General features: G+C 35.8%; 1 protein-coding gene across 1 annotated transcript; it reads left to right on the forward strand.

Moving 5' to 3' along the window:
* The first annotated feature begins 1,515 nt into the window (after nucleotides 1–1,515).
* On the forward strand, nucleotides 1,516–73,291 carry LOC145287997 (monocarboxylate transporter 12-like). Its single transcript, XM_080135997.1, has 5 exons — nucleotides 1,516–4,361; nucleotides 55,106–55,439; nucleotides 59,307–59,577; nucleotides 59,669–60,050; nucleotides 70,646–73,291. The coding sequence occupies exons 1-5, from the start codon at nucleotides 3,524–3,526 to the stop codon at nucleotides 71,326–71,328; spliced, it is 2,508 nt and encodes an 835-aa protein (XP_079992123.1). The 5' UTR covers nucleotides 1,516–3,523; the 3' UTR covers nucleotides 71,329–73,291.
* Nucleotides 73,292–112,053: the final 38,762 nt, after the last annotated feature.

Consider the following 112,053-nt stretch of genomic DNA (forward strand, 5'->3'; position numbering starts at 1 on the left):
GCTCTCTTTACTTCTTTTCCCCACAATAATAATAAAATTAATTAATAAATAATAAACAAATCCAAGAAATATTGGAAAAGGCCAAATGATCACTGTGTAAAAAAAAAAAAAACCTTTGTAACGTGGGGTGCTTTCAACCCCGTCCGCGGCAGTTACCAAGTTTTACTATTTGTGGTATAATATTTGCGTGGGTGTAGAACTGGAACGATCCTTGTCCAGCCACTAATGTCTGCGGCCAGTCGCTACAGAAAGTGTTTTATAACTATTCTATACTTTCACTTTTTTTTTTTTTTTTTTTTTTTTTTATTCAATTTTCACCCCAAACAAGGCACAGTGCCACTTTGAAGCAGGGGGCTACTATTAGGGAATTAATTAGCGGGGTCATTATGAAGGGAGAAGAGTAGAAAGATGTTTGTTAACATTACACTTGAACTTCTGCATATCATTGCAGTTGGGAAAGCAGAATCCCGGAAGGGAGTTCCAAAGACCCGCAGTTCTGGGGAAGAAACTATTGGAGTAAAAGGCTTTCTTGCACCTAGGGATCTCCACTGTAAAGGGATGAGACTTAGTAGCTTGTCGGGTTTGTCGGGGGTAGTTACGTCGGGGAGGTACAAGTGTTTGCAGTTCGTCAGAGCATTCACCATTAAAGTATTTGTAGAACAGGCAGAGGGATGCAACATCTCGTCGATGGGACAGAGGTTGAAGCCCAGATGACAGTTCAGGACCTATCAGGTTTGCTTAACAATTTCATAAACAAAAATATAATAAAAATTGAATTTAACTTGAAAATACTTTTTAAAAAATAACGCGGTAACATAAGCACCCTAAAAAACTTATCCAGGTAGGTAGAAGAGTAAGTTATCTTTAGTAGTATTTATTTGTTATATTTGTTTCTTTACAATTTGTTTTTTAGTTTGATAATAATTGCGCGAAAATACTTGGAACTGTTTTTTTTTGTTGTTGTTTTTTTTTGGGGGGGGGGAGGGACAAAGATAATGCTACGATTGAAGTCCCGAAAATCGCTCAAAATGTCGTAAATAAATAAATAAAATAACAGGAAGACATTGGGAGGGTTGTATTTTTCTAACTTTTATAATAATATATGACTGAAAGTGAAAGACCACACACTGTGACACCGTCTGCCGAGTACCACGTGACCTAACTTTCCCCAAAGTGAAAACGAGACTCGAATTTCAGACCCCATGTCGCTATTGGCACCCAATTGTGAACCGATAAATTCATTGCTTTTTTTTTTATTGGTTTAAACCGCCTGTATTTTTAGCAACACAGTTGCTGATGGTTTTAGGGGGTCATAATAAACGTCAAAAAATTCAAAACAAAACAAAGAAAAAAGAAATGAAAAAACGTGATTCCAAGTTTTTCGAACTATTCTGAATGATTTAATTAAGATGTTCATCTCCCTGCATCGCGTTTCTGTGTTCAAACACTAATCAAACTACTGCTACTGCTGCTGCTGCTGCTGCTGCTGCTCAGGTCGTAAGCACCAGACTCAACAGACGCATTTGTATTCTATCAAAACAGTAGCAAACATACAAATTGAGATCACAAACAATTGCAGCAGCAGCTGTCTTCTAATGACAAGGATTAGTTTGAAATATCAAATTTAATCATCGAAAGCAAATCGAAATTAAAAAAAAGATATATATATATATGTTGCAAATATTCTTCCATTGTTTTAGTTTCTTTTTCGCATCTCCAATGTTCATCTCAACAGTTGAGCTTTCATTACGACATTAACTACTATTATTAGTAACACACACACAACAACTGATTGGGTATAAACTGCAAAAACATTTCCTAATTTATTAAAAGTATCGGATTTATACACGAACAGATTTGGGGAAATTATAAACCCCCCACCCCCACAAAAAAAAAAACAAAAAAACAACGTCGTGATTTTTATGATCCTGAAAAATATTAGCATAATAGCGCACGAACGGATTCTTCATTGCTTTTGTTATTAGTTAAGTCCGTGCAGTTCAGCAAAACAAAAAAACAAAAAAAAAAAAAAAGGAAAAAAAAAAAGGAAAGCAGAAGCTATAGCCATCATCCTTGTTATTTTCTTGATTACCTAATAGCATCTCGCTATCGGACCATTTTTCAATGTGCCTTTTTACACGTGTCTACTACTGGAAGAAGAAGTCAGGTGTTTCCTGACTTTGTGAAAAGCCGCCTCAAAACGATTGAAAAAAATGCATTTGCTACTGGTAGAATGTTTTATATTAAGATGATGTGAAGTCAAGCAACAGTTTCGACAACTAAATACTCTCAAGCAAAGCATGTGTTAAAAAGGACCAGTTGGGAAAACATGTAGATTCAGTAACTGCAACTACTAAGCCTAACACCCAACATGAAAGAGGAGGCAGCATTACTGCCACTGTTCCTGTTCCATTTGTCTTTTTGTGGAAGGAATCCATCAAACATAAACAGTGTTGTTTGCCAATAAGTTGTTTTCATTCTTCTGTTTCGTGAATTAATCTAGGTCTACGAACAAAAAATACTCTTCATATTTTTTAATTTTAGCAACTACTTGTGATGGTCTTAAAATAATCTCCATAGTCTTGAGCAATTATAAGAAATGATATTTATAGCACAAAACTAATTACTTTATATAAATAATTTTGCTTCCCAATGAAATCACACTCGTTTCATAAAATGGAAATATTTATTGGAGGCAAAAAACATGCAGTGTAAATATTCTTTTTATCTTTGTGTATACCTCATACACAGGCGTGCAACAATAATCAATGTGCAAAGTGCTAGATGGAATCGCTCATGCATTGGTATCATTTCCAAATGATATTTGGTACGCTCAAATAAGATGCTTTTTTTTTTACCAAGAACCAATCTATGTGTAATTAGGACAATAGAATCATGAACATGAAATAGATTTGCTTTTCATTCCATTAATCTTCTTCTTCTTCTTCTTCTTCTTCTTCTTCTTCTTCTTCTTCTTCTTCTTCTTCTTCTTCTTTTAATTATTATTTAGTAATAATAGTTCTTTTTATTTTGGTCCCCCGACAAAAAGAGGGCAGAACTGTAAATTCACCCTTTTTACTTTATTTTCCAAACTGATATAAAAACTCAAAAACATTTTTCATGCCACATCGTAATACTAGTTGTGCTTGTGCGTGTTCCACGTGAAATTCTGAAATAATTTTTACAATTCTATTTGTATGTAATCTACTTTATTAATTAAGAAACTCACTTACATAAGCTATTTCTTTAGTACTTTTCAGAAATGTTACACGTACATTGAATAAGTATATTTTATAGGTATCGTAAAATGCATATCGTCACTATTTCTAAATATGAAAGCAATTGTTGTGACCCATCAATGGGTCCCATCATACGCATGAGTGAAAACGATGATTTTACAGTCCGAGTGTAATCCGATATCTCTGCAGAAGACTATTATTCTATAAGAGTTAAAATCAAAACAAAACAAAAGTTGCTACTACGAATTTCCATTCGTTGGTCACCCAATGTGCCATACTTGATTATGGCTAGTAAGGAACGTCGCCATAGCAGTCATGAGACGTGCTCTCGAATTTCCCTGAAGGAACACCAAGGTAACTCGGCGGCGATGACCGGCGCTTCAACGACAGCGTCCGCATCGCCTCCAACCATTAAGTTTCACCATCATCACCACCACCACCACCATCATCATGCTCCGTGCACCAACAAAACACAATCTCAGCAAATGCAACTTCATCACCATCTTCATCACCATCATCATCAACAACAACAACAACAACAACAACAGTTACAATTACATCATCATCAGCAGTTACTACAAGCAACACAATTATTACATCACCATTCAACTCCAGCACCACCTGCCCCACCTCCGCCACCACCGCCACCACCACTACAAAATGTTCAGGTTGAACCACAACATGGTGCATCTACAAGAGATGTGGAAAATTCCTGCGAAAGTTATGGCTGTGGTGGCGGCAGCCATGGTGAGGTTGATGATGTTGATGACAACGTTGATGATGATGATGATGATGATGACGATTATGATGGTGATTCTGTCGGCGGAACAGGGGTCGGTGGAGTCGTCGGTGGAATGAACGGCAGTGGGATTAATGGAAACAACAGTTCGGGTGGAATAGGTTCCGGAAATGGCGGAGGAACTGATGGAACGAGATCTTGTATTGGAGATCCCCGCCAAGTGACAAGACTTGCATTTGGACATTTTTTTCCTGATGGGGGTTGGGGCTGGGTTGTCGTAGCTGCTGTTGCTGTTGTAAACATTTTCTGTTATGGATTTCATTTAGCTTATGGAATGTTAATTATTGAAGCTAAAATTAAATTTGATGATGTCCGAGAACTAGGTAAGTTGATATCTTTATTTGTCGTTATCAAATTTTTATTTTTTATTATTGAAAAAACTTGGTATTTTATTTTATTTTCATTGACCACACTCATTAATATGTTTATTTGCAAATGTAAATATTATTTCTATCCATTCAAAATATTCAAAATACATTCCAATATTAATTTACCAACTTACCATGACAACAAACGTGAGAGAGCACAAATCTTTGCTTTGATGCTTTCTTCATTGAATAAAAACTTCAAGCGATAAATTTATATTTAATGCCGCGAATAAAGGACAGGGCATTAGAACCAGGCGGTGGATAAACAGGCACGAATTAGAAATGAAACACAATATCTCTCTCCAAAATAAGTCAACTTCATTTAGTCATTTAGATCAAAGTTGTATCACACTGTGATTTTATGTCAGTTGCGAAGCAAAGAAAATTTAATAACATGTTTTCGGCAGTAAATAAAACTCTCTCATTATCAGAGACTGTTCTCAGATGAAAACTGAACACTATCAAAGGGAAACTTCATACAAAAGTCTTTTAATATAGATAAAAACAACATCAAAGACAACAGCAAAATAATTATTCAAACGTTTGAATATTGAACTTCACTTTGCTATGGAAACTGATTCCTGTAAGAATCGATCTGAACTTTGTAAAATATTATCACGCATATGATTATTATGAAATTAAAACAATTTTCAGTTTTTCTTTTTTCATTTTTTATATATATATATATATATATATAGTGTGCTCCGGATGAATTTTATAATTTTTTTATATTCTTTCTTTTCAGAAATATTTAAAGTATTTAATAATATTCTAAAGTATTAGGATATTAGGATAACTATTTTTATGTATTATTGATGGGTTTGAGAGCTGAAATTCATGGACAACTTGAAAGCCCTGGGAGAATATTGGAAAAAGTTGACTTGTATGGTGATGCTAGATTAAACATTCTGAAATTTTAGCTGCAGCTCAGTTCCTTGCATATCTTGAAGGTTGTAAGATGTGAGCTGCAAAATCTGTGACTAGCAAGAAGGATCATAGCTGGCATTTGAACTGTCTGCAAAATGAAAGGCAAGAAAGATGATTGTTAGAATGGCGACTATAAAAAAGAAACACTGAATGAGGATCTTTGTTACTCTTCATACAAAAGTTGCTCGGGCCAAACATCAAGAAACCCTCAACACTGCTATCATTGGGTGAAGAGGGTGGCTATAGTAAGGCCATACGTAAAGAGGGTGGCTATAGTAACGCCATATGTGTGGCACTGTATCACACCTAAAAAAAAGAGACGGTGTGAAAACTTCCGGGACTTCAAATTGCCTGATTACAACACCATGTATTGGGTGCAATTAAAAAAGACACTAACCGTATTGTGTGCAACACGAAGGATATTCTGACTACCAGGATCAAACTGGTGTCAAAGTATCTCTTGTAGGACAATATGAAGGTTCCATTTGAAGATTGTATTGAATTAACTGTATTTGGTATTTGGAAAAAAAAAAAAAATCCTCTTAGAAGTGCACATTGTATTTTTGTTTTATTTTACTTCAGTCAAAGTTCTCAGAAATCAAGGGGCCCACAACCTGGGGCTAACACTTGAACTCTATATGAGGTACATAGATATTCGAATGTTCCATTAAAGTTCTTTATCTCTCAAACACTGAGTTAGTAAAGAACTTAAGAACATAATTTTACTCTTCCCAAATAACCATTTTCATATGTTGTAGTCTATCTTTCGTTTTGGTCTCTTGGTCTTACTGGATTCCAGGACTAGAATTTATCTTGTCTGGTGGTGTATCCAGCTTCGTGCTATTACTTGAGGTAATATCACTTGGAGAAGTTGCACCATTCCTCATAAAAGCAAAAGTGAGTAAGCCATATTGAGGAGATCTTATTTGGGCAGCGAATACAAAATGTGATTTGGAATATTTAGTCAGGGTTTACTTTTAGGGAAAAGTATCCTCATGCCAGATTGTTCTGACAAACACGTGTACAGAGGGACCTTAGATGCTCGAGGAAATATCAATTAGTATGTCAACATATGACATTTTTTGCTTCCCTTTCCATATACCGAACACCCTGTATATATATATATATATATATATATATATATATATATACATGAAAGTCACCACTTATCAAGGCCCGAAAGCCACTCGGGGATAAGGATTATTGCGAGTACAGTAATCAATTGGACAATATCGTAGTAATCGTTAGTATTGGAGATCTGATAAAGTGTCTTACTTAAGGGGGTGGTTCAACAGGAACTTGTTTATGTTTGACTTGAAGACATCCAAGTTGTAGTCAGGTGGGAAACAGGCAAATGGAAGAGAGTTCCACAAGCGTGCACTTCTAAGAAAGAAGCTTTGCTCATGGAATCTACGTTTTGATTTAGGCACAGATAGAGAGTAGGAAAAATTACTGAGAGTGGTTTCAGCTAGACAGGTGTTTTTTGTGAAAGATTGGCGGGGGGAGACCAAGATTGGAGTTCAGACGAGCACTTCCCATGGAAATAACGATAAAACAAACACAGGCTCGCAACGGCCCTTCTATATATATAATTATAGGAGTGTATATATATATATATATATATACACCTTTAAATTTTTTTGTTTTTATGTGTGTATTGATATTCATATTACAAACCCTTTTTCTGTTTTAAAAGAAAATACAACTTTGTTATCTATGGGTTGTGGAATTGCATTCATTTGCAAAAGATTTAGCTAATTTACATATTCGTTTAAACTGTCATTTTAATTAATTCCCTATTAATTTTTTCAGTTTTCTTATGGGATGAGCATCTTTAGTTAACTATTACGTGTAATTATATTCATGCAAATATTCTACATGATTTATACTTGCGTATTTGCGTAAAAAAGGTTATAGTAAACACTAACCGCTTTCTATATATATTTATGTATGTGTGTATATATTTGCTTAAAAAATTTTGTTTACCAAACTCCTCTGTCATTTTTTGGTCTACAGAGATGAAACTTAATATATAGGGTATTCGAACCCATGCAAAACTTTATATTTAGATTTTAGCCGGTGAAAATTGGTGCAAAAGTGTAAAAATTAAAAAAATTGAATATGCCAGGTGAAGGTCGAACTACGGCATTACGAATATGCATACGTAATGTAATAGCTATTGGTTCATGTGTTAATTTTTAGCCTTGCAGCAAACATGTCTTCATAGCTCAGGCATTAACGTCAAAGGAAAAAGTAAATTGTAAACTTAACGTTTGGGTTTCGATTCTCGGTGATGGCACCCGAGTCATTTTTTTTTGTTAATTTTTTAAATCATTATTACATATTGGGTCCAATCTATATATTAATAGTGTGTGTTATTTATTTTGTGTGTCACGCTTACATCCAACTGACTGTCGTTTAATTGTTATGGACTTTCATTTCTTGTAATAAATGATCTTAGCAAGAATTCTTCATGAGTTTTGGTTTCGGTTTCAATTCAAGCTTAATCATATTGATACATTTTTTTTTATTTTTGAAATCACAACTTTATAATATATAAAAATCAATAGAACGTTAACTCTATAATAATATATACAAAATCTTCAAGAATTAAAAATATCATATTTAAGCATACTCTACAACCAGGCTATGCCGGCGCGGCCCTGCTAGCTTAGATAAATACTTTTGCAGTTTTAACAAAAGAGCTACAATTTTGGTCAAGATCAAAGTGTAGTATCTGTTCTTCAGATGCTGCACTTCCATTTCTTGTTCTCTTTCGGTGGAGGATCAGTCCTTCACGACCGAGACAATTTTTTATTTCTGTACCTTTTCTCCACGTTAAAAAACGACCCTGGTGTCTAACTCTGTCCCGTGGGGAGGCATAGTAAATAGGTACAATAATATCAGAGCATCTCCATTTATGCTGAACATCTACAGCATGCCAACATCAATATATTACATATGAATGAGTCCCCTGCTTAATAATAAATATGAAATCTGCATTAATCAAAATATCATATTTAAGCATATTTTATAATCAGGCAATGCAGGTGGCCTGTTAGTATATATATATATATATATATAGTAATCTTAAACTTTATTGCATCTTAGACTACTGCTTGAAAAATATGACCTTTCATTATTTGCCAGATATGCATTTGCAGATATGCTATTGTTTTGTATACGATGATGCACTCTTATTGTGAATGTGTCAAAGGTAGCCATACTTTAACGTGTGTGCTTAAAATAGTTTTATTTCTATTTTTTGTTTTTCTGTGCTATTTTAACTGTAGATTTAGTCTAGTTTTTATTTATTTAATTATTATTATCATTATTATCAATATTATTATTTTTATGTATTGCTATCCTAAAGTTAAGTTTAAGCTGTGTATATAGTTGTTTGCTATTTCACTTCTATAATTTAATAGGTTTTGAGGATCTGAAAGCAACCATTTTCAATGAATTGGCATTGTATAAAGTGTTTTTTTTTTTTATCAAAACAGCGGTTTATCATCTATTTTTTCATTTCTTTTTTTCAAATCAAAATTATATTTATTCTGTTACACAAATGAATCGAGTATAAAGGCAATAATAACCAAATTAACTAAATAATCTGAGGAAATTTTTATCACTCAAACTCCAGGGAATACCATCAGTTATGATCAGTGAGTAATCACTGATGATGATCTGTGTTAGAAGTCTTAGTGAGTACATAATAACAAATAATATGGATCAAAGAGGATGAAAAGACTGAAGTGAAAAGCACCAACCAGAATTCCTCTGGAATGGTGTGGTGAGTAATAAAACCTTGGGGAGGTTTATTGCCATCTAATGATAAACGGCTGTTGCTATAATGCAAAAATGATTTGCAACAGTTAACAACCCTTCACAATTAATAGGAAGGGGGTTGCAAGATGTAAGCTTAGCAGTTTCACTTCCTTTGCTTTCATAGTGTTTTTTGTTTTACTTCTTTCCATGTAGCTGTAGATTTTTTGAAAAATTTCAACTGTTTTCATTATTGTTGTTTAGTCTCAGTATTCACTATTATTCCAATCCAGATTTTTTTGGACTGTTCCTAGTGCTTCTACAATTATTAGTGTAATATTGGTTTCTTCATGTTCCATATTCCTTTCAGTTCTTTGGCAAGTATTTGCTGCTTTTTTTTGTCTCTTTGATTGTTATTCTGTTAACTAATACATCTATGCTTTGGCAGTTTATTTCCTTCTTGTTAATTATTATGATGTTACTTGAATGAGTTTGGACCTCCATGTCCCAAAGGATTTTGTGGTTTTTGCTTTCCAGTATTGTCTGCATGTGCAGTCGTTTGCATAGTTCCCACTATACTGCTTTCCCCACACAGTTGTTTTTGTATACTTTTTAAGCTCATTTTCTGTGTTCAGTTATGTGATTTACCATTTCATCTCTTTGTCCACAGAGTCCACATTTATTGTTTGCCTGGGTTTTATCTATTTTAGCTTTAATATACTTTCTTCTAATCACATTGTTCTGTGCAGTTGTGTCCTTTTATTAGGCATATTCAGATAGTTTCATAATTTTCTTCTCTTCTTAAGAATTGTCCATGTAGCTGTTTCTCTTCCCATTTTTAATGTCTTTTGGTTTCTGATTTTGCTGTTTCTTATATTGTTTATCTTGACAGTGTCTCTTGCTGCAATGATCAGTGTTTTTGTGTTCTGAGTTATATATTTTTCCAAGTCTTTTTTTGTCCTTAACACAATCTTCTATACTTACCAGTTTCTCCCCCTTTGTTCATTTTCATGTAGAGTTGATCAGTATCATCTTTGCACGGTCATTAGTTTCCTCATTTTCTAGTCTAGGTTTTCTTTGGTCCAGCCTATCAATGCTCCAATGTATCTTATTAATGATAATGCCCAGGTGTTTATTCCTTTAACTAAATTTCTGCTGTATAGTTTTGTTTCTAAGCATTTCTTCATTCTTCTTGGGTATTCTTTCCCAATCTTCTTTTCATTTCTGTAGTTTTAATGGTGTCTACTTCCAGAACACTCAAATATTTGTAGGTATCATTTTGCCAAAAACCCTCATTTCTTCTTGGTTTGACAGTTCCACACCCTCCAATCTCTCCAGTTTTCCTCTTTTGTGCACACTTTACCATTCCGAATTCTATTTAAATGTCCTGGCTGAATATTCTGGTCATGTTCATCAACTTTTCCAGTTTCTTTTCCGTTTTGGTAAATAGCTTCAGGTCATCTATATACAGGTCATACATATACGGTTATATATGTATCCATCCATCCATAACCTTTGAACCCTGGAGGGGCATAGACCATCTACAACTTTGTAAATGCTTTTGTAGTGAGGAGTTCTTTTTACAGGATGCTTTTTGAGGATGCTGGCCCCACGCCCAACCTTCCGAGAAGGTACATACAGCGCTTAGCCTTCCCAAATGGTCACCCATCTGGTACTGGCCACGCTCAATGTTGCTTAACTTCGGTGATCTGGTGAGAACCGGTGTGTCAACGTGATTGTGCCGTACTACGTCATATATGTACGAGGTGGTTTATTCTTTGTTCTGTATCCGTTCATCGGGAAGAAGTTCATGATTGTTAAGGCAGTAGTAGATCTCTTCTTTCAGTTGTGACATTAGCGTTATCTACATGTTTGGTAAGCAGGTACTTGCTTGATAGCATTGCTTTTTTGGCATCTTTTTGTTTGATATAATTCTTCCTTTGATTGTGTTGCTTCATGAGGGAGGAGAGAACGCCAAAAACAAATATATATAAATATGTATATATATCATCCAAGAAGGGAGATGTGTGAAGAATAGATGAACTTGTTTAGGACCGTGTTGCCACATGTAATAACATGTGGCAACACGGTCCTAAACAAGTTCATCTACACAATCCCAAACACCTCTGATGATTTGGCACAACACGATTCCAAATGATACTATCAACTTGATACAACACAATTCCGAACAACACTGTCGATCGACATGATATGATCCCAAACAATACTGTTGAATTGACACGCCATAACATGATCATGAACACAGTAACACAGAGCAATCTTTTTCAACTGCCTCCAAATAACTTATCGGCTTATTTTTTATAGCCATTAGGTGAAACTCAATCGCTGCTGTGGGTAGGATGGATGGAGCTCATTGGTGGACTTGTAATTTGCAATAGAAAGGCCCCAGTCTGCTTTTTGCCACAAATAGGTCTGGCACACAATTCTTGTGCACTTCCATGCATGCTCATCACACTCCTCTCTGATCATACAAATGACAACGTTGGCTAGGCCTTTTTCTCCTGGTACTTCACCTTAATGGTACAAGCTCAGGAATTTCCTCAATGGTGCCTTCGTCTGTCGCATCATTAAACTCTTCCTGCTCTGGATCCTTGGATGCATTATCATCTGAGGAGCTTTCTTCATCTTGTTGTTCATACAGCAGTGGCGCTTTATCATCTGATGAAGTAATTTCATCACTAACTATGCAATTATGTTGGCACGCTGGATGCACATCCTTTATGTAGCGTGGTCTTCCATCAACTGAGATTGAGTATTGGCTATTAATTTTTGTCGTACATCTTCCCTGCAAATTCTTTACCCAAACCGCATCTCCTTCCTTGTACAGATTAGCTGGGCACCATCATTTTATTGATACTCTTGACACGGATCCTATGAGTGTATAGCACCATTCCCAGGTCCGTCGTCTTTAGGTGTAACGTTGTGCCAGTACACTGCATTTGAGGATGTGCACCTTGTTCTTGCCACAATGCGCTTTATTGTGCAATGGGACCACTTGATTATTCTGTTTCCAGAGGGCATGTTGGCACACCGAATTCGAATATGCATGCCCCACATCTGTGTAAACTCAGCAAATACCTTTCCGCAAAACACTGCACCATTATCCATGAGCAATTCGATCACCAGCCCCCTTTCACAGAATATACTCTCCAACTGTTTAATGACATTAGCAGAATCCTGTTGGTTTAACTGCTTCAAAATAGCAAAACAATTAGGGCCACAGTCTATCAACGTCAAGTACAACTGAGTGCTGAAATAGATTATATCCATAGCAATCTGCTCCAGGTTTCCGGGACGTGAAGCCTACCAGGCTTCCAATGCACTTCAGTTTCAATTATTAATGGGTTGACAACTTCACAATGTACCATGTTCTTTTCACACCGGGATGTCCACTAGACTGATGAATTATCTGTATCTGAGACACGTGTTGTTCTGAGACTATGGCACACACAAGTTCTCGGGTTCTGTCACTTTACAGATCTTATTTAACCATTGCTGTGGTACCTGAGTAAGTTGGTCAGCTCTGTTATCGTTCTGTTATCGTGAGACTTAACGAGTCCTACATCGATTGTTAGTGCATATTCCAAGGTCAAATCTCAGAACGTGAAGAGGCGACACCTAATTAACATTTCCGAGGCTGCTTGGAGTACACTCTCATCTGTTCGGACAAGGTGTTAGTTATCCACCGATATACACATGCAGAGTTTATTCATAAATGTATGGTTTTGGCTTTCCACTGCACAGCATCAAACTCAGATAAATTTATATGCTCGTCTTCATGCACTGCTCGAAGCCAGCTTGCGTTTTCCGCCACGGAACCATTGCTTTCCACAACCACCCCCATAGCAATGGCACTAGCATCCACCCACATTGTAACATTTTCTTCACAGATACACTGGATCGTCAGGGGCTGTTCTCAAACAAATGTCTTTGATCATCCGTGCTAGAAGAGGGTCTCGCACTTCGTCATCTCATCCAGTTGTCATCATATTTGTCCTTTATTTTATAAATGCTGTGGCAACACATAACCAGCCACACACCAGGAAATGGCTAGTCAGTTTCCTGTACACTGAAAATACAATTTGATAAGTAAATCTATCAGGTGCCGCCATAACAGTTTTCAATTCTCCTCAGCTTTCAAACCAAACTTCTCCAAATGTTCCTTGACACGGGTTGCAGAACACACATTTTCATTCACAAAAATGCTGTCAATATATGAAGACATAGCTGCATTTATGATCTTATCCTGGCTGAGGACGGTATTAACAATGGTCTGCATTATTGAAGGGATGATATTAAGCCCAAATCTAAGGCAAGTAAGACAATATTGTTATCTCATAATCTCTACTGTTTGGCACGGCCACAGAGATTTGTCAAATGGATTCGGCATAGATCCAGCACTGCAATGTTTAGGCCTACTGTCGCGTTGGCTGTATACACATCCACATACTCATTTAGCTCTCAATAATCCATAAAGGGACAAACTTTCTCTTTGTTCTGCATAACAGCTATGAGGGGGATCAGACCTTTTGGAGAGCCAAGTTCGTCCTCAGAATATGACAGCAGCCAGCCATTATCGATCCACATCTGCAGTTCACGGTCATATTCCTCACAAATTTGTGTTGGAGCTAGATACTCTGTAAGTCTATTTCTCAATGTAAGTGGAGGTTGGTCACCAGCTCATTTCCACAATGTGGTCCATTTCCAGATGTTCTGGTTATACTCTATGGAGAAATCAGGCTCGGTAATGGTGATAGCAGCAAAATTGGTCTTGCTGAAATGTAGAAAAGTTACCTCACTAGCACTAGATACAGCTATTCCTCCCAGTCGCTTGATTGTGTCAAGCCCAAGCAATAAATCAAATCCCAGTAAGTATCCATCCACAACTAAGACTTCTATGTATTACAAAGTTTCTACGGACCATGGTATACAGTTTGAATCGCACCTATTCCGGGAACTGTCCAGGATCTTAGGGATCACATGTATTCGGACAACGAGCTATCACCCAGCTTCTAACAGGATGATAGAATGCTTCCATTACCAATTGAAAGCAGCATTATGTGCTTACCCTGACCAATAGTGATGGAGCGAAGACATACCGGTTGTCCTTCTTGGCTATCATGCATCAATCAAGGACCTGGGATACTCTGCAGCCGAACTTGTCTATGGAGTACCTCTATCGTTGCTGACTCCAATAGAGGATACAGCAACTTAGCTCTGTATGTGAATAGACTGCGAGCTTATTTCAGTAAGCACTGATGCATCCAAGGGAACAGACCATAAAATCTTTAGTCCCAAAGGACATTTCTTTTAGAAAGGACACTGTAAAAGCCGCTCTAACTCCACCCTGTACTGGCCCTTATCGCATGCTTTTGCGCACTGATAAAATTTTTACAAATAAACACTAGTTTTACAAATAGACACTAGTGGCAAAAAAGAGACAGTTTCAGTAGACAGGGAAAGGTTATTTATTTTCTTAAAAGCACCAAACCCTAAATCTTCATCTTGCTTCTCTCAATTGACCTTGTGTATGTTTTGTTGTTTCTTTAATTGTTTCATTTGCTCGTCATATTGCTTCTCTTTCTTGACCTTTCTTGAATTTTTTCTTGTGATGATTTTAACTGCCTTGCAGCATGTTTAGTTCTGTCAGCTTCACAATGGGTTGCTCTTTTCAAATTTGTTAATCTTGCTCTTCTTTGACATATTTTGTTGAGCTCCAAACGTTTTCTCTATGTGAAGCGTTTTCATTCGAATGAATTGCAGCAACTCTTAGTCTATTAGCTTCTAATCTTGCTAATCTTTTTTTCCTCAGTTTCGTTTCTATTTCGTTTGGGTGGCATCTGAAAGAGGAAAGTGTTATCTTAAATTTTTCCAAAGAATTATATGCATCTCAAGAAAAAAGGATCCTTAATGATCCATTGCATTGTTTTGGGCAGCGTTATTTTGAAAGATTAGATACAATGCAATAAACTTTGGCCTATGTTAGGGAGAACAATCATGTCAAATTTTATCAAGATTGGTTGAGGAGATGGGGATGGAGGAGGGTGATGTGATTTAAATTCACAAAGAAGTTGGCCAGCGTTATGGTGGCAGCCCTCAGAATCATGGCGAACCCCAACTTGGTGTGCATCATCCCTAGTTGGGGTCTTTCTGAAGAGCCACATCAAATATGACCTTAACGTTTGACCTTTTCCTTAGAAAGTGGTGTGCACCATCCTTAAGTGGGGCACCATTATCATGCCAGGTTTGATCATGATTCGTCCAGTGGTGTGGGCTGTAGGGGAGTTGTACACACACACACACACACACACACACACACGAACACTACTACTTCATATATATATATATATATGCTATAGAACTAGAAAAATTAAATTTTATCAATTCTTAATCAGAAATAATATTCAGTTGCAGACACAAAAGAAGATTTAAATATGGAAACACCCTAAATTCTGCCAATAAACCCCCTCCAAACCAGGACTAATATCTGTAATCCCTTAGATCAACCTTTTGACATAAACCCTACCTGCTACCCTAATTACAATTTTCTTATTGCAATAAACGGTTGACTAACCTCTCTCATATGCCCAGTCTAGCACCCAGTGTCTAACAATGGAACCCTCCCTTTTTTTAGCTAATTATGCTAGAGTAATTCTGCACATCTATACAATCCCTACTTTCTCTAGTATCCCACTAGACCTCAGCTATAGGGACTCTCTCCCATTCACTCTCTCCATCACAATATTTATTTTTAACAATAGAATACAATCATCACCAAAACATTCTCTTACTACCCCTGAATACACTTCCCCTCACTTTGTCCTATAGAACCTATCCACCTATCAACCTATCCACACTTAGGCTGACATGTAATAGTGACGAAATATCCTTATAAATCTTCTTTATATAACCATCATCAATTTCTCTTTGCCATGCCTCCCATGACAGATTTGACACATAAACCCTTTATTCTTCTTCACTTAAACCTAAATGTAAATTCATCAGCGCCGCTCTCTCCTCCCTAAATTCAATCCTAATATCTGGAAACATCATCTTGGCTTCACACCACTCTCCAAAATTTAAACTTCCCTTACAAATAAACCCCTATAATGGCCATCTATAAAAATTTTTTCAAAATTAATTCTTATTAGATTTGGCCCATTCTAATCTCAAATATTTTTAATTATGGTAGAGGATCCTCACAGTTACTACCCATGACAGATAGCCCCAATGTAAATGGCATTACTTGAAATAGAGAAGAAAAATAACTAACCCCGTCCTCCCCCTAACTAAACACACCTAAACTTTAAGGTCTATCGCCTCCCCTTATCACTGACATTCAGCGCACCTTCTTCACCCCACTTTTCCTCCATCTCTTTGTTCCTATTATTCAGCTATGAAATTTTATAGTTCTGTTTTTTAGCATGGGTCCTACCATTAAATTTCATTCGATTCAGCCTCGAACTGTGTCACATTTTATTTCCAAAATTTTTGGTATCAGCTTCTATATAACCAAGAGCTACTCCCGGAATTTATTTTTTATCACTGGGATCTTTTGGGGACTCGCAATCTGACACCAGGATTGCCTACACCATTAACCGAGGACCAACATATTTTCACTCCGGACATGAGAATCTTGGAACAAAAAACAACATTGTGAAATTAATTGCTGTTCCAAACTCTCTTCTCCCCCCAAAAGTAAGGTAATGTCCATTAATTATCCTCTAATCCCAGCTCTAATATCTTAAAAAATTGCAAATTCTTCACCACTAATAACATGTTTCCTTGAATAATCTGGACTGAGACTGTAATTCTCATAGAGGAACTTCCATTTATTTGTTTTTTTTTTTTTACATAATATTTTGATACTGCTTTACACTCAAGAAGGACAAAAAAAAAAAAAATAACTTTGCAAAACATCTCCACTCTTGCCTCCAAGAACTACTATATATTTTCTCAGTTGTCATATTTTCACTTATTTTTTATATCCATTTTTTATATCAATTATGTATATTCATTTTATTCCCCTATTTTTATTTTCCTATAATTTAATAACTTTGCATCTCTTATACATTTTATTATCTGTTATTACTATATATTCCTTATATCCTTTCATCCCATACTCCTTTGTATCTTTATCCTGTTAATCTACTATTTGTTTATCCTCTATCTTATTCAGCTAAAATCCTCCTATATTGTATCCTTCATAATTTATCCCTCACATTTATCATCTTAATATTATTCCTAATAATTTATATTTTGTTTAAGCACTTTTATAATTTCAGATACCCCCTCTAAAATATACAGACATAGCATAAATCCTATATTTCATGTAAACCCTTCCTATAGCTATAAGCCTTTAATACATATGATTACACAAACATTTTCTTTCAATTAACGTACCCTATATTCTCTCAGAGAGTCTAATCACACATTTTGTCCACATATATTAAAACCACTGACAGATATGCCATATACCTACCTGCATTATATAATAAAAACTATACTCTTCCTATATCAAAAAGATCAATTTAGCTCCCCCGAACAGCCTCAATATTTTATTTTGTTCCTAATGCAACTCTCGCTAAATGTCACATCCCTATTATGATACCTAGCATCTTCTTTCCTCTTCTGATGAGAAGCATTAGGCTTTGAAATATTATGGCATAAAGAGTTCTCAATTACCCTACACTAACAATTGATGTATACCCTTATTGAATAAATATATATATATATATATATATATATATATATATATATATATATATATATATATATATATAAAGTTTTATATCGTTATTTTCTTTCTTTATTGATCTCTCTCTGGCTACATGAAAAGTAGCAGAAACTTGATATGAAGCTAGCAGACAACAGAAGATATTTTTGTTTGTAAAAAATAGCTTATATTATGGACTTGCATAAATCGTGTTTTATAGATTGTTTTGTAAAGTGTCGGCAAGACAACATATATTTGGAAATACACTCGTTGCCGGGAGTGTCTTGTTTAAGTAGCCCGCTCTCACCTCTCATGCAAGCGAGTGAATCTACTTCTATGGGGGTATGTTGCCAAGACCACTACGGTCTTAGCACTGGGCCTCTTGGGTTCGATTCCACCTCTACATGCCCTCCCCCTTCCAGAGTTACAAGATACTTTCGTTGTGGTCCAATGTTTTGAGGCTCTGGAGTAGTCGTGCGATGTGCCCCATGTCTGTGGGGATAGTTTCCTGGGTGGTTGCGTCAGGTATCAAGTGACAAGGGGTATCTACCACAGGGTTTATTCTTCAGAGGACTCTGCGATTGCGGCGGGTTACCCGGTTACTCCCATCAATGCATACATTATACTGCCGGTTACCCAGTGTTTCCACCACCCTTCCCATCTTTGCCCATCGGCGAGGGTGTAGACCAACTTGGTTTTGAACCTGCACCGTTTCCCCGATTTTCAGTTCCTGAAGTGGGTGACATTTTAGATTGTATTCCCTTTCATTCCGTAAGTGTCTTTTTGCCATCGCTGTTTCCCTATAATGACTGATTTCTCTCCAGCGTTTATGAATTCAATATCAGTCCTGGAGCACTGAGAGATGGTTCTTTATCATGCGACTGTAGAGCATAATTGCTGTAAGTCTTGTACCGATGTTGTTGCGATGAGTCAGTAGGGACCTAGCTGCCCTGTCATGGAATAGGCGACCACACCTGTCTGTGCTATCAATAAGGATCCTTTTAGCCGTTTGAACGGCCAATTTTGCTCTCCCGTTGCTTTGAGGGTAATATGCCGATGATGTTCGTTTCCTTATGCCCCAATTATCTAGGAACTGGTTATATTCACTGGAGTCAAACGGTGGTCCACCATCGATCGACAGTTCCTCCGGGACGCTGTACATGCAGAACCAGTTTCGTAGGGTGTCACATGTAGCCTTGGCATTCCCAGACAACATCAGAGTGACTTCTACCCATCCGGTGTATCTATCTGCATATACTAGGTAGTTCTTCCCTCATAAATCGAAAAAGTCCGTCACCATCTTCTGAAATGGGAACTCGGGATTCGATGGCGGCATTAGGGGTTCCCTAGGTTGTGACAGAGCCATTACGTTGCATACTTTCCACTGGGTCGAAGTCTGACGAATGTTCGCGTCCAGTCCTGGCTAAAACAGCTGTTGTCTGGCGTTTGCCAACATTCTACTGACGCCCTGATGCGCCGAATGAAGCGATTCCAGTACCTTTGCATGTAGTTTTCTGGATATGAGGATTTTATTTTCCATTATCGTCACCCCTTCCAAGCAATATAACTTCTCTTTCATATGCCAAAACCGGCAAAATGTCTCCGGCAGTTTGTGTTGAGATTTAGGGAAACCATTTCGTATGAATTCAGCGAGGGTATGACATTCCTTGTCAGTAGCAGCTGCTGCCACAATCCTGTCCCATATTATTGCCCTTAATTTGGGGTCCTGCTCATAGGTGGAGTTTAATGACGCGCTTATGGCACTATCCATGGTTTATGCGATGTCCTTTTCGCTTGCTCTCTCCTGGCTTAATGTTACTGAGCATCTCGATGTATAGTCTGGTGCCGCATTGAGTTTGCCAGGGAGATGCTTTATTCGAAATTTGTACATCAAGGACCGTTCTTTGAAGTTGAACAGTCTTGGGTTCATTATGTCCTCCAGAGCTTTGTCCGAGATCTTCACCAAGGGCTTATGGTCTACAGTGACTAACAGCTCTGGGCATCCCAAAACGAACATGCGGCATGCTTCCAGTTTGTAGACTAATGCCAATGCCTCTCCTTCAACTGGTGCATATCGAGACTTTGCATCATTAGTGCATTGGGAGCCGGCCAGGATTAATCTCCAGTGGTCCTCACAACACTTCGGTCGGGCTTTGGTTGCACAGTTGCACTGCTTCTGGAAAAGAAAATATCCCAAGCCTGTCCTACTGAAGTCCGTTGACAAACAAGTTGGTCTGTTCACTTCGAAGGTTCATACACCATTCTTGATCTCTTCTGTGTTCCTTCTTTTTGACTCTTTGAAGATTCTATCGAGTGTGCTGTCCCAGTAGAACTTTTGACTTTTTGTCTTTAGCAGCTCTCGGAACGGGACCATTACTTTGGCCTGAAAAAAAGCGTAGGCTACCTTGTTTACCATTCCAAATCAAGATCTTATGTCAGTTATATTTTTTGGTGTCGGAAAATTCTGTATTGCTTCAGTCATGGTGACCCCGTCTAAAGAACACTGCATCTCGTCAAAAGAACTTTGCACTAAGAAATGAACAACATAAACTGGACTCGGACCGAAAAAAAATGAAACACTTTGGAATCTTCAGGAAAATACAAGTGACTACTCAATTTCACGTCGCAAACGTTTCAGAGAGAACCTTCGATGTAAGTACAACAATACTATATTTTCCCCCCTCCTTCTTTGCCTACACACACAAAAAAGAAAAAGAAAAGATGCACATATATATATACTTTCAAAAAAAAAAAGAAAAGAAAGAAAGAAAATGGAAAAATCCAATGTGCAACAAATAAACTTAAAAACCCCTGAGTTTATGGAAACTCTAGTAAATAGCTGGTTTTCCATTCTGGAAGCCCAATTCCACCTGCGTAACATAACAGCATCAACAACCAAATTTTACACTGTCATATAATCCCTGCCTGCAGAGGTGGTAGCTAAAATACTGATAAATATTTTAGAAGGCAGAAAATATGAGGAACTAAAATGCTCCTTGATTGAGTCCCACAAAAGGACCAAGCCGGAATTGCTTAACAAACTAATGTCAACTAACACTATAACTGGCTGTCCTTCCGCATATCTTCAAGAGATGCTGTCTATTGCAAAAAGGATAGGTATTGGTGAAGAGATTGTTTTTCATAAATTTTTGCAAGCTTTACCCGCAACAATTTCACCGGTCATTGCCTCACAGAAAGAGCTAAACGCATCTCAACTAGGAAAACTAGCGGACGAACTAATGCCTTTGTTAAATAATATAAATGCAACAGCGTTCACCGCTCAGCATACTGACAAAAACAAGAGCAACGTTCGGATACCGATAGGTGTTAAACCATTTTTCCCTGAACAAAAACAAAGATATGCAGAGCACATATTTACTTCGCAGAGCAAGCCAGAACCTGCAAATGGCCAGGGAAGCGAAACATAAAAATACTACCAAGCTCACGCCCATCCACACTAACACCAAGTGACTCGGAAAACTAGTAGCGCGAGCCATGTCCGTCCCCTTGAGTTCGCCATTACTACAAGTCAAAGCAAGGCTAGGGACAAAAACATTGAAATTTATTGTAGATACGGGCGCAAGTATCTCGATAGTACCAGCAGTCATGATAAACGGTGTCAGATTACATCCAACACCAGTATCACTAACCACTGTCAACAATGAGAGAATAGAATGCCACGGCCAAGCTAACCTTGAAATTAGGATACCAAATTTGAAAAGGTCATTTTCCTGGATATTTGTAATCGCAAACGTCACCAATCACCTCCTCGGACTTGATTTCTTAAATAAATTTGGCCTTACAGTAGACTGCAAAAATAGAACAATTTACGACCCAGTTACTACTACCAAAAAAAGTTACTATTAAATGCTGCAGCACCAGTAAATGTGATCATAAATGAAATAGAACTGTCTGTATTCATTAGAAAAGAGCCTGGATAAACACCCAAAAATTATCTCTCCACACACCAACAAAAACAGTGAATACTGTGGTGTTTATCACAGAATCAACACAGGTAGCCACTCCCCAGTCTTTGCTAAATCCAAACAACTGTCTGCTGAAAGGCTGGCAGCGACGAAAGAGGAATTTAAACGTTTAATAAACGAAGGTGTAATACCCCCTTCAGACAGTGAGTGGTCAAGCTCACTACATCTGGTACCCAAACAAAGTGGAGGTTACCGCTGCTGTGGAGACTACTGCGCCTTAAATAGCATCACTAAAAGTGACAGATACCCCATCCCCAATATAAACTCCTTTACGGCTAAACTTGCTGATAAACAGCGATTTTCAAAAATTGACTTAATTTCGGAATATCATCAGATTAAGATGCACCCGATGATATTCCAAAAACTGCCGTAATCTTGCCGAGGGGACTCTATCAATACGAATACATGCCGTTTGGACTAAAAATCTCAGCGGCTACGTTTCAAAGATAAATGGACAAAATTTTCTGAGATATTGACTGTGTTTTCATTTATATAGATGACATATTGATCTTCAGTCACAACGAACAATCCCACAAACAAGATATCGACACAGTTTTTCAAATCTTAGAAAACAACAGCCTAAAAATATCACTTTCCAAATCCATCTTCAATGTGACATCTCTTGACTTCCTAGGATTTAGAATCAACTCAAAAGGAATCACACCAACTGCAAATAAAGTTAAAGAAATAGAATCTTTTCCGTGCCCTAAGGATGCAAAATGCCTACACAGATTTCTTGGTATCGTAGGATTTTATAGAAAATTAATACCAGGATTTGCAAAATTAGTCTTACCTTTATCTGAGAGAATGAGACTAATACTGAAAGGTTTAATCACCTTAAATACCTCGGAAAAAGAAGCCTTCTCTACTATGCCAAAAATACTGGGTAACCTAACAGAATTACCCCACCCTCAACCAACTTGTACACAGTATCAACTAGTCATGGACAGCAGCAAATATGCAGTAGGTGCTGCCTTACATCAAGTCATAGATGGAACCCCAGTACCAATAAGGTTTTTCTCAAAAAAACTCACAGCAACACAGAGGAGATATTCCACTTTCGACCGTGAACTTTTAGCAGCATATTTGGCTGTATTACACTTTCGCCACATAATAGAAAATCACAAAGTATTGCTTCTGACAGACCATAAATCAATATGCAGTGCATTTCACAGTCTAAAACCTGCAAAATCAGATAGGCAACAAAGACAACAAGCCATCATCACAGAATTAATCTCAGATATTGCCCATGTGAAGGGTGACCAAAATATAGTTGCAGATTGCTTATCTCGCCCAACATTTGCTGTACAAATAGATATGTACGACCTCCCAGTACTTGCAGATGCACAGAAAACAGACACTGAAATACAGTCCTATCCAGACTTAAAGAAATTCACATTATCTAGAAAAGATTAATTTGTGTTATGTGATACATCAACGTCATACCCGAGACCTTTTGTACCATATACACTACGAAAATCTATCTTCGACAGCTTACATTCAGTATCATATCCTGGAATAAAATCATCTATCAAAATGATTAAGGCTGGATTTTACTGGCCACATATGGATAAAACAATCAAAGAATTATGTGCACCATGCATATCTTGTCAACAAGCAAAAATATACAGACATATTAAATCACAAATTCAAACGTTGGAAAGACCATCATCAAGATTCCATACCGTACACATTGATATAATTGGACCATTACCCCCAGCAAAATGTGCCAACAATCCTTATACAAATCCATGTCAGTATGTTTTAACATATATAGATCGAACCAGTCGATGGATAGAAGCACAACCCATAGCATATATTACAGCACAAACTGTAGCAGCTTTTGTTAACACGTGGATTACTCGCTTTGGTGTCCCACTACATGTCATAACTGACAGAGGCACACAATTTGAAAGTGAACTATTCCTTGAATTGTCAAAAATTATTAGATTCTATAGGCTACGAACAACATCTTATCAGCCACAATGCAACAGACTTATAGAAAGAGCCCACAGACTATTAAAGCAGCTATAATGGCCCGAGAAGAATCTTGAATTTCAGCTCTACCAATAGTCCTCTTGGGAATTCAAAGTATGCTCAATAGCTCCAATTTTCCCCCATTTTATTCGGTCACAGGTACACAAATGTTATTACCACAACTAATGATTGGTACAGAAAATACAGAAACAATTACACAAAATTTTACAAGAGAACTACACAAAACTATGGCAATATTTGATCTGACAGACTTTTCAAACAGAGAAAAATCAACAAAGAAAGCATACGTACCAAATCAACTTCAAATCTGTGATAAAGTTTGGATTAGGATAGACCGCGTTCGAAAACCATTAGAAGCACCCTATTCAGGTCCTTACATTGCATTCGAACGAACACCGAAATATTTCCTAATAGAAACGAACCCAAACACACATACACAAGTTTCAATAGATCGTATGAAACCTTACATTGAAAACAAGCAAAAATGTACGCAAAATACAGCTACCAACAAAAATAAAAAAAACGACATTTTACTCCCTGAAAAAGTGCAAGAACATAAAATAAAATCAAGAACTTCAAGTAGGAGAGTTACACGGAAAAAAGATATTGAATACATTTATTATTAAAAAAAAAAAAATAAATAAATAAAAATAATAAAAATACAAATATACATATATATCTGCATATATATGAGCACTCCGTCTACTGGCAGGGTACCTCTCTGTACTGACCAAAGATTTAGGTCACAAAATCAAAACAACTACTACCATCCTCCTCAGCACTATATTAAACCTTCCTTTTCCCTACAGTGTAAAAGACAATTCTCCCTCCTTAACCCTTCCTTACAGCTAGTCACCCTGCTTACTGACTCCTCCCCTACCAGCCTGCTGCTACTATTCAAGTAGACCACGCTGGTGCCTTTTCAAGGAGAAGGACCCAGAGTTCACTGGAGTTGACGTCCAGTACACACGTGTTTTGATGACTGCTATACTCATGCCATCTTACCATGTTCGCAGTGTTAACAGAAAATAAAATAATCTTTCAAATTAGTATTTGTTTTGTGTCTTATTCAAACGAGATAACAGCAAAAATTTAGATATCGATTCCAAGAGTCAATGAGTATCGCCCAGTCACCATCACTTGAGTTCGGTTTTATGGTAGGTCTGTCGGGTCTCTTTGTAAGTGGCTTGCTGGACTGTTCTCCATCTCTTCACAGGGCGATATTCTCTTGCTGTAGCTCAAGGATCCGTTGCAGTAATGTCTGCTGTGTTTGTTCATCCATATTCCAACGTTGTTTGTAGCAGGTTTCCTTTATCGGCGACACCATGTAAAGTGTCGGCAAGATGACGTATATTTGGAAACACACTTGTTGCCAGGAATGTCTTGTTTAAACAGCTCGCTCCCGTCTCTCATGCAAGTGGGTGAGTCTACTTCTACAGGGGTGTGATGCCAAGACCATAGTGGTCTTGGCACTGGGCGTCTTGGGTTCGATTCCATCTCTACAGTTTTCACTTGTGGAGTATTTCATTTTAGCTTTCAGATAATATCAAGTCATGAGGAATGAAGTCACACCATTTCAGTTCATTCCTCTAGACAGTTTTTTTTTAGTACTGCCTCTTCTTACTTATGAACTGTTCAATAAAATCAAAACAACTAAATGTTTAAAAATTTTTAATGCATTATATAATTTTATATATATATATATCTATATATATAAAAATGTAAGTGTTGGTTCGTTCGGAATTAATTGTCTAAAAAACCACTGGACGGATGGCTTCCACGTTTTGGTATAATATGTTTACTATATCCATGTGTGTTTTTATATATTTCTTTTTAATTATAACATTATACTTAATTTTTCTATGATAAATAGGTGGATTTCTTTGTACCGAGAGGCCATTTTTTTAATTTAGGGACAATTTATTACCATTTCCTGTCATGTGACCAGTGTTACAATTTAGCGGTTTTCCTGCTATATCTGGAGATTTCGTTTACAATCTAGCGGGAAATTCTAGAGAATCTGGAGGTATTTGGCACCCAGACACCCGCATTAGATTATTAAAAAATAAAGAAAAGCGTTTGAAAATACTTTAAAACATAAAATAAACTCATTCATGTAAGTAAAAAAAAGTAGCATTTATTGCCTTTGGTAACAATTATTTATTGATTATTTGTTTTGTTTTTCACCTTTTTTTCAACTAACCATTCTTAAATCTCACTATAAAATCGATTTTTCCACTAGCGATTTTCTGGACATTTCTTTCTCCTGATCTCGCGGGTTTTTTTAAAAATCTCAGTTGACAACATTGCATCACTAAAAAAACACTACAGGCTTAATGTAAACAGAATGTGTTTACAATATCGGTAAATTTTCAATGGGTTTAATTACATGATTTATTGATAATGTAACCATGTGATTGAACTTTAATTTAAATTAACCACACGTGGTCGCAAAATGAATGCCGATGCTCAAAGTGTATACACATTTTGACTCCTCCCTTTACTTAAAAATTCACTAAAAATCAGGAAATTAACGAATTTTAATGAAAATTGCCGTATTGTTCAAATAATGATCACAGAATATAATGAACTAATTATTTTTACTTAACTCTTAGTGAAAATGTTTTATTTTGTTTAAACAAAAAATACCTTTACTAAAGTTATGGTTTTCTGTAGTAAATAAAAAACGCAAGAATTTATTTTTGCTTCTTTTAAAGCATCGTAATTTGTAACAATAAAAAATAATTTTTACAGTAACATTACGAAAAAAGCCCCTAAAGTCCGTAATTCTCGCATACTATTCAGCAAATTAAAGATTCAATTAGATTCCTATTTCAGTCACCTAAATTATTTAGGGTGAAATGAGTTTAGGAATTTATAGCCAAACCTAAATAGTTTTTTTTGGTAAATATCCAGATACGCTACTACAGAATACCGACCGCTCTAATTTGTTTGGGCGGGGGGGGGGGATGTGATGTTGGGGCGCACGCGCGCCAACATCACATCCACCCCTCCCCCGCTCGCGCCCCCAATGTACAAAGTAAAATCTTCGGAAAATGTTAAATGGTGTTCTAATTGGTAAATGTCGGTGCGTTACTTACGGAAAATTTGAAAATTCGATGTTCCAGGTAAAAAAAAACAGATAAATTACCCCCCCCACTCCAACTTGGTGTGCTTTCCTTTTCTTATTTTATTTCTTTTTCAGCTAATTTTAAATTTTCCACCCAAAAAGCGCTATAATGTATTTTTGAAAATTAGAAAATTCTATGTCCTGGAAAAAAAAATCCCCTCCCCCCAACGTAGTTTGCTTGGTGAAGCCGTCGTTTATGCTACAGCATGCATGCATGTAGCATAAATGGAAGCTGCAAAATGGTGGAAAGAAGTTCGTGGGTTCAGGGGTAAATACCATGCAAACGGTAAATTTGCCCCAAGTTTGACTATCAGATTCATTGTCAGCGACCTCAATTACCTATAAAAAAACAAATTAGAGTGGTCGGTGTTCTGTAGTAGCGTATCTGGATATTTATCTTTTTTTTTCTTGCTTAAAAAAAATAGCATTAATACAGTAAGTTAGGTAAACTGACTTTTTCGTTTAAAAATGGAATTATTTCCCTTTCGTTATTAACTTTTTTAAAAAATTTTTTTTTTTAATAAATATTTTGTGTTTTATATACATAAAGTACAATTGTTGAATGTTACTGTTTTGATTATATTCGTTTGGGGGGGACACAATTAAAAAATTAAGAAAGATTAAAACGAAGCGAAATTTAAGTTTCCGTTCCATTTTTACAACAACCGTAAAACAGTGCATACTCAGCAAGTTTTATCGTAATTTATAAGCATATTGAAACACTAAATCAGCATTTTATTTATTTTTTTGCATAGTTAATAATGGAAGTATTTTTCTGTTTATTTTCTTAACATCTGTTAAAAAAAAATAAATAATTTGTACATTCTCTTGAAAAAAAGAATCAAACTTTTCTCTACTTTCACATGTGTTCCATTTTAACAAACTGAGCCACAGCAATGCGTGGCCGGGTACAGCTAGTATATATATAAAAATGTAAATTTGGTTCGTTAAAAGTGAATAAAACCATATTTCTATGTTACCAATTTATTTGAAATTTTCAGACAACCCATCTTTAGAGTCGAGGGATGTTTTTATGTCATTAAAATAAATTTACCTCGCGAATTATTAAAATATTAAATAAGATATAAATATTTTTCGAAGTCGTTTCTGTGAGACTTGCCCCGTTTTATTCCTGGTAACTTCCATTTCAACTACTCTCGAATTACAAGTAAAAAAACAAAAAAAAACTGACTCATGCAGAGAGTAATCCGTGCTGAAATAATAACGTTATTATTTAAAAAGCCGTTCTTAACATGGGAAAAACATATCATAAAACTTTAATTAAACGTGGAAATACGATTTAAAAAAAATAGTGCGGATCACTCTCTGCATTAGCACACACACAAAAACAAAAATAATCCCATATTTTAAAAATTTAAATTCATTTATGGACTTACCAATTTTTTAATTTTAAATTCCTTTATTTATATTAAGGCTTTTCACTCATGAAACATTACGTTTTAATTGTTTAGTTTCTTTTCATGGCATTGTTTACATAAAAATGTTTGTTTTAACTTTTTCTAAACTGTTTCATTTTTACGACATGCCTCAGCGTATTATAAACACCCTAACCTCCCCATGTTAAAAAAAAAAACGCCCTTCCATAAACCTTGAAAGCCGTTCTTAATATGGGGAGGTTGGGGGTGTTCATTCCGAAAGCCGTTATGGGGAAGTTATAATATGCTGGGGCGAGTCGTAAAATTAACGAAGTTGCTATCTATTATTTATTGCAAAAATTGCTTGAAATTTATTTATTTGACAAAAAAAAAATTACATTTTGGTACTCCTTGGGCGTTGAGTTCCATGGCGACCAGCAGAAAAAAATAATAGTCGCTCCCTTAGTCCCCCACCCCACCCCGCACGTAACATTTTATTTACTGACGTTGCTGTAACTAAACGATTATTTGTCGCATTTACAAACATTTATTTATTTTGAAAAAAGTTTTACTTTTTATGAATATTAAAAGAAAAATGGGTACTCATGCAGAGAGTGATCCATGCTGAAATAATAACGTTATTATTTAAAAAGCCATTCTTAACATGGGGAGGGGAGGGTGTTTTGTACCTATTCTGTACTTTAACCTTGCAATTGAATAAGAAAAAACATATCATAAAACTTTAATTAAACGTGGAAATACGATTTAAAAAATAGTGCGGATCACTCTCTGCATTAGCACCGAAAAATGTTACTAAACATTTATTAATAATTTCTCACTTTTACAAACATTTGATTTTATATGACGACTTTTATTGACTTTTTTTTAAATATCCCCCCCCCCAAATGGTGTTTATTCCGAAATCCGTTGTTAACATGGAGAGATTGAGGGTGTTTATTCTGAAAGCCGTTCTTAACATTTGTGGAGGTGGACCTATTGTAAAAAAAAAAAAAAAATGAATAAATAAAAAAAAAAACTAAATCATTTACTGATAACTTCTCACTTTTACAAATATTTTTTAATTTACATGCACGGATGAACAAATTGTTGAATAGTGCGAAAACAAAACATTTTTGTAATAAACTTTGGGATAATTTTTTGGGTAAATATTTACATTCAGGTCCGCCTCCACAATTTTCTTTTTTAAATGACGACTTTTATTGATAAATAAATCTACTTCTCTGCCACGGGCACTGAACCCCTCCTTTTTTTTTTTTAATAGTATTTTCGCTTAACGCTATTATTCAATGTAAAATTCCAAGTGAGGTAGTCAAATACAAATCCATCGACACTGTTGTGAAAGCAGATAAAGTGGTTAATTATCCAACAGCTATTTTTGCCAGGGATGCCACCGCATGTATTGCAACTGAAATTTGGTGTACTAATTATCATGTTGTGAAATATAAACCAATCCAAGCTTTGCAATGGCACATAGCTTGCAGTAAAAAAAAAATTAACAAACAATATCATAGAAACAACAATCTTAACAGGACCTTTCACGGATGAATATATCTTCATTCCATACATTCCTATGATTCCACCGGATACATCATTACACTTTAGGAAATTGCACTTTCCAATTTTATTGTCATTTGCAATAACCATCAACAAAGCACAGGGAACAATCTTTACAATTGTGGGCCTTACAGTTACACACTGACTGTTTTTTCACATGGACAATTTATGTTACATATTCAAGAGTCACCAAACCGGAAAATCTCTATATCAGCTAAGAAAATGGAACAACAAAAACTGTGTATCCATGCAAAATGGAAAATTAAACCTATAAGAAACATTCTTTTTCTCATTTTGGAATTTTCCATTGCGCCAATTTGAGCCACAGCAACGCGTGGCAGGGTACAGCTAGTATATATATATAATTTTGCATAGCATATTGTTCAGTTTGCTGACTTTATTTTCAACCATTCCAAGCTGAACTATATAGAGAGTTTGCAAGGAAACCCATTGGTCCAATTTCAACAGCTCAAAAGAATACTGTAAAGATGGTATGGAGAGACACAGCAGTGGGCATTCATTGGTGGTGTGTGCGCTCTGTGGAGAAACGCTGGCATTACAAACCCGAAACTTGAAAAATAAGACGATAAATGCAAATTTAAACGCTATCGTTGTTAGAGACAGCAGTATAAAAATACATTTTTTTTATATATATACAATGGCAGTTATGTTTTATTTTGTGCACATGAGGTTTTGCCGTCAGTTGGGAAGAAGACGAAAACAAAAAGATAAGATGGCTGATTGGAGAACTAATGGAAAACTGATTGTTAAGAAGAATTCCAAATCCGATCATTTTTTTTTTCTTCTTTTCTCTATTTTGAGAACAAGAAAACGTTTTGTTTGTATTGTTTTGGTTACTCGGACGATTATTCTCATCTTGGGTTTTATTGGTACACTGTTTCGATCGTTTCAACCCACAATCTTCCTCGGGTGTGAAATTGCAATAATCCGGACTGTGAGTTTAAGGGTGTGTCCGTAAATCATAATGAAAGTTCAATCTTCAGGGGTCACTAAGATATTTTTTAAGACTTTCCTATGATTCAATTTCAACTGAATATCTATCTTAATTGTCATATTAGTGAAAAAAAAAATGTTTTACAAAACAGCAGACAGACAGAATCCCACGAGTATTTTTGTTAAAAAAAAAAAAAAAACACTGCAAGGGAGACAACTCCAAGGGAAGAAGTTTTTTTTTTGCCGAATTACTTCCCTTGGGCTGGCCATAATTTTTTGTTTGTGCTATTTATTCACTGAAATAACTACCCAGAGAGCATGAAATCAGCTCCAGAAAATCCAGATCAAACACCAAGAGACACCGCCCAAAAACCCATCATACTCGAAGGGCCTATCTGGAAAAATGTAAAAAATATGCAGTCAGTACGATTGTATTTAAGAGCAACTCAACACTCCAAAAACACCTTGTGTAAGTACGGCCCCTGACTTAAAAACTCATGACAAAAAACTTTGTTTATGAGATTTCATGTAAATGTGGGAAACTTTACAAAGGTAAAACATGCCGCCTCCTCAAAGTAAGACTAGAGGAACAGGAACACTGAAAAACTGCCACATGCAGAGAAATCGAAAAATAATCCCTAAGCGAACATATATGGAAAAAGGGGTATATCCATTTCCCAATGTGGGATGATGTCAAAATACTGGACACAGAAGAAAGATGGCGGATCAAAAAACTCAAAGAAGCAACACATATCATTAGTTGTCCTAGTATTGAATTTAATCGCATTTAGATCCCCCTAAATTCACATGAGAAAAAAAAATAGCAAAAAAATATGCCCGGCCCAAGGGAGATAATTCGAAAAAAAAAAACCTTCTTCCCTTGGAATTGTGTTAAAAAAAAAAAATGTGTCGAATGTCTGTTCGCTGCTTTATAAAACTTTTTTCCATTAATATTAACATAGATATTTAGTTGAAATTGAATCATAAGAAAGTCTTAAAAAGTATCTTAGTGACCGCTGAAGATTGAACTTTCATTATAATTTACAGACACACCCTTAAACTCACGGTCCGAATTCTTGCAATGCAAAGCTAACTCCTCTTTTCCTTAGTAGAGAAAAAACATGAATTTCACACCCGAGGAAGATCGTAGATTTCAATGACCGAAACTGTGTGCCAATAACATCCAAGATGAGAGTAATTGTCCGAACAATCCAAACAATACAAATACCTCATCTCAAAAATTCAGAATTGAAAGAAAATGTTTTATCGAGTACGAACACAACTTGTACACCGAACGAAGTTACGTGACTAAAATAAGGATTAATTCCCAGAAAAAAAGCTATAGACAATCTTTCAATCTCTTTTGGCTGTTATTATAGCGAAAATACAAGTCAGCGGTGGTGTGGTGAAGCCATTCACCTGTGAACCCTCAGCGATCCCTAATAGGGATCTCTTTGTCATATATACGCGTCAATCCTCAGTCATGGACCACAATGTGACCTGTGTTCGTTCTTTGGGTTGATAGCCCGCTGCTTCGTCGATCTGTCACACTGGAAATGAATCAATTTCATGCATGCAAATGAAAGACAGACTCAGTTATATCTATTCTCTTGGTTAATTCAAGATAGATATACACAATATAAAATTATATACAATTGTTCAGTTGTTGATTTTGACAAAACTCTACTGAGTCCCGATTAGATTAATTACTCTTGGTTTTACACTGGTGATGGTTCGGGAAGAGGGGGGTGGGGGTGGGGGTGACGACCCTTCAATTGTATTTGATTTCTCTCGAATCTCAGCTCCAACTGCAGATTTTTGCATGGGGACCTGTTTATGTAGTCAAGTCAGGGGTAGGTCGGGATACCATTAATAACGTCACTTCAGGGGAATCCCCTATTCGCTGTGTGTGTACCTGTGAATCTGCAAACTCTCTCAGGCCTGTTTTTTACGATTGAAAAAGTTAACCCTGTGACCTCTCAGTCTGGACTGTACTCAGAGGCCAGACAACCCTGAGTCAGGGCTCGTTGGCACCGGAAACAAAATTATATTTCGTTATGTCTCTTAAAGTGATATCAAATTATCACTTTCACCAAACAATCAGATTTATATGTCGGTTTCATAAAAATAATAAAATTTATAACTTAACTCTTCTTGTAAGCAGGGTTGGTTGCTGTCGCCCGGGCATACAACAATACTTAACAATAAAACGATCACCTCTGCTTGGCATTCTCCAGTGTTTCGGGACCCCCCCCCACGTGGGGAGCCCAATCGCTCCCTAGAACGGTTATGTCACACACTGGTGAAGATGTATTTGCCTAACTGAAGAAACTGAAGTTGGTAGTGAGACTTCAGAAGGTTGATGATGTGGCAAACCTACTCCCATTGTGTCTAGAGGAAGATGCATTGGTCTCCTAGTTGGAGATGGATGTTAATGAAATTGAAGTGAGTCGGACCTTTTTTGTTTCTTGTTTTTGAATTGGCACCGGCGATAGGATTTGATTGGATTTTTTTAAACATTGTCGTCGAAATGAATATATTAAAATACAATTCGGTTGAATGTTAAATGGACATTCGAAAGTCAAAGTAAAAATTTGTCATGTTGTGGAGAATTTTAAATATGTATTCAAAAGCTGAACTTTGTGAAAATTCACTATACTACGGAAAAGTTTAAATACATATTCGAAGGTCGAACTTTGTGATAATTTGTTGGATTATGGACAATTTTAATTATGAATATGTAATTCAAACTTTGTGAAAATTCATTGTTCTATAGAGAATTTTTAATAACAATTCGAGTGCCAGACTTTGTGAAATTTGTTGTCGTTGTGAAAAATTAAATTACAAATTGAATCTGAGTTTTGGGATGTGTGTCATTAAGTTATTGAAACGATTTAAGTTACAATTCAAGCCAAACTTTTTCTTTTTTTTTTAAATTCACGTTTTAGCATGGGATAGCTGTGTCTAACAGTGTATCATGAGCCAGTTGCATCTGGCAGTAAAGTGTGGTTCAGTTGAACGGAGCCAGACGATTTTCACAAGACAGAAGTGAAAGCACATGTTTTCAAGGAATCCCCACTTCTACGAAGGAGTACCTGACAAAAATGACTGCCACCGGGATGTCACCTATGTGATTATGAGATCAGGGAGGAGTGTAATGATGGTGTGGAGAGACGTAGCGGTGGGCGTCCATGGGTTGCGTGTGCCCTCTGTGGAGAAAAAAGAAGATAAATGCAAATTTAGGCGCTATTATGGTTCGAGGTGGCAGTATAAAAAAAGGCGTTTTTTTTTTGTTCCATGGCAATGACATTTTATCTTGTGCACATGAGGTTGCTATCGGTTGGATAGAGGATGGAAAGAAAAATACAGCAGCTGGTTGGAGAAAAAATAAAAAACTGATTGTTAAGAAGAATTCCAAATCTGACCCTTTTTTTCTCTTTTCTTTTCTCTATTTTGAGAACATGTAAACGTTTCATCAAGCACAAACATGACTTGTATGTCAAACAAATTTATGTGACTAAAATAGGGATTAATTCCTGGAAAAAAAAACTATAGACAACCTTTCAAATGCACTATAACCTTCATGGATCAGTTCTTTCTTTTGGACTTTTGTATTTCTCTATCTTGTATTTACATTTTTTCTACCTAGCTCTCATAAGGTACTATCAATTCAACCAAGATGAACTTCATGCTTGTTCTTGACTATAGAACAGTGTCTACGTATTGCCCCTTTTCCACTAATAATCTTGGGTCTATTTGCAGCTATCATCTAATATTGGCCAAAATATCACTAATAATTGGCCAGCTGTATGCTTAGACCCAATCTACATCTTCCTTGCCTCTGTAAAAAAATTGGGCTTATGTTAGCTGCTTTGTGCTTCATATATTTATTGTTGTGGTCAATTAATCCAATAGTTGTGCCACCATGTATATCAGCCATTAACAATTGTCACTCTGCAGGAACAAAGAACATGTTCTATGCAGTTTTTCCTTTCATTGGTTATTGATGAGGACACATTGTAAGTTAAGTATATAATAAACTGAACCTAAGCAATGTCATATGTCAAATATCATCTTGTGTAAGGGATCTTTGGATAGCTTCTTTGTAATTCATTCATTGTTCCTCCTAGACAAACGTTTTATTTTCCCTTCCTCAATGCAATCTTTGACTGAAGCCATTAACCATCTTTGAATGCTGGTCATTCTCAACTTAAAAGTTCTTGTCTGAGTGAATCCAGTGACTTTCTTAAGAGCTACGTTTTCTTTAGTCTTCTTTCCTGTCTTAAGAGAGGGTTGTACTGCTTTTACCACCATGTTCTCGGAATCGTTTAGCATCATTTTCCAGTTTTGAATTCCTCTGCACTAGACTTGAGCAGTACTTTACTTTAGCCTGTTTGCTATATAGTGCTACGTTTTACAATCTGGGGAGTAAACCAAACCATTTACTCATATATCTACTGATCTTTGCTTCTACTGCTTCAGTTGCATAGTGTATTCATATACAAGAAAAGATCTTAACATAATTGTGATGAGCATATATTGAAAACACCATACCTTGTATTTACCTTGCAGTGGACAGTGTATAGTTGTTTAAAAAACTCTCATCAACTGTTTTGATTGTCACTTTAACCTGCTTGATGTCCTTCAAGGTCTCTTTGTACAAACTATTAACTACCTCAGTTCTTTATCAATTCTTCTGAGACAGTAGGGATTTTCTAACTACTCAATGCAAATCAGATATCCTGATGTACTTTCCGGAGGGAGGGAGAGGCTTCTGGACTTCTTAAACTTGAGGGTTATTCTAAATCTGATCATCAGATCATCTCTCATACAGAATAACTTGTGGGTCAGCTTCTTTTGATGCGACAGTATTGTCCATGAAAGCCTTCAGTGGTGGCATTCTGCTTTCTCTCTAAGCTAATAATGTTTGCATTGCTTTCTGCTTATTGTTTTTATACAATAACTGTTGCTTTTAAAGTAGCATTGCTTCCAACAAAATCTTCATCAAATGATGACTCTGGGTTCAGGCATTATTACCATTATTATTATGCCTAGAGCGCCTCAACAGTATCGCACGGTACCACCAGATTGTGTTGAATTGTTGACATTCTGTGGCATAATGATGCAGATAGAGCTTTGTCTTGTATTCTCTTTGTGTATTTTTTCTTGTTTGACAAAGAAAGACCAAGATTATTAAAGAAAGTGGAGGTGGAGTTTGCAATAAAACCTCTGCATTCAACTTTGATAGGAAATACAATGGCTTTCCAGCCATTTCTGATACATTCTTCTCGTAGATTTTCATCTCTCCTATGCTGATGTGCTCAGTCAAAATTTTGCTCAAATGGAACCGTTAATTCAATGAGAAAAACTTTTTTCAAATTAACGGACCGAATAATGATATCTGACACTGATCCATTAATATTATTTCAGTTGGAAAGCATTCTGGCAAAATGGCAGTCCATGCAGCCATCAAACAATGACGATCTCTGCCTATTTTTATACCAAGATTTTGAAGTATTTTCTTTTTTAACGAAATGAATTGCTCTACTGGTGATATTTTGAGCTTTATTGACAGTCACACAACATATCTTTGCAGCTTCCGCAACAATCTTGAATACTTCATTGTGTTTCCAGGTGTAGCGTCTAAGAGAATGCTCGCATCCAGTGAGAATATGTTTGAGATTGGCAGTTTTCCCACATGCTTTGCATAGATCAGATGTAGTTAACCCCCAGGAATGAAGGTTAACTGATGTTGGTAAGATATCGTAGGCTGCTTTGTTAAGAAAGCTTAATTTTTAGGCTCCATGTATTTGGGGTCGCACCATGTAATTTCCCTGTTTTTTACACTCTGCCACTTAGTCCATGCACCTTGTTTACTTTGACCTACAGCTGTAACAATGTGCTTAGTTTCTTTAAGATTATGAATTTCTTCTGAAACCATTTTCCTCTGCTTTACAGAAGGTTCTTTAGAACACCATTGTTTTGGGTATAGCCCTAGACCCGTTTTCCTGCATGCCACAACACCAACTATTTCTTGCATCTTAAGGGCCGATACTGCATCTTCTACAGCTTGCATTGCTTTCCATTTTCGACCAGATATCACTGCTGGTTGGGCATTCTTCAATACTGGGTCATGTAGCATCTGGAAAAGTCACACTTTACTGAATTTATATTCTTCAACAAGTGACGATGTTGAAAGTTTTAACTTTGTTGACGAACTGTATAGTGCCACCTTTGTCAGGGAATTAGGCACCCTTAACCATGTTTTATAAACTTGCTGATCAGGTGTTCCATTGCCTCAATTTTTGTAAGTGATATTCCATAAATCTGCATTGACCATGATCATTTGGGAATTAATCCAAAGTAAATGCACCATACCTTGTCTTTGTTTAGGAGGTCACACTTATCAATTGAACATAATCCATCTTTTAGCATTTTGTGTAGGTCCTGCCAACGGTGTCGATCAGGTAGAGGTAGAGAATACCAGCAACCAAGACTTTTGACACTATTTTTGTAAATTGTGGAGATTTTGTTTCCGTCCACAAAGAATGTTGTTTCTTTACAGATTTCTTTAATTATAGATAAACTGCGACATTTTGATGGCTTTATTTTCATCGCAGCCCATTTAAACAGCTCCTGTAAGTGGATAATCATATTGTAATTAAAATGATATTTTATATTGTGATTAAAAGGCATTAAAAAAATCAGTACACACCTGTTTCTTGTGCGGTCCCATGCAGACAAAAGAAAAGGAAAAAAATGGCTGCCTTTCTGGGTTTATACTAATCCAACTGATCGCTCTATGTAAATGAGATCCTGCTGATTGTGGTATAAAAGCCTGACTTTTATAGAGACTTGGCGATTTAGGATTTGGTGACAGAAGGAGCGAGTCTTGTGAGCAGAGAGTTGTGTTTTTGCAGTTGGAAGAAATTAGATATCAGAGTGGTGGAAACAGTTTTATTTATTCATTTTTTTTTTTATTTTGAACATCGAAGCCAAGAGGAATTTACAAGCTATTTCAGCAAAAATGGGTAACCGAATAAGGTTAAGCAACAACATCATCAGGCCATTTACTGGAGAAGGAGGTGTGGTCATCTGGTTGTATAAGCTGAAGCTAGTTGTGAAGCTTCAAAAGATCAAAGATGTAGCAACGTTGATTCTAATGTATATGGAAGAAAATGTGCTCGCGGTCTACTTGGAAATGAGAGAAACAGGCCAGACCATCGCTGAGAATATTGAGAGTAAATTAAAGACTGCATTTTAAGAGAGTGCCTTTGAGGCGTACAATGAACTCAAAAAAGTTGTCTGAATGAGGAATCAGTAGATGTGCATGTGGCAGAAACAAGGCATAAATTTACCAGTAAATGTTTCAGATGTCAAGGACCCCACCTGCTAAGAGACTGTAAAGAGCCACGACCAGGCATTATCTGTTTTCGGTATAGTCAGGTTGGGCACATTAGCAGGGAGTGTTCTGTGCTTCAGGGAAATGAGTAAAGGGGTGCTATTATGCCAGTAGTAACCCCTTTGATACTTTGATGGTGTGTGAGGGCTTGGTGACCCAGATAGTGATCATTATCAATGGGAAGAGGGCTAGAGCCCTTGTTGATACCGACTGCATGCCTACACTTGTCAATAAAAGTGTTGCCAACTCATGGAATTGAGCAAGCAATATTTGAGCAGTAGATGGCAGGGAGGTGAGGTGCTGTGGAGAGGCAGATGCCGAGCTTGTGATGAGGAACATATCACTACAATTCAGAGTGATTGTGCTGAACAGGCTTATTGTGGGAATTGACATGGTACTGGGTCTAGATGTGATAAACCGATTGGGAGAAGTTACAATAGCTAAAGGCCGGGTGATGTTTGGTAATTAGTATGTACTGAGTGTGGAGAAATGCGTGACTTACCTGGATAGACCACGTGCGGGTCGGTCACCAAAAATAAATAAAAAGAAAGAAAAGAAATGGTCAAGACTCTTATTTATAGAGTAGTGATCACGTGAGTTAGAAGAATATGCAAATAGAGGTGAACGATTTTGCGATATAAAAAGCCTGTGTTGTTAAGAGGAGGGGCAGACTGTTGGCAGAAGTCAGTGCTGTCAGACGTGCTTTAGAGTTTTGTTATTATATGCTGTGTTCGATTGTTGGGAGAGAAAAAAGAGAAGAGGAGGAACCAAGAAGACATTCTGCAGATACTTGACTTTGTGTTGGTTTTAAGCTATCTCGGCGCTTGGTGTGCGGTTACTAACAATGGACAGATTCGACATTCGCTTAATACCCGAGTTCGACGGATCTACCACTGGACCGGCTGTCGTTGAATGGATTGAAAAGGCAGAGAAAATCTGTAAACTGTGCAAAATTAAAGAACCAGCCACAGTTATCCCTTTGAGGCTAACCGGAGGGGCCTATGCAGTCTACCAACAACTCGGGGATGAACCAGACTGGGATGAAATCAAGCAGAGCCTGTATACAGCGTTTGGTACAGATCCATTTGTTGCGTGGCAACAGTTCACGAGCCGGACACTTCAACCCAAGGAAACAGTCGACGTGTACCTAGCCGACCTGCGAAAATTATCTGTACCGTTTGGTGGGGTCAACGATAAAATATTAAGCTGTGCTTTTTTGGTAGGCCTACCCGAGGAGGTCAGTAAACTGTTGCGGGCATCATCAAGAATCGATGAATTGTCAACTGATGAGTTATTGGCCCGAGCTCGAAACATCTGTAAGGAACAGGAACCAATTGCAGCAGCAGCTCGTTTTCGACATGGAGGCAATGTGGACTCTCTTCCAGATAGTAATAAGCATGCCACCCCAGTGTGCTATAAATGTGGGGAGGCCAATCATTTTGCTAAAGAGTGCCGGAGTGATAGGAGAGGTGTATATCCACAATCAAAGAGACCAGTGCAATGCTATCGCTGCAATAAGTTTGGGCACATATCTCGCAACTGTTCGGGAAACGAAGTTGGGGGCAAGGTACTATCGCTACCCTTGCCCCCTGCCAACCAATAAACACAGGATTGCCTGTCATTAGCGTTAAACTTGATGATGTGCAGTGTTCAGCACTTATAGACACGGGGTGTTCCCGGTCTATAGTTAGTGCCCATTGCTGTCCGGTGTGGCGGAGGAACCCAGTTGGCGTTATGACCATCAATGGCTTATCACGGGTATGTTGTGGTGAAGGGACAGTCACAATCTGCACTGAGAAGGGTGACACAGCTAAAGTTGACGTTCTGGTGATGCAGGAGAAACCCCTTGGCTACGACATGTTGCTTGGAATTGATGCAATACAAGCACTAGGAGGCGTTACAATCACAGCAGCTAGAGGTATCAGGCTTGGAGAAGGGAAAGACGTCTGTGCAGCCATGTCGATTGAAGAAAAGGACTTCTGTGCTACATTTGATGACAACGAAAGGGTGTGGACTGCAAAGTGGAAATGGGCCATGGGCCAGGAACCAGATCGGCTGTGCAACACGATTCCAGAGTATGCAGTTTCTACCAAGAATAGGGCCGCATATGAAGAAGAACTTCAGATGTGGATTGACAACGGTTGGTTAATACCATACCCACAGGAACGTCTGGGACCACCCAAGGGATTAATTCCGCTCATGGCTGTTGAACAACCTACCAAAGAAAAAATTCGTCCCGTAATGGATTACCGAGAGTTGAATCGGCATGTTGATGCGTTTACCGGAAACGCAGATGTGTGCGCTGCTAAACTGAGAGAGTGGCGTCAAAAAGGGAGCAATGTAGCACTTCTGGATCTAAAGAGGGCCTACCTGCAGATACGTGTCCATGAGTCATTATGGCCGTTTCAGACAGTACTACTCAAGGGAAAACTATATTGTTTGACACGTTTGGGTTTTGGCCTAAACGTAGCACCCTTGATTATGACAACCATTATTAAAACTGTTTTGATGCAGGATGAGACCACAGCAAAAGCTGCTTCAGCCTACATAGATGACATCTATGTTAATGAGGACATAATGTCTGCGGATGCAGTTCGAATAAAACTGAAAGCGTTTGGGTTAATAAGCAAAGACCCTAAGCGCCTAAAGGATGGAGTGCCCGTGCTAGGCCTCGAGGTCTGGGAGGAGGGCAATACGTTGCGATGGAAACGAGGGAGCCCACTTCCAAAGTTACCCAATGTATTAACAAGACGTACTGTGTTTTCTATCTGTGGTAAATTGGTAGGACATCTACCTGTCTGTGGATGGCTCCGATCGGCAACAGGAGTGGTGAAAAGACGAGTGACTACAGTAACAAAAGGATGGGACGATGTTGCGGATGATGATTCTCTCCAACAAATGATGGCTGAAATGTTGTCCAGAGTGCATAGGAATGACCCTGCCCGGGGTGAGTGGCAAGTGTCTGGAAACGAACTAAATGCATGGGTTGACGCAAGTTCGTTGGCTACAGGTGTCGTGTTGGAGCAACTAGGTGTTGTTGTGGAAGATGCATGCTGGCTTCGTCCGAAAAATGATGCCCAACATATAAATTTGGCAGAACTTGATGCCACGTTAAAAGGTCTTAATCTCGCATTGCAATGGCAGACTAATGTTGTGCATCTCCACACTGACTCATTGTGTGTTTACCATTGGTTAACCGACACCTTGACTGGAAAGGCTCGAGTTAAGACTAGAGCTGCAAGTGAAATGCTAGTACGAAGGAGACTAGCAATAATTAAGCGTCTAGTTGACGAATACAGCTTGCAGGTAGACATTACGTTAGTCTCGTCGATGCAGAATTTGGCTGATAGCTTGACTCGAGTACCAAAGAGGTGGATCGATGCAATGAGGCAGGGATCCGATCTTCAACAACAAACATGCGCGACTGTAACGGATCAATTAACACCTGACCAGATCCGTATGATACACCAGCAGATTGGACATCCTGGAATTCAGAGGACTGCATATTTTGTCCGAAGAGTATGCCCTGCAACTACAAAAGCATCAGTGAAAGCAGCCATACGTTCGTGTGAAGAGTGTCAGAGAATTGATCCGGCACCATCCCAATGGCAAAAAGGGAAGCTCGAGGTGGAGGGCAACTGGCAGCGAGTAGGGATGGACATAACACATTATGGGGGCAAACATTTTTTGACCATGACGGATTGTGGCCCGACGCGTTTCACAATATGGCGCCTGTTGACACGACAGGATGCAGCCAGCATTATACAACAGTTGAGAGCCGTCTTTTTTGAACGTGGTGCCCCGATTGAAATTCTGACTGATAATGCCGCCACATTTCGATGTCAAGAATTTCAGAAATTCGTGCACGAATGGGGGATTAAAATGCATTATCGGTGTGCATATTATCCCGAGGGTAATGGTATAGCAGAACGGTGTCACCGCACCATCAAAAGAATTGCAGCCAGGACGCAGTGCTCTATTCCAGAAGCTGTGTACTGGTATAATATAACACCCAAGGACAATGCAACACCAGCAACTGCACCAGCCAATGGGATTTACCAATATGAACAGCGTGTGAAAGGAGTTGATGCCATACCATCAGTGGTGAGTGTTGTCAATACACCATATCAGGTGGGAGACCTTGTTTGGATAAAACCCCCAAATGCTGGGTGCACTACGAAATTTTTCCGGGGAAAAATAGATGAAATCATAAGTCCTCAGACCATGTTGATTGGTGGCATACCACGTCACGTAAAAGATATCCGCCCTTGTTATACCTCTTCTGATTCTGAGGACGATGAGGAGGATCACACACCGTTCAGAGATGATCCTGATCACTTACTGCCCCTTCAGGTGAGCATAGAAACACCACCAACAGAACCAGATGAGGGAATGATGGGACATACTGATGACAATAGTGAGGAGAGCGATGGACACAAGGAAGTAATGCCTCATCGAAATACTCGACAGAGACGAATACTGCCCACCCCCCGTGATTGCGAAACCCAGCGAGAAGGGATGATGGAGCATACCGAGGAGATGACGCCTCCGATTCTTCGGAGAAGTACCCGACAAAGACGGATACTGCCCCCCTGCCCTGATTGTGAGACACCGCCTATGGAACCACGAGACGGGATAATGGAACAGACTGGTAGTAATGATGGTGGTAATGAAGAAAACAGCAATGAGGAAGTGCTTCTTCGAAGGAGTACCCGCCAACGACGATTGCCCGCATGTCCTGTTTGTGATCATGAGATCAGGGGGGAGTGTGGAGAAATGCGTGACTTACCTGGATAGACCACGTGCGGGTCGGTCACCAAAAATAAATAAAAAGAAAGAAAAGAAATGGTCAAGACTCTTATTTATAGAGTAGTGATCACGTGAGTTAGAAGAATATGCAAATAGAGGTGAACGATTTTGCGATATAAAAAGCCTGTGTTGTTAAGAGGAGGGGCAGACTGTTGGCAGAAGTCAGTGCTGTCAGACGTGCTTTAGAGTTTTGTTATTATATGCTGTGTTCGATTGTTGGGAGAGAAAAAAGAGAAGAGGAGGAACCAAGAAGACATTCTGCAGATACTTGACTTTGTGTTGGTGCCAAGAAGTTCAACCAGAAGTAATATTGTCCAATCGACAAAACCCAGGCCATGTCAGATTGAGGATGAGGATTTTCGAGCCCATTTCGATGGCAATAAGTGGACTGTAGAGTGGCAATGGTGCAGCAGATCCACCTGTGTTAACACATTGAAAGGAGAGATAGAATCGCAGTTGTGTCTGGGGATAAGTGGATGAAGAAAAAAGGCGCAGCAGAGAGGCTTATAAAGCCTCAACTTGAGAATTTGGACTGAAGGTAACTGTTACCTTGGTTCTAACACAGAAGAATAAAGAATGGATTGACCAGAGTAAAGAAGGCTTGGCTAAGGGAAAAGAAGGTTGTGGCTCCAGTGTGCTGTACGGTAGAACAGCTAAATGAACTGCATAAGATGCATCACTTCGGAAAAGAACGATACTTAGCGAAAAAGGTGAATCCACACATCATGATGTCTGAGAGATAGTGGAGCAATGTAGAGAATGTCAATCCATTAACCCTGTGCCTGATAAACATGAAAAAGGAGACTTACATGTGGCAGAAAATTAGAGGTGACTGGCCATTGACATCACTCATTATCAACACGAACCATATCTGACTATGATTGACCGTGGGCCTGGGTGCTCAGCAAAATGGCAAAGAATGAGAACCGAAATGGCAGAAGAAGTCAGAAAATTGTTGAGGAGATGTTTATGGAAAGGAGACTGGTAAAAGAAGTGCTAGTTAATAATGATATGTCCTTTCACTCAGAAGTTTTTAGAGAGTTATGTGCAAAGTGGAGTGTTAGGCAATATTTTCAAGCTACATAACAGCTGGCAGCAACACAAATAGTAGTGGAAAGATAACACACCCCATCATGATGCCAATATTCAACTTTTGCCAGTTAGTTGAATATTTATCATTAGAAAATCTCATATATGTACATTTGAAATACGCTAATATGAGATTTCTAATATTTTCCGGAACCCAAAAAAACTCCGTTGCCTTCTCAAGTAGTTGGTCTTACTGAGCCATATGCATTTTCTAAGTCTAGCCAAATGACATGAAATTTGGTATAATTATTTTTAACGATTTCAGTCCCACAACATGTTCGATACAGCCTGGAAAGCTGGAAATTCCAGCCTTCTGTATTGATGAATTGACATAGTCATTGTCTAGCACAAATTTTGCCATCTTTTTAGCAATAACAGCAAAACATTGAGTAAGGAAATTGGTCCAAATTGGTCCAAAGTTCGGGAGTTTTTTCCTTTGGTATATGGATTCCATCTGCCAATGCCCAATTCTTTGCTACAAATTTCTTTGCAATGCTGTCCGTTACAACTTTCAGTGGATTGTTAATATCTTAGAGCATCTTTTATAAAGTTTATAGGAAATACCGTTTATTCCTGGTGAACTCTTTGCTCTTGCTTTCCTAACAAAGTCTTTTATTTCACCTAGCCATAAAAGTGCATTATCAAACCTTACTCTCAGGGATTATGGATGGTGTTTTTCATTAAAAGAACCCAGAGAATTGTCAGTGAGTGGGTCGGTATATTTTTTCTAGAGGTGTGCTTCTAGTGCCTCTTTCAGAATATTGAGGGCTCCACTTTTTCCCGCCTCAAACAATTTTTTTATGAACTGTTGGAGACGCCCCTCGATGGGATTAATGGATATCTTATGACGTCACTTCCAGTAATGAGACTGGTGCCTGGAGTCAGAGATTGGCACACGGTCAAGGATGTCGTGTGTACACACCCTACCATTGAGGAATAGTATTGCTGTACTCGCTTTGCTTGTAATATATGTGAATACATGTGTTTTCCTAAAAATCCTGTGTTGCTTTGTTCTTATTACCATTTAACCCCATAACAACTGGCGACGACGGATTCAACTTTCACACGGGTTAATTCCACAAAAAAAAAATTCTAATTGACTTCAAAAGAATTTCGGATTTATAAGCTAAGAAGTCGGTTGGCAATTATCTTCTAAAAACAAAAACCTAAAAAAAGAAAAAAGAAAACGAACACATGGCAAAGTTATCAATGCAATTGTAAGTAATCTTTGTGTCTCTATATTTAAATTGAAAAGAACCATACGAAACGCATTTTTGTAATGTTTAAAAATTAATTTGAAAGAAGAAAGAAAAAAAAGAGAAAAATGTTGACCCAATTTTCACTGCGAGAACAATTCTATTTTAAACTGTCGATTGTTTATTTGTATGCAAATTTGAACATCTGCGGAGGGAAACATTGGTCGAATCAATATTTTTACAAAGATAAGTACTGCAACGAATGTGACAGGAAGGGCCACAAAGCGACCCAGTGCAGGAAGAACAAGGTCAAGAACAGTGTCCGACAGACTAGATTTGACTTGGATTCGGATAACAACCGGCACAAATATGTCACAGTTAACATCGCAAATAAAACTGTGCATCTACAATTGGATTCTGGGTCAGACTTATCCATCATTAACCTTAAGATGTGGAAAAGATTAAGGGAACCAACCATGTGGAAGACGAACAAATCAGCTTGAGTTGTAACAGGCGATAAAGTGGAATTTGAGGTGGAGCTCACACTCCCGGTGACCTTAAATGGTGTTACTAAAAAAGTGAAAGTGTAAGTACATAGGGCATCCGAAAACCTGTTCGGTATTGATTGGATGGAACGATTCGAATTGTGGGACGGACCTATGAATAAATTCTGTCATAGGGTAGAAACTCGTCTACAGAAGTGCAACAACTGAAGGATGAGTTAAAAGAGGGATTTCGAGAAGTAGTCTCACCAGGACTAGGAAAATGTACAAAGGCTATAGCAAGATTCGAACTAAAAGAAAACACTCTGCCCATTTTCAAGAAGAAACGTAATGTCCCATTCACAGCAACAGAGAAATTGAAAAAAGAAGCTTCAACTGAAACTGCAAAGCCGGAAGCTAAAAAACCCGCACCAAAAGAATATCCCAAGCCAAAGCAACCTAAGGAGTACTTGTCTTTGAAACAAATTAGCCATGCCGATAGCCTATCTAGGCTGATACTATTGAAAAGGGGTCCATTTGAAGATTCCATCATTACCACTCTTCGGACAGATAGGGAAATAAAAACAATGATGGGCAACACAATCAGAGAACTCCTAGTGTCTCTACCAGAGATTAAAAAGGAAGCATGTCAACAATTTCTACACGTGTATAGGATTACACCCAATCCGAAAACACCAACAGCAGTCTCACCTGCTGAAACGATGTTTGTGCAGAAAGTGAGATCCGTTTTTGACAAGCTCTTACTCAAACAGTCAAGGCCACTAGTGACCACTTATGTACCCAGTAAACATTTCAGATCCGGTGAAAGAGTGTTTTTCAAAAGTTATAAAAACAACACATCATTCTGGGAGGTGGGTACAATTACTAAGAAAGTCGATGGCATGGTATATATCATTCAAGGACCAACATATACTCACAAACGTCACCAGAACTAACTAAGAAGATGTCGATTAGTTGAAACCAGCGACAGTCCACTATTGGAAGATGAGCCGATAGACACTGTCTTCGAAACTTTTGATCTTGAACCTCCTCAACCAACACCTGAACTACGGCGGTCGTTCCATAAGAGAAAGTTTACCGAGCCATTGATGGTAAACCCTAAAAGGAAGAGCTACTGACAGCTTTTACGAACAAAAAGCTTGGGGGGTGGGGGTTTGGAGACGCCCCTCCATGGGATTAATGGACTATCTCATGACGTCACTTCCTCTGGTGACATCACTTCCAGTAATGAGTGCCTGGAGTCAGAGATTACCATTTAACCCCATAACAATGAATGTAAACGATTTTTTTCAAAGTCGTGTCTCACTTTTTGTTTCTTTTGTCGATGTCTCCTTGCATTTTCATCTCTTGGAGGCATAAGTATCCTTTCCTTTAATTCAGACAATTGCTTTCTCACTAACTCCTGGTCACCTGGCATTTCCTTAAGCCACTTTTTAAGAAGCCTTTGCTCTTCTTTAAGTTGTCCTTTCTCTCTCTGTCTTCTATTGGCTGTTTTAATAGTTTTTCCTTGTTTCTCTCTGCCACTCCAAAGTGATCAAGGCTCACTGACTGAAGAATTTTAGTGAAAGACTGCAATTTCATTTCGATAGATCACTTCAAACTGTTTCAAAGAATGAAGGACAACTTGTCATCCAGTGCTTCCCATCTTTTGTCATTCGCCCGAGGCCAGTTGATACGAGTTGCACTCTCATACACACTGAGAGGGTTAGGTTGACAAACAAGTGATTTTGAGTACTTTGAGTAATTATCCTGACTCAGGATCACTTCCATTGATTTAGTTACCTCAGATGGAGGTTTACGTTGTTGTTAACTTAGACATCCCGTTTTTGTGCAATGGATGCGCATTCCCTTGACACATTTTTTTTTTTTTTTTTTTTACATGGGGGTCACCACTTATCAAGGCCAGGAGCTACTCGGGGATAAGGGTTATTGTGTGTACACTGATCAGCGGGATAGTATCGTAGTAATAGTTAGTATTGAGGATTTGATAAAGTGTCATTACTTAAGGGGGCGGTTCATCAGGACACTTGCAAAATTGTGTCTGCAACAGCATTGTAAATCCGTGGACGGTCCATGTTAATTAATCAGGTTGATGCTCTTATTCTCCCTTCCCTCATTTTCGGGTCATCATGGGGGTATATATCTATATATTAGTGGCCTGGCAAGGCCACAGGAGAGAAATCCAAGTGAAAAAACCCTAAGCAAAATTAATCCCAAAGCAGCAAAACTAAAGTTGCCAGGGCACCACACATACAAATGTAGGCAAATTTGGGCGTATTTTATTCATTTGAAAATATAGGTTCTTTTTTACCAATTGTCATAAAATTTTAACCATAGAATAGTATTATAATCTTCAAAAACCCTTTAAATTTTCATGTAGTTCTGTCCCATATAACCAAAAATATGAACATTTCAATATTCAATTTGGCTATGAGTATAGATATATCCATATATATATATATATATATATATATATATATATATATATATATATATATATATATTAAAACTGTCCTCTTTTGGCAATTTTATAAGTTTGAAATCTTAGCAACTATTGACCAGAATTTAACAAATGAAGGCTCGTTGGAAAGCTAATGACATTTGCCCTTAAGGTGACATATCATTGTTTCAAAAAATGGAGAATCACTTTTCTGTATTAATGTAAAATGAGCACCTACTTTATGGGCACCTTTTTTTTTTGGGGGGGGGGGTCTGTTATTTTTTTAGGAGTGGAGTTTATTGTGGCTTGGTAGACCAACACAAAACCTACCTTAAAAACTTGTTTTCTATAGGTTTCCAGGTGTGATAAAAATAAGTATTTTTCCAGGTATTAAGCAAAAATCTGCATGTACTTGCATACACAACAATGGCCACCACTTATATAGCATAAAGAATTACATTGCTTAATACCCGGAAAAATACTTATTTGCGGAAAATTTAAATACAATATTCATTTTCAACACACTCGAAAACTTTTAGAAAACAAGTTTTTTTTAGGTTTTGTGTTGGTCTACCAGGCCACAATTACCAAATAAACACCAACCCTAAAAAAATAACAGACACTCTCCCGACAAAAGGTGGCTATAAAATGAGTGTTCATTTTACTTTAAATTAATATAGAAAAATGATCATCCACTTTTCAAAACTGTAATTTTTTCATATCTTGGAAACTACTCGTTTCCTGGGATTTTAACTGTTATTTTTGTTTTCATCACCCTCGAAAATAGTGGTAATTTTAAAGGATTTTTTTTGTGGGTGGAATGATACTGCACCTTTACCAATATTTCAATCATAGTCATTTGTTTTCCTAGTTTTGCATATGGATTGCAAAATATCTGATATTATCTCAAAACCTCTGGCCTTGATGGAGGGGAGACTAAAACTTGTTGTTATGGTTTCAAATGATCTGAAATAACAGCAGGGGAAGACTTGATTCCAAATATTTCTCATATGTTATATCTCCCCTCTTTGGTTTTCAAACATAAAGTAAATTTCACAGTGTATAAGAATTATTTGATACTGAAGATATTCATAATCGTACCCTATTTCCTAAAGAGGGGAGATATAACATATGAGAAATATTTGGAATCAAGTCTTCCCTTGCTGTTATTTCAGATCATTTGAAACCACAGCAGCAAGTTTTAGTCTCTCCTCCATCAAAGCCAGAGGTTTTGGGGAAATAAATAAATATATACATATATATAGGCAGTATTCTTTCATTGATACAAGTAAACAAAAGTGAAAGTTTCTGTTTTCTATTTTTAATACAGTTTTTCAAATTGGTTAACCAACAATCTGATGTTATATTCAAATGTAAATAGGAACTCATCATAATTGCAAACGTTTTGCCTTTTACAGCCAACCTGTTCGCCTGAACAACACTGATCGTTCTCTCTATCTTAGAAGCAAAACTTCCAATGACATTCCACAATATATAGCATTAATCTTGAAGGCATGATTATAATTCAACAGTAATGCTTTAGCAGTGTCAGAAATTTCGTGAAAATAGTGAATAATTCCACCCCATCTTTCCAAGCTTATAACTCCTCGAAAAATGTAATTCAAGCCCTAATTTTTTTTTTCAATTAAAGGAGCAAGGACCAAGGTTTTATTAAAAAAAAAAAAAACAAAAAAAACAATGTGTTTTTTTTTTTAAAAAAGGTTTTAAACTTCGGACTTTACAGGTAAGCTTCTAAAAAAGCGATTTTTTTTTTTGTTTTCAATTTGAATATATTATTTATTGACCTTTTCTCTTCAATTTGTGATATATAAAACTCCACGACATAAATTATTATTTACTTTTTAATAGACATTTCAAAATGAAAGGCGTGAATTATTCGACCCCCTATCTTTCCAAGCTTATAACTCCTCGAAAAATGTAATTCAAGCCCTAATTTTCTTTTCAATTAAAGGAGCAAGGACCAAGGTTTCATTAAAAAAAAAAGACAAAAAAAACAATGTGTTCTTATAAAATAAGGTTTTAAACTTCGGACTTTACAGGTAAATTTCTAAAAAAGGGATTTTTTTTTTTTGTTTTAAATTTGAATATATTATTTATTGACCTTTTCTCTTCAATTTGTGATATATAAAACTCCACGACATAAATTAATTATTTACTTTTTAAGAGAAAGTTGAAAATGGGTGACACTTGGGGGGCGTGAATTTAAAAAAAAACGTTTGTCTAAAATATTATATTCGGTTTATTGGAAAGAACATAACATTTCACATTGACCCTGAAAATATCGTAAAAATAGAATCAATAGAAAAATTTTGATAGATTTTTAAAGTTTAAAAATTGAAAAATATTGAGTTCGGAAAATTCATTACTGTTTTTAAAAAAAAAAAAAAATATTTTTATTACTTTTAAAACAACTGTAATAGTTTATTTTGGAAGTATAATCCATAAAGAAAATAAACAACCCACTTTTAACAGAGAAATTACGAGATTTTTATATTGTATTCGCAGTTTCGTGTTAGGGGTGTCAAAAATTCCTACAAAATTTCTGATACTGCTAGTAATGCTTGATAATCTTTAAATTGTCAAATACACCATCACTTTTCTCATTTTGGTTATTTTCGAGATTGAAAGTGGCTAAGGCTGTATGTATGCAGCAGCACTCAACCTAGGTGGGTTGAATTGGCTTCCTCTAAAAGAGAAAGTATCAAAGCAATATGAAATTCACAAGCAGTCCTCTGTCAATTGTACATCCCAATCAGGGAAGATGACAATGTAAGTTTTTTTGTAGTTCTTGCAGGGAGGTGCTAACATCTTCTAACATACAGCACCTGTTATTTCCAAATGGTTACTCATCTGGTACTGACCAGGCTTAATGTTGCTTAACTTCAGTGATATACAATGAGAACCGGTGTGTCAATATGATATTATTAAGGCTGTACACATCCTCAATAAATTTGTTTTTTTAATAGTTAAAAGAAAATTGAATTAGTTTGCATATATTTTTGAAGCAATGCTCACATACGCAGCAAAGGTATCAGTAGATTTAAAATCAGTGAGAAAAGTACTTCAAACATTAATTGAAATGTTTTCCACAGAATTTGTATATATATATATATATATATATATATATATATATATATATATATATATATATATGTAGTCCTGGTAAAATCATAAGACCACTTAAGAAAGTAAGTGTTTATGCATATTATCAAATTTTTAATCAAACAAATGGTTGAAACCATTGCCAAAATGGAAAATATGATGGAAAAAAATGAAATCTGTTTCATTCGAAACCTTAACCCTGATCTAATAATTATTTTTTAAAAAACAAACATTTTCATCTGGTCAAAATGATAAGACCACTTTAATAAAATCGGCTAGTTTTGAAAAAATGAATATGAAAAGCTTTCTATGTTACTAAAAGCAACTTGTTAGTGGATAAAAAACATCTTACTAAATTATAAATGGCAAAAGGAAAACCATTATCAGAGTTTGAGAGAGGAAGGGTCTTTGAGCTTAATAGAGGTGGACTCTCCCATAGATCCATTGCAAACGAAGTGAATCCTAGCAAAACGGTCATCACAATTTTTTTAGAAATCCAGATCAATATGGGCACAAAAAGAGTCCAGGTCGACCAAAAAAAAATAACCCCATCACTGGATCGCCGTATCAGAAGAAATTAAAAAAAAAAAACTCCAGTATGAGCTCAAGTCGATTGAAAAGCTAAACAACAGCAGAATGTAGTCCTAAAACCATCAGAAGGCATCTGAAAATGAAGGATTTCAATCATTTAAAGCGACTGCAGAGACCACGTCTTCTTGAACAGCACAAAACTAACCGACTTAAATATGCCGCCAAATACCAGACTTGGGATGAAGAGAAGTGGGAAAATGTAATTTTCTTTGATGAGAAAAAGTTTAATCTAGATGGTCCAGATGGATTTCAACACTATTGGCATGATAGAAACTTGCCCAAAGAGACTTTTCCAACTTGGCATAGTGAAAGAGGGTCTTTAATGGTCTGAGGTGCTTTCTCGTCAGCTGGGACCCAAAAGTTGCAAGTAGTGAAAGGCTGGCAAACATCATTGAAGTACATTTCAATGCTTGAAAATGCTTCTATCAGGACTGAAGGTCCACATCTGTGTGGAAGAAATTGGATTTCCAGTAAGACAATGCTGTGATACACACTTCTCGACAAGCACGAGAATACTTTTCTTCAAATAATATAGAATTGTTAAATCATCCAGCATGTTCTCCGGACCTCAATCCCATTGAAAATCTTTGGGGATGGATGGCAAAAGAAGTGTTCAAGGATTGAACCCAGTATGATTCGATAAAGGAACTTTCTGATTCAGTTTTCAGTACATGGGATAAAATTCCTTCACAACTGATAAAAAACTTAGTCGCAAGCATGCCAAAGAGAATTTTTGAAGTAATTCGTAATAATGGAGGCTATACTAAATACTGAGACCCTTTTTAGTAATTTATAATTGCCTTTTGTTAGGCAAATTATCAGTGATCTTATCATTTTGACCAGGTGAAAATGTTTGTTTTTTAAAAAAATAATTATTAGATCAGGGTTAAGGTTTCGAATGAAGCAGATTTCATTTTTTTCCATCATATTTTCCCTTTTGGCAATGGTTTCAACCATTTGTTTGATTAAAAATTCAATAATATGCATAAACGCTTACTCTCTTAAGTGGTCTTATGATTTTGACCAGGACTGTATATATATGTATAAATATATAAGAACAGGTAGTTAATAAAACATGTTTATATATACACTGGTAGCTAAATTGAATATTGAAATGCTCATATCTTTGGTTCTCTGGGACGAAACTACATGAAAATTTGAAAGATTTTTGAAGATTATAATATTAATACATGGTTAATATTTTATGACAATTGGTAAAAATTAACCTATATTTTCAGACAAATAAAATATGCCCAAATTTGCCTACATTTGTATATATATATTAAAAAAATTAAATGGACCATCTTGTTGTAGAATAAGTTAGTCATGCAAAAGCAATCAGTCAATCTGAAAATAGAAAGGAGATGATGTATTCCTACATCTCCCCCTGGCACTAAAGTTCCTTTAAGCCAGGTTTATTGTACGGCTGTAAATTTTTCAATGCCCGCGGCATCTTGGGTCTGCCACCAGGTACATCAGCCGTGTTGGGGGTATTGCTGTCTGGGAGTGAGTTCGGTATTGATGTGTTTGTCAGACCAGTCAGAGGCAAGTGTTGTGGCGAAACATTGTTGTTCCTCATTGGATGCTGGCTTCTGTCATGAGTTATTGCAGTTGGTATAGGGATTAAGCACCTTTTCAAGAATCGTCTATTCTGTAAAGAAACTCTCCCGGAGTGGTGCATTCGGATTCGATATTGTCGGTGTGGTAGAACCTCGACGATAGTGCCTGATTTGAGCCACTTGGCCTTCTTCTTGCACTCTTGAACCCACACGTGGGATCCGACTTCCAAGGGCAGCAAAGTTTTTACATTAGTATTGTATTGCTTTCTCAAGGCCTGATCACGGACAGCGAATTTCTTCTCGCGTTGTTCAGCAGAAATTATCCAATTGCGATGAACCTGGTAATGTTGGGGGTTTGAAGGGATACTCTCCCACAATTTTCGATAAAACAGAATCTGTGCAGAACTTAATCTTATCTCCGGTATAGGTGTGTTTCTGTATTGAAGGATGGCATGAGCCGCTTTGTCATTATTGAGACTGCCGTTGATCGATATATTGTTGTGAATGACTGCCAATTCAGCTTGTTCGTTTGACTGTGGGTACACAGCAGACGATATTTTGTGTTGAACGCCCCATAGCAGCAAGAAATCATCAAAAACAGCAGATTGGAATTGCGGTCCTCCATCAGTACTGAGTTCTTTTGTCGCACCATAGGCTATAAAAAGTTCTCTGAAAATCTTGATGAGATGAGCCGAATTCATTTCTGATTTTCTGCAATGGTAGATACACGGCCAGCAACTGATTCTGTCCACAACAACGAGGTAGTTGAAGTCCCCGATTTCAAAGTAGTCGCTGCAAATTTTTTCAAATGGGAATGTAGGAGGATCGTAGAGGGACAGTGGTTCTGACGGTTGAGTAGGCGCATTTTCTGTGCAATCCTTGCAATAGTCGCGGCGGTGCTGAATATTTTTGGTGATTCCTGGCCAATAAACAGAGGCTTTTGCACGATTCTGCATAGCACTGACCCCCTGATTTGCAGAATGAAGATTCATCAAAACTCTGTTGCGAAGAAAAAAAAAAGGGTGAAGTAAGGGGAATAGGAGGTAAAAGAAAAATGATAAAAAGATTTCACATGAATGTGAAATCTTTTTATCATTTTTCTTTTACCTCCTATTCCCCTTACCTCACCCTTTTTTTTTTTTTTAACCAAGTAAGATCTGTGACTTACTTGTAGTTTCATTAGATACTTTTATATGCAAAATCCGATCCTGCATTTTGCTAATTCCTGCCCTCTGATGAGAAGGAGAGTATTTCTTCGAAACTCCGCGGATTAAGGACTATCCACTTGTCTTGTGCTTCCTTTTTTAAAATTAAATATGTTTTTAACTCTTTTTCAAGATGTCTTTTAACATGTTTTATTAATCATTTGTTCATATATATATATATATATATATATATATATATATATATATATATATATATATATATATCTCATTTCTGTTGTATACAAATTATTATTTTATTTTTGCTATTTGTTAATTTTAATTCCTTTTGATTGCTGTTTCTTAATTATAAACTCATATTCTTGTTCTTTTGTAGCACGTGTTGGCTGTGTTGGTCTGAGTGTAAGCCTTTTTATCAGTCCAATTGTGGTGAGCATTTGCCGAAGGAAATCACCACGTCTGTATGCTATCATAGGAGGACTAATTACTTCCCTTGGTTGTTTATTCATGGCTTTTTCTAATAAGATGCAACATTTATACATCAGCCACAGTCTTGTATTTTCTGCTGGATGTGGTATCACTACAACTACTGCCAACATCATGCTAGGTCGATATTTTTGTCGGCGACGAGAATTAGCTGAACTCATTGCAATGGCCGCTACAGGTATTGGGGCAACCATCATGTCCGTCCTATTTCGGGTGCTCATCAGGTAAGCCAAACCAATTATATTTGTTTATGGAGTGTTTTTTTTTTATATATAAATTTTTTTGGATCATCTTTTCCATTTGGTTTTGTTTTAAACACTGTGTCTGCTGTTTTTTTTAATTGTTTTTTTAACAACTAAATAAACAAAAGACAATAGATTTAATTATTGTCTGTGAAACATGTATAAGGTGTAAAACAATAAATCTGAAAAGAGAGAATTTCACTTTTGGAGAGAGTTAGAATTTCTCATTTAGAAAGAATGAGAATTTTCCATTTGGAAAATGTGATAGTTTCTTTGAAAAAAGAAAATGTTTCCTATTTTAAAAGTGAGAGTTTCTCGCTTTTAAATAGTGAGATTTTTTCATTTAAAAGTTCCTCATTTAAAAATTCCTCATATAGAAAGAGTGAGAATTTCTCTTCTTCTGCTTCTTATGTATCAATCTTCTTATCAATCTTTTAAGATGGGAAAATTGAGAATTTCTCAGTTAGAAAGAGTTTCTGATACATAAAAAGCTAACATTGTAACAAAACAATAACAATTTCACATTTTAAAAGAGTGAGAGTTTCTTATTTCCAAAAAGTGAGTGTTTCACATTTTAAAAGAGCAAGAGTCTCTCATTTGAAATGAATGAGAATTTCTCATTTACACAAGTGAGAGTTTTTCACTTAAAAAATGAGAATTTCTCATTTGGGATCAAATTTGATAATTTTGCAGGGTTTTTTTAACGTAAAATTATCAAATTTTTTTTATTGTTAGTCCTTATTGAATACTAGCGGGGGGGGGGTATCCGGCATTGCCCGGGTGTTTTTAGGTGTGTGTATGGGGGGGGGGATAAGTTATAACCCTGAAACGATGTTGAAAAAATCAGAAAAACCAAATCAAAAAAAAAAAAAATACAGCGAAAAAAAACGCTGTGTGTATAGGGGGGGGGGGAAGTAAACTAAAGAATAAGCGAAGTAAAAAAAATAAAGAAATGTTGCCCGCGTGTCTAAAGATGTAAAAGAAATAAAAATAGTTTTGGTTGTGAGGCTGGATTGAACCCGAAACGCGGAGGTGAAACTAACTCCAACCACTTAACTGTCTAGACTAAGAGTAAGAGGAATTGATTATAGCGTTAAAATAAGGGTTATAAAGCGAGTGAAAGAGGTTTGATTGACAGATAGCCACAAATTAGGTCATCGCGGGAACGTTATGAGATGACGTAGCAGTATTTTATTTTTTATTAAATTACGTATTTCATTTCCTGTCTAGACATCTCTCTCTATCTGTCTCTCTCTCTCTCTCTCTCTGTTTGCGTTTGTGTATGTGTCTCTCTCTCTCTCTCTTCTCTCTTCTCTCTCTCTCTCTCTCTCTCTCTCACTTCGTCTTCCTTACTCTAAAGACTGGAAAATGGCGTCTGGCTGTTTTTATTTTTAAAAACTTCGATCGTTAATATTTTTTGGAAGCATTTTTTTTTTTTTACTTCACATGTTTGGCTTGTTATTTTTCGTTTAACTATCGTATCTAACTATTTAGAATGTGCTAATAAATTTGATAACGTTGCCATAGCGTAGAAGTTCATAGTTTAGCTTTAATTAATTTTTTTTTACCGATAACAACATTTTTAAATTGTAAATTCAGACCGCCATTAGAGCTTGCTGATGTCAAGATCACGTGACATGACTCGGCGGGTTTTAAATACAAGTTGACCAAAAATAAACGGCCGCCTGTATACTTTATGTAGAAGAGTTGGCGCCCGTATTTTTTGGGGCAGTTATAAATCGATTTAAAAATATGTAATGCTTAACATTAAAATGTCACTTTTTTGCCCCCCCCCCCGCAGAAAATCGATCAGTTGACGCACTTCTGATGGTCATTTTGAGCCAATTTTTCGATATTTGTCGTCCGGAAGGTGGGGCTTTCATATGAGACCAGGTTTGTGAATTTTTGTTCCGTCGGTCGAAAGTTTTTAGCAGACACACAAACATACATACATACATACACACAAACATACATACATTTTCGCTTTTATATATATAGATTAATCTATTGAATATTGCTTTGGTTTGCTATTCTTTTCAAATAGGAGATAATTTCTATGGTGAAAAAGGAATATTTCATAACTAAATTTATAATTCACTATCATTTATTGTAGCTTTAAACTAAAACATCTATCTAAAAATCACCCCTGCTCAGGTCATAAAAAATCTTAACACTTCAAAAGCATGTGGACCTGATCTCATCCTGGCTGTGCTATTAAAAAAGTGCTCAGCCGAAGTAGCTCCAGTTCTCTCCAAACTCTACAACAAATGCCTTAATGAATCATGCTTTCCGGGCTGTTGGAAAACTGCTTCTGTGGTACCAATATTCAAGAATTCTGGCGAAAGAACTGACCCATCAAATTATCGCCCCATTAGTCTCCTCCCACTTTTTGCCAAAATATTTGAGACCATAATTAACCATGCTCTTGTCCGGCACCTTACAGATGCTAAACTTCTGACTGACAAACAATATGGATTTAGACAAGCCCGTTCCACAGCTGACATCCTCACTGTAATCTCTGAACGTATATACCATTCACTGGACAAAGCGGGGGAGGGCAGAGCGGTAGCTCTAGATATATCTAAGGCTTTTGACAGGGTATGGCATGAGGGTCTCCTCAGGAAAATTAAATTATACGGTATCACTGGTAGAATACTTAGCATAATTAAATCATTCTTAGATAAGAGAAAAATCCAGGTTGTCCTCGACGGTCGAACATCTAAACAGTGTGATATAAATGCGGGAGTGCCCCAGGGGTCTATTCTTCGACCTCTATTGTTCCTGATATTTATTAATGACCTCCCCGACAAAACTGCCTCTGAGATGGGTATATATGCTGATGACACTACACTCTATAACAGGCATGACAGGAAAACAAATTAACACATATCTAAAGAAATGGCAAAAACACTAGAGGATGACCTCCAATCTGTAGTGGAATGGGGACATAAATGGATGGTCACATTCAATGCTGCCAAGACTAAACTGGTTTCCTTCAATAACTACAAGAAACCTTCTCTGCCACCAATAGCAATGGCCAGTGACTCCCTGTCTGAGAGTACATCTTTCAAACTGTTTGGCCTAACGTTCACAGGAAACATGAGCTGGAACAATTATATTGAAAACATTGCCAGGGCCGCTGCAAAAAAGGTAGGCTCTCTCTACCGTGCTAGAAAACTACTGACACCTGAAAGTATCCTGTATCTCTATAAGGCCACCATTCGCCCATGTATGGAGTATTGTTGTCACATCTGGGCTAGTGCGTCTACTACTAGTCTCTCGCTCCTAGACAACGTTCAAAAAAGAGTCGCCAATCTGATAGGCTCTGAACTGGCATCTAAGCTTCAGCCTCTGTCCCATCTACGAAACGTTGCATCCCTCTGCTTGTTCTACAAGTATTTTAATGGTGAATGCTCTGACGAACTGCAGACACTTGTGCCCCCACGACACAGACACCCTCGACAAACCCGACAGGCAGCTAAATCCCACCCCCACACAGTAGAGATCCCTAGATGTAAAAGATCTTTCTACTCCAGTTGTTTCTTCCCCAGAACCGCTAGACTCTGAAATTCCATTCCAGGATCCTGCTTCCCTAACTGTACTGACATGCAGAAGTTCAAGTGCAACGTAAACCGACATCTTGCTGCCCAAATCCCTACATAGTGCCCCAGTAGTTGCTGACCCTGATAGTAGCCCCCTATACCAAAGTGGCAATGTGCCTTGTTTGGGGTGAAAATGTAATAAAAAAAAAAAATAAAAAAACCCAGATCTCTCTCTTTTTAAGAAAGCAAATCTTTAAAACTATGAAGAAAAAGTTTTATTAAAACTATTTTTTCTTGTTGTTTTCAGTCAGTTAACGTGGTCAAAAGCTTTACAGTGTATTGCTGGGATGCAGATTTTAACAATATTTGCTGGATTTTTGTACCGTTCGGCTTCTTTGTATCATCCTCGACGAAAGATGCTTTTACACATTAAAAACCAAATGAAATCAAGGCGAGACCGTGAAGCTCAGAAACCAGCTTATTTTGACTTTCGTGCTCTACGTATGCATGCCTTGTTAATGCTGCTTCTAATTATAGCCATTATAGGACTTGGTATACACGTCCCTTTCATTTTACTTGTAAGTATAATTCATACATTTGATACTGTACTCTTTCTAAGTTCATTTTAAAATTGTTTAGAATCTTAAAAATCTCCTTTTCTCATTTCAGCTACACACGGCATCCCAACATAATGTGGCGTCTGACAAACTTTTACTGCTGAACATTTACTTATGCACGGGTTTTGTGGCTGGATGTTTTGCATTTGGATATGTAATCATTCGTCAGAGTAAAGAATGTTTGATCTCAAGGCGTCACCTTTGTCAGACTGCTGCTATGTCAGGAGGTCTTATTACAGTTTTGTTACTGTTAGCAGATAATCTCACTGCTCATGCCTTGTATGCGTGGGGTTATGGTATAGCCTGTGGAGGCTACTATTATAGTTTAAAACTCTACTTATTTCAGCTTGTCACAGTAAAAATTATGGAACGAGCTTGGAGTTTTGTGTGCGCTGCTCAATCGATATCAACTTTGGCAGGAACTCTCACGGCTAGTAAGTATAATATATGTACATACATTGATTTATCACTATAAATACTGTAACCAAATCAGGCTGTCATGTAAATCAGTTTAATTAAAGAAAAACATATAATATTTATTGAAAAATATAATTCAAACATGCAATAAAAAAGTTAAAAAATGTTCATACGAAAAGATTCTTTCAAGTTTATTTGTTAGTTACACGTAGGAATTTTTATACAAGCATAAACCTGATTTTAAGCAAATATTTTTACAAGTTTAACAGTGTAACAGCTAAACATAAAAAGAGAACATAAAGCAAAATTAATCCAGATAGCGCATATATTTGTGAACACTTATTTATATTGCCATTAGGTTTGCTTATAGAATTCAACAGCGATTTGTTTGTGTGGAGAAAGCACTCTGTAGGGCTTTTAGTAGATACAAAGTTAATACCAAATTTTCTACCATCCATTTTGGGGATTTCTCTTGATTAGTTTTTAATTTCTTAATTCTATTATGTTTTTATCAATGGTATGCATTAATTTCTTAATTCTATTATATTATCAATGGTATACATTCATTTAAATATTTAAAATTATAAATATTTATTTATTACATTCTTTTCAGATGTCTAAAAAATCTAAATTGTTTGTTTAGTTTGTATTTGTGTAAACCAACCTACCAAAATATTTAACAACTTAATACAAATCTATAAATGATAGATTTTTTATCATTTATAAATTTTATATTTTAAAATATATAAACTCAACACCTATGATTTTCATGAATAGCTGACAAGGTGGATAAGTTCCTTGGTGACTGTACATACAAAGTTCAGATAATTGTCATCTGAGATAGATGCTTACAGTGGTGTTCCTTAAGGGTTCTATTCTCTTTCTATTTTATATCAACAACATGCTGAAATTACAGGGTGGAACGATAAATTTGTTGCCTTAAAAAAAACAACACTACAGCTTTATTTTAAAACATTTATTGAAAAAATCAATTCAGATAACTTGATTATGTAGTAGAGCTGATGTCTATTCAATATAGCTATCTTCAACTTTAATCACAGCCTTGATATGAGTACAGAACTGGGAGCGTGCCTTTTCCACAAGCACATGTGGAAGCTCAGCGAATACTCGGCAAATGGCAGCAATCAGGCTGACTTTGGTGTTGTAGGAGGTCATGTTCTGACGTATGACCAAACAAAGTAGTCCAGCGGGTTCAGGTCGGGGGAGGAGGTGGGGGGGGGGAGTCAGTGAGAAAAAGGTACAAAGTCATAGCACTCCTTCTGAATCCAAGCCTGGGTTTCTTTGGACTTGTGGGCCGGCTCCGAGTCCTGCTGCCACACTCAGGGTCTGCCAGCAGCCCCCTGATTGCACCAGGGGATCACCACACTCTTCAGCACATCCAGGTCCACTCAAGCCAACTTTGAAGATGTGGAGTGGCATGATGTGGCCCTTACTTGAAACCACACCAAAGGCCATAACCGTGGCTGGAAACTTCATTAAGCTGTGCCCTCAAGTATTGAATTGTCCAAATTTGCATTTTGAGGGTGCTGGCAATGGTCCTGTTGTCATAATTTTGATCACTAAAGAGCATGTTGTTGTACAACAGCGCATTTCCAATCTCGTTCATTGAACATTGTGTCACTTTCAGACATGATAGAAGGCTCCTATCGCTCTTGGGATTTGTACACAACTGGCCAATTAGTAGATGGTCTGCAACAAAAAAAGAAAACCGATCTTCATCAAACGGAAATGGAATTATGTCATCTTTTCTAGGGTGACAATTTTATCATTCCACCCTGTGATTAATGAAAACGTGCTCCTATTTTCAAATGACAGCAGATTGTAGAAGCCAGGTCTTTATTTACCCCTCTTTCTCTCAAATCCACTTTCACCACTTCCTCCTGCCAATTGACCCTGTTATCTCAACTGTTCTGCACCTACTAACCCAATGACTCTCATCCATTCTTTCAATGTGTCCATATCAATGGAGTCTACTTTTCTTCTCCATAAACTATCCAGGTTTAATCTTTCTCTGAGGTCATCAGATTTAACTGTATCTTAAAGACTAACATTATATATCCATTATATCATTCTCATATCATTTTTCTCCATGCAAAACATATCATCAGCCCTTGTTGGTCAAGATTCACTTCCATATATTATCATACTATGCAGACATAGATTTTTCCTTGGTCAACAGTGACATTGTTCTGCTGGTTAGTAATGCTATATAGCAGTATGTATATAGATGTGTTCTAAATTATAATCTGTTATATAGCCATCTATATAATGAGTGTATATATAACATACTCATATAGTGCTGTCTCTGTGATGTATGCATGTGTATTTAGACTATATTGTCTAATATCTTTGTGATGTATATGTGAGTAAGCCATGTTTAGTTTCAAAACAGTTTCCGATGGTTAGTTGTTCTACACAAATCCTGGAGGTGACTGGTTCGCAGTAGACAGAATAGTTTTCGATGGTTAGTTGTTCTACACAAGTCCTGAAGGTGACTGGTTCTCAGTAAGCAGTTCTCGAGTTGGGATCCACAGAGCAAAAGATTCTTCCGGTGTTGACATGAAGAAAACATATGCGAAGTTATCACAGAAAAGGTTTAATATTTATGGAGCAATTCTGGTTTCTGATTGGTTGGTAGCAGAACGTGAATTAATTCGATTTGTCAGTTCCTAGCAGCATCATTTATAAATAGCATCTCCTGACTGTACAGGATCATACCCCATTATAGGGCAAAAATATTGCACCCCCCTCTATTTTTTATAATGGGGAAGTCTCTAAATATATATAAATAAATCTATATATATAAAAGCGAAAATGTATGTATGTATGTATGTGTGTATGTTTGTGTGTCTGCTAAAAACTTTCGACAGACACGATGAAAATTCACAAACTCGGTATCATATCGAAGCCCTATCCTTCGCTCAAAAAATATTGAAAAATTGGCCAAAAACATTAATTTTTTTCACTCTGAAATCGACAATTTTCGACAAAGGGTGGTCAACAAAAATGGTCTTCTCGTGACGACGAGCGGTTCTACGCATGCGCCAGATGACGTCATGACCTGATTTACTTTAAATAGTTGAAAAACTGAACAAATTTCATGTACGTCGTGTTAGGTCAGTCGATTAGCGACTTGGTTCATAATCTAAACATTTTGGGTTCGAATCGTGGTGTGAGATGTCTTTCTTTTTTTTTCGATTTTTTAAATTTAAATATTGAACCAGTGTTATTTAAGCCATTTTTCACGTAATGTTCGTTTTTCTGTTTTTGTTTTTACTTCGCTTATCCACCCCCGACCACACACCCAAAAATACCCGAGTACCCACCGATTTTTTAAATTTTAATATCAAAACAGGCTTATTTAAGCCATTTTTCACGTGTTCGTTTTTCTGTTTTCATCGTTCGTTTGCCTTACGTTAGTTTTTTTTGTGTTTTTTTTCCCGCTTAAGGTTTAACGTTGTTTTCTTTTTTTACTTCGCTTATAACAAACAAACCTGGTCATTGATGTCGTCGTCGTTGTAACGCTTGACAACTTCTGGGCGCGCACCTGTCAATTTGGTTCTTACTTAAATAAATTCAAACATCTTTCACTAACTCATTCTGGCTGGCCGATTTTATTTTCAAACTTCGCCTCAGGGCTTCGGGTTCGATCCTAACCCACGGGTTCTTTTTTATTTAACACCACACACACCTACAAACACCTGGGCAAAGTCAGGTATCCCTGCTAGTATACATATAAATAAATATACATGCAATATGTACCCGTTAAAAAGAGAGTTTTTTTGTTTGTTTTTTTGTTTTGTTTTTTTTGTTAATTAAAACAATGCAAAAAAAAAAAAGAGTAGGACATTTTTGATAAATAAGGAAGAAAACTAATGTGCATAAAAAGTAAAAGTCAATTGTAATTTATGAGTGCCTTAAAATAAGTATGCAAAAAGTATTTGTCAAGAGAAAATTTACAAAGATGTTTTCAAAAAGTGATGCAAAAATTATTTGTCAAAAAGAAAATTCACAAAGAAAATGTTTTCAAAAAGGGATTTTTTTAAAAAATTTCAATAAAAGTATTAGTTACCCATTAGTAGGTTAAAGTGTTATTACAAACAAAATGAATGCAGTTTAACGTCTTGCCCAGGACATTTTTTTTTGTCAATATATAGAAATTTATATACATACAGGCCCATGAAAAATTATTCAATAAATCCTCCGACAAGTTTTGAAGCAAAACTCTTTAACTTTATTCTTGTTGCGGGTTTCGTGAATACATCAGCGATATTTTGTTCTGATGATATGTAATTCAAAATAATGGATTCTTTTTCACCTCGTTTTTTATGAAATAATATTTTATATCTATATGCTTAGATCTTTTGTGGATTATTGTGTTCTGTGCTAAGACTATACTAGCTTGATTATCACAATTAATTACTATGAGGCTTTTAGTTTTAGTTAATTCTGGCTCTAAAATTGTCTTTAGGATATTTTTAAGGTAGAGTGCTTCCTGGGTCATGTGTGTGATCGTGATAAATTCTGCTTCACATGTAGAGAGAGATACAATCTGTTGCTTTTTAGATTTCCATGAAATAATAGGCCCATTTTCTGAGAGTCTGAAACAATATCCAGATATACTTTTTCGATCCTCGTCGTTTCCCCAATCTGAATCTGAAAATCCTTCTAATTTTAGGGGATTTCTTGATTTTCTAAATACTAACTTCTGTTCTTTAGTTCCTTTTAAATAACAAAGGACTTGTTTAGCTCTGTTTAAATCCTTCACTGTTGGTCTTGATAATTTTTGTGATAGTTTTGTTACTGTATAGCATATATCAGGTCTCATCGCAGTCATTAAATATATAAGACTTCCTATGATTTCTCAGTATAATTTATCCTCTATTATTTCGGATTCTGTGTGTATATTTTTATTAATATTATTTTTGACCAGTGTAGAGCATTTCTTGCACTCTCCCATTCCAAATTTAATAATAAGTCCTTTCTTTTGAGTAAATTCTATCCTCAAAAAACAGGGTATTTTGCCAATATCGGTCATTTTGAATCTTTTATTTAATTTGTTCTTAACATCGGTCGACATTATGTCACAATTTAATGTGATTAAAATATCATCAACCTATAAAACCAAAATCAGTAGTTATTGTCTTTGTGTTGGGTATATAAACAGGGGTCTGCTGGGCATTGTTTAAATTGTTGTTTAATCATATAATCATAAAATACTGTATTCCAACACTGAGCACTCTGCTTTAGACCGTGCATGCTATTTTTATTTTTCATTATAAATCTCTCTGGAGGGGTAATATAAATTTCACAGTCTATTGGGGCATTCAAATAAGCATTTTTTACGTCCATTTGATGGATGTCATATTGCGATGCAATTTGCAATGAAATTCTGATTGTCATTAGGTTTGTGGTCGGTGAAAACATAGAAAAATATTCTATACTGTAAATCTGAGAGTATCCTTTAGCAACAAATCTAGCTTTGTACTGTTCAACGCCTGATGCTGTAGTCTTTTTTCTAAAGACCCATCTTTTAGAAATGACATGTTTATCTTTTGGGAGAGGTACTACCGTATAGGTATTATTTTCGGTCAAAGCACCTATTTCATTTTTCATTGCTAATTTCCATTGATCACAATGTTCTGAATTAATTGTTTCATTAAAGCTTTTTGGTATATTTTCCATGGAATAGCAATAGTCGATTTGATAATCTTTCATATTGCCGACCACAAAAAAATCGACCTGTTTTCTATTTCTTTTGGGGTATCTTTCAAATTTATCCTCCTCCTCCTCCTCCTCCTCCTCCTCCTCATCATCATCATCATCATCATCATCATCATCATCATCATCATCATCATCATCATTTGTTTTAATAATTTGAGGAAATATAATTTCATCCTCTTCATATGACGGGGTTTCGTCTTTAAAATTAAACGTATCTGTGAATTTTACACATCAGATACTTTTAATTTTATTTTTCTCTGGAAAAATACTAAATTGGCTGAACTGTTTTTATCATATCCAACAAATATACCTCTATCAATTTTAATATTTAATTTACTCTTTTTATCTATATATGAGTAGATATCTTGCCATTTCAAAAAGTGTCTGCCATGCTCTTTTCGCAGTTCCGTTTTGGTGTAGCTATTTAGGGGACGATTTTTCATGCTTGATACGATGGTAAATTAGTAAAAGTTCAAAGTCTTTATTAGTGAATTCCATACCGTTGTCAGAGTGAATACATTTTACTTCACAGTAGGGAGCTATGTCGGCTAAATATTTTTTAGTTGCTAGCAGGGTATCAGAATTGTTCTTTAAAAAGTAAACCATTATTAAACCTGAATATCCATCTACAAAATTCAACACATATCTATAATGTTCTCTGGCCATCAATTCCATGGGGCCGTTCAAGTCCCAATGCACCAGTGATAGGATTTTCGTGGCCTTCTTGTCTGGTATCTTGTATTTATAATTTGTCATTTTTCCCTGCATACAAACGTTGCGGTTAAAGTTTTTTGATGTTTTTATTTTCATTCAATCAACTACAGTCCGCAAATTTTTGATATCAGGAATATTGCAGTGCCCAAGAATTTTATACCATATCTGTAAATCATGGCAGGTGGTTTTTGATGGGACTACGCTATTTAAATAATATAGTCTTCCATTTTCTTTAATGTCGAATATAGTTCCATTCGGGTACACTGGTTCTGATTTATTGAGGCTAAAGTTTATATTTGTACCTTATTTAATGGCAGCTTGTACAAAAAATATATTTTGTTTAAATTTCAGGTTTAGAAGAGTGTTTTCTAGAATACAAAAACACAGTTCACCTTTATTGTTCCTTAGCGAGATTTTAGCATCACCTCTTTTCAAAACGATATCATTTACTATATTGCCGTCAGCAAGTTTTACAAAATGATTTTGAGGCTTAAAGTTGGGATCAAAATTGATAAAATGAGATTCCTTTGTAATCACATGTGCCGTTGCACCACAATCGACAAGAAAATTATTGTTGTTTGTTGAAGCGTTAAACGTACATAAAAATAAAAATGTATGTTCGCTAACGGAGCTCTCCACATTTTTAATAGAGTCATCCTTTAAAGTCCTGTATCTACATTGGAACCTCTTGTGATTAGGTCGGCCACAATTATAGCAAATAATTTTTGTACTTTTCTTAGAAGAAAAATTTGTTTTGGCAAAGTTACAGTTTTTATTCCCAGCATGGGTATAATTTAATTTTGGTGTTTTTATGTGTGCATTTTTAAATGTCATGATATTTGTAGATTCGTTTTTTTCTGTGATCATTTTTTCAGTTTCCTTGTAACTTCTGAGTGCCACATTGAATTGACTAAAAGTCATGGATTTTTCTTTTTGGGTTATCACGGTGGTAAATGGCTTGAAATCACTTGGTAATCCCTTAAGGACTATGGAAATTAACAGACTGTTGCTAATAACTTCACCAGACATTTTTAAAGAATTTGCAGTGATTTAAGCACTTATAATATAATCTGTAATGGTTTCAGCTTCCATTTGTTTTAGAGAGGTCAGTTCAGTATATAAAGAAGTAATTTTGGGGTTTCCTTTCGATAAATAATGCTCTCTCAATATATTCAATGCTTTGCAGCCATCGTCCAGGGCTTCTCTCATTACCAGTGATAGACTTTGGTCATCTAAGCACTGTATTAATTCCGAAAAGACAGTTGCGTTTTTTTTCAATGAAGTCAAGGCTGTTTCTGTTTTCAGATTGTGTTTGAAGTACTTTGTGTAGCTTTTGAATTCGTAGATATCCTAAAAATTTCAACTGCCACAATTTGAATTTTGATTCAGATCCATCGAAATAAAAACGCATGCTGGGCTCATAATCTCTAGAAGTGTAAGCCATGTTTAGTTTCAGAACAGTTTCCAATGGTTCGTTGTTCTACACAAGTCCTGGAGGTGACTGGTTCGCAGTAGACAGAACAGTTTCCGATGGTTAGTTGTTCTACACAACTCCTGGAGGTGACTGGTTCGCAGTAGACAGAACAGTTTCCGATGGTTAGTTGTTCTACACAAGTCCTGGAGGTGACTGGTTCGCAGTAGACAGTTCTAGAGTTGGGATCCACAGAGCAAAACATTCTTCCGGTGTTGACATGAAGAAAACATATGCAAAGTTACCACAGAAAAGTTTAATTTTTATGGAGCAATTCTGGTTTCTGATTGGTTGGTAGCAGAACGCGAATTAATCGATTCGTCAGTTCCTAGCAGCATCATTTATAAATAGAATCTCCCGACTGTGTGAAATCATACCCATTAAAAAAAATATTGCAACACATGTGTTTATAGCTAGTAGTCGCCGGGGCAAAAGAGGAAGAAAGGACAAAGTCTTCAGTGTACTAATGTATTGGTGTGCATGACTATGAGTTGTATCGACGAGAGTAATCCTGTAGAATGATAAATAAAGTTCGGGTGGGTACTGCACGTGGAAATAAATGGTATGTTGAAGAGAGCCATAGCTAGCTCATAGTACTCACGTTCTGCCTGGGGCTGAAGCCCCAGGCGATGTCTGCTTCTGGGCAGAACACAAAGAGGATTAAAGGTTCGTGATTTCGCCTTTTATATACTCGTTCTTGTGATTGGACAAGCCAGGGAGAAATGGATTTCAAATCTCGAAGTTGTGAGAAGTAGTTTCTGCTTGTTTGTAGCAGCTGCTACGCATTCAATTTTTAAATAATTTTGAAGAATTGTAAACTATCTGGCACAAGGAATCTTCTAAAATAAATTACATTTTTAGATTTATTCTAAGCTTTATTTTGATATTTTTTTACTCCTGGAGCCTGTGGAAATTCCATGATGCTTTCTACACCAACCAGTTTACTGTTGTTGATGATGATGATGATGATGATGATGATGATGATGATGATGATGATGATGATGATGACAACAACATATTTTAAGAAAAAGATAATTCTTTCAGCTTAAATAAAAATAATTGTCATTCTCATAAAACATATATGTATCGTATACATTTATTTGAAATTGTGGCAATTAAATTCCATTTAGAACAATAAATATTCTCTGACTTATCACTTAAATATTCTTACAATCAATAAAAAGAATGTCACTTTTGAGACAACATATTTGATTTTGGATCAATTTATTTAAAAATGGGTAAAGTCAGAATTTTTTTTACTTTACTGACATCAACTTAATCGTCAATCAATATCTTTGCTGATCAGATGATCTCATTTTTTAAATATGTGTGAAAGGTGATAATACAAATATGAAATCTCTTGGTATATTATATTGTATTCTATTGTCATAATTTGTTGTTGAGTCAATCTGGTGTGATAAAATATTAAATAATAAGAAAAAAAGTTTTTCATAACTTGCAAATGTGTTGTTTTTTAATATATGTTTAATATATGTTTTTTTTTAATATATATATGCTATACATTCTTAAGTATACAGCATTTGCATGAATTGTTTTGTTTTTTTTTAGACATAATTGTCTTTCAGAATTTCACATTGCCAGTAATTCTTTTCAATACTTCCAATTCAATATTATAAAAATAAACGCATGAGTATATAAAGATTGAGCGTTCTTAGAACAAGTAGTTTTTAGAATTTTAAGATAAGGATCGATAATTTGTATTTATTTGGGTTACTCAAACTACTTGAATGTTATTTTCACAATGTTTCAATCGATGTAGCTTCAGATTAGTGGCATAGCAACTATTTTTGCCACCTGGGGCGGTTATAAGAGTAGTTTGCTCTCATTCTGTCAGCAATGATTGGGTAGAAATCTTAAATAATTCATAATTTTAGTCTTAGTACCACCCACACTGAGGAGTGAACCTTCAACGTCACTTAAAACTGATGTTATTCTCACATGTAAACTGACCTTCTTCAGGTGCATCTTGTCAAACTCAAGAATCTGTACAGCATTTTGAACAAAACCCTTTATTTAATCTATGAGAGTATCTTGCTCTGGTTCCATCATCCATGAGCAGGTAAAAGTTTTAAGTAATTGATAGTTGTATTCTTTTTATCGCCTGCACTGAGGATTGAATCTTCAACCTGCATAACATCTGCAAGAATCTGTGGCATAATGAATTTTTATCCATCATGCCACATCCCGATACATCCTATGATAGTGAGTTTAGCACTTATAGTGTAACAGATGCAAATGCTTAGATACTAAGAATACAATTACGAATTACTTAAGAAATAAAAGCAAACTACACCTGTGAACTAAATAAAGGATTCCATTTGAAATGACATACAGATTCTTGAGTTTGACAAGATGTACCTGAAGAAGGTCATAGGTTATATCAAGCAAAATGTAAAAATAACGCTCAATATGAGAACAGTAATCCAAATAGCACAACAATAATGTTTTAAAATGTAAAAATAACGCTCAATATGAGAACAGTAATCCAAATAATCCAAATAATCCAAATAATCCAAATAATCCAAATAGCACAACAATAATGTTTTAAAATGATTTCAAATTACAATTTTTTATTTTGTTGTGAAGATGAAATCATCAAAAAGTATTTTTTTTTTTTTTTAATTGTCACTCTCTCTCTCTCTCTCTCTCTCTCTTTTACAGTGTATCTAAATGATATGTATGAGAATACATCGGCTGGTTATGTTTTTGCTGGATGCACTATGATTGTCGGAGGTCTGGGTATGTTTTTTATGCCAACATTTGAACGTCATCCTAGTAATCAAGAAGTGATTGATAGTTATTCTAGTGCCATCTGTCAAAATGTATCTGAAGCTGTGGCTCTACTCGACATTGACGTAGCAGACTGCATTGTGGACAAACCAATGGAGAACATACAATATGTCGTATGTCCAGTTCATCTAAAATCATCAGACAATAAAACGCAGCTTCAATGTTTGATTCAACAAAAAAATAAACAAAAACAAATAATTTTATCAAAAATAAATGAAGAAAAGGACAATTTTCATTTGAAGCAATTATCACCAGTATCTGCCATTACTAAAATATCAGAATTTTTAAATAGTCGGAAAGACTCCTCCAAAAAAGATACTGTTGGGATTTGTGGCGTTTTACAAGAGATTGGCTCTGATAGTATCATATCAAACCGCTCAGATCGTTCAAGCAAAGATCAGTCAAGACGAAGTAGTGAAAAACGGTTCCGTAGCAAAGGTTCTGATATTGGTAGAGATGATGGAAGTGATCCACCAAGTGTTGAGAAGGAATCAACCGCCACTGTTTCCTACGATAGTGATTTATATGTCAATTTGTGTGAAGCACAAGTTTAATTATTCTTACGAATACACACTTGCAGCGATCAACATTTTAGGTACTTCATTTATTTTTGTAGCATTTTTCCGGAAAATATGAAAATATGAATGAAAACTGAATTTGATAAATTTAAATAAACAAAAATTGCTGATATTATAATTATAAAAACATCAACTTATTTTCATAAATTTTTCCAGAAAAAAATTTGATTAAAGCTTACGTTTTTGTTTTAAGAAATTTTCTTCTTACATATGAAAGAAAAGAAAAAGAAACAAATTATCAGCTTCATTTTTATGAATGAAGTCTAAAGAAAGGGGATATTTGTATTTTATGAAGTTTCAAAGACCATCAACCATAAAATAATACCTTTAATGTGGTAGAAACTACTTTCATGTGAGGGCATGTGTGACATCATTTAAACTTGGAAACAAGTTCACACATGGAATGCAAATGAGTATTCAGTCACATTTATCCATACACACTTCACATTTCTAACCTCAAATGAAAAAGATGAACTTCAAATGAAAAAAAGCTCGGTTTCAAATTAAAACAAGATCAACTTCAAATAAAAAAAATGTATTTAAAATATTATTATCAAAAGTATTAATTTATAAACAAACGAACACTCATGAATGGATAATTAATGCTCAACGAGTTTAGACATTCTCTCATTTTGTACATCATGTGCCAAGGTTGGATTTTAATGTTTCTACATGTTTAGTCGTAGTAGTCGAGTAACTGTGAACATTGTTTCATTGTGTGCTTCTTCAAGGTAGCACAATATGTACTCTGAGCAATTCCAGCTAATGCTGCAGATATCATAGTCTTGAATGTTTCTGCGATTTGGCATTTTAAAGCAACATTCACAACATTCCAGCATTTTGTGTTTGTGCCTTGTAGTGAGTATTGTGGATAATAGTACTCTTCTTGGATTACTTCTTCAACTTAGTGTCATAGACAATAACTAATTTCACCACTTCATCTGAAACAGTTTTAAAAATCCGTTTGTCTCTCTCAGTAGACAGACTAGACAAGTTTGATTGCTTCTATCACGTGAACGTTAGTGCCTCTGGATAAAACTACTTATCTGATCACGTGCTTGAATCTTCTATATCAATGTCGTAAAAATATATTACAACTCTTTTCATTGATATAAATAAATCATTTTCTTTCTGCAGTTGATCTCATGATCAAATGTACATAAGATACTTCATTTGGTTGCTTAGTTCTGGAATACCTTTCTCACATATCTGCATTGTCTTTTTAGTTTTGTGTGGATTCAGGTAGGAAAGACGTTTAACTACTCCCTAACAGTAAATTTCTCCTTAACCATTCCAACATTCATCCTATGTGGTAAGGTGGAACAAGCTACCGTCATTTGGTAGCACTTGATCCAACCATATTTCTATTACTATGGCACTAGCAATAGTCATCTCTTTCCAGTCTTCAGTATTTCTAGCAGCAACTACTATTCTATTATTATCAGGAAAGCACCTGTAATTGCTCTTTTTCAATCATTTTTTTTCCCTTTTTTCACTCTTCAATATTAGTTCATTGTCAATTACTTATAATTATGAACAATATATTCACAATTCCAATGCTTAGTAAGTTAACTACAAACTCGCTACACATCTGATCGAGCATTTAAAAAAAGCATTGGTATTAGATCAAAAAATTACATTGGTCAGTCAAAGCGATTATTAACTTTTTAGAGAAAAGTAACTTTAACTTCTGTTTTTCTTCTGAATTTGAAGTTGAGCTTTGAAATTTGAAAATATGCTTTTTAATTTCAAGTCCATTTTTTTTTTAATTTGAGGCAGAGAAGAGGAAGAGCTATGCACATATTTGATGTTTTTGAACTGTTTATGTGAACAGTACCATCTGGAAGGTAGTGTTCTTACAAATGTAATACTTGAAAAGAAGGGATAACAAAAAGGAATCTGCAGTGTCAAATCTAATAAATATTTGGTTGATACAATATATCCACCTAACCTGATTATTTAAAATCCATTATTTATTTAACTTATATACTAGGTGGATGCAAAAGTCTGGACTCATAGATAAGCTACTATAGAGGTTCTGTTTATTGCTAACATGATTTTAATCATATAAGTAGATCATTTATAATTTTATTTATTGCCTCCCTAGAAAACATGGTAATTCTGCAAGATATGTGGTTTCAGCAGTATTAAAACTTCATCATATTTTGTCAATGATATGCTCAGATATTTGGATAATAATTTTGATTGTATATCAAAAATCTTAAGCTTAAAATCGATCAACATATTTAGGAGAAGCCATCAAAACCTCTGCATCTGAGTTCTTTGAATTTTTTATTCTAGGGACATCTTAAATCAGTGTTTTATGCTTACAAATTAAGAAATTTACAAATGCTAGAACACAGCATAATACAATAACTTAAAAAACATAAGACGGAATATCTATGCTCGAAAATGTGCAAAAAGCATCTGACTCCTGAGTAAGAAAAATGTGAATATCAATTTGAACGCTTGTTAATTGTATATTTTTATATTGTAAATTATTTATTGGTCCAGACTTTTGCACCACCCTATGTGTGTGTGTGTGTGTGTGTGTGTGTGTAGTGAATAAATGACAAAAGACTATATTCCAAAGTTCATGATGTTGACTATCTTATAATATTTATTCCTTCAATTCAGTTGACATTTACAATTCTTGACATATATATATATATATATATATATATATATATATATATATATATATATATATAGTGTAACCCGGATATAAGAGACACGCAAGAAAACCGGATATAAGAGAGATTTTCTATGGTCCCAAATTAGAGCCTGTGTTAATAGTTAATGTACAGTGTTACCCCGGATATAAGTGTAACCTGGATATAAGAGAGCTGTCTGTGAGGCAGACTATGAAGTCTCTTATATCCGGGTTACACTGTCTGTGTATGTTTTATATATATATATATATATATATATATATATATATATATATATATATATATATATATCACATGGTCCTAATGGTTTAGTGACCGACCAGAAAAATCTTAAAGCTTAAAACTGATTCCTTGCTCTCAGTTACTTCCCTGATCAGCAAATTTAGGAAATGCTGGAAGTGAAGAAAAACTCAAACTTCCTCTTTATTATTCTTTGATTATTTTAATCTTATTTTTAATTTTATTATATTAACACCTATCTTTAAATTTTTATTATTCAGTAAACAAGTACATATGCATGACAAGTATATTAAAAGTTTACAAATAATAAAAAAATAAAGGCAAATGGGAAGTTCATCCAATCATCCTAACCATTAATGATATTTTACTTCCACAATTATGAATAAAATCGTTGACAACCTATTATGCTGCCAAGTAATCATAATATTTACTTAATTTTATTCAGTTTCTATTAAAAAAAATAAACGTAATTTTACTATATTAAGCATTAAATATTACAGAATCATTTTCATTATTATGTATTTATGGACCAAAAAATAGTTTCAGTATTAAATAAGTATGTAAAAAAATATTGTAGACTATTTTTGTAAAACAATGTTGTAATGGAAAAAATATTTTCATTATTAAATAAGTATGTTAAAAAGTATTTAAAATTACTTTTGTAAAAATAATGTAAATAAATATTTTTTCATTGATTATTTATTTTTGTAAAAACAATATTATAAACTATTTCTATAAAAAAACTATTATACACTATATCTTTATTATTTGCAAACACATAAAATTACTAATAATGAAAATACAATTATAAATTTGCAGTGACAAAACATTTTCTCATTTTCTTATCTATTGTAATTTGTACAAACAGCTTGCATGGCATGTGCTGGCAGCTGATTGCTCTACGTACCAGACACCAGTAGATTCTTGGAGTCATCAGGAGAGAATGTGAACTGTTTCAAGGCCTTGCTCTCGATTGCTGATTTGCACACGGAACCCCATTAAAATACACGGATCAAGTAAAGAATAGATACCCCGTAGCAGACGCCGCCGCCTGGCGGTGCCAGGCGCACAATTCAACTAACACCGGTGATTCGACCTTGACATTGGCACAAGCACTCGGCGTCGGTTGTTTGTAAACATGCTCGAATATTCACCAGCAATTTTTTTTTTAATATATTTACAAACTTTTGAAGATAAACCTTAGAATAATAGTTATGTTTCGCGGATTTTTGTGCTAAAGATTGATTTTTATGTAAAGTGTTTTATAATTCTTTTTTTTGCTGTGTGTTTTTTAATACAATTCAGTATTTATTTAATTATTCTTTCTTTAAAACATTAACTTTGCCGACAATTAATATATTTTTTAAATAATATTTTTAAATATTGAATTTTGATTTAATCTCATGATACCATCACGTGATCAATTTATTAAATGACAAAAAAATCCAAAAGTCGAAGAAGCCAAAATTTTACGAGGTATTAAAAGAAATTAATATTTGGACCATTTTGTTTTAAATACTGTAACAAATGGATAAAACCATTTTCAAAGATGTTGTGTGTCCGTTGATTTCTAGAGACGATCTATCCATAATAGAATGCATGAAACAGCATTTCCTACTTGCAAATGAAATGAATTGTGAATTCTGTAATGCCCGTATGAATTGGACGAAACATTCAATGACATTGGATAAATATGTTTGGAAATGCCAAAATAAAATGTGTCAAAAGTATAAAAACAGAACATCTATACGATACAAGTCATTTTTTAAAAATTCTAAGTTATCCTTACAGACATGGATATTAGCAATGGAGTCAAAGAATAAGCCAAAAAAATGCCATGATGCAACTGAATATTTCGAAACCGACGGCCAATGACACATAGTCGAAAAAAGGAATAAAGAAACCTTATTACCCATAAAAAAAAAACAAAAAAAAACATTGTTTTACCAGGAACGCCCATTCATAGCGATGAATGGAAAGCATATAATACGATAGAGACTTATTTGGGATTTCCCCATTACAATGTAAACCATTCACAACATTTTGTGAACCCAAACAACCAAGTCCATACACAGACAACAGAAAGCTATTGGAATCGCCATAAACGATTTATTAAATCAATGCTCGGCTGTAGAAGATCTCACTTAGATTCCTATCTGAAGGAATTTATGTGGCATGAAAGAAATTCAGAAAATACATTTTTCAAATTGTGTGATATCATTTCTGTACAACATCCATTTATTTAAATGTATTTTGTTTAAATGTTGTTTCGTTACATTAAAAACTTGTATTTGATTTGCTTTTGTGGATAAGTAAACAAATAGGAAGTTTTTTTTAATAAAAATAAAAATAAAAAGATTTCTATCTTGTGATACTACATTTCATCTTTATAAAAATAAAAGTTATAAAAAGATATGTGAATAAAATAATATACTTTTTTTTATCTCGATTGTTTATACTAGTGATTTTATTATGCATAAAAAATTGCCTCGGCCTAAAAGGATTTCTCCTTCACAGACCACCGACATACATCGCACTGTAAATAAATATTGAATTGTATTAAAAACGCACAAAAAAGAAATGGCCAAAACCGTATAGAATGAACCTTTTTTTATAAGTTTTATTCAAACAGTCTTTATTTGAACTTAATGGACTGTTGTTTATTATTATTATTATTATTATTATTATTATTATTATTATTATTATTATTATTATTATTTATTAACTGTTTTATTCTTTTTATCAAACAAAAATAGAACTTTTATAATGAAATATATATTATTGACTGTTTTTCAAACATCGAAATTTTAAAATTAAAGTTTTATTTAAAACAAAAAAAAAAAAGACGAGGTGTTTTTTCTTTTCGAGATATTTTTTTTCACCATTTATTACTTTGAAATTTTATTCAACAATGAAATGATAAAAAAAAACAACTTTTCGTTAAATATATTTTTAAAAAAATATTATAAAATATCTATAAAGTCTATTTTTATGTCTGTAAAAGTTTGTTGAAAGTTCAAATAAAGTTTATAATTTAATTGAAAAAAAAAACAATCGTCTTTTTTTTTTTTAAAATAAAACTAACTTTAATTTAAAAATTTCGAAACAGTAAATAATATATATGTCATTATAAAAGTTCTATTTTTGTTTGATAAAAAGAATAAAATAGTTATTAAAAAGTTCTGTAAATATATTAAACACGCACTCAGAAAGACACCCATTTATTGAAATATCTTTTATTTTTAAAAAAATCTTGCTCGCGAATATTCGTAAAAATGTAATATTTAAAAATATTATTTTGAAAATATATTAATTGTCGCTGAAGTTAATGTTTTAAAGAATAAATATTGAATTGTCTTAAAAACGCACACAAAACACGGTACATAAAAATCAATCTTGGTCGCAAAAATCCAAAACAGAAAGAGACACCCGTTTATTTAAATATCTTTTATTTAAATACGTTCGTTTTGTTACTTATTTTAAAAAAATGTTTTGTAAACATATACTTTTTCTTTTAAATCTTCAAAGGTTTTGTAAATATATTTTTTAAAAAATGCTGGTGAATATTCGAGCATGTTTAAAAACAACCAACGCCATGTGCTTGTGCCAATGTCAAGGTCGAATCACCGGTGTTAGTTGAATTGTGCGCCTGGCACCGCCAGGCGGCGGCGTCTGCTACGGGGTATCTATTCTTTACTTGATCCAAATACACAAATTGCATATTTCAACTGTTTTTTTTTTTTTTTTTTTTTTTTTTTTAAATCTAATGCTTAACAGGAAGTCAGAAAAATTGGGTGAACTTCCCATTAGTCAAAATAAAATCATAAAAATATTATAAATAAAAAAAAATAAAGGTACTTCTGCAATGATGGAATATGTCTCATAAACAGAAAATAGTAAGAAACTTTTTATGACATACTTGTCAAGGAAAATAAATACTGTTCAGTAAAATTTATGTTTTTATAAAATAAATTCAATTTTTAGTAGTACATAGAAAATTGTTGCATCGTTATCAAAATCAATTTCGTCATTGCTTAACTCCCCTTGATGCACCTCCTTAGAGATTTAAAATGGAGTCAATGTTATAATAATGGCAATGATTTTCCACATAGTACTAAAAGTTTAATTTATTTTATAAAAATAAAAATACTGGATGGATTTATATAAATTTGGAACAGTATTTATTTTCCCTGACAAGTATATACATTCAATGTTTCTTGCTATTTTCTATGTAACAACCATATTCTATCTTGGTGTAACACTGGAGAGGTACTGAAATAAGATATATATTTTGAAAAATAATTCAATTTGTAGATTATGCAAAAGTGGAATTGTCTTCCTTGGAACAGATTGTTTTTAAAGCAAAATGCATTTTGAAAGGTACATAGACGAAAACAATTCATGCAAGATAAAAAAGAACAAAGCATAAAACGGTTGAAACCAATTTTTAAACAATGCAATGTTTTTTAAAATAAGGGCATTTCTTTACTAATTAACATAATTCCATATTTGATTAAAAATGCTAACAAGTTGTAAAGCAATTTCCAATTCGGCAATGGGAAAAGAAAAACAAATAATACCATATATTTATCATATCAGATATCTATAATATTTCTAAATAAATAAACAAATCAAACCAAAGAGATATAATAAACAAAACAATGAATTGTAGTATCTGTAATTGACTTATTTTACAAGAGAAATATTTGTGGATACATTTTGAGAAAATCTGATTTATGCCAATCCTTTTTGTTTCGAAGTTCTATGCTTGTTAAATATAACATTTTTATTTATTTAATTAAGTGGATACTATCTCCATAATATTTATGCAGTGGTTCCTGTATGAGATCGTGGGAAGGAAGAGATCATTGTATTTTATTTAATTCTGTTAATTGTTTTAATTATGAGGATCTGAATGTATGTTGCATTTGGATTATTTGGAAAAATGTAAAGATAATATATTTGATGGGAGGGAGAAGGTTGTTATCTTGCATATAAATAATTCATATTGTATAGTTTAATTGAAAGGATACCGGATACTTGTATTTTCTATATGATGGGATGTGTATTAAACTTATATATGAATAGAGGAAGTGAGCGTTTTCAGGGAGTTATGTTTTTGTTTCTTCTGTAGCGGAATAGTTTGAAGATCTCAGTTTTGACATTCATACAGTTTATGTTCATATTTATATACATACACGCACACACTTGTGTTTAAATCTACTATTTATACTTATATATATATATACTAGCTGTACATACATTACCTGAGGTGTAAATTTTTATTTTTTAAACGAAACAAAATAAACATCAATATTCTTTTCTTTTTCAAATAAAATATGCTTACTGATTGATTTGATTCAGGACAATCTTTTACCATCCTGCTGGCAGTTGCTAGACATTGATTGTGAATTGAAAGTTTTATTTTACACTAACAGGACCTGTTACCCGGCGTTGCCCAGTGGAAGCATGCCCCCTCCTTGTAAAAAATTAAACTACGATTGTTGTTATTGTTGTTGTTGGTGGTGGTGGCCAATCCCCAATGTCCTAATGTTAAGAACGGGGTTTGGAAGACACACCATTTTATGAGAGGTGGGACTGTCCGAGTATTTGCCCCAAGTTCAACCTTGATATATGTTGTCAGCATACCCACTCGCAAAAACTATAAAAAAAAAAAAAAATTAGGGGTGGGTGGCAGTGTCGTGCAGAGAGAAATACACTTTTTTTATCGCGCGTGCGTAGAACAGTGAATTACAATGCATAATACATGTCATTATATCTTGAAAACTACTTGCTTCTGCCAAAGTTAAAATAGATTGTCTTATTCAGCATAGTCTAAAACCTATAGAAGTCGCCAGTTTAAAGGAAATATTCTAGTTGGTGCTAAGGTAAAAAGTACCTAATGTAAGAGAAATTTGTACTTTAGCGGCGTAAATTATTTGACAGACAAAGAAAGTAAAAAAAAAAAAAACTGGCATAAATGTAGTCAGATACAAACTGAATGAAAAGTAATAAAAATGATAATTTATTTGAAGTCAGGCTTAGAGTGTACAAATGTGTTTTGTATAAAAATAAACAGTTTTCATGATTTCGAAATTGTAAATTTTTTTTTTTTTTTTTTGTCTAATCACCCCAATCTAGGTTCGGTGCCACTTTGATGTAGGGGGCTACTCCAACTCTCTTTTATTAAGAGATTTGATAGATGTTTATGAAAGTCCCCCCATCCACACCACATTACATTTTTTTTCTTTGTCACGTCAATCTCATCGATTATAAACTTAAGTTTCAGAAAAAAAAGTAAAATTGGAAAAATAAAAATGTTTGTTATAATTTTTATCGTCGTGGATCAGTTTTCAATTAAAAAAAAACACTATCACTAATTTCCCCCACTCTTTATCTGTGCCTAAACCTAAACGTAGATTCCATGAGCTGCACGGCTATGGAATTGTCTTCCGTTTTCCTACTTTCCAGCTGACTACAATATGGTTGTCTTCAAGTCTAATGTAAATAAGTTCTTGATGAGCCGTTCCATATAAGTTAACAAATTTACCGAATTTCCATTACTACCGATTACTATATTGTCCAATTTCTACTGTACACTCTTTAAACCCTTATCCTCGGGTGGCTTCTTGGACTTGAAAAGTGGTGATGCCTTTGTAAAAAAAAAAAAAATACAAATAACGTTCTACTAAATGTAAGGACCGTTTGAATAAATTCACAATGATTTATATTTGTAATTAAAAAAAATCATGTTATTTTCAGTTGTGTGCACTTATGTTATTGAACTGGCAGTAACTAATCTTTCACCCAACAATTTAATGAACAAAAAAAATATTATTTATTTATTGTTTTTTCTTTTTTAATATTTTACTTCTCTGCAATATATCTCAAGGAGTTTTATAAGTAAATAAATTCGTGCAGTTTTAACAACAGAAAATTCAAGTTTTACAATTTATTTGTGTTTACTGAATTGTTAGGTGGAAGTACAGAATAGTTATGACGCAACTGAAAATATATATTTTTTTTCCGATTACAAAGTTAAATAATTGTGAATTTATTCAATCTCGCTAAGTCTTTTCTTCCCTACAAAAATATATATAATCATTTTATTATATTTTTTGGAGGTGTGGATTGACTTAGCGAGATAAAGAACCACTTGAATAAATTCACAATGATTTAAAATTGAAAGAAAAAATAAGCATGGTATATTCAGTTGCATGCACTTATGTTACTGAACTGCCAGGTGTTTTGTAACTATTCTATACTTTCACCTAACAATTTTATTTATTGTAAAACTTTAATTTAACCTGTAAAAACTATTTTAAAAATTAGCATGGTAACGTTAGTGCATAACCACTACTTTACTTTACATATTTCTTTTCCAAAGCAGCATTTGAATAAATTCACAATGATTTAAATTTAAATTGTTGCGTAAATATTTCGATATAAATAAATAGTAAAAAATAATGAGCCATGTAGGTAGAAAAGCAACCTTTATTAGTATTGGTAATCTTTATTTAATTATTTATTTATGTTTTTTTTTTTTTTTTTTTTACTTCTCTGCAATATATCCCAAGGAGTTTAAATACTGAAGGAAGTTTTATTTATTTGTCTATACTTATAATGCGTGATTGACCCAAATAATACTGTAACACATCTTATTTCTCTCTCTCTCTCTCTCTCTCTCTCTCTCTCTCTCTCTCTCTCTCTCTCTCTCGGACTCTCTGAATCTCTCTATCTTTAACTGCCCCCCCCCCCCTTCCGAGTAACTGGAACCAGAAGTAGTTTCGCGTAGCTGTTTATGATTTCGGGTGTCTGTTGATGTTGAATAAATGTAATAGTATTGTTAAAGACTTATTTTTTGGGTGTAATATTTTCACAAATAAACAATAAAAGTTAAGGGTTTCTAAGCAGAATAATTCTGTGAATTATGTAAATAAAACGTAAGAATAGTGTGTATTTACAGAAATGACGGCCTGTTTTATAGTTGAGAACTGTTCGTTTAGTTGTGAGAATAAGGGAATTGTAGAATGCATACTTCTCAGCCAATTAGCTGGGCCAGATTTATGGACAAGAGAAATCATTATTTGTGTAGGATGTAGGGGGTAAGAATATGCGATTGTGTAGGAAATCTAATCAGTTAATGACGGCTAACACCTAGGAAAGTAGGAAAAAATGTAAATGCACTCAGGTGTAGAATGGTGTTGTAAGAGGACTTCGTATAGTGGGGGTGAAATTTGAGCTACTTCCTCTGTAGGTTAGGACAATGATGATGATGATCATGCCACTCCTCGGAATAAATATAATGTTTTAATATTACAAAATAATGTGTCTGTAATTGCGTTTTATAGCTAGATAACGTAATGGCTAATGGCATAAACATAATAATTTTTTATGTGCCATCTGTTGTTGTCAACCTATGGCAGTTTCGTTCAGAGGGTAAAAATTGCACCTCTTTTATTATATACAAGATTAAAACTGACTTTGTATCTAACTTTTCCCTCTTCAATGTTAGAGATTGTTTCAGCCAACGTAACCTCCAACATCCATGTAACCTCAACATTCATAACGTTATGGACCAATATAGTGATCTTGGTTCACAACGTTATGAATTTTTCCGAGAACTCTTGAATCATATTTTTAAATATATAAATTTTATTGTGACTCTAATTAATTATTAAATTAAATACTAGAATTATTAAATATTGTTAAATACTAGAATAATTATTAAGTTAAATACTAGAATAGATGAAATGTTTGAAACGAATAAAATATTATTTCAAGTAGTTAAATAGTTGTCTTAATTTTCATAAGTTGAAAGTATTTGATTCGATGTTCGCTTTGTTTTTATTCATGCATTTGTTTTTAGTGTTAGAAAATTGGTTTTATGTGAATGAATGTCATGTCTACATATTTCAACTAATTACTAATTTTAGACTATCTTTTGGCTTTGTTAAAATATTCACGAGAAAACTAGATTATGAAAATTATCTGAGAATACCAAAAGTATACTTAAATAGTTAAACTTGTATAATTTGATCACTTATTAGATAGTTTAGAGTAAATGTAGTGAAATTCCCTTCAATTTAAACTTGTGATATCACATTTACTTATTTTGATAAAATGGAAATATAAACAAAATTTGACCTTTTCTATTTATAAATGCAATTTTTTATATTATATAATTTTTTTTCATGCTATTTTAAGTAAGTCTCATCTTACAAAAAAGCCACTTGTCAATGTAGTGGGCTTTACATTTTTGAATGGATTTGATTTTGCTTAAGTGTTTAGACTTGATCTCATAATTATGGATTCTATTATTTATCATGAGATTACATTACATTGTAAAAATTTTTCACTGTATTTTTAGCAATACATTATGAAAATTAGTCTATGGACTTATGATACAAATACAGTAAATTTAAACTTTAATTTGATGGCTCATTTAGCCACCAAATTAAATTTTGTATCATTGTTTATATATATATATATATATATATATATATATATATATATATATATATATATATGGGTACTATAGTTTATGTTTTGCAAAGATCCTTGTGGCCATAAAAAATGAATTTAATTTGGTAGCTATATATATATATATATATATAGTCATCCACATACATTATTGTTTCGCTGTTTCACAGCTCATCAGTGCGGCTAGAAAGGCAACTACCTCAAGCCAGGATTGAAACCCGACCGTCCATACGAGAGTCAAGGCTCCTAACCACTACGATATCGGCAGCTGCTGTATGAGTCATGAGTTTAAGGTCGTTTTGTTTGCACAAAGAGCATCGCTTATACACTAACGGTAATTCGTGTATCACTTCTCAATATGCTCAACTCAAGATGAGGAGCATTATAGTCATCCGCATGAATTAATAGATTCCAACAGGAGAAAAATGTATATTTAAATGAGTGGTGTCACCAACAGTTATGTTTTTTTATACTTATTGTTTGAAATTTATCCTCTTTCAGATAAATTTGACGCGAAACTACTAGCCTGCAAAAAAAAAAATAAAAGGATGAAATAAAAAAGGTGGGTTGGGGGTGGGATAAAGAATAAAATAGAAAGATCTTATTTTAAAACGAAGAAGAGATTTTATCTATAAATATAAAAGCGAAAATGTATGTATGTGTGTATGTGTGTTCGCTTTTTCTTATGTCTACAAAAGGCTTTTTTCAGAGGAGCGGTCGGTCGCCTAACAACTTTTTAAAACTTTTTATATCACATGTAAATCGTAATATCTCAGAGTTAACAATGGAGCTCGCCTGTTTATTTAATTTGCTCGACTTCGGGAAGATAAATATTCAACAGTTTTTGCTCGCCGCATGTAGGTTAGGCCTTTTCCTATAATGTTTCCCCCTACCCCCAACATCTTGGGGGGAAAAAATAAAAAAAGCATTCCCGCACTAAATGAAATGCTACCCCGCAGTCAAAAGTTGACCTCATTAAATCATTAAAACGTGCACCTGCTAATTTAAGTAATTAAATAAATTCAAACATGTTTCCGTTAGCATCTTGTGGTGGTGCAATGGTTAACGTCGCGCGTTTTTTTTTTCACACTTTAATTTACAACTTTGCCTCAAGGGTTCGGGTTTGATCCTCATACTTACCTACCAAAACATTTTTTTTTATTTTAACCCCCCCCCCCGGAGTTTTGATTTACCCAAAACCACACACACCTCCAAACACCCGGGCAATGCCAAGTACCCCTCGCTAGTTTACAATAAAGTTGCAAATTTTCCCTTTGCAGGCATCAAAATACAAAAACAAAGAGTCCCAGCTAACAAAATATAATACAAAAAAAAACCTCTGGTTCTTATATTGAAAATGTTGTATCAACAAACGAATACAGTATTAACAAATCAAATAGGAGTACTTCCTAATCACTCTCTCAGATACAATAAATTTTAAGGAATATACTCACAAAGTAGATGGCAGCACGTGTGCATTTTTTCTCAATTTAAAGTCTTTGAAATTACTCTCCTTCAAAATGCGTGCATAATGTTGCAGCGTAAATAAAGTTTGCAGAAGTTTGCCTTGTTGTGACCAGGTATTCTTTTGCCGGGTTATACTTCTTTGGAAAATGCACATCTACGACAGGCAATGAAACACATACGCATATGAATATATTAAAAAGTGTGCATATGCATGGTAATGCCTAACTATATAATAGGCTTCCTTAGCTACCATAGAGAAAAGTTGGTAGAGAATGCAAATTTTTCTTTTACTTTAACCCTTATTTTGACACCTTAGCATCTATTTTTTGGGGCTCAAATCAAATTAAAATGTCTGACCAATATCCAAGTAACCTACATCTAAAATTTCAAGTGTTTAGAACTAAAACTGGTGGAGGAGTTTGGTAGAATCTGCAAAGGTCAACTCTTTCAACTTTTACCTTTTCGCAGCCAAATTTTCGCCTAAAAACTGATTAAAAACTTGCTGGAAGTCTGAATACCCTTTATGTAAAATTTCAAATGTTTAGACCCACAATTGGCTTAATAGTTTGCTTGCGATCGCAAAGGTAAAATCTTTTGAACTTTGACCCCTTGGAAGCCAAAATTTCAGCAAAAAACGATTTAAAAGCTTTCCCTATGTCTGAATACCTTTGATGTAAAATTTCAAATGTTTAGACCAAACATTGGTTGAGTTATTTGTTAGAGATTGCAGAAATCAATTTTTTTAAAACTTTGACCCCAATTTTGGTCCCTTAACCTTTACTGTTTTGGACTCAAATCAAATTATAAAGTTAGATCCATGTCCAAGTAACCTATATATAAAATTTCAAGTGCTTAGACTCAAAACTGGCAGAGGAGTTTGATAGAGTTTTCAAAGGTCAAATCATTGAACTTTGACCCCTTAACAGCAAAATATTGCTGCCACAAGAACAAAAAAAGCAAACAAACACAAAAGAATTTAAAATATCCAACAAATTCAAAAGAAAAATTAAATAAATAAAATAAACATATGTAAAAAAAAAAAAAAAAATCAATGAATAATCTTGTTATAAATGAAGTGCAGTTATTTTCTTCTTCTAAACTCCAACAAATGTTTCTTTTTCTAAGGTTTTTGTTTTGCCTACTTCTTTACTTTGAATCCGTCGTGGTAATTTTTGAAATCAACTTCTTTTTTTTTTTTCAATTTGTCCCAAATTGCTATGTTCTACAACTCTTCATTAAGGATAAATAAATTCAGGGTTTTTTTTTATGGATTATTCATCTGAACTCATTTGTTCTGATTTCTACTTGTTATATACTTTTTTGCTGGTTTTAATGACTTTAGTCCATTAGTGTGTTGCAGGGTGCGACCAAGAATATAGACACTAAAACAAAGAAGTAACTAATAGCAAAGAGATGACAAACACAGGTGAAACAATCGATATCATATTTTATTTAAAAAAGGAAAATGTTTAATCGTTTTGTACAAGCAGTAGTTAGGGATTATTAAATTCTCTTTCGATACTGTTCTTGTTGCCATATCACTAAAGATACATTACCTGAAACTACTTCTTTCAAACTCCTCGGCTTAACATTCACAGGGAATATGAGTTGGAACAGATACATTGAGAGCATTGTGAGGAAGGTAGGCTCTCTCTACCATGCTAGAAAGTTACTTATGCCTCTACAAGACCATCATTTGCTCATGTATGGAGTATTGTTGTCACATTTGAGCTGGTGCATCTGCTATAAGTCTCTCACTCCTGGACAGGGTTCAAAAGAGAGTCACCAACCTGATAGGTCCTGAACTGTCAACTAAACTTCAGCCTCTGTCCCATCGATGAAATGTTACATTCCTCTGCCTGTTCTACAAGTATTTTAATGGTAGATGCTCCAACAAACTACAAGCCCTTGTACCCCCTCGACGTAAATACTCCTGACAAACTCGACAAGCAGCAAAATCCCACCCCTACACAGTACAGATCCCTAGATGTAAGAAAGCCTTCTACTCTAACGTGAAAAATAGAAAATAAAGCATTTTGCTGATGAGAAGATTTTCTATTATTAGAAAAAAATTTTTTCAAAAACTACTTGGCAAATATACCCAGTGAACCAAGTGCAAGAAAGATTGAAACAGTTGCACTTAAAGGGGCGGTTAGAATCTTAAAATGATCTCTCGGTTGGAATGTATGAGATAGCAGGTCTGAAATGTATGAGAAAGAATACGTGAAATAGCAGGAATGTCTGGTATCCAGTAGGATGCTCCATCCTCAGCTAGTAGAAAATGATAAGAATTAATAAAAAAATAAAAATAAAAACAAGTTATCAGATCAAATTTGCTTTCTGTAATAAAAGAAACTCTATACATGGAAAAGTTAAAGGAAGAGAATAAGATCAATTCTTTAAGAGGAGACTTATCGGGATAATGCAAACCTCAACAAATTGTTTTGCAGCTTATATAGAAATCAATAAAGAAAATGACTATATAAAACTATATATTAATATATATAGATTTATCCAATTATTCAATAAGGGTATACATCAATTAGGGGTGTAGGGTAATGAGAACTCTTTATACCATGGTATTTCGAGGCCTAATGCTTCTCATCAGAAGGAGAGAAGATTCTAGGTAACATAATAGGGATGCGACGCCTAGTGATAGTTACATTAGGAATGAAATAAAATATTGAGGTTGTTTGGAGGAACTAAATTGATGTCTGCGATATACGAAGCGTATAGTTTTTATTAAATAATGCAGGTAAGTATATAGCATGTCTATCATCCCCAATTACCTACAGATTTAAGTAATCACATCTTACTGTGGTTCTAACCTTTATCTGCGGTCCTGGTCTCTTTTGCCATCTTGAATATACTCTTGTTTTCTTTTTGAAAAGGGGAGGTACTTTCTTCCGAAATTAATCAAAGTTCCATACCACCAACGGACTTTATATACTGGACATACCAATAATTTGGTTTCAAATAATTATGTAATGTGGGGAAGAGTGATAAATGAATAAATAGTTAGACATTTCTCTTCTTGTGGCATGACCGCCTCCGGGAGCGGTAGAGCTCCCCATTGGGGGGGGGGACAGAGATTAAAACGCCTGAAACACTGAGTAAGGCTGGGTAACTATGCTGGTATTAACCGTTAAGCATTATTGGTTGCCTGGGCAGCGGAAGGTAACCTGACTGAAAGGAAGAGTTAAGTTATGAATTTATTGTGTTTTGTAAAACAGACACATGCTTTTTATTTTGGTGGAAAGTGACAAATTCGATGGCGTTTTGAAATCATCACGAATATGATTTTAGTTTTAGGGCCAGACGAAAGATCAAGGGACTGACCTCTCTGTTCATGGGAACTGAAATCTGCGAGCATTCGCAGATTCACCATCACACACTCATTGGATCGGGATTTCCCCGGAATGACGTGCTGATTGGTGATTGGGTCTAAGGAATTACCTACCCTATCATCTGACTATATAAGCGAATACCTGGGCCAAAATTAGTGAGTTGAGCTGGATCTCAAGAGAATTTAACTCTAATCAAGGAGACGCTGTTGCACCCCCCCTTCCTCAACTGTCGCCACTGCCAAATATGGAGAGCAAGATTCAATAGTGTGTTTTGTAAGAAATTAACATTGGACAAGTATATATAAGTTTATATGATATTTTGTAAATTTAAGCTGAATTAATTCATAGAATAGAGACATCTGAGTTTGTCTTTTGTGTGTATGAAATCTCTTTACTTCCAGTGTGATATCAACTCGAAGGTGAAATCGACGCTGAGACTGACCAACCAGATCCTACTGCGCCGAGAGAACTCGTAAAGAATTTCCTGCAAAAGACAATCACGGCACATGTGTGAGGGTTCATACCTGTTACCAGCAATCCTGAAAGGTCATGGTTGGTGACCTGGAACAAGGGGCCCATTCACATGCTCGAACATACTCTATTTGTTTATTTGTTTTTCCTTTCTTTCCTCTTGTGGCCCCGGTCCTTTCTGCATTGCTCTCGACTTTTTAAAACTTCCATATATTCCTTTACCAGCAATGCTTCAAGCCAACTACCATTTAATTATTTTAAAATTTAAACTTTCATACATTAATTTAACCTAAAATGATGAATAATCATCATTTCCAGGCTACTCTAACATTGTATATGTTCACTAACCCAAAGTCTGACTGGCAAGGTTGTAAAACTATGCGTAATCGCTTAGACCCTCCCCCCCCCAAAAAAAAGGTTACAGAATTTATTTCCACGAGGAAAATAATTTTTGATTTGTGTTCTAAAATGCTACAATGTCTCTGAAATGAAAAATCATTTTACATCCAATTAATATTGCCCAAGCATTTCTCAACTGGAAGGATCTAGAAATCCGACTTGCTGAAGGAAGGGTAGTTAACAAAAAGCAACATCTTATTGAGAAGGAAACTGAGAAATGACAGGAAATTCTAGCTAGATTGCTGGACATCATTAGGTTTCTCGCCAAGCAGAATCTGGCACTACAGGGTCACCGGGAAAACATCTATAATGATGAAAGAGATCAAGAAAACAAAGGGAATTTTTTAGGTTTGGTAAATTTATTGGCCAAGTATGACCCTGTGCTTTGTGAACATTTGGTAAAGTTAACCTGGGAAAGAAAATCGCTACTTCTTATCTGTCACCAGAAATTCCAAATGAATTTGTGAGCATTTTGGCAAAGCAAGTGAGAAAGAAAATCGTCGATCAGATCAAGGAAAGCAAATATTTTTGCAAAATTTTTGATAGCACTCTAGGACCAGATGAGTGAGGTGTTGCGCTACATAAAAATTGACGAAAATAAAGTGACAGTGTAGAAGTCGTTTAAAGTGCGGAGGACATTTCTAAACTGGAGAACGATGGGATTCAGATTGGTGACTGTATTGGCCAGGTATTTGACAATGCTGCTATTATGGCAGGCCACCAATTGGGTGTGCACTAGCGAATCTCCAAAATCGACCTAAAAGCTCTATTTGTGCCATGCACTAAACATTCATTAAATCTGGCTTGTGTACATGCCGCTTCTGTAGCGGTTCACTTTGTTACATTTTTTGGCATACTGGACCGATTATTCTTGTTCTTTTCTGCATCTACACATCGCTGGGACGTCTTGATTCAGTTGATCAGTATAAGTATCAAGCGGACTGTGGAAACTAGATGGAGTATCGAGCAGATGCTGTAAATGTTGTGGTAAAAAAATTGTTGGAAGTCGTCATTGCCCTGGAACAGCTCACAGAAGAAGGAGAAAATGCAACCACAATATCAGATGCATCTTTAATTCTCAACTCGGTATTTTCGTTTCCGTTCCTTTTATTTCTGAGCCTTTGGAAAACTATTTTCCCAGAAATCAATGATGCACAGAAGTATATTCAAAAAAAGAGGCTGGATCTGCAACAAGGTTCTGTCAGGCTGATGGCGTTGAGAGATTGCCTTCTTCAGAATAGAAAAAAGATGGTGGACACTGCAATAGACAAGTAAAAAAAAACTGCTCTGAAATGGGGATAAGCATGGAGCATCGTATCCGCAAAAAGAAACGAATGGTGAACGATTGACTGATGCAGCACTGGGGTTGATACTGAGTTAAGACGGGAAATGCTGTCTGCCATAGACAGGTTGACTGAAGAAATATCTTGCAGATTTCAACAAGTTCACAATCTTGCAAGTAAATACATTTTTCTTACACCATCAAATCTGCTGGATGATAATTATGATTGTCAGCTTGGTGAAGTCGACAAAGATATAGAAAAAGATAAATTCTTTGCCGAAAGGAAGAAATCATAGTATTTTGTAAAAGCTTCAGGAAAAGACAAAATCAATGGACCTCTTGAATGTTTGAACTTTATACAGAGATATCACCTTGGGGATTTCATCCCTGATATTGTGATCTTGCTGCGCATTTTCCTTACCCGAGCTATTAGCATTGCTAGCTGTGAGTGCTCTTTCTCGAAACTGAAGCTTATTAAAAACTGCCTTCGATTAAAAATGAACTTACAGACTTGGCAATCCTCTCCATAGCGAGAGAACTTGTCGATAGAGTGAATTTTGATAGAGCTATTGATAACTTTGCCAGAAAAAAAGCGCGAAAAGTATGTTTGTAAATTTTCAACCGACTTCATTCCTTGCGATAGTTCTCTCACAAAATAAATTTATAAGCCTATTTTCAATTCATAAATACATTTGTTTTAAAAGTTATATCCCATAGAATTAGTGAATCTCTTGATAAAGGCTTCCTTTCTAGGGCAATTGCTCTTGACATATCAAAGGCCTTCGATAAGGTTTGGCATAAGGGCCTACTTCATAAGATTGCCAGCTATGGTATAACTGGAAATGTTTTCTCAATAATTAAATAATTTCTCTCTGATAGGTTCATAAGAGTAATGGTTGATGGGCAGCAATCAAATAACCCTTATCCCCGAGTAGCTTACGGGCCTTGATAAGTGCTGATCCCCATGTAAAAAAAAGAAAAGATTTTTAAAACTATTTTTAAAAGGATTGAAACATTAACAACAACAAATTTCTTAAATTTTGCGCTTAAACTGAACGATTACACACATGAATTTCAAAAAGCACGGATAAAAGACTTTTTTTCTCTTCGGGAGTCTCGACCTCTTAATAATAACATTATGAAGAAAAAGAAAAGAAAACTACATCGGACTATCCTCTGCTTGACACAGCTATGTTTTTTGCGAAAATTTGAAAATAACAATGTAACCCCTACAGGGCAGCTCAGATGCATAGGATTGGGGTTGAGATGCAGCCATAGCTGATACCTGTGGTGCCACCCGTGTTTTCGTCAAGTGGTCGAATTCGTCTCCGTTGCCGTCATCCGCTCTTTGTTTCCACTTTTGATCAGCTTCCAAACTGTCTCCTGGGAGAGCTGAGGAATATATTGCATTCAACAACTGCGGTTTCAAACAAAGAAGAAAAAGAACTCAAAGCTTAATTGGTTGTTCTTAACAGAATAATTATTGCTTTCGACTTTACAAATAATAGTTACACACTGGCTTGATCATGCAAATAGGTGGCTGGCAGTTTTTTCTTTCTTTTACCAAGTACTTCGTCTTTTCTACTGTCAGTATACGGGGTGGAGGTCAGAGGCGTATCGGACAAGTGTGTCGCCAGGCGCGTGGCGAAAAAAGTCTGTCGCATCTTTTTCCTCACTTTCTTTTATTGATATCGGTTAGCTGTAACCCCCCCCCCCCAACTCTCTCTACATGTCCACAAGTGGCGGCCAACCAATCAGCAGCCGTGCCTTTGTTCGGGGGGGGGGGTCCAGTAATAGCCTGCGGAACCCTTTACATTTACTGAAGCAAAAAAAGGAAAGAAAAGGTTTTCCTCTCTCATCTTCACTGCCCCCATCCCTCTCCCAACACGTCAGTGAGGAAATAACGTCTCCTCGCCAGGAATACGAGCCGTCATGTTCAATTAACACAAGGGTCTGCCACGCATGCCCCTCCCCGGGTGGTCTCCTCTTCAATCACTCAACAACGATCTCCATTGGCAGTCTATCAACATACGCGTCCATCTGTTAAGTCTCAGAATTATTTTTATGACTTCACTCTGGCGTAGACACGTGTTTCAGTATCCATTCCTGGGAGGGGGAGATCATTTTGATTATCCATCAAGAAACAGACGTATTCTGTTTAAAACAACATCAAACCATCATCAACATCATTAGCATCCAGCCGTGCGAATTCTCCTGGATTCGTGTCAATGGGACCACCCAGACTACAAGCTGTTTCTTAATCAACTAGCAAGGTCTCCCGGCATTGTCTGGTCCTCATCGGGTCACACAATAAAAAAGTAAATAAAAACGATTTTATCATTTCTTAACCTTTTCATGTTTTCAAATGTTCTCATTTAAATTTATGAATTCAAATATTTTCACTTAAATTTATAAAAAAAAATATGTTTTCTAAAATGTGTGACTTTTCATTTCTTAAATTTTGCGCTTAAACCGAGCGATTACACACAAGGATTTCAAAAAGCCCTGATACAAGATGTGTTTTCTCTTCGACCTCTTAATAATAACATTATGAAGAAAAAGAAAAGAAAATTACATTGGACTATCCTCTCTTTGATACAGCCATGTCATTTGGCGAAAATTCAGACTTTAACAATAAAAAAGTAAAGAAAAAAGATTTTATCATTTCATAACATTTTCAGGTGTTCAACATTTCTCATTTAAATTGATTATTATATTTGTTTGTGTAGCTAATTAATTTAATTTAACATTTTTTTATAATTTGAATTATACGTTTTTGTTTTTAAAAAATTATTTGGTTTCTTTTGTTTCATATTAACGTTTACACAATTCCCTTCAGATTAATGTTTACATACTTATTATTCAAATTATGGAAAAGAATTTGTTAAATTAAAATTTAGGTAATCATATGCGAGCGGTGTGAGTGTGGGGGGAGAAACAGGTAATCATATGCCAGCAGAGGGGGAGGGGGCAAAAAGGTAATTATATTCCAGCGGGGGGAAGGGGGTAAAACAGGCAATTATATGCCAGCAGGGGGGAGGGGTAAAATAGGCAATTATATGCCAGCGGAGGGGGGAGGCAAAATTTGATGCTACACCACTGCTATTGAGTAACCACTCCTAAGCCCTAAAAAACAAACCAACTAAAACAATAGTGAGTGCCCATGCGAACGCAAAAAATAAATAAATAAAATAAAAAAAAGCCTGTTACGTGAAAGAGAAAAAGGAGGTGAAAAAAAATGCATTAACTGACTCGGTTACGGCACACCTTTGAAATAACGTGTTTTAAACATACATTGAGATCGCTAGGTGTGAATGACTTTGCAAAAATGCCAACAGAAAAACTGACCTTTCCTTGCAAAAAACAGCCAAGTTGACAGTCAAAGAATTAATCTTTTTTGGCGAATTTTTGGATATTTGTCGTCTGAGAGATTGATCTTTCTATGGATAACAATTTTGTCAGTGTTCTTGGTGTGCATTGAAAGTTTCTGCCAGACATGCAAACACACATTTTGCCTTGTATATATTAAACTAGCGGGGTATCTGGTGTTTCCCAGGTGTATGTAGGTGGTGTAGTAAGGAAATAAAAAAGTGGTAGTAGCGATGGGGGATCAAAACAACAGTAGGCAGTTTGGGTTAGAGAGAGGTGTTATAAAAAGTGGTAGTAGGCAGGCAGGCAGGCAGGCTTGAACCCATAACGCAAAGGAAGAAAAAAAAGTAACATCTTAACTGATGCGTCCATGGCAAAACTGGAAGTTGAGAGCATTGAAATTAAGCGTAGACAATCAAACAGACATGATGACTCGCGAAAATGTCGATGAAAAAAGCGACCCTTTCTTGTAAAAACGGGCGAGTTCAGAGTGAAGGAATGAAGTTTTTGGCCAATTTTTTAATATTTGTCGTCTGAAATACAGAGGTTTCAAACGATATCAGTTTCGTCAGGATCTGTCGCTTGTGTCAGAAGTTTTTGGCAGACATACAAACACACACATTTTGCCCTTTATATATTTGATTAAACTAGCATGGGTACCCGGCGTTGCCTGGGTGGAGAGAGGTGATATAGTAAGGCTGTGGAGCAACCAACCCCATAAGGAAAAAAATTATTTGTTTCAATGAAAATAGCAGCAAGTATTCATGCAAGTGCAAAAACAACAAAATAAAAATTAGCTGCAGTAGCCAGACTCGAACCTGTAATGTGAAAGAGGAAAAGGAGGTGAAAAAAGCAAACACACTAGCCGTCTCGTCCATGGCGACTTTATGACGTCACAGGCCTTCGAAATAACGTGTGTCAAAAGTATGTTGAGATCACTAGATGTATGATGACTTGCAAAAATGTTGACAAAATGTGACCCCTCCTTGCAAAAAACGGCCCAGTTGATCAGCAAAGAATGAATCTTTTTGGCCAATTTTTAGATATTTGTCATCCAAGAGATGGATTTTCTAAAGATACCAACTTTGTCAGTGTTTGTTGCGTGTGTCGAAAGTTTTTGGCGGACATACAAATGCATACACTAACACACATTTTGCCTTTTTATATAATAGACTAGTGAGGGCACCTGCCCAGGTGTGGAGAGGTTTTATCGTTAATACATTGAGCAATGGAGCCCTAAAAAAATGTTTTAAAGAGACAAAAATTAACCAACTCCCTAAAAAAAATTAAAACAGCAGCGAGTACTGGTGCGAACTAAAAAAAAAAATAGCCACAGTAGCCAGGCTCAAACTTGTAACACAAAGGAGGAAAAGAAGGTGAAAAAAAGCCAACTATTTAGCCCCTGTGCCCGCCACAAAAAACGATGTCAATGCTGTTCGAAATAAGGTTAGTCATTGCAAAGTGTATGATGACTTTGCAAAAATGTCGACGAAAAAAGTGACCCCCTCCTTGTGAAAAACAGCCCAGTTGACGGTCAAAGAATGAATGTTTTTTCGCCAATATTTGGATATTTGTTGGCCGAGAGACCGATCTTTCTAACAATACCAATTTTGTCATTGTTTGATATGTCTGTCAAAAATTTTCAGCACACACACACACACACACACAAACAGACAGTTGAGATTCATCTATGTACTCGCCTGGGTGCCCGGCGTTGCCCAGGTGTTTGGAGGTTGAAAAAAATAAAAAAAAATGGCGCCTTTCAATATCGCATTGCCGACACTGGACTGGTTTAATGAGAATAAGCACGAGGCATATAGCGAATGGGTCGATTTTATGTCTTTTTATTTCATTATCAACAAAGTTGAAGAAAACTTGAACAATTATATTTTGCTTAGTATCGGGCCAAAAGGTCGCAAGCTTTTAAAAAACGCTCAACTTTCGAATGAACAAAAGGAGAATTTTGACAACATATTTTCAATATTCGAGACTCACATGATACAAAAACCAAATAAAAGGGTCGAGAGGTTAGAATTTTCTCCAATGGGGCAAAACAAAGACACCATAGACGACTACCTAGTCAAACTTAAAACAAAAGCGGACAGATGCGATTTCGGGAACAACAAAGACGAACGCATTTTGGAACAAATTATAAAAGGGCTTAGGAGCGCTGACGAAAGGTGTAATTAAATAGCCAAAACCGAATTAACCCTCAAATCAGCCATAGACAGTGTTAGGGCGTATGAGATAACCACAAAAGAATAATTCTCCACAAATTGACAACATCCTGTCTGCTCATCCTTCGGCTAACATTCACATTTGCGGTGACTTCAATGTCCATAATGTTGAATGGCTGACCCACTCAAATAAAACCGATGACGAGGGGAGGTTTTGTCACGATTTTGCCATTGCCTATGACCTCACTCAGATTGTTCACGAACCCACCCGTGTGCTCGATACACCCGGTCAATATGCAAGCCTTCTAAACCTTTTTCTCACAACTTCCCCTGAGCTGTGTTCATGTTCCGTTCTATCTCCTCTGGGATCCTCTGACCACTCTGTTGTAGCAGTTAAGATAAAAATGAAATGTAATAAGTCTTCAGACGTACCTCTTCACCGTACTGTATATCAATACTCTATGGCTGACTGGGATAGCTTCCGTACATTCATATCTGACCTACCTCTGCATTCCATGTTTAAAAAGGATGTGTCCTCTATAGTATCAGACCTGACCGAATGGTTAATTATAGGCATAGACCGATTCATACCATCGAAAAATTCCAACAAAAACCTAACAGCCAGCCATGGTTCTCCCCTGAATGTGCTGCTGCCATCGTGCGCAGAAATCACTTTTTCCATAGATACCAACGTAATAGATGTACTGAGACTAAAGCTGCTTTCAGGACTGCCAGCAACCACTGTAAAAGAGTAATAAAACATGCAAGAGAGCTATATGTTCAGTCTGTTAAAGCCAAAGTAGCTGAGCAGCGGCTTGGTTCCCACCAGTTCTGGCAAACAGCAAACAGGATCTTGAACAGAAGTGTGCATTCTATCCTAACTATCATCAATGGACCTGAGGTCATCTCGTCAGCATCAGACAAGGCCAGACTATTTGCCAAGAACTTTGCAACTAATTCTACCCTATGCGACAATGACCATCAACTCCCTGTATTTCTTCCTATAACAGACAACACGCTATGCAACATACAAATATCTGTGCGTGAGGTCGCCAAGCTAATCAAGAACCTTGATTCCAGTAAAGCAACTGGCCCTGATGGCATTCCAGTTATAGTGCTGAAAAAGCTCCAACCAGGACTTGCCCCCATACTTACAAAACTGTTTAAGCGTTGCCTTAAGGAGAAGTGCTTTCCAACACCCTGGAAAACCTCATCAGTATGCCCTGTATTTAAGAATTCAGGTGAAAAGTCATCTCCCTCTCAGTACAAACCAATAAGTCTCCTGTGTGTCATGAGTAAGTTGTTGGAATCCATATTAAATAAAAAAGTAGTCAACCACCTCAACAGAAACAACCTTCTTAGTGACACACAATATGGTTTCCACTCTGCAAGATCTACAGCAGATGTGCTAACGGTTATATCACACAGGATTAGTGAATCTCTTGACAAAGGTTTCCTTTCCAGGGCAATTGCTCTTGACATATCAAAGGCCTTCGATAAGGTATGGCATAAGGGTCTACTTCACAAGATTTCCAGCTACGGTATTACTGGAAATGTTTTCTCAATCATTACATCATTTCTCTCCGATAGGTTCATAAGAGTAGTGGTTGATGGGCAGAAATCAGAGGCCCACAGTATTAATGCTGGAGTCCCTCAGGGGTCCATCCTGGGTCCAACTCTCTTCCTGATCTACATCAATGATCTTCCTAAACACATACTTAAATCATTCGTTGACATCCATGCTGATGACACGACCATCTATGGCAACACATCGTAAATGACAAAGTTCTCTCTAATTCTCTCTCCTCTGATCTTGAGCATGTGGTACAATGGGGGAAGAGGTGGGTGGTCACTTTTAATGAATCCAAAACCAAGCTTCTATCTTTACATCATCAACGCTCTGATCCCATCTGGCATCAATTGAAATGGATGGCTCTCGTCTTGGAGAGGCTCCATGTTTTGACAAGCTTCTGGGTTTGACCTTTACTCCTAATCTAAAATGGAACACGTACATCAAATCTGTTGCCAGGGACGCTGGGAAAATGGTGGGATACTTCTACCACTCCAGAAGATATCTCACTACTGATGCAATTCTCTATCTGTATAAAAGCCAAGTACGTCAAAGGATGGAGTACTGCTGCCACATCTGGGCAGGAGCTGCTAAAAACAGCGTATCCTGCCTTGACAGAGTACAAAATAGACTTCATGGTTTAGTGGGGGATGCCCTTTTCTCTTCCCTGCAACCTCTCTCCCATAGAAGAGACGTTGCAAGCCTGTCTTTGTTTTATTGTTATTTCCATGGCAGGTGCTCGTCTGAGCTCCAATCCCTCGTCCCCCCCCCTCGCCAATCTTTCACGAGAAATACCCATCTGGCTGAAACTACTGTCAATAATTTTCCCCACTCTTTATCTGTGCCTAAATCCAAACATAGATTCTATGAGCAAAGCTTCTTTCTTAGAACTGCATGCCAGTCGAACTCTCTGCCGCTTGCCTGTTTCCCACCTGACTACAACTTGGACGTCTTCAAGTCCAACATAAACAAACTCCTGACAAACCGCCCCCTTAAGTAAGACAAGACACTCTATCAAAACCCCCAATACTAATGATTACTACAATACTATCTCATTGATTACTGTACGCGCAATAACCCTTATCCCTGAGAGGCCTTCGGGCCTTGATAAGTGATGACCCAATGTAAAAAAAAAAAAAAAAAAAAAAAATTCTCGACACAAGGTCGCCAACGAAGCGAAAAATGAGATATACCACGCGGTATCTACAAAAAATAAACCATGCACAAGATGCGGTAGACATCACACAAATAGAAAAGAAAACTGCTATGTCTTCAACAAAACGTGTAGAAGATGCAATGGCTTACACCACTTCGAACAATACTGCCTAACGAACCTACAAGGTCGGAAAAAACCCCAAAAGATGCACAGAACTGCAGCAGAACGAGACAGGGTAGCAAACCAAACAGCTATAAAAAACACTTTTACCAAAAAAAAAGAAATAAACGCAAGATCGAGAGAAGACGAAAATGATGAATCGTATGAAAATACAGAATTATTTTTATATACTATTGGTGCAGAAAATGATAACCGAGGTAAGATATTCGCGAATATCGACTTCGAGGACGCAGGAAATAAAAAAACACAAATTAAGGATGAAAGGCGCAAACGGATACATCCTACCCGTCCGGATATTTAAAAGAATGTACAAAAATAAATATGGCGGCCGAACATTAAATAAACTAAGAAATGGTTCCAGGGAGATAACTCCTGGATATTGAAAACAAGAGTTAACTACCTTGTGGGCTGCGACCGGAACAAAAGTTCTCCACCATAGATTGATCATCCTAAAAATAAAACATAAAAACTCAGCGATGATAAGAGCAAAGTTTTTCATATGTGACAGTGACACCACAATATTAGGTCTTAGGCCAAACATCCGACTAGGTCTAGTAACCGCCAACTGTAGCATAACCAAAGGGCACTCACCAAAACAAGTAAAAAATATAGAAGACCTCACTGAGGAATACCCTGACAGATTCCAAGAGATAGGGAAATTCCCAGGCGTCCAAAAGATACATCTTATTGAAGATGCAATACTGGTAGTACAACCGCCAAGAAAATTCCCAGTGCACCTCAGAGATGAACTAAAACAAGAATTAAACAAAATGGAACACATGGGCGTAATAAAAAAAAGTTACAGAACCCACAGAATGGGTCAATGCCATCGCATTCAGCAGAAAAAAAAAAAAAAAAAAAAAAAAAAAAATGGAAACCTACGGTTTTGTCTAGACTCCAAACCGTTAAATAAATACATAATAAGGACGCACCATAAAACGCCAACACTAGAAGAAATCTCACATAAATTGGCGGGTGGAAAACACTTTTCAAAACTGGTTGCAAAACATGGCTACTGGGCAATACAACTTGAAGAGGAATCAAGCCTACTCACCTGTTTCAACACTCCATTGGGGAGATACCGATATTTGAGATGTCCGTTTGGCCTAAAGATGTCACAAGACATTTTCCAACAAAAAATGGACCAAATATTGGAATCATGCAAAGGAGCCATAGGTATATCAGATGATATATGCATGTATGGCAGAACAATACAGGAGCATGATCAAAACCTGTTAGAGACAATGGACACTGCCCCAAAATATGCCCTAGTCTTCAACAAAGAGAAATGCACCATCAGGCAAAAACAAATAAAATTTTATGGTCTCATCTGGGACGAGAATGGATCTCACCCAGACCCCGACAAATGTGATAAAATAAAATTGAAACCAACACCAACTAACAGAAGAATTCCAACAATTCTTAAGTATTATACAAGACCTAAGCCCCTTTATACCAGATCTCAGCACCAAAACAGCGTCACTGAGGTCATTACTCAAAAAGGATGCAGAGTATCAGTGGAACGAGATACATGACAAGACGTTCCGAACGATAAAAGACCACATCCACGAAAAACCTTTTTTTAGCATATTTTGATCCCAATGCAGACACAACTATCCAAGTGGACTCAAGCATGATAGGGTGCAACACTCATTAACAACAACAAAGTTGTTGCCTTCACGAGCAAGAGTCTGACCAAAACGGAATCACGTTACGCAAACATAGAACGCGAACTACTAGCAGTAATATTTGGATGTGAGAGATTCCACACGTACATATATGGAAAAAAAAATAATAGTGGAAACGGACCACAAGCCACTAGAAAATATTCAGAATAAGAATATAGCGCAGGCACCCCCATGGCTACAAAGAATGTTATTAAGATTGCAACCGTACGATGCACAAATAACATACAAACCAGGAAAAGAAATGTGTATCCCAGACTACTTGTCAAGAAACCAACCAACCTTAGGTAAGGAAATCGAACTTGACTTAAACATACACACTGTTGACATTACAGTTCAGAAACAGACCGAACTACAAAATGTAACTGAAGCAGATGATGAACTCAGAACACTTAAAGAGGTGATACTAAATGAATGGCCAGATGACGTAAAAAATACTCCTAAAATAATTAGAAATTACTGGTCACTGAAAGAATGCCTATCCGTACAAGATGGTATGGTCACAAAGGGACAATCCATAGTCATACCCAAAAGTATGCAACACATGGTACTAAAGAGAATCCATGATGCTCACCAAAGCATCGAAAAATGCCAACTTAAGGCGAAAAACAGCGTGTTCTGGAGAGGAATGTTCAAGGACATAGAAGATCTAGTAAGGACGTGTGAGATCTGCAGAGAAAAAATCAAAGGAAAAATCAAAAGGAAACTATGATCATCAAAGAACATGCAATGCGACCGTTCCAGTATGTTGCTGCAGATATTTTTGATTTTAACAATCAACAATTCCTACTGATCGCAGATCAATATAGCAAAATGCCCTTTGTCAAAATGCTGAAAAGCACAACAAGCTTAAATTGCATAGAATACTTCAAAGCAATATTTGCTGTTTATGGCATACCTGAAAGGCTATACACAGACAATGCAAGATATTTTGTCTTCAACGAGTTCCGCAATTTCGCCACAGAGTGGGAATTCACTCACATCACATCAAGCCTCAGGTACCCACAATCAAATGGGTTCATAGAATGAATGATCCAAATTGTAAAAAGAACATTCACAAAAGCCAAACAATCTAAAATGGATTGTTAAATGGCCCTTCTATGCCTCAGATCAACCCCACTTGACAACCACCTCCCACCCAGGGCAGAAATCCTATACAATAGAAAAATAAGAACAAAACTTCCAACTTTGTTAAGCACAGACAATCCAAGAGATGAGGAGATCAGACAACAATTGTGTGCAAGAAGCAAAAAACAGCAACAACAACAAATGTGCAGAAGATCTCCCAGAACTAATTGTTGGATGCAAAGTGGCAGTCCTACAGGAAGATGACACCTGGCAACCGGCGACAGTGGTCGACAAATGCACTGAACCACGCAGTTACATCGTCAAGATACAAGGGGACGGAAGATTACTGAGGCGCAACAGACGACATCTGCAAGAAATATATAATCCACAAAAACATCTGCAAGAAATATATAATTCTCAAAAACGAACTGCTATAAACGCACCCATTCAAATCACTAGTTGGGATGATACAACACAAATGCCCCAACAAAGCCCTGACTCACTAGAAGCAAATACTCCGTCCAATATCAACGACAGAGACACGCCACACGACAAGCAAGGACAACCAGTGGAGGCAAACCAATGGTCAGAAATACCATCCCGAAACCAACCCATAAGAACAATGCGACCCCCCTCCCCCCGCAAGTACAAGGACTTTATAATGTACAAATAAATAAATAAAAAACACCTGTATGAGAGGAGGGATGTAACAGTAGAAACTCTTCAATTTTAAGAGTTCTTTCCCTTTGTACAGATTCGCTATGCTAGAGAGTTCCTAGATGGTTGATGAATAAAGATGTGTAAAAATACACCTCGTGTCTAGGTCTCACTTATTACTAATAACCAAGTTAATATTACAGTAAGTAAATAAATAAATAGCAAAATAATCAAAATTGAAAACACATGTAATGTGTGTCTGATAGACCAAATAAATCATGATTTTTGTAGATGTTGTTGTTAATGGCATAAGCCAATTAGGTCAACATGAATAAGAATCAGCAAATGTATTCGTTAAGAATAAATAAGCAACTGCTGTAGCACTGTAGGGAAAATCGTAACTTACCAGGATAGTGTGTGTGTGTGTGTGTGTGTGTGTGTGTGTGTGTGTGTGTGTGTGTGTGTGTGTGTGTGTGTGTGTGTGCTTTGTAGGGTTTGGTTGCTTGAAAAAATAAAATAAGAAACTGTCTGCTCGTATAAAAGAAAAATGTGGATAGAACAGTAGGGGGGGGGAATAAAGCGTGTTACAGAGATGGACATGTGCAATAGACTGTTGAAAGTGATTAGAAAAACCCTGTGTGGGAAAGATAAAATATTTACTGAAACTGACTTTCAAACTAGAAACTATTTTGGTCATATATTACCTTTAGATGATAGAGGGCAAGATTTTTAATACCCGACTGGTTCCAGAGCTTAGTGGTGCTGTGACTGATATGCCCATTGTCGAATGGATTGAAGATGTGGAACGTGTGTGAGCTTTGCACCAGGAAGAATGTCGAGCGCGTCCTGCTATTGATATTATGAGGTAGAGCTTTGGTCATATACAGGCAACTTAATAAGGAGCAGAAAGCAGATACAGAACAGATCAACTCATAATTGAATATGGTGCTAATGCAATTAATGCATATGACCAGTTCGTCACTTGACAACTATGCCCAGATGGCACAATAGATGAGTCTTTAGCTGAGATGCGACGCCTGGCTCAGTTGGGAGAACATTGCCTGAATGTCAGTTAGCATGTGCATTTGTCTCTGGATTACCACAATATGGGTGCTCTCAGATGCTGGTGAATAAAGCCGTGTGTCGCTTTTGGAAGCAGAAGTCAGCAGGAGTTCTGACAGCTAATGGAAAGACAATGAATTGCCAAGGATACAGCAGAATAAAAGTGGAGATTGGCCAAGTTCCGGCTAAGGAGATTGAGGCTTTAGTTTTAAATAAACAGCTGTTGGGCTTTGACCTACTATTGGGAATTGATGTCATCAAGGAACTCAGTAGTGTACATCTGATGGAATCAGGCAAAGCATGTTTCGAGGTCTAAATAGATGTGCTGCCATCTCGATCAGCAAATCAAATTTTAGTGTAACGTATGCTCACAGTAAAAAAGAATGAACTGCATCATGGAAGTGGGCAAAGGTTTGCTCTCTGAATGAACTTACTAACAGGGTGCAAGAATATACGGTACCTTCTCATGCCAGAGATGCCTATGAAACTCAGTTTCTACAGTGGCAGTGGAATGGATGGCTGTTGCCATCTCCAGAAAAAAACTTGGCCCACCTAAGGATCTAATTCTCTTAATGGCGGTTGCACAGGAGCAGAAGCAGAAGGTGCATCCGGTGCTTGACTACCATGAACTGAATGGTTTTGTGGATGCTTTCACTGCCAATGCAGAAGTGTACACATAGAAACTTATAGAATGGTGGCAACAAGAAGTCATGTGTCACTTCTGGATCTGCTGAAATGCATATCTCCATGTTGACAAAGCACTATGGCTGTTTTAAACAGTGATTTTTAAGGACCGGCACTTCTGACTTATGCGGCTGGGATTTGGGCTGAATGTGGCGCTACTTATTATGAAGTTCATTATAGATGCTATTGTATCTCAAGATAGTATGATCAAAAGTGCCACATCACAATATGTTGATGACATTTTTGTTGGTGAAAGCACAATTTTTTAACTATGGGTTGGTTTCCAAGGATCTGGTTTGACTGAGAAACAGAGTCAGAATTCTTGGCTTGCTGGTCTGGGATAAGAATGACACTTTCAGATAGAAATGAGGAAATCAAATTTCGTCAATTCTTGATGGATTAACCCATCGATGTGTATTTTCTCTCTCTGGCAAATTTGTAAGTGATTTCCCTGTGTTATCAGGTGCCTGACAACTGTAGTAACAAATGGCTGGGATATAGAATCATTAACAAATTGGAGGAGATTGGTGAATGGTAAAGAAATTAGTCTGGGTGGATGCAAGCTGCATAGCTATGGGAGTGGCATGGAAAGCAAATGGGACTGTCATTAAAGACGCATGTTGGCTACATCCAACTAATGATGCTCAGCACATTAATCTATTTGAGCTCGCCACATCACTCAAAAAAATTAATTTGGCCCTTCAGTGGGAGGCGACAGTGTTACAATTGGTCACTGATTCGGCATGCATGCACAGGTAGATTTCTGACACTTTAACTGGAAAGGCACAGGTAACACGAATGCAGCTGGAGAGATTCTAGTCAGGCGACGGTTAGGAACCTTGCGATTGCTGACAGAATAAGAATTGACCATAAACATGAAACTCACAAAATCCTATCAGAACCATGTAGACTTTGCCAAGTCAGTTAACTCGCAAGTATCCAAAGGAATTGCTAAATCAGTTGTAAAAGATTGTGAAACCTATAGATTGATAGATTCAGCACCTGTTTACTGGGAAAAAGGAGAACTCAGCATGCAGAATAACTAGAGCAGGTTGATGATGGATATAACTCACCATAATGGTGATAATTTTCTAACTATCATCAACTGTGGTCCCTCTAGATTTGCAATATGGTGACCACTGCACCAACAAGATGTGACCACTGTTATCTGTCAGATGCAGAATATTTTCCATGAGCAAGACCCGCTGATGGAAATACTGACTGGCAACAACACCACATTCACCAGCAAAGACTTTAGTGAATTTGCAAAGAATTGGGATGTGCATTTGCGGTTTCATTGTACCTACTTGTCGAGTGGAAACGAAATTGTAGAACGATGCCATAGGACCATTAAAACCATCATGGCCAGAAAGAATTGTACAATATTTGAGGTGGTCTACTGGCACAATGTCACCCCAAAAGGTAATGGTCATCTTCTACTACCCTGACATAGGTCCAAATGAAAAGCATTGGGGTTAACCTTTTAATGCCGAATCTAGTATTGCTGTCACATTTGGGCTGGTGCATCTGCTGCTTGTCTCTCACTCCGGGACAGGGTTCAAAAGAGAGTTGCCAACCTGATAGGTCCTGAACTGTCATCTAAGCTTCAGTCTCTGTCCCATCAACGAAATGTTGCATCCCTCTGCCTGTTCTACAAATACTTTAATAGTGGCTGCTATGACGAACTGCAAGCACTTGTACATCCTCGACGTGACTACCCCCGACAAATCCAACAAGCAACTAAGTCTCACCCCTTTACAGTACAGATCCCTAGGTGTAAGAAAGCCTTTTACTCCAATAGTTTCTTCCTCAGAACTGCAAGTCTTTGGAACTCCCTTCCGGGATACTGATTCCCCAACTGTACTGATATGCAGAAGTTCACGTGTAATGTGAACAAACGTCTTTCTACTCATCTCCCTTCACAATGACCCCGCAAATTATATCCCTGATAGTAGCCCCCTACTTCAAAGTGACACTTAACTTGTTTGGGGTGAGGATTGAATAAAAAACAAAAATTTTCTTTAAATTTTGAAAATAATATTCAATTTATAGTATTCAATAGTATTTATAGAAGATTTTTATTTTTCAAGCTTTGTATCTTCGCCCGCTAAGTTTGTAGTGTTTGGTTTGGTTGTTTTATAGTGGATTTTATACCTTGCCCTGCAGAACATGAATGAATTTTGCAACGAGAGAGGGAAAAGGGTTACAGTATTAATGTGTGAAACACTTTAAGTTAGGAAACCAGTTAGGAAGTGGGGATGATAGAAAGAGAAAGGGGAAATGGGAAGAAAGAAAAGGGGAAAAAATTGTGTTTTTAGTTTTGCAGAATATTTTGCAAAAGGAATTAGAAAAACAAAAAGCATCAATGTTTCGTCTTACATGTCATGTCAAAATTAGTAAAAAATTACGAAAAATGATTGAGTGGAAGATCTGATAGAACTATTTTTTAGAAAGAAAGGGAAAAAAACATAGATATTAACAAGTTGCCATTTTCTATTTTGAAATGGCAGATTGTAATCATTTTGTCAAAATCATAGACTGCAGTTAACTCCCCTGGATTTTAAGAAGTCTTCAGCTTTTACAAATATGAACGCTATAATTTGATAAATTCTCTTTTTACTCGTAATTAATTTTTCTACTTGATCATTTTTTGTAAATTTTGTAATTTTTACTTATTTTGACATTACAATTAAGTGAAAACACAATATTTTACAAATTTTTCACAGATTTCTTCCCTTATTTTGTCCCCACCTTAAAGAGAATATGTTTCTTTTTATATTCATGTTTTTTCTTTACACTTACAATTTATTTGTAAATCAATTAGGCTTTGTGGTTGCTGTTTTGTAATGAAATACGACACATACTAACTGTACAAAATATATTTATTTATTCTGAAATAGTTTTATGTTTTGGTATTTTTTTTCTGGTTCCAAAATTAAAAAGGTTAAATGAATGTTTTTCGTGGAAGTGTTCCATATGATATGTAAGTATATTTGTTATACCAAGGCGACATGGATTTGTCGGTTCCACTTTCTAACTGGTGGAACTTCCTGCTTTTTTTTTGTTTTTTTTTTTAACTTTTTATTCACTTTCTTATTCATAGTCTTCGATTGGATTCATCGAAAGGAAATTTCATCATTCACATTTTTGTATGTATTCTTTGTTTTGAACGATTAACTGATTCCGATGAAATAAAGAGAAAGGAATAAATGACAGAGGAAAATAAAGAAAGGTGGGAGGTACAATCTGGTGAAACCAGAAATATTTCATCATCTTTTTACCGTTATTCTCGTAGTAGTAGAGGTGGCGATGGTAGTATAATTCTTATACTTACCCACCATAAGTTTAAGGACCCTAGTAGGAAGGGAAAACAATTGCAACAGCTTTTGATTGACATAGATTGACCTTCTTCTTCATTGACTGAGGGCAGGAAAAATCAGCGGCCTAAATTCTCAATTCTAACATCGATTTTTAATGTAAGGAAAATCTAAATGCATTTTCAGCCTCTTTAACGGCTACTGTTAAAGATATTATTGCAGATCCACAGCCAGGAATGTTTTATGAAAGTGTGAAGAGTGAAGTTTTTGACACACCTCTTTGTTGGCAGAATTCCATTTTCAAATATTCATAAATAATAAACAACTCAGGAATTGTATGCCCAACCAGCTTCTTGGGTGTATGCAGCAGCTCACTGATGATGTGCCAGAGAACAGCAGTTTACTGAAACAATCCGTATCCCAATTACCATCCAATGTACAGGCCATACTTGTACAGCACTTCAGTGATGAATTCTGGCTTGATAGTGGAAAAAGGTTTATCACTAAATTCTGGTTAATCCAGCAGATATTCATAAGATTGCTTTTAATACTCGTTTTAGTGGATTTGAATGTTTAACAATGTCATTTAGTTGACGTAACAGAGCTAGCACTTTTCAGCATTTTATTAACAAAGTAGTTTGAGACTTAGACTTCATTTACAACTATATAGACAAGATATTAATAGGCAGCTCCCCACCAGAATAACATTTAATATATTTCTACATTCTTTTCAAATGGCATGATTAAAAATTTAAAAGCTTTGAAAGGGGTAGTGATAACAGTCTTAAGAATATCAAGAGGATTAACCAGAATTTTGTGGCCCCCAAAGACACTTTGGCAGTAATTTAGACCTGTTGTTGTTACGTATTTTTGGAAAATATGCATTTGTTTTGATCGCCTTTAATTGTAACAGCCATCCACCCAAGAAATCAGAGGAATTTTCACTCTCTGGTTCAGATCTATTATTACCGTGACCTATATATATATCAGGAAGATTTCGTAGGATAACTATTTCTTAATCTTTCATTTTTTCGATCTTGCTAGTATCTGTTAGCTACTCTACATTTTATATATAAATACAGAATGCTCCCTTAACATACATTTTTTTAGTCTTGATTGAAATAAGAAACATACATTTTTTTAGTCTTAATTGAAATAAGAGATTAGAAGAATGTTATTAAAAGAACACAAAGTTTCTTTTCTTTGCAGTCAATTAGCTAATTTATACTTTTCACTCTTCATTTCTTTTTATTACATTTCCTTTAACATTTTTCAAATATGATTTATATAAAATACAGAAATCATTGATTCACAGGTCCTGCAGGGAACATAAAACTTTCTTTGTTTTTCTTTCCAAGTATCGATTTTTATGAGTTTACATAATGCAGTGATAAAAGTTGTATTCTAGAAATAGGATTAACAAATAAATGGATTGCAACAGTTTATGACAGTGGTAGTTTATGATCAACCTTAAGTTTGTGACAGCGACAGTTACTAGTTGGACACAGTTGTGGCTCAGAGCAGATTGGAATTAGTATTCTAGAAATAGGATTAAGCAGAATTCATATTTTTGAACACATCGGATACCTTGGTGTGATTTATGGAATCACTCATGAAAAGTTCTGATTAATCTTACAAAAAATTTAAAAAGATTTTGTAATACCTTTCACATAATGAAATGTTGCTTCCTGGAAAACACCGGTTATATTTTATGGAGTAAATTTACTTTTTGCAGACGTATAAATATTGTATAGCAATTTGTAATGACAAGGAGCTGAAAGTATACTTTCAATCTTAGTTATAAAGAAATATAATTTGATCAATCTTTGTTCACCTACTATAAAGTCTATTTAACGATGAAAAGAAATGTTGCAGCTGTTTATTTAGACTTATGATCCCAAATAGCGAGAGGTTTTATTCTTACTTTTACATTCTATTTCATATTCAGATTTAAACTGAGTAATTCCAACACTTTATTTTATTTTTTCCCCCAATATTTCTACATTTTTAAAGATACCCAAGATATGAAAACATTAAAAAAGCCAATTTCTGTGCTGAAGATATTTTGTTTTTCTTTCAAAAATGGAAAATACAAGGGTTGTTCCAAAAGTAAGGCCTCCTATTTATTTAACTAAAAAAAAACAAAAAACTAAAACTTGAAGAGCTAAGAAGATGGGAATGGCACCATTAAAACGAGTGACCTTTTGTGTTCCAGAACTTAAAATGCCTATTTCGGTGCTGAAGATATGTTTTTTTTTCAAAACTAGAAAATATGAGTGTTGTTCTGAAAGTAAGGCCTCTTATTTTTTAGCTCAAAAACTAAAACGTTGCTAAGATGGGAGTAGTACTGTAGTGAAACCAACATTATAGTAATAATAATGACAACAAGAATGATGATGATAATGATTTTGATGAAAATAAATAAATTTTTTTAAAAAGTGACAACACTTAATTACTTTCTTTTTTCTTTCTTTCTTCTTCTGTTCTTTTCTTTACTTTTCCTATGACTAATCAATGGAGAGACCAATCAAGCTACTGTTCGAACATGTTTTCCCTCACATATACACACCCACATGTACGCACGCACATACGCACACATGCATATACACAGCCTCATACACACACTCACATTCATGAACACACATACACCCGAGCTGTGACGTCACTTCCTTTAAAGTGAAAGCTGGACATGCGCACCCAGAACACTAACTCCAGTATAAAAGTCAACAAAACCTGTCAACTTCCCCTTTTCGTCCGGACCAGCATTCGAGCTGTTTAGTCGACGAACCGACCACGTGCTCTAACGTCACTCCCCTTCGCATTTGGTCCATCAAAACAGACATGTGCGTGACGCTCTTCTGAGCTTAACCCTCTCTTTCTACAGGCCGGCTTGCAACTTCGCATTTCTCTATTGCATTCCCTTTCCTTCCACGCGCGTAGTCGTCAACGGCTGAATGAACACGTGTACACCGAAGACTTTCATTTCTCAACAGAAAATAAACGACATGTTTATTTTATTCCAGCATTTGTGTTCTTTGTTTCCTTCATTCAATTCGTTTCATTATTTTTTCTTGTAGCGAGTTAGGGTATTTTATATCCTGGTCCGCAACACTACCTAACCCCTAAAAAACAGGATCTAAGAGAAATATCTGGAAAAAGGAAATAGTGACAAGGGTCTCCTGTCTTCCAATCAAATGACCAGAACCAAAATAAATAAATAAATAAAATACAGCAAAAACAAAACACGGCAGTTACCAAGAAAAGGATAAGGAACAAACCATAGTTTATTGTGTTGAATTTTGACCCAATACATTCGACCAAATTCATTCTTATTCCTCCTAGCTCGCCATTACAACTGTTAAGTTTTGAGACATTATGTTGAACAAAGATGGCGATATAGTTCAGATCAGTAATTGGCAGTAACCAAGATGACGGCCAAGAATCAAATGCAGTTGGCAGTAACAAACATGGCGGCGAACTGATTGAATCCAAAATTTGACAACTTTTATAATAATTTTGAAAGGTTTTCATTGGTTGTTTAGCACAACCGGTTGTTATAAAAATGATTGGCAAATCCATTCATCACATACCCCCATTAGTTCGTCTGATGGGGATGTGTCTCCTAGCGGCTTCGGCTGCAGGGAGACAGGGTAGTAGTACTTGTGAAGGATTCGTCACTTGACGCCGCCTGGGTACTACCTAGGAGGTCCACCCTCCCAGGCCTTGCCACCGGGCTTTTCGGTGGGGCAAGTTAATTGCTTGTCGCCTCAGGCGCCCCTACCGGGGAATGCCGACGGGGGGTGGGGAGGTCCAGGTAATTTTTTATGAGGCAAGAGTGCCCCTCCTTTAGGGGAGCTTGCCTATTTCCACCTTCCGGCCTTGTGCTAAATTTTGGTGTGGTGGACACCAAATAAATAGCTACCCCCATTAGGAGTCAAAAACATTTTACAACAGCAATCATGGAACATTAAAAGAAAGGAATTCGGAAAATCAACAAACACCAAAGAAAAGAAATCTCGTATTTCTTTCAACAACATCAATGTTCCAGAACACATGAACAATACAAAATTGACATTTCTATACACAATAAGCAGAAAAACGACTGAAAAGAAATGTTAAGAACTCCTTATTATAAAAAAAATTATAAACATTCATTTATTTTGTATAAAACCCCAGTATTTTGGAGTCAGTGGTAAACTTTCAATTGCTAAAATCAACCAATACGACAGTACCATTAAAACAAGTGACATTTTGCTAAAAAAAATTTTTTTTTCTACATAGTCAACAGCATTCTCAATGCACTTTTGTCAGTGATGAATAAGTTCCTTTATGTCCATGTCGGAAAAGTCCAGAGCATGTTTTGTTACTTACATATATGTCACTACTCTGAAATCGATAAAACCCATCTCTTAACT

Source organism: Euprymna scolopes, chromosome 11, assembly GCF_053919585.1.
Source record: "Euprymna scolopes isolate OS-2025 chromosome 11, ASM5391958v1, whole genome shotgun sequence".
NCBI lineage: Eukaryota > Metazoa > Mollusca > Cephalopoda > Sepiida > Sepiolidae > Euprymna > Euprymna scolopes.

What these genes read in the sequence shown, in the direction of transcription:
- LOC145287997 (XM_080135997.1), top strand. Translation starts at nt 3,524, where the DNA reads ATGGCTAGTAAGGAACGTCGCCATAGCAGTCATGAGACGTGCTCTCGA. An exon ending in TGATGATGTCCGAGAACTAG is followed by an intron (nt 4,362 to 55,105) that starts GTAAGTTGATAT and finishes GTTCTTTTGTAG; the next exon opens with CACGTGTTGGCTGTGTTGGT. An exon ending in ACGTCCCTTTCATTTTACTT is followed by an intron (nt 59,578 to 59,668) that starts GTAAGTATAATT and finishes TTCTCATTTCAG; the next exon opens with CTACACACGGCATCCCAACA.